Below are 133,629 nucleotides of genomic sequence, written 5' to 3'. Positions count from 1 at the left end.
CAGGAGATGGAATTAAGACACAGAGGACCGCTACTCAGTGCTGAGTTTAATTATTAGGTAAAAAGCAATTGGTTTCCAGATTTAAAAATGCTATTTTTGCCTCTCGATAGTCTATTAATAAAACATATGATAATACATATCGCGGAAACCACGAAGCGGAAATGTACAAAAAGCTTTTACTTACTTTCAATTTCTTTTTACCATCTCATAAAAAAATTATTACCTAGAAAATGTTTTCCCTTTCTGGAATAAATATGCCCCAGATTTCCTACCTCCAAACTGCGCGTACGCTTGTTTGATATCACAGAGCGCTGTCACCAACTGCTCACGAGGAATTGGCTCCCGACACTGTAATAAATAAAGACCTAGGATGAAAACACTGGCATAGTCATCATTTTTTCCTAAAACACAAAAATCTAAGCAAAACATATTCTGGACATAAACCTGCGCCATGGGGACATTAACAGTCACCTGTCATTTGAGAGGGGAGCAGGGGAATGTCAACATCCTCACAATCTTATTACCACAACATTTTAGAAGTTCGGGTTAAAAAAAAACAATTTTCAATTAATAGATCTGTAATGACTCTCATCTTTGCAAAAACGAGTTCTCCTTAGAGATATCAAACAAACTAACTTAGAGATCATCAGCCACACTCTCTCTGACCATACCTTTGGGCCATGAGCCTCAGTTCATTGGTCAGAACGTTAGCATCAGAAGTTATGCCGGCCACACTGCAAGCCATGTCCCTGGAGGAAAAAAATGTATTCATGTGTCTGTAAGCAGAGCAGGTGTCTGAGAGGGCCTTTAAGAAGTATTTGCAAAGTCCCAAGTTCCATGATAAGTTTACCATGCTTGCTTCAATGCTCTGGTTTTCTTCTGAACAGACAGAAACTACAGAAGGTTTATCTTTGCAGGACAAACCTGACGTCATTTAACATGAAAGATACACAGCGCCCCCTCCAGTTCTTCAATAGGTGTATTTAGCACCACTACGCCGAACAGGGCGAGAGAAGGAGCACTAGGAAGCTAAAGCAAGTCCCGAGAAGGCACCCTGGTCGCTCCTCCCCGAATGCGGGAACTTCTCCGACGGACGTCACACGCCCCATCCCTTCCCGAGACCTTGCCGGACGCCACACTCTCCCGCTGAAATTCTTCTGCGTAAGGACAATTTGGGAAACACCGAAACCGACGGAAATCTGAAAGGCCCATATCTGCGGAGTACTGCGACCTGACCGGCTACTCCCTTGCCAGGCTGCGACGGTTTCGGCCTGCTCGGCAAAAAATGCGTGAGCTCTTGCCATATCCTCGTGGCAGATGACCCGTTCTCTGCTCACTGAATACAGACCAGCGATGCTCTCCGTCAGTCTGAAGGATAAGGGCATCTGTTGGAAGTCACCACCTGGTTTTCCAGGAGGGGCATTGCTAGGCATAAAAAGACCCTCATATCAACAAGTTCCAGGTCTGTGGGCAATGACTGGGATAAACTCTGATGATAAAGGACACAGATAAAAGGAAACATAGCCAAATTTATATTCGTTGTCGATTTAACATACTTCTTTACAGCTTTAACACACTTCTCTCATTCAGGGTTAGGGTTAGACAAACATCTTTAGAAACACATGGAACCCAACAAACATGATGAAAGACACAGAAAACTTAACTTAAACATCAGATACCCGATGGCAGTCCTACCGATCTGCACCGAGCTGTTATTCTCAAGATGCGCCCGATAGAGCGGCACAGAATCACACTCAGAATGTTTCTAAAAAGGAACATTCTTAGCTGGAAACCATGTTTCAAGAAACTTGCGCGGCATGAAACTGGATCGAGTACGTTCCTTGCTCCCCTTGCGGTTCATCGACAAACCGGGAACAACGGGGAACTAGATGGTCCTTATAGCTACAAGTCAACAATGACACTTCTAAACAATCACTAGAATAAATCCACATTAGAGTTAGAGAATGATTTGAAATGAATAATAATAATAATAATGCTACATACTGAAACACATGGCAAATTTTACAGTCTCGTAATGCCCGTATCGAGAGAAGAAAAAAGCTGAAAATGTACAAGTTTGGCACCCATCTCAAGGATCTGCCACAACAAAATTCAGAAAAATTACCATACGATGAAGGAAATGTTCCCTTACTGCTGTCTGAAGGGGGATCTTCTTTTACTTGAAGTGGTTCTTACTTCCTGGAGTAGGATTTTAATTTGATTTCGGTTTTCTGTACTGCTTATGCAAATGGGAACAGGAGCTGTTTTTACTTTAGAAAAAAAGAATAGTAGAGGAAAACATGACACTGTAAAAATTATAATGCTGGACACCGTGGTGATGACAATGACACGACCCTCTGTTTCCTCTTTATTGAATGTACCACGGCGATGTTGGAGAAAAAAATTAGACAGGTTTGAGGAGCATGATCTCACGACACTCGTCTGTGCTCTGCGTTGTGCATTCACCACCCTGAGTTGAGTCTCCGTCTGTCACCGTTTATTCCCCACTACAAAGATCCCTCACTTATCGCAGGGACTACGTTCTAGACGTCCCCGATAATAGGTAAGAATATGCAAAATAGGAACCTTACATTTATTTTGGTATTCATATATATCTTAAGGATTTACAAACCCTTCCCACACACTTATAAACCATTCCCAGTCCCTTATCAACCTTTCCCACTCCCTTATTAACCTTTTCCACACTTTTATAAACACTACTTAGGTTCTTAAACACATTCTACACTCTTAAAACTACGCACCTTTAACAACATACGTATACAGTACTGCAAAATCCCATGATAGACTGAAAAATCCGTGATAAATAATTAAATAGAACATCTTTTAAAACCCAGAGATACAGCGAGACCGCGATAAGTGAACCACGATATACAGGGGCGCTACTGTACACCCTCCCCCCGCCAGCCTTTTCTTTGTTCACCGGGCCTGGTCTCTTCTCGGTAAGAGAGGAATAATATTCTTTACGAATGCTTAGCCCAAGTGCCTCCTGTTATCATCTGCCTTTCCTGCTGTGCGATTGTAGCGCTGATGACAGATGGGACTCCCGAAATTCTCATCTCTGGAACTGATTTGAACCTGGGCCTGCCATTGGCAATCTATGTTCTTTGAGACACGGAACCAACCTACCAGAGTCTTTGTTTGGTCACTTCTAAAATGTCCCATTTTTAGACTTAGAAAATTTGTTGCTGAAACACCTAGGCTTAACACACACTTCTCCCTCCTGAGGGCCTGTGACACTGGCCCTCGTCATGCTCAGGCCAGGCAAACTGGGAACGGACGTACACTGTTCCCAAATCCCGTGTCTGCTCTGCATGATGCGCTCATGAGATTGGTCTCTTACATTGAGACCTGACGCTTGTACACTAGAAACACTCTTGCCTCCCTTTTCTGCTCCTTGCCCCACTCACCTCATGACCCAACCCCTCTGCCACCCCTCACCTGATGTGCCCTGAGCCTACAGGGCAGTCGCTTCCAGAAAAGCCTGGTCTCATCTGCACTGAACACCTGGATGGCCGTGCAGCCGCCCTCCAGGATCCCCCTGCTCAGGACCACCAGGAATTTGTGCGCCTCCTCCTCAGCTGCCTGGGCTTCGCCGCCTGTCCCCAGACAGTTCAGGCTGTGGCACACCTTGAAGCGAGCAGACCACCCACGACTGTCCCAAACGTCTTGGCCTCAGCGCCCTGGCCCTGCTCCTGCTGGAGTTCCTGGAAGAGGCTGTGGGCCTTCTCCTGGATGGGCACCACACAGATGGTCTCATGATGCTGGCTCTGGTCCTCGATCCACAAGCTGAGCAGCCGCTCCGTGTTCTCCATCACTAGCCTGGGTTGGTGCGTCTCCCTGGTGGCCGCCTGAGAACTCCCCTGGATCTTGTCCTTGTCATGAATGGTGGCCACAGTGGACGTGGACAGGTCCAGTGCCTGCCCAATCCTGCTGAGCTGCTTTCTGGCCTCAAAGCACAGCATCACCTCCAGCTTTACCTGCAGGATGATGGCCTTGCAGGTCCCGCTTGACACCTGTACACTGGATCCCTCTCTGAGGTCTCTTTAGGCTTCAGACATGGGACAGGGGTTTCTGTTTGCACCCTTCTCTCTGGACAAAAAGGAATACTTAGGTTCCCACCTTAGGTCCGCTGATTTCAGTGTCGCTGCCGCCGCCTGGGCCCTGACCCTCTATAAAACGGGAAGATTGCCGGTGTGAAGGGCCCACCCCACGGCTTTCAGTAAAAACTGGGAGACTCCTGACGTGTTCCTTCAGAGATACAGGACAACACTGGGCCACGGCTCACCTCCCACTGGATGAGTTCTGGCTCCGTCACCCACAGGAAAACACACCACCACTTCCTAACAATGCCCCACTGGCCACATATCCCTCGTCACCCATCACCAGCCTCCTGGAAGATCCAGGGTGGATATTACACCAGCTGCTGTCAGAAGCTGGCAGGTGAGTGGATGGTAGAGATGCCTCGCCCTCAGTCTGGGCCCAGGAGGTGCCTGCAACTGTGCACAGAACAGATGCCTGAGCTTCCCTGTGGCCAGAAAAAGGAGGGGAACAAACTGTCCAGTCCAGTTACAGGGAACACATTTTAAGAGGTCCAAGTTTGTCTAGAACTTGAGAAACATGGTTAAGGCCTCCTGTCTTGCTTTTTGTTTTGTGTTTCACTGTTATTTGCTGCAGGCATTTCGCACAAGGGTAAAATAACCCAGACAGGCTACTGGACAGCCAGGCAGGGGTGAGTCTCTCTCATAGCTCAGGGCTCATAAGAAGCCAAGGAGACCCACCTCCCCAATATCCTTCTGCAGCGGGGCCAACTGAGCACCCTGCTTCTGCCAGGAACAGAACCTGTATGACCCCAGCTTTGCTCTCTTGGTTTGAGATCAGTTTTACAAGTCCAGCGACCCTGGTTTGTCCCCAGAACTTGCTGGCATGCCAGTGACTCACAGAGGACACCTGCTGAGCCAGCTGAGGCACGCCTGGGCGTCGCAGGGGTTCCCAAGTCTTCCAGTGTCTTAAGAGGCCCCAGCACTGGCAGTCAGTGAGGAGAGCCGGGGTGTGATCCACCTCCCCAAGCCACAAAGCTTGCTTGATCTGCCCTCCTCCCGGTGTGTGCTCCCAGGGAAGGCCATGATCTACCCACCAGTGCCATACACACAAAGGTGCCCTATGACAGACAAGCTTGGGTCCCTGCCTCACAAGCAGAGCCATCCCTGGGGAGACTGTGTGGCTGAGACCCATGAGGCTCCTGCATCAGGGAAACTGTGATACGGGAGGAGAGTGCTTGCTATGACCCTCCTCGGATGCCTCCCCTGGCCAGAAGGAATAATTGCACAGGGCTATTCAGTGCTCAACACCCAAGTGGGGGTGACACCCAGAAGCTGGATGCTGCAAAGGACAGGCAGGCCCAGAGGTAGGTAAGGGTGTGATGAGGACCAGTATCAGAGGCACACAGTGGCCTACATGCCGCAGTGGGGCCAGGAAAATGACTCCTGCGGAGACACAGTGGAGCTGCGTAAGTCACAGGAAGGGCTCCAGCTCGAGATGAGGAGGCCATGGGGTGCAGAGAACCCATGGGTTTTCCAGGGAGACGTCTATGTGTGCACGTGTGCACGGAGGACGGGAGGAATGACACAGTTAGTGGTCCCGTAGCCACAGGGGCAGGCAGGTGTGGGCCTTGAATTTCAGACACTTTGCTTTAGGTGTGGTTCATAATGCAAAATGGGAAGACAGTGTATTTCTATCTGTGTGTCACACAAACTACAAATAAATTAACAAAAGAAAACTTGCTTTTGTAAAGCGAGACGGGGAGGAGGAACCTGCTGCAGTTCGGCGGGGCTGCGTGGAGCTCAGGGAAGCAAAGGGGAGACCGAGGAGGAGCGGGCACAGCCCTGCCCACAGACGGTGCTCCGGGCACACACGACTGCAGTTCACACAGTGATCTGGGCTCCAGTAATAAAAACCTGGAGTTCACGGCAGCACCGTCTGTCGCCAGCCAGAAGCAGGGGACACCAAACAGCCTCACTCCTGTGCCGTTGGGTTTGGGCCCTTGAGTCCTGAGACCTGGGACAAAGTCTGGCTATCAGTCCAAGGAGTCACACCAGCCAGGGCTAAATAAAGTCTTTGGGGTTTTTTTTAGATTTTTTAAAATTTTAAGATTGTTTTCAATGCCAAAGCTGGGAGAGGCCTTTCTGGGCACAGGCCGGGTGGCCAGGGCAACCCTGCAGGGCCCCGCCATGGAGGGTCTGGACTAAACCCTCTCACTCTGTGGAGGGAACGGGTGCGCGCGCAACAGCGGGAGCAACGAGGGGATAGGCACGGGCTGCGGAAATCCAGAAAGACTTCCCGGGGGAGGTGAGAACACTTCAGGGGGAGCAGGGTGGGAAAGCGAACGGCGTGGGTGCCTGGAACAGGCACCACGGAAGGGAGGCCAGGGAACTCGGACTGAGCGGGGGACCGGCGCCGGTCGGCGGGCAGAGCCCCGGAGCCACCGCGAACGCCGGACTCGGCCTGGAACCACTTCCGGGTCAGGCCCTGTCCCGCTGGACTCCAAGTCCCAGCCGCCGGGGCTCCCAGGGAGGCGGGTGAGGGTCTCCGCCCAGCGGCACACCCTCCGCCGGGCCTTTCCGGCGCCTCTGGACGCCGGGACTCACCGCCCCCAGGAGCCACGCGGACGGCTTCCGGCTCCTTGCGCCCGCCCGCACCCCTCACGCGCGACCATGCCCGCCCCGCGACATTCCACGGGACGGTGATGGGAGGAGGTGCTGGTTGTTGCTCGTCTCTATGACAACGACCCGCACCCGGAAGAGAAAGATGTGTGGGCCGGGCCTTGTCAGCGATGGTCTCTGTTTCGGTGGCCGTGTGGTTTGTCACCTGAGTCGGGTAGTCACTCCAGAGTGCCTGTTTTTAAAGTGTGGGGAACCGGAGAACACGCGGGAATGAGGGGAGATAACGAAACTGTCCAGGGGGCCCACCGATCGCCATCAGATCTCAGTGTACAGAGCCAGCCGGTCCTCACGGGGCCATCCGCCCTTTCTAGTGGCTCGGATTTCAAAAAGGAAGCTAGACTGGGAGACCGTCAGCCGCAAAAGGTGCTGCCTCAGAAGGCGGACAGACAGAAGCCAAGACAACGAAGCCACAGGAACCCAGGAAAGGCAACACCTTCACATCAACGAAGTGGACCCTGGTATCAAAAGCCACATGGACCTACATGTGCCCATGGGCTTGGGCACAGGGACTAGACACCTCTGACAATAGAGGCCACGGAAGACAGAGAGGATGAGGATGGCATAGGAAGCAAGAAAATGCCAAGAACAGGAAAACGTCATCTACAGGTGGGTGGGACAGGAGGGAGAGGTCACGGTTGGCCAGTGGGAGAGGCTGGTCTCAGCGCGGGCCCCTCCCCACAGGGAAGACCGCCCTGGTGGGTTGTGCTGGGCCATGACTGTGCTACAGGGTATGTCTGTCACGCGCAGGCACTCCTGGGCCCCACAGCTCATCTGCCAGCTGAACACAACCCTCCTGACCCCCAAGCTGTGTGTCACTGTAAAAATAAAACCCCCACGGGCCGTATGATGTAAGAACCATGGGGCAGAAGTGGCAGTGTCTGCCCTCCAGGAACAAAATGTCATTCAACAGTGCTCATCTGAGGTCACACCCAAGCCCCAAATCATGCAGAGGTCTATCCTTCAGGGCCTGTGACCTTAGCCACCTGCCCACCCTCCACAGGCCCCACCTGAGGTAAGCACAGACTTCCTGCCAGCTCCCTCGTGGCTACCACCACCGGGCCTCCTGAAGATGCAGCTTGTGCCCGAGCCTCTCGCCTCCTTTCCCGGTGCAGTTCCTGGAGGCGGGCAAGGGCACAGTGCACACTCCGGGACACCCTCAGGCTGCGCTCCCGGTTGGGATCATTCTCCATGAGGATCCGCAGGCCAGCAGTGAAGTGAGACAGGGCCTGGGCCAGGTGCTGAGGGCTCACGGCACCCACACCAGCTTCCTCGGTCCCCACACCCACCACGGGTTCAATGAGATCCAGTTCTGGTCTTTTGGAGGCCTGGCCTTTCCCTGCCTCCCAGGGCGGCCCAGAGCTCCTGGCATTACCATCCTCTGCAACCTGGGGGGTTCTACAAGGTAAGGGTTCCACATGGGCCTGCAGCAGGCTGACAACATCGGCCTCTGCCACGTCCCCAAGGCCCACATGGCTGGCCAGTGCCACGATGCTGCGGTGGAGCTCAGGCACGCTGTCGGGCTCCGAAGTGCCAGCAGAAACACACTCAGGCCAGAGCTTCCTCCAGGCGCTGGTCACAGTGGCGGGCTGCAGCTCTGCCCAGGCCTCGGCAATGTTGTCTACTGCAGTCATGACGGTATAGCTGCGCCAGAACTCCCGCATGGAAGGTCGGTCTCCACCAGCCTTCTTCTGGACCACCTGGCTAAATGTGCGGCGCAGGTAATGGGCCTTGAAGGCAGCAATGATGCCCTGGTTCATGGGCTGGATCAGGGTCGATGTGTTCTTGGGCAAGAACTCAACACGCACATGGGCTGAGAGACCACCCAGGTGGGCAGAGTGGCAGGGTGCACTGTCCAGGAGCAGCAGGGCACGGTGTGGGAGGCCGTGGCTGGTGCAGTAGCTCTCCACAGCAGGGCAGAAGCAGTCAGTAAACCACTCCTGGAAGATGCTGGGTGTCAACCAGTCATTGCGATTGGAGCGCCAGACAACAGGCAGGCCGGCCTTGGAGCAGCCCTTGAGGGCACGTGGGTTCTCCGACGGGTACACCAGCAGGGGCTTCAACTTGAAGTCACCAGCTGCATTGGTGCCCAGCAGCAGGGTCAGGTGGTCCTTAGGAGCCTTGGGCCCAGGCCTGGCTGCCCCTTCTAGAGCCAGCAGCGTGCGCTCGGGAAGCCTCTTCCAGAAAAGGCCCGTCTCATCCACATTGAAGACTTGGTGTGGTGAGTAGCAACCCTCCTCCAGAATGGTGTGCAGCACTGGCAGGTAGCAGGCAACAGCCTGGGCATCAGCCGCAGCCGGCTCATCCGTCAGCAGTACGTTGTGGCGTGCCTTGAAACGTGCAAACCAGCCATTGCTGGCCCCAAAGGTCTCGGGCTGGGCCCCATCGCCCGGTTCATGCTGCAGCTGTGCAAAGAGCCGCCGCGCCTTGTCCTGGATGAGCAGTGTGCTCACAGGCAGGTTCCGCCGTTTCTGCTCCTCGATCCACAGGCTCAGCAGGTGTTCCATGTGACCCATCACCACACCCCGGCAGCGGGTCAGCTGCCTGGCGCTGATGGGTGTAGCTGCCTGAGAATTCACCCGGATCTTGTCCTTGTTGACACGGATGGAGGCAACAGTGGACGTGGCCAGCCCCAGAGCACGGGCGATCTGCGTCAGCTTTTCACCTTCTTCAAACCTCCGAAGTACCTCCAACTTCATTTGCAAGGTGATGGACTTCCGGTCCCGCTTGGCACTGTGGCGAAGGCCAATCCCACCAAGGGGTGCCCTCCCCAACACCTGAGGGTGGGGGGTTGTCTTCATTCCACCTCCTCGCACCATGCACCTTGGTGAGTTCTGTGCCCCTTGCCCCTCCACAGTAGCTACCACTGTACCCACAACGGTGGCCTCTTGTCCTCTCTGTAAAAGGGGGACATGTAATGATTAATATGTGAGCACGTAGGCGTCCCTACCACTGCCCAGCCTTCCCATGCTGTGGCACAGAGCACTGAACCCTGCTCAGAGGCACACCTGACCCTTCCCTTCCCACCGCTGAAAGCATGGCACACTCAGACCCAAGCGTTCTTTGTTTCCAGCAGACTGTGGTGTCACTCATTTTACTTCATGAGACCCAAACACAGAGAGATGTCACTCTCTGCCCCCCAGCACTGCAAACCTCCCAAGAACATCTGGAAACACTGAGCCACCTCCCTGACACTGATGAGCAGATGAGCTACCTGGCTCCACACTTCTCACTCAGAGACATCAGTTGTCAGAATGGGAGGCAGAATAGAAGGTCTCCTAAACACACCCACATCCTAATCCCAGGAACCTATGAATAAATTACCTTACATGGCAACAGAGACATTGCACTGCTGTGATTAAGTTAATCCTGAGAGGGGAGATTATCCTGGGTTATTGGAATGGGTCCTGAATGTAATGACAGGGGTCCTTGTCAGAGGCAGCAGATTTCACCCAGAAGAAAGCAGTGTGAGCACTGAAGCCTAGAGCCTACAGAAAGAACCAGCCCTGCCAACACCTTGATTTTATCCACAGAGACCCACTTATGATTTCTGATCTCCGATACTCTAAGATGATCAACCTGAGTTGCTTTAAAGCACTAGATTCGTAGTAAGACATAACAGCAGTCACAGGAAACTCACAGAAGGGAACCGCCCTGATCTGTGTACCACTGTGGAGTGCCTGGGGAGAGAGGAGGGTGCTTCCCCTCGTGGCAGCCAGAATGTGTCAGTAAGAATTAAGTCAGATCCAGTCACCTTCTGCTGAGAGCCCTTCCTGCCTCCCACCTCTCCCTGAGGAAAAGCCGACCCTGCTCACAACCTCCCTCAAGCCTCTTCCTCTCCTTTGCTAACTCCTGACTCAAGCCTTTGTTCCTGTGGTTCCTTTTGCCCAGACCTGGAGCTCTTACCTCTTATCTCTGCAGCCTGTTCCCTCTCCTGCAGATCTCTGTTCTGATGTAACCTCCGGGCCTGTGTTCTATCTGCATGTCATATGCTGCCTGAGGGCAGGAGCCCCCACTGCTGTGTCCCCAGGCCCAGGAAGTGTGCCTGGGATTTTGCAGGCATCCAGTAGTCGTTTGCAGAGCAAAATTTTTTATTTTATTTTATGTATTTATTTTTAAAGAAAGGGGAAGAGAAAAAAAAAAAAGGGAGAGAAACACCAATGTGTGGTTGCCTTTTGCACACCCCAAACTGGGAATCTGGCGCGCACCCCAGGCACGTGCCCTGGCTGGGAATCTGCCCTTACTGGGAATCGAACCGGCAACCCTTTGGTTCGCAGGCCGGCGCTCAGTCCCCTCAGCCACACCAGCCAGGGCGCCTGTGGAGAAAATTATTACAAGAAGTACAATGGCGGGACAGGCTTCTTGCCTTGTCACTTGTGCACTGTGAACCCTGTGAACAAAACAGTAAAATTGTTTTTGAAGGAGTGCTGTGTGAAAAGGACGGGGAAATGCCTAACGACCGGGTTAGGAGTGGCTCTGGCAACTAGAACGAGTATGTTCAGGGCTGCAACTGCCTTGAAACAAGGGAGCACGGCCCGCGGGGCCCTCGAGCCGAAGGCAGGGCAAGGAGGATGGGCATGGAACGCCCTGAATCCCAGACCACTCGCGCCCGTCCTTCTCTCTCCGACCACCATCCCTTCGCTACTCAATCACAATCTAATTTAATTCACCTACTTATCCTCGTATTCCCTCGCTCCCACTCTCCAGAGAAGCTCGCCGACTGACGTCTCGCGACACTACATTTCCCAGAAGGCCACGGGGGCGGCCGATACTCCGATTGGTGCAGCGGCCTCTTCACCCGCCCACCGGCCGCCGCCGTGAGAAAGGCCACCCCCATCGCCGGAGCCGGGCCCCGCGGCGGCCGGCCGCCCTCACCTCAGGACAGCGACGCGCGCCAGCTGCTTCAGCTGGGCCGGTGGGGCTGCGGCCCTTCCCCATGTCCCGCGCTCACGGCACCGTCCCCCGGAGGCGGCTGAGCCCGGCCTCCATCTTGTCGGCGGAGGCGGAAGGTGGCCGCGCGGGGCGCACCCCCCACGTCGCCCCAGGCGCTCGGGCTGACGGGAAATAGAGTTCGGTGATGAGGCCACTACGTGGGGAGCCCTGGCCTGGACGTCCGGGCTGTCGCCACCTGATTTCTCGTTCGCGTCGTTGCTGCCGCCAGCTTTCTGTCAGTCTTTCCATCATCTTTCCTACCTCTTTCCGTTCCTGGATCTGTCCCCCACCTTGGAGAACTAGTTCCCTTCAGACTGTCAACATATAATTTTCAATAACGGTAAAAACAGGCGCGCTCTCCCTCTCGAGGGCACACCCGTGCCTTCCCCGCCCCCCACACCTTCTCTCTGCCTTTCTTTCTCCTAAGCTCCAAGGACTCTTCATTTGCTTCTGTAACTTGTTTCCTGAGCCTGAGCTGCCCGGCTGGCTCACTCTGTACCTTTCTGAATAAACCTTATAACTTGAATAAAAGAGGTATAAGATTTATGTATTTCACGGAGAGAACTAGGAGGATGACAAGACGTGGTTCCAGGAAGACCAGAGATAAGAAACAATAGACAGGGTTGAAGAACAGAACACTGAATAAAAACGCGAAGTCAGACTAGAGCGCAGTGGGCAGGCAGGGGTGTCCTAGTGTCCTGCTTGGTGTTCCAGAGTGTGCCACAGCTCTGACCCTCGGGGTACTTTTTATAATGGAACAGAAAGCATTTGCAACCTATCAACCTTTACAACTTAGCATCTAAGTTCACAGTATCTCGACTCTGATCAAAGTGGTTGAAAAGGGTTGCTTCGCTTTGGGACTCAGGGTAGCTAGTCATCTTTTTATCTCACTGTCAAGGTTCGGATAAGTTTTCCTAACAAGTCCCCCCTAGTTCTTTCTGGATCTATTCTTGCTGTCACCTTGTCTTAAAAACTCTCGATCCGTCTGACGGTATCTCTGATTTACGTCTCTTTGTTTCTCGCCTCTTGCCTGTGTACCTCTGTATCCTTGTCTGTCCCTTGAATCTCGATGTCTGCACTTCTGGCCCCTGTGAATCTATTCTCCTTTCCCTCCTTCTCTCCTTTCACCTCCATCCCTTCCTGATCTCCATCCCTATGGTTAACTATTCTAGTACTCCTGTCCTCCCGGGCTCACTCTCTGACCCCGCCGGCTTATCACGTTCTCTAGTTCTGAGAGAGTAGAGATCCCTCTCTGTTCTTTCTTTCCGTCTGTTCACATACTGGAGCCTCTGCACTCTCAAGCTCTGGGTCTCCCGCTGCAGCTGTACCAGTCATCCCGCTCTCCTTCCTCTCCTCCCCTCTACCCTGCACCTCTCTATCCCAGTACCTGCTCCACGCCCTCATCCCCCTTCCCGGACGTTTTTCCGACGCCCGCCAGGACCCCGAGTTGCCTTGGAGACCAACTAGTGGGCTCCACCGGTTACCATGGACATGCACGGGCCCGCTATCGCCAGCCAATGCAAGCGAACATCGTCGCAAAACACACGCGCCCACGGAGGCTCCGGCGGACTTCACCTCCCAGAAAGCACCGGGCCGTGATTTTCTTCTTTCTTCGTTTTTTTTTTTTTTTTTTTTGGTCCGGCGACCATGGAGAAAGCGCACCTCCCCCGATCGCCGCAGGTGGTTTCCATGGAGACCCGGGAAGACCGAGGGCCGTGATTGGTGCGGAACCCTGCTAATCCCCTGGAAGGCCCGTGGAGAATTCAGGGAGAGGTGGTGGGAGGTGTGCATGGTGGGGAAAGCAGCGCGGCCTTCCTTTGGCCCTGAGAAGCTTACGCACGTGGACGGGGGCCCCGATACCTGGATCAGAGGCGGGAAGCGCGGGAAGAGGCGGCCTGGAGTGTGACCTGATCCTTGGCAACAACGCTATCCCAGGAAACAGGCGGGATGGGGGCTGGGAAAGGACAAGGAGGCCCTCAGACTGCTGCGTAGAGCATTCTGGGAGACGGAGTCCGGAGGCGGGAAGTCGGCGCATGCGCATGCTCAGGAGCGGGAGCGCGGACCGCTGAGAGCCGAGGTGAGGGCGGGGGCCTCTCAACGGGAAAAGCTTGGAAGGAGACCTGGATCCCGGCTGCCCTGCGGGTCCGGGAACACAGGGAAGGGACCTGGGCGATCCTTGCAGGCGGGCCCAGCGCTGTCGCCTGAGGCCCGGCATTCACTGAGCATTGCCGAGGCGGCACTCTGGAAGCCCCACCCCGGTTGCCATAGCTACACAGAGACCAATGGCGCTCCCTAAAGCAGACGTTGCCGGTCAAAGCTTCTGGTAAACGTAGTTGAGGAACCTCCGCTGGGCGCGGCTGGCTTAGCGATGACCCAACTTCTCCCAGGGTTTCGGGTTGACCTAGAACCTTGAGGAGAGGAGGGTTGGCTCACGGAATTTGGCGGCCCTAGAAATCGAATCTACTCCCTTAATAAACAGATGCCTTGACAAAGCCCGAGCCTTACAGCTGCACAAGGAGCAGCAGAGTGGGGAGCAGGTTTTGGTCGTCCTTATTGCCAAGGTTACGTGCCAAATAGGCGAGACCAGAATCTCCGATCTCTATCGCAGTTTTCCCGTGCTCTGGTCGCAGGACCTTTGCAGGCCCCTGGAAGCTCCCCCATCACCTACGTCTACCTAAGTCAGAAACCTGAGGACACGATGGGGCATTGCACGGTGTGATAAACAGGGCTCAGGGTGGGGCTGAACTGGGGGAGAATGCCGTCTGGGTGTTGAGCCACACAGGTGACTTTGGACAGGTGGAGGGAGACAGCCCTGTGGAACCCAGGCAGTAGGAGTAGCCTGAGACTGGGTGGGAGAGTGGATGGTGCAATAACGAGCTGGCGTGGGGCGGGGCAGGTAGTGGTGCTGATGCACAGGAGGGAGCGTTGTGTCATTCACCTGATAGGGGGAGAGCTATAGGGCAGGGGTAAGGGGGTGCCCATAGAGGGGCAGGGTTTAGGGGAGAGAAGAGTGATTTCTGGGCCTAAGTCTTTGCTTGGAGCTAGGGGCAACTAGAGACTCTGCAGGCCCAGCTAGAGAGACCAGGGACAGGCAGCTCATCCAGGTCGTACCAGCCCCACAGGTCCCTGGCATGTGGTCACCTGTTTGTGCCTCGGTTTCCTCACCTGCCTTCTCTCCAGGCAGGTCTGAGGATGGGATATCACAGGATGCCACAGGCACTCACTAAACACTTGCTCCACTCTCACTGCAGGAGGCTCATCCCATTCGTCCCCCAGGGTCAGACACTAGCCTCAGAGCCCCAGTTGTCTTTCCGATGAGGCCTGGGGCACCAGGCTCCCCAGGGCATACAGCCCTGGAAGACAAGAGACCCATCACGGTGAAGCTGGAGGACTCTGAGGAGGAGGAGGAGGCCGCCCTGTGGGATCCTGGCCCAGAGGCTGCACGCCAGTGTTTCTGGCACTTCCGCTATGAGGAGGCAGCGGGGCCCCGAGAGGCCCTGGCCCAGCTCCGCAAGCTCTGCCACCAGTGGCTGCGGCCCGAGGTGCACTCCAAGGAGCAGATGCTGGAGCTGCTGGTGCTGGAGCAGTTCCTGGGCGCGCTGCCCCCCGAGATCCAGGACCGAGTGCGGGGGCAACAGCCAGGCAGCCCTGAGGAGGCCGTGGTCCTGGTTGAGGGACTACGTCAGGAGCCAGGAGGACCCCGGAGATGGGTGAGTCAGTTGCCCTGAACAGAGGTCAGGGTTAACCTGAGGGGGCGCCATGCTCAGCTAGACAACTATCCCATGTGGTTTGGAAGTGGTCACCTGCAGCAAACCTTATGCAAGGGTTGTGGACATGGGGGGGGATGCAGGGTGGGTGTCAACACAGGACTGCAACTGCCAGTGGTTCCTTCACCCCCTGCTCAGTTCCCGGGGTTTGGGGTCCCTGGAGGACCAAGTCAGTCAGGACCCCCAGAGTCCTGCAGTGGGGTACAGCCCAACTGCCTGCCTGGGCCCCTGATGGAGGGGGCACCTCCCCAGGTCACAGTCCAGGTGCAGGGCCAGGAGGTGCTATCAGAGAAGATGGAGCCCTCTGACTTCCAGCCCCTCCCTCAAACCAAGCCTAGGACTACAGAATCTGGGCCTGATACAACCCCTGGGGCCACGCAGAGGTCGCCGCTGAGCCTTCAGGTGAAAGAGGAGCCTGAGTTTACAGAGGACCCAGGTAGGCAGGGCCCCATGCCTGATTGGATGGACCATGGGAGCCTGGCCTGAGCAGCCTGAAGCCTGTTGGGTCAGCCACCTGATGGATGGAACCATTCCAATGCACAGGACCTAATATCCCACCCAGCCACTGGCTGTCATGACCCCTCGCATGCCAAGCCTGAGTGTCACAGTTGTGTTTCCACATGCGGGAAGCATGTGGTGTTCACTCCCCGAGGAGGTCTGTTGGGCGATGTCATCTGGTCACTGGGGAGCAAACAGCAGGCTGGGGTACATGGGTGGGTGCAGCTGAAGGAGGACCCCAAAGTACTGGGGGCCTGCCGCTCCCATAGCTGACCACCCACGCCGCCATTCTTGTGTGGACCCTCATGCAATGCCCCTCTCTTGCCCTCACTGTCTGTCTGCCCAGGTCTCGTGCAGGCACACAGGGCACAGAGCTGAGCCACCTTCTGCTGCTGCAGCTTCTCTGTGGCCTTCCAGGGGGCCCTACTTTGCTCCATCCCCAAGCTGGGCCCTTAGATTTACCCTGCTCAGCCCACCCAGAGCCTATACCCACCTTTCACCCCACCTGGATCCCGGCACCTGGCATACCACTGAGGAGGGCAGTGGGGTGGGAACAACCTTGGACCACCTGACTCCACCCTTCCTCTCCAGAGTTTCTGGATTCTGGGCCTCTAGCCAGCCCCCAGAAGGCCACTTCCACTCTCCTGCCTGAGGCCCAGGTGAGCCATGCACAAGCCAGGGGCCCCTATGGGTGAGGGTCCAGTAGGCCCCTCCCTGAGCCTCGCAGGGCACAGATGAGCAGTGACCCCTGTGGTTTCAGGGCTGTGGGATGGTGCTGGACCACGCCTCTCCCCACAGCAAGACTGGGCCCAAGGAGCCCTCCTGGATGGAACACCCTGGGGCCCTGTGGCAAGAGGAAGCTGGGGGCATCTTCTCCCCAGGTAAGGTGGGTGTGGTGGGTCCTCTGCATGGACAGTAACACATCTGTCTGTCACACTCCTAGCGCAGCTCCCCCATTCCCTCAACCATCTCCTCCCTTCAAAAGCCAAGCTTTCCACTGACCCCATGCCCGTCCAGCTGCTACTCCCCATCACAGTGAAACCTCCCAACTCTGGCATTTGGGTGGCCCCCAGCCTCTGGTTGTCAGCATAGGGAGGGTCAGGAATGACAAGGGGACAGGGTGGGAGGGCAGGAGGGGCTGTGACAGTGGGGATCAAGCAGGACAGCGGGACTCTGGCCGATCATCCAGGTAACCACCAGGGCCACTCAGTCCTAGCTTGAACATCATCCAGATTCCTGATCTCTTTTCCTCCATGTTCCCCAGATTCCTCCTTGGTTTACTCCCTTGTCCTAGTGATGTTTCTGAGACATACCTGTATAACACTCCACATTAGACTTAAGTTTGGCTGAAGAATTCTTTTTATTAACTTCATCACAAACCTTTTTTATAGCATTAGTGGTGAGTCTTTGCCACTTAAAAAGCACATCTCAGTTGTGGGGAAGCAGCTGGAATAGTTTCTCTGATTTCCTTCTCCATTGATTTGTTCTGGTTTCTGGAATGCCTATTCCTTGGCTGTCGGCCTCTAGGACAGGTCCTCTAATATGATCTTTTCACTCTGATCTTCTATACCTTCCTTTGTGTTGTGTTGTCCAGAAAAGTTCTTCAGTTACATCTTTTAGGCCTGCTGCTGAGACATTCCTGTCTGCTAGCATAGTTTTAATTTCCAGGAGTGTCTCATTCCCCAAATGTTCATTTTTATGGCCACTTCATGTTATTCTTACAGTTGTAATGTCTTTATTTCTCTAAGAATGGCAATAACTTGTTTTTTAAGTTTTCGCCTCCCACTGTGGTTTCTTCTCCCTCCAAGTTGTCTGCTTCTGTGTGAGATGAGGGACCACCAATCTGTTGGCTTTTAGAAAGTGGATGAGGGGGTGGAACAGACGTAGGGGGTCACTACCCAAGGAAATCCACATCTTGGGGGACATGAGCGGGTGTGGGGAGTGTCACTGGGTGCCAGTGCAGGATCTGTAGAAAACTCTGGCTGGGCCATTTGGGGCACCCCTTGACGTGAGCCTCTTCAGGTCTTACCTGAGTCCTCTCCTGGGAAAGAGGCTGTTGTCTCAGAACCAATGTGATTTCACTTAATCCCTCAACTTCCTCAGCATGGTCTCCCACCGCCACCCAGCCTTGTTGCAAGATGGGAGAAGAGATCCAGAATCTGAGCTACACCAGTGCCCACCGTTTGCTCAGCATTCTGTGCAGAGCCCAGGGCTGTTCCATGCAACTGCCCTGCCCAGCTTCTGCTTCTAAAACAGCCTCCTCCACCTGCATGGCCAGAGGTGTCTGGTACCTCCAAATCCTAAAGTTTATGAGTCTTCTTTAAGGCAAAGCATGTTGATAATTTTTTGTCTTGTTTCCACACTGTTTAGTATTCACTCTCCAGTCTGCTACACAGTCACCTGCTCATCTGCTTTCCAGAGCAGAAACCATCAGGGCTCTGTTGGTTTCCTTTTCATCTTTGGAGATTTAATGCCTTAAAAAGAGACTTGATTGTTGTTTTACTCTTGTTTCAAGATGGAACAAATTTATAAAGATGTCATTGCTTCCCAGAAGTCCCCGTTTGCTATGTTATCAGCAGGGATCCTAACTCATTCTTTTCCCATAATGTCCTTACTTCACGGCTGCTGGTCCTTCTATTGAGGAATTGGAAATAACCCAGTTTCCTTCCCAGACTGGTTAGTTAGCTCCCTTTCCTCGGCCGTGAGTTCTCCCACTGGTTGCACGGCTGACAGCCTGCCTGTCTGAGCTCTAGGAACTTGCTGTGTCGTCCTAGGTGAGGGGCTGCCACAGGAGCCATCAAAACCCTGATGTGAAGGTTCATCTGGGCCCCAGGCCATTCAAGGGAGAGACCTCTGCAGCCCAGCCAAAAGCAAACAGGTTGTTTCTGTCCAGGTCTGTGGGTGGACCGGGCTGCCCCAGCCCTTACCCTCAGCCCCCAGCTTCAGTCCTTGGGCTGTAGAGTTCACTGTACTAGGCTCTGGATCCCTGAACCTCACCAGCTGGCCTGTCTTGCTTTGGAGTTGCCCAAGGTATTTTTAGGTTATGTTCTCCATGTCACAGATGAAAGCAGGATTTTCAGCTGCCAGCCAGGCCCCGCCTGCACAGTGTGGCTGGCCATGCCCTCCAGCTTGGGCCTTCTCTGTTCACAGCTCGTCTTTCCCCAGCCACACCGGCAGCATACCACCTTGGGTTCCCCGGCAGATTCCCTTTACAGCCCCATTCTCTCCTCAGACTGCGCACCCCATAAACCACTGCCGCTACCATCTTCAAACACGGGTCCCTCAGCCACCTCAGTCTCCCCATCAGGTCTCCTGGCTGCTCCCCTTGCCCCTCATTTGCACATCTCCTGTGTAGCCAGTGTTTTCATCATGAGACTGTGCACCCACGTGTTAGAAAACTCAAAAGGCACAAGGGAATGCTCCTCCCTGCCTGTCACATGGTCCTGCCCCCAGCAGCCAGCATTACAGTTTCTGTGCATCCTTCCAGAAAAACACAAGAGCAAACACATAAAAAATGCATACTCGCTTCCCTTCTTTACAGTACCCTGCTCCACACTTGACATTTTCTCTGCAGCAAGTGCCCTATCTTTGGGTTGCTTTTCAGTGAGGAGCTGAGAAACCTCATATGTCATTTCACACAGGGGAACACAGTTGTTGGACAGGTACCTAAAAATAGAATTGCTGGATCAGAGTGTGGGAAATTGGCCATTTTGATGTATCTTGCTACACTGGCTTCCCCTGTGTGTCTATCAGCTATGCACACAGACCCCTGGGTCCCCTGCAGTGAGGGTATAGAAATGGTAGGTGAGTTCTTATTGGGTAGGGACTAAGCATGTTTTATGGACTTGAGTGTCAGTGACATGTCCTTTCCTGTTTGCATCTTTTACCCACGTTGGTCAGATTGTTAGTCTTGTTTGTTTATTGTAATTCTTATAAGGTTAATTAGCCCCTCGTCTCTGGAGTTTCTCAGCTTGTCACTTGTTTTGGTTTTTTAACTCCAGTTGTTTTTGATGTGCACAAGTTTTTTCCTTTGATGTAATTTATCTGCTTTTTGATAACTTATGGATTTTTCTGCCACCCACTGAGGCCCTTGATACTGTCTCCTTGCTTGTACCTCTCCATTACCAAGCATCCACGCGCTGACCTCACAGCGCAGTGAGAGGCCACTCCTTTCCTCCAGACACACCTGCACCCCACCCATGTAATCTCATGCAGGCCCAGGGCTCCATGGGCCACAGCACCCATGTTCGTGTTTCCCTGAAACTGAGCCCCTGACTCCTGCATGTACTCGCCGTCCCCCTCAGGTGCCCCATGGGCAATGAGCAAGGCACATCAGACCCATCCACTTCTGTGCATTTGTGGAAAGCATCCTCACCCACCTGGATGGTGCAAGGGCTGCCTCTGCACTATAGCCCTTCTAGAAGGGCCATATTTTGCAAACTGAAATCAGATCTGGAAAGCTTGTACCAAGCTTCTCAGTCTTCCTCCTCATGCACGATTCTGTCCCCCTGCCCCATACTGGGGAAGCCTGCACAGACAGAGTCCCTGCCCCTCTGCCTGCCTCCTGGGTCAGTGGCAGGAGCCTCCAGTTTACACTGTTCACCCAGGGCTGGACTGTTCCGGGCACACAGTGGATTCTGTCGCAAAGGAGTGGATCCCCTTGTGCGATGCAGGGTTTGCGCTCCAGATGGACAGTGTCTCTGCTGGCCCAGGCAGCGTGAGCCCCCACCTCCACTGGGACCTCGGTGTCACTGGCCTTAGGGGCCAACTCCAGTCACCCTTCCAAGAAGGTGACTTCTCACATGTGCTCGTGCTCCCCAGTGACCTGGGAGGTGAGCAGGGCCCCACAGACGAGGATCTCCACCAGGGTGCTGGCCGAATTATGGCCACTGTCCGCTGGCCAGCCCCCAGGGGTCGGAGCCGGGGCCGAGGCCGTCCCAGCACAGGCGGGGCAGTGCGAGGTGGCCGCTGCGACGTGTGTGGGAAGGTGTTCAGCCAACGCAGCAACTTGCTGCGGCACCAGAAGATACACACGGGAGAGCGGCCGTTCGTCTGCGGCGAGTGCGGCCGCAGCTTCAGCCGCAGTTCGCACCTGCTGCGCCACCAGCTCACGCACACCGAGGAGCGGCCGTTCGTCTGCAGAGACTGCGGCCAGGGATTTGTGCGCAGCACACGCCTGGAGGAGCACCGGCGCGTGCACACGGGCGAGCAGCCCTTCCGCTGCACCGAGTGTGGCCAAAGCTTCCGGCAGCGCTCCAACCTGCTGCAGCACCGGCGCATCCACGGCGACCTTCCGGGCCCCAGCACAGGGCCCCCCGCGCCTCCCAGTGCACCCGACCCCCCAGGCCCCTTCCCGTGCAGCGAGTGCCGCGAGAGCTTCGCGAGGCGCGCCGTGCTGCTGGAGCACCAGGCCGTGCACACGGGTGACAAATCTTTCGGCTGCGTGGAGTGCGGCGAGCGCTTCGGCCGCCGCTCAGTGCTGCTGCAGCACCGGCGCGTGCACAGCGGCGAGCGGCCCTTCGCCTGCGCCGAGTGCGGCCAGAGCTTCCGGCAGCGCTCCAACCTCACGCAGCACCGCCGCATCCACACGGGCGAGCGGCCCTTCGCCTGCGCCGAGTGCGGCAAGGCCTTCCGCCAGCGGCCCACGCTCACGCAGCACCTGCGCGTGCACACCGGGGAGAAGCCCTTCGCCTGCCCGGAGTGCGGCCAGCGCTTCAGTCAGCGTCTCAAGCTCACGCGCCACCAGCGGACGCACACTGGCGAGAAGCCCTACCACTGCGGGGAGTGTGGCCTGGGCTTCACGCAAGTTTCGCGGCTCACGGAGCACCAGCGCATCCACACGGGCGAGCGGCCCTTCGCCTGCCCCGACTGCGGCCAGAGCTTCCGACAGCACGCCAACCTCACGCAGCACCGGCGCATCCACACCGGCGAGCGGCCCTACACCTGCCCCGAGTGCGGCAAGGCCTTCCGCCAGCGGCCCACGCTCACGCAGCACCTGCGCACCCACCGGCATGAAAAGCCCTTCTCCTGCCAGGTCTGCGGCCGACGCTTCCACCAGAGCACCAAGCTCATCCAGCATCAGCGCATCCACAGTGCAGAGTAGCCAGCGCCCGCTGACCGTGTCCACCCGAGTCCTGTGTGTGTAGGGGGAAGGGGACAGAACACCTACCTCATAGGGTTGTTGTGAAACCTGCCATTGCACAGGTACAGGCAGGCTGTCCCAGGGCCTGATTCCCCGCAAGGTGCTTAATAAACAGCAGATGGAACCTAGGTCTGGGTCTCCACACACTCAATGCCCCCCACCTGCAAGGGTCCCTCTAACAATTCCACACCACTTCCAAGGCAACCTCACGGTTCCTGACAGCCATGGCCGCGGGCAGAGGTGGCTCCTAGCTGCAACTGCCCAGGGCTCTGAGGTGCCCCCACTTTCTAGGACTGCCTATCCAAGACGCCTTCGCCACACACACATCCACAGGCTGGGCCAGCTGGCAGGGCAAGACCTGGACTGGATCTCCCCAGCCAGCCAGGATCACTGGATGCAATGGAAGTAGCAAACTGGTGACCAGCGGACCAGATGTGGCATGGGATGTGCTTGTAAAACTAAAGCTAGGAAGACATTCCTTAGGTGTAAAAGCTGGAAATACACATTCATTCAGGACACCCCCATTCCCACATGTTCACCACCAGCGGGTACTGAGGGTGGGACCCCTTCCAATGGGATTCCAACCAGTCAGGGGAGGGAGGTCAGAGGCAGGCCCAGGACCAGTTCCCAGCCCCCTAGTGATCATTCCCATCTCATGGGCCGCATTCTCCTGCCCACCCTGGACCCATGCATAGCCTCCGAGGGCTCCCTCACACTGGAAGGTCTCCATCGGGAGAGTTCAGTGACAAGTCATAGGAAATAGACCCTGCCCGTGTGGGTTTGGCATCCTGAAGCATCTTCCCATGCCACTGCCTCTTTTGCCCTAGCTGTCTTCCTTTTCCACCCCATTGCCCAGGCCCTTGACACAGACCGCCACCCTGGGTGCCAGAAATACAGGGTGAGCAGCAGTGCCAAAGAAGGATCCTTCATGCAGCAGGGGGCTTGGGCCCTAGCTCCACCATAGGCCAGTGTCAGCTTTTGGCCTGGCGGTTCCAGGAACAGCACTTTGAGGCCTAGGTGTCCAGGCTTCTTCCAGACATGCAGCTGGCCCTTCTCCTGCTGTGCTAAGTCACCCTGACCCACCACAACAGAGGTCCCCAACCCCCGGACCAGGACCAGGGCCACTCTGGCATCCTCTACAACTGGCAAAGTCAGCAGCTCTCCAGGAAGAGGCACTCCTGAGTGGCACAGTCAGGGAGGGGAGAGTCCCCTGGGACTTGTGTGAAAACTCACTGTCACTCACCACAAAGGGGACTCTGAGGAACCTGGTCTAGGACCTGCTGAATTAGGAGAGAAGGTAGTCTATGGGCCCCCAGGCTGGGAGAGTCAGGTCAGGGAAGGCACTGGAACTGAAGTAGCCAATGGTCTCAGGTTGAAGGAACATTGCCAGAACTTTATAAATCCTGTAACATGGATTTTACAAGCCTGGGTGATTTATAGTCAGAAACAAACAAGAAAGCTCTCATGTTTTAATCATCTTCGTGTGGTGAACAATATAAAGGAAACTCTGTGCAGATACAACTACATAAACACATGAAATTCCACACACACAAATTTACAACATAAAGGGCCAAGGCCCCAAACCTAAAGCCTTGAAAAGTGCATAGCGCCTGCCAAAGCAGCCTCCTGAGAAGAAACATGAAGAGCAATGTCAGAGTCACCCATGAAGGACCATTTCTGCAAAAAAAAAAAAAAAGAAAAAAGAAAAAGAAGGAAAGAAAGAAAAAAAAAAACATTTCTGAAATTGGCTGGAGATACATTTACAAGTGGGCCGTGTGGCTGGGGGTAAAGAACCCAAGTGCTGCCCTGATTAGTGTGGCTCGGTTCGTTGGGCATCATTCCTCAAAGTAAAAGGTCACCCCTTCAATTCCCAGTCAGGACATATGCCTGGGTTGTGGGTTTGGTCCCAGGGTTGGGACATGTACAAGAAGCAACCAAAGATGTTTCTCTCCCTTTCTCCCTCCCTTCCCCTCTCTAAAAATAAGAAAATTAAATTTTTATTGAAAAAAGGATAGAGAACCAAACTCTCAGAAGGGCTGAGGGCCTGGATAGAATGACCACATGGCCCCACTTGGCCACAGCCAGAGAAGAACCCAGGAGAAGCCCACGGCGCTGGGGCACCTGCAGGAAGCTACAACAGCGCCTGTCCAGCCTGCCCCTGGACCATCTGTACCTGAGTCCATAGCTCCCTCCCAAGCCCAACCTCCCCATGGCACATCCATCCAGTTATTCTAACCCCGACCGCAGCCTCCCGAAATCTGTCCACTTCTCTCCCAAGCACTACTCTGATCTCAGCCGCCAATCTCCAGTCTGGAGCTCCACAGCACTCAGCCTCCCTGTCCTGCCTGCTCATGCCCCACTGTTCCAAAATGGACACCCTTCCCAGTGTCAGCTTCCAGGGGCCACACGAACACCCCCAGGTGCACTTCTACCTTCAGTCCTCCTTCCAAAGCTCAGATCCTAGCTTCCCTCAGGACCTTTGCATATGCCAAGCCCTCTGCTGCTTCCTAGGAGGCTGCGGGCCCGCAACACACAAAACACCTGTGCCCCTCTGCCACCTGGATGCCCATAAGGTGACAAGAAAGCCACAGCCACACCACTTCCAACCCAGCCCCCTGCCTCACTTTAGCCATCCCCTCCCTCCCTGGTCCAGCCGCACGGCCTCCTTTTCGCAGCATTTTTTGCACAGTTGAATGTAGGACACAATGTTAAGACTCCACACAACTCCAGCTTTGGCAAGTCCAGTGGCACCTCTCCAGAGACTCTACACCCTATGCCCAGATGGGTCCTCAGCTGATGGGCCTCAGCAACAGGCCCGAGGATGGACACATGAACCAAGCTGGCCGGAAGGAACGACCCCTACATCTTTGGCTGGAAACATCAGGATGGTCACCAGCCCTCACGTGAAGGCAGCTTTAACAAAAATAAAAAGTAACCAGCAAGAGCAGAGCAGCTGACGCGAACAGAGCAGAAGACGGGTTAGAGGAAGAAATAGCTGGCTCCCAGTACCAGCCCTGCCTCAAGCCTGAGAACGCTGGGATGGTTACAAGCATGTCAGCCCCAAACCTGAGCTGTCTGAGGCTTGAGCCCTGGCCCATCTCCGGCACTCGGCTCTCACGGGACTCAAAAAAGGGCACGGGGAATGTGAGGTTGGGACAACCTGGGGGCTGAAGGGAGCACGGGGGTTGGGAGCATTGAGAATGGACGGGGGAGCGGTCACAGAAATATAGCGAGGATCAGTTCACGGAGCCAAGGGACGCAAGGGTACTCGGCACGCACGAGACCGAGGCTGGGACCGGGAAGGACAACAGACCAAGATCTGATGAGGTGGAGGCGACTCGTTGGGTTGAGGACCAGATGACAGAGCGTCAAGGCGACTCCACCGAGGGGAAAACCACGGGCCTGGGCCGGGGCCGAAGGCGAGGAGGAGCCTCTGAGAACGCCTGCCCGACCCAAGCGCGGCGCCAACCGGACCATCGAAACCGCGTCTCCCACAAAGCTCCGGGCGGAGGACGTGCCGCGAGAGCCGCTCTCGGACGCGGAAGGCAGAGTGGCAGGGCCCCGGCCGCCCGCACCGGCCAGGCCCTAACGCCCAAGATCGTCACCCGCCAGACGGTTCCCGCGGTGACAGCAGGAAATCGCGAACCACCCACCGCCACTTCCTCCCGCCCTCCGGGGCACGCTGAGCTTTGATTGGAGGAGGGCTGGGGCTGGGCCCACCCACGGCGCTCAGCGCGCCGCTGCTGGAGATCTAGACACGCGCCGAGAGCGACCCCAGCGCCCAAGTCCCCGCCCCCTCGTAGAACCCTGCATAATTCAAGACCGCTCTGGCGCAACACGTTTTGTTAGTTTACCTCTACTAGAATCTCCGCGAGCGGGTTGGTGGGGTTTGCGATAGGACACCCCGTACCCTCAGGACAACGCCCCTGGCCTTGTCGCAGGCTCTGGCCCGCCGCAATCACCACGCCTCTGTATCTATGACCTCCGGGACTAGGGCCTCGTTTGAGCAACCCCCGCCGCGGTCTCAGATACGGCAAGTGGGAATGGCCGTAACGCTACCGAAGCCACCCGCATCTGCCCTACTTAAAGATGGCAGCGGAAACGCCCCCTGACTGGAGCGTTTCCGGAAGTGAGCGAGGGGCAACCGCACGAGCGGAAATACTCGAGCCCAGCCGAAAGAACCCGAACTCTAAGCACCATAGCTGAGCAACACTGGGCGGGGACGGTGAGGACAGCGGCAGCGGTGGCTGCGGCGGCGGCTGCGGCTGCGCAGGCGCACAGCGTAGGCCGGGCGGGAAGAGCCGAAGCGAACTGGAGGCGGAAATATCCGAAGTAGTGGGAGCCCGAGGCCGTTGCGGACCTCCGCGCCGAAGCCGCTGCTGCCGAACCTCCTCCAGTTCACGTCCGCCACCGCCTCCTTCCACCTCGAGCCGCATCCTCTTCGCGGAGGGAGCGAGCGAGTGGGCAGGCAGTGCGGCCCAGGGAGTCCGCGTCCGCAGTCGCAGCTGGGCCTGAGAAACCAGAGCGGACGAGGGGGCGGAGAGAGCGGCCGGGTGGGGGCGGGGTTGAGAGGGCCGAAAACAGCCGAGTCGTCCCGAGCCCCGCCGAGCGAAGCCGAGGCACCGGGGCAGGCCGGAGCCGAACTACGGGAGCCGACGCGGGCCGCGCGGTGGGCGCGGAGCGGCGCGGCAGGCCGGAGGGGCCGCGGCAGCAGCAGAGGAGGCCGCGTCGGCCGGTCCTAGTGGCGGAGGAGGCGCGGGCGGCAGCAGGGGGCCGGGTGGCCGGGGTCCCGGGCCCCGCAACGGCGGCGGCGGCGGCGGCGGCAGCAGGATGATCAAGCTGTTCTCGCTGAAGCAGCAGAAGAAGGAGGAGGAGTCGGCGGGCGGCACCAAGGGCAGCAGCAAGAAGGCGTCGGCGGCGCAGCTGCGGATCCAGAAGGGTAGGGGGTCAGAAGGTGGGGGTTGGGTCGGAAGTCAGGGCCTGGGGTGGGGTACAGAGTGAGTCACGAGTTGGGTAACGTGCTCGCCGGGGATCAGTGGTGTCAGAAACTGGGGGCCGTGGATGTGGGGAGTCAGAGGTCAGGGCCTGGACTTTGGGGTTATGGGGGCATCAGAGGTGGGGCGATGCAGCCCCCGGGGGGGGTAAGAGATTGGGAGCACAGGATGAGGCATTGAGGATTCTCAGAAAGTCTGGTATTGGCAGCTGGGGACTGAGTCTGGGGGTCGGACGAGAATCTGGGTGGCAGGAAGAGGACATGGGGATAGTAGGTGCCAGGTCCTGGGAGCAGGAGTGGGAGAGGATTTCGTGTATTATGCTGGGGTCACTGGGGATCTGAGACTCAGATGGGGTGCAGCAGGTTCTGAAACCTGGTATTCATGAGGTTGAAGGGTTTGGGTGAGAGAGAGGTTGGAGGGAGAAGGGATGGTGGGTGCCAGGAGACTCAAGAGTCTTATGGGCAGGGGGATCTGGGAACTCACGGGTCTGGGTATCAGATAGGAACCTGGGTTTGGGATGACAGGGAGAGAGGAGAGAGGAGGGATGGTGGGGACCCAGGATTTGGGGTATGAGCAGCAGGGTCCTTGAGTTTGAGTGGACAGGTGGGGATCAGCAGTCTACTAGATAGTGAAAGTCATGGCTGGGGATTCTGGGATTTGGGGTGGTCAGAGGCTCTTGGGACCACTTGCGAATCAGGACTGATAGGAACTGGGTTGGGGGACCTAGCTGTTGGATACAGGGATTTGGGGCTAGGGGTTCAGAAGAGTTAGCATTTATTCCGGGCCTGATGCTAGGGCATATTTGTATGTTTGGGGTGTGCTGTGGATCCAGAAGATCCTGCTTGGAGACTGGGGAGCAGAAAGCAGGGACAGGGTTGGAGATGTGGGGCACAGCCCAGGGCAGAGCCCCGGGATCCTGGAGGAGGTCTTAGAGGCTCTGTTGGCACCTACATCTGCTCTGACCACCCTCTTCTTTCCTCCCCCTACTCTCTCTTTGTTCTCCTCTGCCATGCAAACCCAGACATAAACGAGCTGAACCTGCCCAAGACGTGTGACATCAGCTTCTCAGACCCAGACGACCTCCTCAACTTCAAGCTGGTTATCTGTCCTGATGAGGTGAGGGCACATTTATCTGGACTCCCAGGCACTGATCGGGCCGTGGCCCTATCTTGAGTAAGGAGACCTAGTTCACCTGCCAGAATAGGGCCCTAAAGCTTTCCTCTTCTCTATCCTCACAGGGCTTCTACAAGAGCGGGAAGTTTGTGTTCAGTTTTAAGGTGAGTCCCAGGTGGCAGGGGTGGTTGCCTGGGCTGAGGAGGCAGCAGCTGAGGCCCCACTCAGGCACTGCTGGGGTACCTATTCACCACCCTTCTTTTCTTGGAGCCAGGTGGGCCAGGGTTACCCGCATGACCCCCCCAAGGTGAAGTGTGAGACGATGGTCTATCACCCCAACATTGACCTCGAGGGCAACGTCTGCCTCAACATCCTCAGGTGAGGGCACTGGCCCTCCACAGCTCTCCCAGCCCTGCCTGCCAGGCCCCCTCATGGCCTCATACTAAGCCAGTGTCTGTCCCTTCCCTCCCCCTGTAGTCTGTGTCCCGGTGTCTCTTCATTTCCGTGTTTTCTTTCTCACGTTAAGACCTTGACTTTCTTCCTGTCTGTGCTGCTCTGCGCCCTCCCCCTGGCCTCATATCTGCACTGTCCCGTGCCCTGGGCCTGATCTGTCCAGTCCCAGCAGGGCCTGTGGCAGCCTCCCACCCACTGGTCCCTGAACCTGATGCTCTCTGCCCACAGAGAGGACTGGAAGCCAGTCCTTACGATAAACTCCATAATTTATGGCCTGCAGTATCTCTTCTTGGTGAGTACGGGTGGGTGGGTAGGGCTTGGAGAGGTTGGTCGTCCTATCACTTGGGCCTGTTGACCCTCCCCACACTGGCTGCAGGAGCCCAACCCTGAAGACCCGCTGAACAAGGAGGCCGCTGAAGTCCTGCAGAACAACCGGCGGCTGTTTGAGCAGAACGTGCAGCGCTCCATGCGGGGTGGCTACATCGGCTCCACCTACTTCGAGCGCTGCCTGAAATAGGGTTAGCGCACACATACACCCCTGCCAGGGCCACCAGCCCCGGCGTCCCCTGCAAATATTTATTAGGGGCCACAGGTGGCCGGCAAGGGGCGGCAGGTGGGGGGACTCCCATACCCCAAACTTGCCTCCCCTTCCTGCCACCGGCCCCTAGTTATTTTTTTTTAACCACCATGTGAGTAAGGTCGGCGCTATCTCCCCACCACCACCACCCGCTCAGCGATGGGAAATGAATTTGTTTGTTTAGACCCCCGCTGGGTGCCGTCCAGACCCCACTCTGGGCTCTGGGGTGGGTGGCCAAGGGGAAGGTGGCTGGGGTCCCACCACCCCATCCCTTCACCACTGGAGGTCCCACCAGGCTATTAAAGGGGAATGTTACTGCACAGACTCCGCCTCTTCCTTCTGTGGGGTTAGAAGGGGCTGCTGATATCCGCGGGAAGAGTTTGGCCCTCTGGCGGGTAAATCAGCCTGGGAGAAGGTTCGCACAATCGCCGCTGCGTCCCCGTTTTGCCCGTGGGTGGGCCAGTGGAAGCCAACTCTTCCTGGTGGTACATGGTGCCTGAGGTCCATAAACATCAGGGAGAGGTCAGAGCCCCTTGAATGAACCGAGCCTTCTAGTGAGTTATGCGGTGGGATGTAGGGCTTCTGGGGAAGACGTTGGAAGGTGCACCAACATCGGTGTTTCCCTCTCCCGACCATGTCTCGGCTTCCTGGGGCGGGACTCGAACCTGTGTACCAGCTCCGGACTGCCTCGGAGGAACGGAAGCTGGTGCGCATGCGCCTGGGCGCCAGCTCATTGCAAGATGTGTGCGCACGCGCGCTCGTACCCCCTCCCTACGCTCCGGGGGCAGGCGGGGCCTGTGACGTCGTTTAATCCGGAAACTGCAGCGACGGCGGAGGCGACAGAACCGGGGGATTGTCGTTGGCCGGCGTGCCCGGGAACCGAGCGAGAGACTCGTAACCCGGAAGCGGAAGCGGGCGTTCGTCCCAGCTTCGGTGAGTGGCCCCTGCCGGGCCTCGGGTCCCAGGTGGGTGCGTGGACGGCTGAGTACGAGGGCACCTTCGCCGGGGCGTCCCGATTCTCCCTTTTCCCGGGACTGTGGCCTTACTGTCGGGGTGTGCGTCGCCGTCTTGCTCTCGGTGCACAAGGCTCCCACCGCCCCCAGACCCTGCCCTGGGTGAACAAGCGCCCCACGGCCCCTTCCGCCACATCCTCGGGTTACAGAGACCGCGACGCCCCCCAAATGTACTCGCCGCACCCAGGTTGCCTGAGCTCTCAGGGTCCCCTGACCTGAATGCAGCCCATACGCTGTTTGGCACGCAAAGCATCCACATACCTTGCCCTCCCGTGAGGGGCCCCCACTACTGCCCTGCTGCTCAGGGTCCCAAATGCCCCAGCGGACCCCCAATCGTCCACTTGCAGTCTCCGTCCATCAGAGACAACAGGGCGTTACCCGTCTGGAGAGGGAGGCCGAAGCCGAGAGCCTCCCTGAGGCACTGTGATGGAGAATGGGCTGGTGTGGGGACGCTGTAATGGCTTTCAGGCCTGGCTGTCCCCACTGTGTCCCTGCGGGCACCCCAATGTTTCGGGTTGCACTATTTTGGCATTCCAGCCACGCCCCCTCTCCCTGTGCGGGCCCCCCTCCCCCCCAACATGCTGCCTCTCGCCCTTTCTCGACCCGGTGTCGACCTGCATGCAGCCAGGCTTCCCGCTTGTCCCAGGCCCACCGGCGGGCTCCTGCCGCCATGGACCTGTTGTTCGGGCGCCGGAAAACGCCGGAGGAGCTGCTGCGGCAGAACCAACGTGCCCTGAACCGCGCCATGCGGGAGCTGGACCGTGAACGGCAGAAGCTGGAGACCCAGGAGAAGAAAATCATCGCAGACATCAAGAAAATGGCCAAGCAAGGCCAGATGGTGAGCTCAGCGGTACAGAGGCTGGGACACAGAGCTAGATGCTGTTTACATGGTCAGGCACTGCTGTGAGGGCAGCAGGCAGAATGGGCACCAATAGGTGCTTCGAGAAAAATGGGAGTGAAGGGTGAACGGCTTCCCTGGTTTGGGGGCGGGGGGGTCCATCAAACCTGCCTCTTGGGAGGTGACCCGGGAGGCAAACCTTGAGCCAGTGGAGACTCAAGCAGCAAATAGTGGGTAAGTGGCAGGCGAGCTCAGGGCAAACGCAGGTGCAGGGCTGGATGCAGGAGACGTGGCCTGCAGTACTCTGACGTGCAGGCGAAAGCAGTGACCCTGCCTGAACCAACAGTGAGCAGAGCCGCGGTGGGTGACGAGTTTGGGCCTGAGCAGCTGGGTTGAGGCGGTGCCATTTTCTGGGATGGGCAAGACTGGGAAGAGGTTCAGGGATTCAACAGCTGAGCTTTGGGTGTGTAAGGTTATCAGGTCTGTGGAGAGGTGGAGTGGGAGGAAGATTCTTTGGCCAGGATTGACTTTCAAGTGCAGGCGTTGCAAGTCAGGGAGACTCCAGACAAGGGGTCGGAGAAGTGAGCAGCTTAGAGGAACCTGTGGAGTGGCTGAGAGGGCAGTGAGCACTGGGTTTAGAAAGTTCTCTGAAACCCTCCATGGGAATGGTAACTCCCTGCCACCTTGTCTCCTCCTCAGGATGCTGTGCGCATCATGGCCAAGGACCTGGTGCGCACGCGGCGCTACGTGCGCAAGTTTGTCCTCATGCGGGCCAACATCCAGGCTGTGTCCCTCAAGATCCAGACACTCAAGTCCAACAACTCAATGGCGCAAGCCATGAAGGGCGTCACCAAGGCCATGGGCACCATGAACAGACAGGTGTGTCTCTCCCCGTGTCCCTTATGACTATACCTCAAACTCAGGGATCACACTCACCCTCCCCCCACTTGCAGCTGAAGTTGCCCCAGATCCAGAAGATCATGATGGAGTTTGAGCGGCAGGCGGAGATCATGGACATGAAGGAGGAGATGATGAATGACGCCATCGACGATGCTATGGGTGACGAGGAGGATGAAGAGGAGAGGTTGGTGGACACAGCGCTGGGGTCTGGGAGTGGAGACCTGGCCCTCAGAGGAGACTGACCCTCAGTTCCTCTTCTCTTCCCCAGCGATGCTGTCGTCTCACAAGTCTTGGATGAGCTGGGACTGAGCCTGACAGATGAGCTGTCCAGTGAGTGCTACAAACCTCACACCCTGTCCCGACCCCTCCCCGCCCCCTGTATTGCCGCTCCCCCAGAGGCTCTAACCCCCTCCCCTCTGCAGATCTCCCCTCCACCGGAGGCTCCCTCAGCGTGGCAGCCGGAGGGAAGAAAGCAGAGGCTGCGGCCTCAGCCCTGGTGGATGCTGACGCAGACCTGGAGGAACGGCTCAAGAACCTGCGGAGGGACTGAGGGCCCCGGGCACCGCAGGGGCCCAGTGGATGCTTCTTCACTGTGCCCTTTCTGTAATAAATGCGATTGGACACCACTGCCTAGGCCTGTGTGGCTGGCCTCGTGTGGGCCTGATGAGGGTCCCCCTGAAGGCGGGAGTTACCCAGGGCTTGGTGTGTGCTAGTCAGAAGGTCCGTCAAGGGATCAAGTGCCGGATGAGTTGGGTGTGGGCTGGGGAGGGCAGCAGTGGACTGACCCCTTCCAGGCCTCTAGAATGTGAGCCTCAACACTATCACCCCCAAGATGGGGGTGCTCAGGCCTGTCTGCCAGGAACATAGTGCCCCACTCAGATGGGCCCAGCAACTCTGCCCATCCCGCTCACAGAAGTGGTTACAACCAAGTGTAGCAACAGGATCATTACGTGGCCCACAACTGGGGCTTCGCCGTGCTTGCCCACGGGTCTGGGACAGGCCTCACACACTCTGGTGTATACACCCTCCCTGACGTGTTCCCTCTTATCACGGGAGCAGAAAGTGGGATGCTCTTCCCCACTCTCTGGACACCTGAATGGCTGAGATCAGGTGCCCACAGCCCTACTCGGTGCCTAGAGCTTGGGGAAGGGTGAGCGCAGGCAGAGACCAGACCCCAGGAACACCGCCCCCACCAACGAAGGCCTGAAGAACTTGTGAAGTTTTTATTAAATCCACAGAAGTAAAAACCGTATTGTGAGGGGCTTGGGAATGGGGCTACCAAGGAGTGCGAGCCAGGCCACCAGAGGGAAAGGACGGGGATCAAAGGACTGACCCAGGCAGGCTGAGCTGGCCCAGGGGGCCCAACTTCAGGGGCCATCACCAGGGCCACTGGACAACTCCTGGGCACTCAGGCCGGCACCAGGCACGCTCAGCGGTGGGGGTTCCACCAGCACAGCTGAGAACTTGGTGTCACCAAAGGCCTCATTCATGCGAGTCTCGAAGAAGCGCTGTAGGCCGATGATGGACTGCACGTCCGCCTTGTCCTGGACAGGCAGATGCAGGAGGTGGGTTCCTGCTCTCCCCCTCCCTGAGCCCTAGCCCCAGCTCCTCTCCCCACGCTTACCTCTGTCAGCTTGTTAAACTGCTTGAACATTCGGCCCACATCCTGGGCAAACTCTTGGGGGGAGCTGTAGGGAGGTGACAACTTCTCCTGGAGGCGGGCGCGGATCAGGGTGAGGTCCAAGGTGCCGCCAGGCTGATCCTACGGGCAGAGGCCATATGCTGAAGGTGAGGCCAGGCAGCCCCCGCCCCCCACCCCACCCCCAGGTTCCAGGACTCACCACAGAGAAGCTGGAGTCGGTGGCCAACTGGTGCAGGGGCCGGCAGGGCTCGTGGCAGAACAGAGCCAACAGGACGCGCTCGCACTTCTGCGGACGGTTACAGGGAGGGCGTCAGAGCCCCGGAGGGGGCGGCCTGCACAGCTGCTGGGCAGCCAAGGGAACGGCTCAATCTCACCTGCTGGTTGGCTGGCGAGAGCTTGGCCACCACACCGCTGCTGTCCCCACCATCCAGGCTCAGGCTGCCATCCTCCTCCTTCAGGTCAGGTGGCACGTGGCAGAGTGAGCAGCTCCACTCCTCCCTACAGGAGGCAAGAGTGAGAAACTGCGTGGGCCTGGCACCCCCACCCCACCCCGTACATCCCACAGCCTCGCACCCTGGCACATCCTGCAGGGCTGGCAGGTGGCAGTCCAGGTGGAAGCAGAACTCGCACTGGTTGCACATGACCAGGTCACCTGGCTTCTGGCAGACGCGGCAAATAGTAGCACTGTCATCCAGGGCACCTGGGCCACCAGTGGGGGCTGAGGTGCCCTCTGGAGCCACCACCTCCAGGCCAGAGCTGGTGCTGCCACTGGGTGAGACCAGGCGGGGGCCCTCAGCGCCAGGGCCCTCCGCCAGGGCCATCAGCACAGGCTTGGTCTCGGGGCCCTCGGTGGCAGCAGGTGGGGCTCCAATGGCAGCTTCTGTCTCTTCCTCCTGAAAGGAAGTGCTGGGGGTTCAGCAAGGTTCACGCCTAGGCAGATGTCATTTATTTCCCAGCCACAGCGACCTGGAGACAGACTCACCTTGACAATGGCCATGCCAGGCAGGGGCTGGGCCCCAGGGGCCCCAGGCGCTGTCCCAGGCTGTCCAGCAGCAGCAGCCGCGGCCCCGCGCTCAATGACTATCAGGTTGTAATCCTCAGTGGTGCTGCCTGGGAAGACCTTGAAGACGGGTGGCTGGCTGTCAGCTGTGAGGTCAAGATCCAGGCGCTCCAGGCTCACCCGTGGCACCTTGCGCATGAGGCCACTCACTTCCCCCTCGCCTGAGCGGGACCTGTGTAGACAACTTGGTGTGAACACACTATCCCCATGCTCACCCGGCTCCAAAGGACAGCCACACTCACCGCTTCATGCCTGACACGTGAGGCTCTGCACTCATGTAGGGGTCATCTGCTCGGGAGACAGAGAAGGCAGCAGGTGGGAGGGCAGCGAGCACACTGGAGCTCCCCCACCTATTAGCACATCACACCCACTCACCTGACACGAAGCCATAGCCTTCCTGTACATCCATGGGCTGCGGACAAAGCAGGCTGGACCTCAGTACACAGATCCCCCAGAGGCCACATCCCATTCCTCCCCCCAGGGCCACCCCTTCCCCAGCTCACCTGGCTGCTGCCAGAGCCCTGCTTGCTTAAGGGCCCTGGAGCCCGTGGAGGGGCCATGGGAACAGGGCCTGTTGAGTTGGTGCCCGGACGCTCTGCCACAATCTTGCCTGCAGGAAGGAAACACACATAAGGAGCGGTGCCTGGAGGGATGGCAAATGCAGCAAGGGCAGACAAGGACCCACCAAAGGCCTCAGCACTCTTCGTCCAGGCATTGAGGTCCCACTGGAACTTCATCTCGCCATGGGGCTCCACAGGGTCCACGATCATCTTGAGGGCACGGTGTAGCTGGAAGTAGATCTGGGGGTGGGGCAGTTGCATGAGCTCCCAGCTAGTGAACAAGCTGCCAGGGCGCTACCTGTCACCTAGGCATCCCCCCCCCCCGCCCCCCGCACACACCAACTTCTTGGAGAGCAGAAGGGCTGTGTTGTTGTCGCTCTCCAAGGCCCATGAGGCGAAGCGCAGAATATGTTCCTGGTGCTTCTGGATCTTGGTCATGGTCCAGTGCTGCCGCTCTAGGCGCTCCTGCTGCCCCTCAGTTACCTTCTGCAGGAACGAGGAGGCATCAGGAGGAAAGAGGCCCCGAGGACGCTTCCTTATGCAAGGAGGGCATCAGCAGCCAGCAGAGGGTGCCAGTCCCCGGGGCCCTTCCTGCAGGTATACCTGGGCATCATTGACTAGCACTCGGCCCCGCTTGTTCAGTTCCTTCATGATCTGCAGGATTGCCATCTTAACATCCACCTGTACACGCTTCTGCACGTCAGACACTTGGCGGATCCTGGGGTGAAGGTGGGCCAGGGTCAGGTCTAGTCAGGCAGGTGCTCACCTGGGGACACCCCCATGGCCCAGGCATCCACTTACGAGCTGCGAACCTCCTTGGTGTTCTTCTGCAGTGTTGCGTGCTTGTCCCCCAGGCGCTTCACTAGTGAGGCCAGGAGCTTGCGCTGGTTCCTCACTGCGTCCTCCAGGAACTGGTATCTGAGGGCAGACAGAGGTGGGCCTGGGCGCTAAGCACGGGACCAGGCAGAACCCCTGCCCCCGCCTCAGGACTCACTGGTGGTCCTTGTGGGCGTTGAGCTGGCAGTCTCGGCAGGTGAGGGTGTCACAGCTCTCACAGAACAACACGAGGGGCTCATGCTTGTGCACATTGCAGTACACCGTGCGCTCGCCATCTCGGGACTTGGCAGGCCCTGGGGAATGGGTCCCGTAAGGATGGAACTGATCCTCAGCCCCTCCAACTCAAGGCGTCTCACTCCCTGCCTGTCCTGCAACTCTGGGCTTATTGTGAAACCCAGAGGGCCCTGCAGCAGAGGCCAGGGAAGAGCACAGGCCCTGGAGGCCAGAGTCTTTGCTCTCAAATCCCTCTGCCCCAAAAGCCTAAAGAGACCACCCCACACACACAAAAACCCATCTCCCTTTCTCAGGAACCTGTTCCAGGTGTGCACTGCAGAGCTTCATGTCCCCACTGGGCCCCTTTCTCCTGCATGGGGAATCTGGCTACGGTGCATCCCAGCACAAACAGTATTTGCTCTCTGGCACACAAAGCGATCAGAGCCTGGAAACACCATCCAGGCAAGTTCCTCAGCAGCCATGCCTGGTGACCTCCCTTCTCTCCTCTGGTTAAGAGGCCCCGGACCTCCTACAACCCACAGACCCCTTCAGAGCCTTCTCACACTGGGAGAGGGGAGCTGTCAGACCAGGGCAATCAGAAAGCTGTCAGGCCCCCTTCCTGTTGGGGAAGGCCTTGGTGTTGTTACACTGCCCATACAATACACCATGTGGATACTCTCCGGTCCTGCCCTAGAGCCTATTACCATTATAAAGCTGCTTGGGAGTCTGTTCCTCTTTCTTCCCCAATTCCAGAAACATCCTGCGCCAACCAAGCCTAAGCTTAGTGACATTGGGACAGGCCAGACCTCAGCTCCTCCAATACTGCCTCTGCCTGCACCCTGACTTTTGCCTAAAACCCAGGATCCCTGTGGACACCTGCCCTTCCCTCCAGGCACCTCATGTCTCACAGCCACCATTCTCCATCCTCACCTTCCACAATGCTGTCCTCTGAGCTGAAGCCGCCTTGGAGTAGCTACCAGAAAGCCACTTGTGGAAAGCTGTAGACTAAAACCCAAGCCAGACTCAAAAGCTATGAAGCCCATCTTCATATCACTGCCAGATCATTTACAGAAAAGCCTAGAAACCTGGCTGAACCTTAAGACTTCTGCAACCCAAAAACAAAACACTTCCAAGACTTACTCTCACTAACAACCAGAGTTCTCACAGCTTTTGTCAAGACACTGTGTTGTGGCCCAGAGGCCTTTTCCCTAGAATCTTAAGCCAGGTGCCAAGCAACACCAGGTTGCCCCTCACATCCTTTCCCAGACACCCTGCAATCCACTGTCTGCAGTGCGACTGCCTCCACCACTGAGGTCTGCCCCCCACCTGGGGGCTTCCTCACTGTACTTCCTAGAATTGTCTGTACGCTCACTGCCACACTCACCTCCTGCCTGTGACCTTTCCTTTCCCACCTGGACCTTGCAGAGACTGCACACCGAAGTCCCAGCCTCCCCAGTTCTGCCACCTGGACTTTCAGGTATGCCCCCTAGAGAAGCTCCAGACACCCATCCTCCATCTGCAACCGTATCAGGAACAGCTGACTGCACAAGGACAAGGACAGCCGGGGCCACCCGTCCGCCCTGCATACCAGTGGAGCGTACGGTGTGGTCCTTGGTGTACTTCACCCGCTGGTGGGCCTCTACACAGGTCTCACACAGCGGCTCGGAGCACTCCACGCAGTAGCTGGTGGCCGGGGCGTTATCCTCACAGCTGGTGCAGCACTGCAGGGCAAAGGCAGAGTCAGGAAACCACCACCAGGAAGGTCTGCATTTACATCCCAAAGAACTTAAAAGTAAGGGTGGCGCCTTTTCCCTTTCCAGCCTGCCCAGAGCCTCGCAATCCAGGGAAAGCAAAGCCTGGACCTAAGTAACCGTGTCCCTGGGCTGGTGCCCCATCTGCACGGCCAAGGCCTCCTGCTAGGGCAGGATGTACCTGATTCGCATCCTGGGAATCCGTGGGGGCCTTGCTGCCACTGTCGCGCATAAAGTAATTCTCCACAATGTCTTTGGAGAAACACTGCTGCTTACACACAGGACAATCCACGACTGCGAAAAGCAGGAACCAGAGAAACCATTACGAGTTCGCATTCAGGATATTAACGCCACCGCCCCGCTCGCTGGACCCCCTAACCTTGGTCCCTGCCGGGCCAGCCCCTCCTCAACCCTCCCCTCGCATAGCAGGAGCCAACCGGGTTCAACGAACTGGAAGCAGACGCCCCACTTCAACGGACTGCCGAGCCCCCACTGCCCACACCAGATCCGGCCCAGCACCCCCAAGTCATTATTCTCCCGCACTGGCGGTCGGGCACCACCATCAAGCTAAGAGCGAACCCCAACCTGCGCGCCTATCGGGATTTGAGGCCGTGGATGGGGGAGGGGCCCGACGAGACTCACCGGCTCCGTCGCCAGACGCCCCGGCATCCCCCGCGCTGTTGGCGGAGGAGGGCGCCGGCGGTCCCAGGCAGGCGTTGCAGGCTGAGTGCAGGCAGGGCAGCAGGCGCGGCTCCCGCTCGGGCCGCAGCCGCTCCCGGCACACGCCGCAGTGTTCCAGCAGCTCCAGCGCCTCGCCACCGCCCCCCGCGGGCGACGACGCCGAGGCCGAGGCGGAGGCCGAACCCGAGGCGGAGGCCGCAGCCGAAGCTGCGGCCGCGGCGGGAGTGCGCTTTTCGCCACCCGCCGAGCTCTCGCCCGGTCCCGGGCTGCTCGCGGCGGCTGTTGCCGCCGCCGCCGAGGCCGCCGCCGCCGAGGCCGCCATTCTCACGCCGCCGTGGGTGCCCAGAGGGAGGAGGGGGCTGTGGACCCGCCGCGCAGGCGCACACACGCTCGACGCCAACGGCTGGGTCGCCGCCGCCGCCGCCGCAGCCGCTGCCGCCGCCGCCGCGAGGCCGAGCGCCTCCGAGCGCCGCCTGGGCCGCCGCCCGCTGCGCGCGGGGCGCTGCCGAGGCCCTGTCGGCTGCTACCTGCTTGCTTCCTGCAGCCGACCCCGCCGTCCCTCAGTGGCCTCGGAGGCTCACGGCACGCGCCACGCGAACGACTGCTCGTCCGCGCGCCCACTCGCAGAAAGAGCCGAGGCCGGGGGGCGGGACAGAAATAACTGGCGCCGACGCCGCTGCGCATGCGCGGTGGCAGCCCTGCTCCCGGGGGCGGGGCCAGGGGCGGTCGCGGCGGGCGGGGACACGAGGACGCATGCGCCCGAGTGGGATCTTCCCACCTTCGCCCACCGCACAGCGGCGCGGCCCTGGAGGCAGGGGCGGGGCGTCCGTGTACTCGTCGCCGCCACCTAGTTTGTGGGCGGGGCGCGCACGGTTATCGTAGCGCGGTCCCCCTCCCCTCTGCCCCTCGGTCAGGCTGCGGAGCTGCGCCAGAGGGTCTGCAGTTCGGGCGTCCACTTCAGTCCCCGCCCCTTCGGCGGCCGGGAGAAAGCTCCAGTCGCTGAGTCACAGGCGTTCGTGTGACGGGGCGGGGCCGAGCCTGGGGCAGACGCCGGGTGCGGGGTTTAGGCGCAGGATCCTCATCCCAGATGGCAGTGACGAATGGAGCCGGGAGGCCGACTGTTGGGTTTTAACCTTTTGATTGTTTAACGTGAAAAACACTGAAACCTGCCAAAAGTTCCCAAGACGCTACAGAGCAGCCTCAGCGCTGGCCGAATTCTAAGGAGAGGTCGATGGTTGTGGGAGAATGCCGTCCGAGGCGGTCGGCCCTGGAGGGGACGCACAGCCGGGAGGCCGCAAACCGTACCCGCGGTCCCGGGCTAGCACGCGCCCAGCTGCGGGGCCGCAAGCGCAGTCCCTCATCGCCTCCTGGGACACCCGCACGAGGCGGCGGAGACGCGTCCGGCGCTCCAGGGGAGGGTGTGGCCTTTGTTCCCGGCGGGGCTGGGGGCCGCGGGGCTTTGTCTCCGCGCGGGCCTTTGTTCTAGCCCCGGCGCGGCCCCGCCCCCTCAGCAGCGAGGAGCGAGGCCACGCCCCCTGCGCCCCCCTCCCCCAGCCTCCGCTCGTCCGAGGTCCCGAGGCCCGGGCTGGTCCTTTGCTTCCATCCTTGGATGATTGGGAAGGAAAATTGGTACCTGGCACCGAACTGAGGGAGGTCTGGTGTCCTTTAGTAATATATGCTGGACTCTCCATGACCCCATCATGTGCTCGGCTTCAAAATCACGGGGGGCAGACGGGAGAGGGACGTCAGGGACCAGAAACTCAGTATAAGTAGGTAATGGTAAGGAGTGTGGAAGGGGACGCCCCTCTAGAGGGTACCTCCAAACACCTGCAGGAAGGACAGTTCGGGCAGAAAGAGGGGCCCTGAGGCTGACCAGATACTCGAGGTGATGAGTGGACTCCCTGCTTTCCTGTCACAGGCCCTTGACTAAACTGGCAGCTGGTCCTGTGGTTTAAAAGGCCTGCCACGGGCCCACGCTCTTCTCTCTAAAGAGCCCCGCTTCCTCCTTCCGGACCCAGCGCCTTTCCTTGCCAGTACATGGCAGCCACGGCCAGCCCCCTTGTCGAAATGGGGAAAACAAGGCCTCTGGAATTGCCGAGACAGCATTAGGGAAGGGAGGGATCAACCAGGAACCAGGCTCAGGCAAGCCCAGGAGCACAAGAGGGCATCCCAGGACTTGCTGGGTTAGAATGGGCACAGCAAGGGCAAGGGCAGAGCAGAAGCCTTGCACAGAGGTCCTCCCTGAGGAGTCAGCCAATCCAGGGGTCCAACACGTGTTCCACACGACTCAGGTACATCTTGCCTCTGTGCCCCGAGTAGACCACACCGAAGAGCAGTCAGTGTCATCTAATGCTCTCTGGCCTGCTAGCTCAGTTGATTAAAGCATTGTCCCTATATGCCAAGGATCAGGGTTTGATCCCTGGTCAGGGCGCCTACAAGAGGCAATCAGAGCCTCCAATCCCTTGTAGAATAAATGGGCTGATAATTACTTTCAAAAAAAAAAAAAGAGGCAATCAAAGTCAACAAATGCATAAATAAGTGAAACAACAAAGTGATGTTTCTCTCTTTCTCTTACTTTCTCTGTAAAAATTAATAAACATAAAAATAAAATAAGGAATGTCTCTGGCTCCCAGGAAGCCTCCATGGCCCTCATAGCCAGGGCCATCTTGAGTTCTACTGCAGACAAAACTTGCTGGCCTGTACATGGGATCATTCAGGGTTTCCATGTCAGTGTCTGGCTTCTTCCCTGCGTGTACATCTGTGTGGCTGTGTGTGGCCCTTGTTGTGCAGGTCCCATCACTCAGATACTTTTCCCTTGTACATGCATTGCATTCTCCTTTGAACCACACTTGTACTTGGGTCTTCTTCCTAACATGTGGTTATGAACACAGCCACTGACCCAGGTGGATTTTGTCTGGGTTGTTTTTTATTATTTATTTATTTATTTTTTTCAGCAAAAAGGAGGTATTTATTCAGGAGTCTTCAGAGTCGGGCCCCTTCTGGGTTGTTTTTTAATTGTAATGAAGAATGGCAGGATCTGAGTCCCATTTCAAGAGTCCCAGGTGGGAATGGATGAGTGAGAGATGGAAAGCAGAAGACAAGCTTTCATGCAGACGGGACAGAGAAGGCACCACCAGATCCTCTCAGTGACCCTTTAAATTCACCATGGTCCCCCTTCCTCTGTTTCCTGTGGCTACTATAACACATTACCACAAACTTGATGGCTTAAAACTAAAATTGAATTCACGGTGCTAAAGACCCTAATTCCAAATCTAAGCACTCCCTCCCTTTCTGGAGGCTTCAGGGGCGGATCCTGGGTCCCTGGGCTGTGGCTGAGTCAGGAGAGTCTTTGAGACCAAGATCTTCACACAGCCTTTTCCTCTGAAGGCTGTTGCTGTGGGCTGAATTGTGTCTGACACTAAATACATATGTTGCAGCCCTGCCCTTCTGCTAGTATTTAGAGATGGGGATCTTTGGGATGTAATTAAACTTAGGTTGAGTCATGAGGCTGGGGCCCTTGTGGTGGGATCAGCACCCTCCTAAGAAGAGACACCAGAAAGCTTGGTCACAGTCAAAGATCATGTGAACACACGGCAATGTACAGCCTCCCGTAAGCCCAGAGACAAGGCCTCAGAATGAAACCTACTTTGCCGGCACCTTGATCTTGGACTTCCGAACCTCAAAAACTGAAGAGTATTTCGTTTCTTAAGCGGCCCCATCTATGGTATTTTTTATGGCAGCCCAAGCAGGCTAACATGGGCTGTCAAATTTGCCTCTGCCTTGCTCTTCTAAGGGTGCACATGCATTTCCATTCAGAGCCCATTTGGTTAACTCAGGATACTTTCCCCATTTCAAGATCTTTAATCACAATTGCTAAGACCCGTTTCCTTATAGTGTAATACTTTCAGGTTCCAGCGATTACAATGTACATATTCTTGGGGGTCATTGGTCAGCCTACTGCAACCCACATTTCACAGATGGAAAAATTGGTCCCCAAAGAGGAGAGGGCGTTGTCAAGAGCCCCACAACCTGTATGAGTCCAGCCCAGTCCTGAGCTCAGGGGGTGCCCTTACCCCTTCCATCTGCTGCTTCCCAGGGAATCTGTGCAGGCTCCCAGGGAGGACAGGGAAGGACAGGAGGGGAAACACATCCAAAGCCCGGAGTTTCATTCCTTCCCCTGCAGAGAGAAGCCAGAGAAAATAACTGATTCTAGGACCATACTGGGGAAGTCCCAGGTTGGCCCAGTAAGAAGTGCCTAAAGAATGACAAGAACATGCTACAAGGACACAGAGGCCAAACCTGATGATGTACCTCAAACTATAGGAAAAGCAATGACAGTCACTGTCACTGACTGACACCCAGCGACTCCACCCTAGCCACGAGTTCCTAAAGATCCTCAGAAAAGAGACCGCCAGAAAAAATAAGCCCATCTGAGAACACATGACGCCACCTTCACGCCAGCCCCTTACTCTGAGGATTCAGCACAGATCCTGCCTTCCCAAGGGAAACTGTATTTCGGAGGAACACATGGCCCCAGTTCTGGCTTACATAATTACATGCTAGAATTTGGAAAACATAATCTCCCAACCTATAATGAGATTCCTGAGCAGGCCGGGATTACCTATGCAGACGTTACAAGATGAACGGAGGGTATGGTGTCAATGTGGACTTCGTGGGGCAGGGGTGGGGGGGCACATGAGTGGGGCAGTGACAGCCCCCACGTTAGGGTCAGCAACACTGAGGTTCTGCATGCGATGCAGATGGGACCTGCACAACCCGTCTTCCCCACCCCCTGCAGTCCCCTCTCCCTGTGAGGAGTTCTAGCCTGGAAGCCAAGTCTTTACCTTTCTTCTCTGTTTAAGATTTTATTTGTTTATTTTTAGAAAGAGGGGAAGGGAGGGAGAAAGAGAGGGAGAGAAACATTAAAGTGAGAGAGAAACGTTGATCGGTACCTTCTCCTATGTGCCCGGAGCAGACCAGGGATCGAACCCAGAATTCAGGCATGTGCCCTGACCAGGGATTGAAACAGCAAACTTTTGCTTGGCAGAATGATGCCCCACCAACTGAGCCCCAGTTGTCAGGGCTAACTTTCCATTAATATGTGCTAAAGGGGATGTTGGAAGGAGGGAGAGAAGCCGCCAGCCTGTCTATTCAGAAGGGGGACGTCCCTTAGCAAGGGTCCACTGTTTTCCACCAGACACCAGATCGCTGGCTGCTGGACTGGGACAGAAGCAGACACAGACTGCACAGACATCCGAAAAGTAGGTTGTGCTGATGTCTGCACAACAATGACTGTCAATTGACTACAAGTCCTTGAAGGGTGCCGCCGTGTCTGTATTTTTTTAAGATGCATTATTTTTTAATTTATTGATGATTTTTAGAGAGAGGGAGGGAGAGAGGGACATTGATTTGCTGTTCACCCATCCATGCACTCATCAGCTGACTGCTGCATGTGTTCTGACCAGGAATAGAACTGAAACCTTGACGTACGGAGAGTGTTCTTACCAATGGAGCTACCCGGCCAGGACTGCAATGCCTAATGCCTGTGTTTTAATGCATGTAAATCAACTGTTAGAAAAGGAGGGAAGGTTCCAAAGCATATATAAAAGTGGCCTGGACAATATGTACACGAAAAGACACTCCACATCATTCCTCATCAGGGAAATACAAACCAAACCACTTGGAAAATAAACATGGATACCCACTTAGTATGGGTGGCTTTTTAAAAAATGGACAATAACAAGTGTTGGCAGGGATGTGGAGAAATTGGAACCTGCTGGGAATGTAAAATGGAACAGCCACCATGGAAGAAGTTTGGCCGTTTCTCAAACTGTCAAACATAGATTCACAATGTGATCCAGTAATCAACTCCTTAGGCACACACCCCAAAGGACTGGAACACAGGCGTTCAAACACATCCTTGTACAGGGATGTTCATAGCAGCACTATTCACAACAGCCAAAGGTGAAGCAACCCAAATCTCATCAGTTGATGAATGGGTTTTTTAAATATGTGGTATTTCCATACACTGGAGTCTTACTCAATCATAAAAAAGGACTCAGTGATATGCAGCATGACATGCATGAACCTTGACAACATGATATTGAGTTGAAGCGCCATTGGGGGTTCAACCCCTGGTCAAGGCACATATGAGAATCAACCAACTGAGCCACCCTGCGTAAATGTGTGGAAAAATAAACTGCTGTTTCTCTCTCTCTTTCTAAAATAAAAAAATAAATTATTTTTAAAAATCTAATGTTTTTTTAAAAAAAGAAACCATATACATAAGACCACACACTGTATGATTCCATTTGTATGAAATAACCAGAATATGCAAATTAACAGGGAATAGTGGTTGCTAGGAAATGGGTGGAGGGGGTGTATGGGGAGTGACTGCCAATGAAAACAGTTTTTTAAAATGTTTTTTAGTTTTCTTCAGTTCTTTTTTATTTTTTTGAGTAAAACATTTTGGAACTAGATGGAGGTGGTAGTAATACATCGTTGTGACTATTCTAAGATTCACTGAATTGTTCACTTCAAAATAGTTGCTTTTGTGTTATGTGCAGTTCATCTTAATTTAAAAGTGGGGAATAGGGAGGAACAGGGAGGAGCCCTGAATGAGTCCCAGGCAGGGACAAAGCCGCCATCAAGGTGCGTTTGTGGTCGCTGGGGACTTGGGCAACTAGCAAATCATTCCTTTTGTTTGTTGGTTTGTTTGCTTGTTTTTCTCTTCTTTTGTATTTTTCTTTTTGCTTATTTTTTTGTTTCTTTTTGTGTGTGTTTTAATTAGGAAACCATTCTTATTCGTATGTATGGATGTATTATAATTATTATTTTTTTTAACAAAAAGATAAAGTTCATTTAGAAAGGTGCAGAGGCCCTGGCTGGGTGGGTCAGTTGGTGACAGTTATCCTGATATCCCAAGGTTGTGGCTTTGATCCTGGATCAGGGCATAGACAAGCATCAACCAATGAGGAACAACAAATCGATGCCTCTCCCTCAAAAGAAAAATAACATAAAAAAATCAAGAAGGAAACTTGACAAGGTTAATTCTCATTTAAAGGAGAGGGAGAAGGGGGAGGGGAAGAAGAAGAAAGAAGAAAAAGAAGAAGGAGAAGGAGAAGAAGAAAGATACAGAGGTAGAAGTGAGCCAGCTGGGCTCTGTAGGTTCGGGAAACTAGTTACAGAAGCGAAAGAAGGGCCCCTGGAGACGAGGAGAAAGGTTGGAAGTTACTCTGGAAAAGATGTCAGCGGTCGCGCCCTGGGAGGAGAGAGAGAGCTCAAACCATTCTCATTTCTAAAAGCTGCGCCCAATGTAAACTGTCGTTGAAAAAACAAAATAAAATACACTGAGAGGCTGCATCCGGAGGTTAAAAGCGAAGAGTTAATCAGTGTCGTGAACAGGAAGCGCGCGGGAGGCGGGCAGCCCTTCTCACGCGGGACGCGGCTGGGACAGCGTGCGCCCAGCGCGGCGAGCAGGGCTGGTGGGGGCGGGGGTCTGCCTCAGTCGCCCACCTCAGCGGGACAGGAAATGCTTTTCAGATCATAGGCCGAGGTCAGGGCTCCGGAATGGAGAACTAGCCAACCGGAACGCAATTCACGACCTCCGCGGGGCGCAGGGAGGGGGGCTCCGAGAATAGGAGGCCGGGGGCTTGAACGGTGCCGCGCGCGCACACCTACAGCCGCCTTCCATTCCCTGTTCCCTGGAACAGGCGAGGGGGCGAGCGAATAGTCCCAAGAGCCTCGCTGGGGATGGTGCCAAGGTTCTCCAGCGGGGCTGCTGAGGGTCACAACGTGCTTGATTTATTGCAAATGATGGGATCGTATATGCACTTGGAATGAGAGTCCTCGGAGCACGTTGGTGTCCGGGGGTGGCAAAGGCTGCGGGAGCGAGTGCAGGTGTCCAGCTCACAGCTGCTCCTCCAGCCAGGGCCCAGCGCGCCGGGGTTCCCCGCCCCAGGACGCCCGGGAGTAGCAGGGATTAGAACAGAACATTTAAATCTGGTTTCAGTGGATTTCATAAATCCCGGAAGGAACTAAAGTAGAGGCCTTTAAGGAACAGAACTGCCCACCTGTGCCAACCTGACGGGCTTCCCTTATGTCTACAAAGCTTTACTTTAAAAAATTTACAAAATTTAAAAACAAAAATTCTGATTAAAGTTTGTTTTCGTATCCTAAATACAAGACAGGAAAAAAAAAAAAAAAAAGGACAAATTAAGAAAAAACAACTTGCCCTGGCCAGGTAGCTCAGTTAGTTAGAGCGTCATCCAGATATGCCAAGGTTGTGGATTGGATCCCAGGTCCCGGCACCTGTAAGAATGTACCAATTAATGCATAAATATGTGGAACAAGAAATTGGTGTTTCTCTCTCTCTCTCTCTAAAAATAATCAATACATTTTTAAAAAGAAAAAAAAATTGCTAGTTTGAGGATAAGAGTGCTCCACCGTGTGCTATATTGTTCCTCGTGTTTCTTGGGCTTTTTAACTTTTCAAAATCAATCCAAAGGCCCGGATGTGGAGACCTTAAAGAATTGCAGAGGTGGTTGTTATGATTATTTCAGTTTATTCTCCTCCTTCCTACCTGGTTTCCTCAGGCTGGTCTAGGAGGCTGATAGTATCTGCTTTGTATTTTACATATGAAAGCAAATTAAACCTTTTCTGTATTGCAAATATTCCTCACTCTACCCACACACCACACCCTCATTGGCAGTCACTGATACTTCTCTGGATGTTTTTTTTCTGCTAAATCCTTCCCTGGTCCCACCCATTGCCCCTAAACCACCGCAGGGTCCATCGGAGCCTGGTTCTCGGCCCTTTCACGGTGCCTGAATGGGATCCAGCCGCTGCCCCTCCCCCACCCCAAAGTCTCATTTCCTCTCAATCCGGTCAAGGCGGCTAACTCCCCCTGCCCCCCTCTGCTGGCACCTGCCTAGTCAGGGACCACCCTCAGTTTCAATCCTAACCTGCTACCAGGACACATTTTCCTGGAGACGTGCTTAGTGCCTGATCCCTGGATGAAGGGAAGCGGCCGGCCCACTGAGGGGGTGTGTGTCTGGGTCTTGGAACCTACATCCCACACTCGGCACAGCCCCGACTCATTACCACGGGGCTTGGAGACACTGTGGCCTCGGTGCTGGGCTTTACCCATGGACAGTGGCTGCCACGGAAGGGACTCTGACTGGAAAAATGGCCTCGTAGCAATGGATGGTTGAAGGGAAGTTGGGAAGCCAGGTTGAGTTAGGAGTGGGGGCTGAGCCTTCTGATTTCTGACCTAAACCTGGGGGTGGGGATCATGCCTCCAACAGCTGAGGAGGCCCAACCACTCAGGAACTCAATTTCTTTATTTTTAAAAAAGATTTTATTTATTTTTAGAGAGAGGGGAAGGCAGGGAGAAAAATATCAATGTGTGGTTGCCTCTCACGCAGCCCCAGCTGGGTACCTGGCCCACAACCAATTGAACCAGCAATCCTTTGGTTCACAAGCCAGCACTCAATCCACTGACCCACACCAGCCAGGAGGAGCTCAATTTCTAATGCTCTTGACTGAGTCTGTGATCCCTGGGACCTCCCAGGTTTTTCATGTGATGGTCAGCCTTGTCCCCTGCCCCTTCTCTTCCTCCAGTCCCCCACTACCTTGAAGACACTGACCGAGCCTAGAATTTTCAATAGATGCAGGCCACATCGGCTTCTCTCTAGCTTATTAAACCTGTGCCTTCGGCTGCACTATTCCCCAAAACGCCTCCATGACCACTGTGACAAAGGCCTTTGAAGAGAAAAGCAAAACATGTTTTCTCAAAGCCAGAGTGGGATCAGGGTTTGAGTTTCTCTCCGTCCCACACCCTCCCTCCTCAGAGTCCTCACACATGCCTTTCCACCTGTGCTGATGCTGTTCCAGCCAGGTCTGGACAGCCAGTTGCCCTCTGACCCCCACGTCCCCCTGCTTGTAGGACCTTGTAGGATGGGAGAATGAGAACACCAAGGTGCCTGGTAAATGCTGGTAAAGCGGAGAGGAAGCATGTGGCACGAGAGAGGCAATGGGAAGGTATTCATCAGATGGAAACAGTGGCGTTTATCGGAAACCTACCATGTGGAGGCCCTGAGTCTCTGGCAGCTGTACTTGGTTTTTGTTGCTTCTTAATAACCACAAACTCAGTAGCATAAAGCAACACCCACTGATTTATTAGCTGTAGGTCAGAAATCCAGGCTGCAGCCTCCCTCTGGCTGTCACAAAGCCTTTAGTCAAGTTGTGGGCAGGGCTGGAAGCTCTGGGGAAAAATCAGCTCCCCAGCTCATTCAGGTAGTCGGCAGAATCCAGTTCCAAGCAGCTGTAAGACTGAGGGTCTCTGTTTTCTTGCTGGCTGTCACCCAGGGCTCTTCTCAGGTTCTGGACCCTACCTCACCCCTGTGTTCTGTCACACGGCCCCTTCCATCTTCAAAGGCCCCACAGTCCTCCACCTAATTCAAGTCTCTCTGCTTTCCTCTTCTGCCTTTAAGGACCTTGCTGCTTAGTTTGGGCCTGCCCAAATAATCCAGGGTCATCTCCATATTGTGAGGTCAGCGGCTTAGTAACCTTGAACGTATCTGCCATATTCTGGGGATTTGGGCAGGGCATCTTGGAGGGTGGCATTTTTAGAATTTCGCCCCCCTGCATGAGATTACTCACAATGCCCCAGAATCCAGCGGAATGAGGTCCAGGACAGGGTGAAGTAGCTATTGCCACCTCCATTACTGTTTAAGTTATAGGGGCAGCAGCTCTCTGTCAAAGGACAGAGATGACCTCTGTCCTCACAGGTTCTGTGACAGAAGGTGGGGGGAAACTTGAGGTTCTCTGGGGGTGGTGACAGCAGCTGAGCTGTGAGAGAAGATGCTGCAGATAGAGAGAACTGCACAGGCAGGCCTTGAGGTTAGCAGAGCAAGAGAAGAATGATCAGTGATAGGACTTGGGGAGGAGAAGGATCAAGAGGGGTCACTGAGCCCTGGCTGCTGGGGTTCAGTGGATTGGGCACCAGCCTGAGAACCGGAGATCACTGGTTCGATTCCCAGTCAGGTCCTGGGTTCAGGCATGCAGGAGGCAACCACACATTGATGTTTCTCTCGCTCTCTTTCTCCCTCCCTTCCCCTCTCTACATAAATAAATAAATAAAACATTTAAAAAAAACAAAGGGGGGGGCGGTCATTAAGGTTGAATGGAGCAGACAGTCAACCACACAGGCCCACATCCTGAACAAGGACAATGAGGCCATTAGACTTGGGTTTCTTTTTTTGTTTTTTTAAAATTTTATTTTTAGAGAGGGGAAGGGTGGAAGACAGAAACATCAATGCGTGGTTGCCTCTCGTGTGCCCCCAACTGGGGACCTGGTTCATAATCCAAGCATGTGCCCTGACTGGGAATTGACCCAGGGTCTGTTTGGTTCGAAGGCTGGTGCTCACTCCACTGAGCCACACCAGCCAGGACTAGACTTGGGTTTTTATGAACTTTCTTTACTGTCCATGACTTTCATCACATTTACAACACAGCTGTGGTAAGGAGGCACTCTGACCTTGTCCCCACACTGCAGGCTGAGAAGTCACAACAAGACAGACTCCATGCCCGTTGCATAAGGCATGGGGGTCCACCAAGGTCCTGGTGGAAATCTTCTGACCTTGAGGTCCAGGCCCTCCTCCCTCCCTCCAGCACCCATGAGTAGAGGGTAAGGCCTGGCCAGCTCACCTCTCCAGCCTCACCATCTAGTGGGCCTGGTCCACACCTGTGCTAAACAGCCAGCACCAGTCCCACTTCAAAGCCCTTGCAGACTTAATGCTGTTCCCTGGGGCTGGACAGTTCTTCCCAGAGACTCTGTCCCTTGTGACTTCTGGTCTTTGGGGTCTGGCTGCTCAGGTATCACCCATGGCACCCCTCCTCCCCTTTCTTTTCCAAGTTCCCGGCTGTACAAGCCTTCATTTATTTACCAAGGCTCGCCCTGGGGCAGGTGGGCCTGGGGCAGGAGGAGGGGGTGAAAGAGCATCCAGTCAGGCTGTCTTCACCTTCTACAGGGACCCAGGTTCCCACGAGGAGTAGAGGTGGACGCCAAGGCCGGGTCGGGTCTGCTCCCCCACCCCACTTGCGAGTCCTATTCCTGCTTGTCCTTGTGTTAGGGGTATAAAGCCTCTTCCTCCCGGGGTCGCAAGGTGTTAAGCCGAGCGCAAGCTCCGGCTGCAGACTTGCCCTCCGCACGCTTCACTGCTGCGCACTATCTCCAGCTCCGCTACGCGTGCACGGGGGCGTGGTCCGCGGTTCACAGACAGGCCCCGCCTCCGCCCCGTCTCTAAGGCGACGCCGGAAGCGTGGCACCGCCCAGAGATTGCTTACCGCCCAGCATTCGCTGCGTCTGCGACTTTGGTTTCCCGGGAACTGCGGCCTGGCGGCGGCGTGTCTCCATAGAAACACCGGAAACGTGCTCCCACCTAGTGCTTCCCAGTGCCGCAGCGGCTGCGAAGTCCGGTTCCGCCTGAATCGCGGCCCGGAAGTGCAGCTCCGGCGGTGGTAAGCCGGAGGCGGCTACGGCCGGGCGTGGTGCCTGAGGAGGAGCCGGAGGTGGGGTCCGGTAGGCATCCCCGGGCCGCAGGGCCCGCTGGGAGGCCAGGGCGTGTCAGGGGAGGGGCGTCCGCACTAAGCTTGGAGCACCCGCTGCGGACGTGAGGGGGCGCTGCAGGGCGCGGACGCGGGAGACGCGCGTTTTGCGGGCTGCAGCGGGTGCAGCCGTCGCAGACCAGAGAGGGGCGCTGGGCTCAGGGTAGGGTGCGCGCAGTGGCACAGAGCACGGGAGGGGGCGCTCGGGGCTCAGTGTGCGGTGTTGTCGAAGGCGTGGCTTCGGGAACGCGGCGCGGGCCGGGGAGGGAGGGTTTAGGGGCCGTGTCCTCAGGTGGCCTTTGTTCCGAGGCGCCTGGAAGGCCCTGCTGCCTCTGGACCGAGGAGTCGGGGCCTGTCGGTGAGCACGGAGGGGTGGATCGGAAAAGGAAGGGATCAAGTCCTGGGGCTCGATGCACAGGTCTCTGTCCCATCTCCCGGGCGCGCACTTGAAGTCCTTCAGATGCTGGGTGAATGGGAACGGGAAGGATGCTTGTGGAAGAGGCAAGGGCGCTTGCAGACTGGACTCGTTTGTGGAATTGCCAAGAACTCCTTGCACGGCGACGGGGGTGACTCTGAGCAGAGGAGGGTCCCTATCGGTTAGGAGTGAACAGGCTCCCTCTGCCTGTCGCGTGGGGAATAGACCGGGAGGGGCAAGCGAGGACGTCACTGCATCAGCCCAGGCCAGAGGCACTGGGGCAGTGGAGGTGTGTGAGGTGGTCTGAGGGCTCAGATGTGGGGCGCATAAGAAGGGGAGGGGTCTGGTCCCAGCGAAGGCGATTTGGGTTTAAAGAGCGGGAGAGGGTGAGTCTGAGACCACAGTAGGTGCTGAGGATTAAGGCAGGCTTCACTTTGGGATGCTGTGACCCTGCATGGGCCAGGCTGGTTTCAGGGCATCCTGTGTCCCGATTCTCCTCCCCTAGACTTGAAATGTTGTGGCCTGGGTGTGGGATGAGCCAGGTATCCCAGTCCTGTTTGATGGAGGGGAAACAGGCTGAGTGAGCATGGTACGTGCTTGACGGGTGAGGTAGCAGACCTGCTCAGATTCCCAGAGTCTCGGGGGGGGGGGGGCGGTAAACCTTCTTTGTGGTGCCTGAGGGTGGGCAATGCTGGGCTTATGAGGCTACAGTTTGACAAGAAGCATCCAGAATGCTCAGCCATGCCCCACCTACTCCCACCCAATCACACACCCCTGTGGAGGCCACACAAGTCCCCTCTCTGCCCCACAGGCCCCATCTGTATTCCAAGGAGCACCAGGGTGCTGTGCCGTGGTGTGCCAGAAACCACGTGTTCTCCTCCTGTGGGGCACCTGCCAGGCTAATGCCCAGCCTACTGTGGACCTTTTGTTGCTGCGCACACTCCTGATGGCTTAGTCCATTAGGCAGGTCCTGCCAGCCCACCCTGTGGAGACCTCCGTGGACACTGGTTAACAACCCAATTCTGAGGCAGCAGAACCAGGTCTGCACAGGGCCTTGCATGCTCTAAGGTCAGGGTGTGTGGCAGGGACAGACTAAAAGAAGCCAGGTGTGGGGGGAGTTGCCACCGTCCTGGAGGAGACTGAGCCAGTTCTGGATGCAGGTCTCTGCCCTCTTCTCCACAGGGGCATGTGGGGAAGGTAGATAGATATTGGAGTTGGGGAGAAGGTGGGTGAATGGGCCAAGACAAGAGAATCCAGCCCTGGACCCTGCCACGGGTAGTAAGCTACACTGGGGGAGAGGGAATGATACCTTTGTTATTCTCGACCCTCTCCCAGTGGTCTGCTGGAAACTGAGATGGCGGCGAGACCAGCAGAAGTTCTGAAGTGTGTTTCTGTCCTGCTGGTTCCTGTGTGCTGGGTGGAGTGCTGCTAGGGTCCCGTGGGGAGGGCTGAGATTCGCCCTTGGGCCCTGTCCCGCAACAAAGGCTGGAAGGACGGGGACACTAGGGCAGAGGGGATTCCCTGGATGACCCCCTCCCCAACCCCTTCGTTCGGTGCAGATGGCGGCGGCGGAGGCGGTGCACCACATCCACCTGCAGAACTTCTCCCGCTCGCTGCTCGAGACCCTCAACGGGCAGCGACTGGGCGGGCACTTCTGCGACGTGACCGTGCGCATCCGCGAGGCTTCGCTGCGTGCACACCGGTGCGTGTTGGCCGCCGGCTCGCCCTTCTTCCAGGACAAGCTGCTGCTTGGCCACTCCGAGATCCGCGTGCCGCCGGTGGTGCCTGCGCAGACAGTGCGTCAGCTCGTCGAGTTCCTCTACAGCGGCTCGCTGGTCGTGGCGCAAGGCGAAGCGCTGCAGGTGCTCACGGCTGCCTCGGTGCTGCGCATCCAGACGGTCATTGACGAGTGCACGCAGATCATCGCCCGAGCCCGCGCCCCTGCGCCGGGCACCCCGGCGCCCCCGCCCCTGCCCACGCCTGTGCCCCCGCCACTCGCGCCTGCGCAGTTGCGCCACCGCCTGCGCCACTTGCTGGCCGCGCGCCCCCTGGGCCATCCGGGTGCTGCGCACAGCCGCAAGCAGCGGCAGCCCGCTCGCCTGCAGCTGCCTGCGCCCCCGGCGCCCGCCAAGGCGGAGGGGTCGGCCGCTGACCCTGCCCTGCCTGCGGGCCCAGACGAGGGCTGTGACGAGGAGGACGAGGAGACCGATGATGAGAGCGACGGCGAGGATGGCGAAGGCGGAGGCCCGGGCGAGGGTCAGGCGCCCCCTTCCTTCCCCGACTGCCCCGCAGGCTTCCTCACCTCCGCCGCGGACAATGCGCGTGAGGAACCGCCTGTGCCCGCCGGCCTTTCTGACTACGGCGCTGGGAGGGACTTCTTTCGGGGGCCTTCGGCGGCCGAGGACGTGTTCCCTGACAGCTACGTCTCCGCGTGGCATGGGGAAGCGGGCACGGCCGTGGAAAGCTGTCCCACCGAGGCCCCGGCCCCGCCTGACTGCATCGTGTCGGGACCCCGCCCGCCTGCAGTGAAGACCCCGGGGCCGCCTGTGGCTCTCTTCCCCTTCCATCTGGGTTCTCCGGGGCCGCCGCTGCAGCACCCCCTCCAACCCTCGGGGCCGGCCCCTGCACCGCCGACCACCTTCTACCCTGCGCTCCAGCCAGAGGCGGCCCCCAGCACGACTCTGGGGGAGGCCCCGGGCCCGCCCGCCCCTTTGGTGCCCTCTGCGCGAACTGCGGGTTCCGAGCCGCCCACCTATGAGTGCAGTCACTGCCGCAAGACGTTCAGCTCACGGAAAAACTACACCAAGCACATGTTCATCCACTCCGGTGAGCCGGGGTGGGTCTCAGCCCCTGGGTCATTGGAGATTCAAACCTGAGGCAGGATTGGGTATTGGGCGGGGGCGGCGATGCTAGAGGAACCTGGAAGTTGATTCCCCAAGTGCTACACGTGTGGGGGTGGGGGGTGTATCCTAAGGCTGGGCTGTGGGACAGGAACCTTATGGAAACTGGCGGTGGGGCCTTTAGTCACCAAGATGGACCTGGGGATGGGCAGGAGGAATGGAGTCCTGGTGGTCCTGGCATGGGGGAGGGGCTGGCCAGGCTGGGAAGCCCTGCTGTGGGGACCTTCATGGGTCAGCTCGGATGTCAGTGGGTCCAGTGACTGGGACTGGGTACGAGGCAGTGTGGGCTCACTGGGCTTGGGGAAGCTTGGGAAGCGAACAGAGAGGTGGCCTGACTACGGCTGTAGGAGAGATGTGGGGGGATCCCCAAGACTACAGGGAGGTCTCCTTGGACCTCAGCAAGTCAGGAAGCTGGCTTGGGGAAGAAGTAGAAGGTGCAGGAGAGTGTTGCACTGGGGATTGTGGAAGCCGGGGCTGAGATGGTAGCTGGAGGGTCACGAGTGTGTCACAGGATTGGCGCGGGTGCCCCTTCTGGGCACGGGAGTGCAACGCCGAAGGGAGAGGTGGGTGTTAGGAAAAGCAAGTAATTTGTGTGGAAGGCCAGTGGGAGTGGGATGGTGTGTTGGGGTTTCACTGTGGATGTTGGGAGGTGTCAACGTTCTGAGGTGCAGTGTGAGAACAGATGTGATTTGCAGTTTGAAATCTCCCTCTGGCTGCCTTGAGAAGGAAGGAGAGAGAGCAGGGGCCCCGAAGTAGTACCAGCCAAGATTCACCATCTCTGTGTGGCCTTAGCCAGGTGCCAGGCCTGGTTGGTTTGCAAGAACCCTGTCCTAGGCACTGCCCTGCAGCCACATGCCGCTGGGAAAGGCTTTTTGCTTAGGCTGGATGACCCTAGGGGCCAGCATGGCCTGCCCTTCTCTGATCCCTGGCAAAGGGCAGTCTGCTCTGTCATCCTGGGGACATTATAGTGGCCAGCAGGCAGGGGTTCCAACAGGAAGCGGGTAGGTATGCCCAGATCTCTTCCAGTGTAAGGGTGCTGGGCCTTGCCAGATTGTGGCCAGAGAATCTTCTATGAGCATTGTGGGAATGGAGGCCCCTGATGTTGGGGATTGGGGGAGGGACACTGAGTGGCTAGTCCCAATGGGCAATGATGTCCCACACCGGCAGGGTTTCCTCCTGGGAGGGTACCTGTTGGAGTTGGGGGACCCTGATAGTCAGTGGCATTCTGTTCTGGGAGAGGGGTGCTCCAGCGGAGCAGAGAGGAGGGGATATACCGGGCTATGTAGGGGTATCCTTGTTGGACAGTATAGTCTGGGAGTGGAGGGTCGTCCTGGAATGTCCCTGCAAGGCCAGGGGATTCTGGGTTGATGGTTAGTCCCGGAGGGGAGGGGAGTCCCTCCTGGCAAGGGGGCCCCGGGGTCTCTTTCCAGCTGACGTACTTGCGCGGCCCACCCTGTCGCCCGCAGGGGAGAAGCCCCACCAGTGTGCCGTGTGCTGGCGATCTTTCTCCCTGCGCGACTACCTGCTCAAGCACATGGTCACGCATACAGGCGTGCGCGCCTTCCAGTGCGCTGTCTGTGCCAAACGCTTCACTCAGAAGAGCTCGCTCAACGTGCACATGCGCACGCACCGGCCAGAGCGCGTGCCCTGCCCCGCCTGCGGCAAAGTCTTCTCTCACCGCGCACTACTGGAGCGCCACCTGGCTGCGCACCCTGCACCCTGATCTAGGCCTGAGGCATGGCCACGCCCCTCGTGGTTTAGTCACGCCCCCAAGTGGCCACACCCTTCGGAGGGTGTCAGCCAGTGGGACTAAGCCACGCCCTCTACAGGACCCCTAACATCCCTGCAGGCCCGGTCAATGCACCACAGCATCTTGACTGTTTCAGCCAGCCTACCACGCTGTCCCCTGAGTGCAGACCCTCCTCCATTGACCATAGGCCCAATTCACTCCTCTAGGTAGTGGCAGGCTGGGCTGGTCCAGACCCGACCACCTCTGATCTAGATCATCAGGCTTGCTGTGGAGCCCAGGATTCCTGGCTCTAACACCGACTTCCGCCCCCCCCCACCTCCCCTGGGTGGGATGGGGTCTAGGGCTGCTTCCCTACCCCAATGTCAGGCTGGACGAGACGCTTGGCGCCTTCCCCTAGCCACTCCTCATGTGGAATCTAAGGGAGCTCCAATGAACTAACTCATCACGGACTGTGTAATAAAGGACTGGCCCTTGGGCCCAAACGCGGAAGCAGTGAGCTCCTGGACCGTGTATTCCTCTCACAGACTGGCTGTAGGTTTCGTGGCTCAGCGCCCCCCTCCTTGGGCAAAGACAGGTCTGTTTGGTCATTTGGTACCTGTTGTCTGTGCCACAGTGGGGTGCACATATGACCAGTCCCTGACTCCTAAATACCTCCGACCTGTGGGGAGTGTTAGCCCCATATGAGGTGTGTCTTCAGAGAAAGGCCACATCCCCAGTCAAGAGTTGCTGTGGTCCAAGAGGCAAATTTCAAAGCCTGTACCCCAGATCTTCCAAGATCTTTGGACTTCAGAGTTCTCCCTGTTCTGATGGGCATGATGGTTGAGCACTTTAATTTGGGGAGGGCCCAGAGGGTCTTCAGGGCAAGGCTTCCATTAGGGGGTCTGAGCCCTAGAGTAGCTGCCCTGGCAGGCAAGGTCTGGAGTGCTGGGTGGGCTGCTATCAGAGCAGCAGCCAGGACCCTTGGGTTTCCTGCTGGGCTGCTGAAGGTGGGGGTGGCAAGCTTCTGTCACCACACCCTGCAATCAGTTTGGTTGCCAGCCCAGAGGAAGGCTGCTCTTTTCTGCCCCTGCCCTGGGCAGCCTGCCCTAAGGTTTTGGGGCAGGTTGAGGGAGTGGTACCCCAGCTCAGCCTGCTGGCTCCTGGACTAATGTCAGCACCTCTCTGAGCTGCTCCTAGGACTGCCGACCAGAGACGAGGGGTCCCACTTCACATATGGTCCCCACCGATGCCAAGGGTATGGCAGAGTCAGTGCGGCACATGAGTGGGGATCAGAGTTTGAATTTGGGCGCTGCACATGTTTCTTTCAGTATTTACTGAGCACCTACTGTATACCTGGCCAGAGCCTCCATCCAGCCAAGCCCAATCTCTCTACAGACTAAGTGGGTGTCGCTGGAGAACCTCCAGGCGAGGCGTGAGGAGCGGCCCACTGCCCTTGCTGTCTTGTGGCCTGTTTCCCAACTGCCTGGTCCACGGCAGGTGTCCACAGAGGCAGAGGGGCAACACCGGACCAGGCAAATAGGTGGGGGTAAGAAGGGCTGGGGCCAGAGAGTTGGGGGCTGGGTGGGAAATGTGAAGGGGTTAAGAATTGTCAGTTACAAAATATGGGCATGTAAAGCCCAGCACAGAGAATATAGTCAATATTATGATACCTGCATGGTGCCAGGTGAGTACTGAGTGTGTGGGGGACCACCTCCGAGGGCCTGTAAATGTCCAACCGCTATGCTGTGCACCTGAGACTAATCTAATATTGAATGTCAACCGTAACTGAGGGGCCCTGGCTGGGAGGCTCAGTTAATTGGCACATATCCCATACAACCAAAAAGTTGTGGATTCAACCCCCCGTTGGGGAGGGCACGAGAGGTAACCAATGGGTGTTTCTTCTCCCACCCCTACCTCTCTCAAGACCAATAACCATGCCCTTGGGTAAGGATGGAAAAAAATAATAATAAAAATAACCCTGGCCAGTGTGGCTCAGTTGCTTGGGTGTCAACGCAGACTGAAAGGTCACCAGTTCGATTCCTGACGGGCACAGGTTTGGGTTGTGGGCCAGGTCCCCAGTTGGGGGTGCGTGAGAGGCAGCTGATTGACCGTAGATGTTTCTCTTCCTCTTTCTTCCTCCTTTCCACTCTCTCTAAAAATAAAATCTTTAAAAAAAAATTACCTCTGGCTGGTTGTAGCTCAGTTGGTTGAAACATCCTCCGTGCACGGAAAGGTTTTGGGCTCAGTTCCTGGTCAGGGCGTGTATGTGAGGCAACCAATCCATGTTTCTCTCCTTTTCTCTCTCTAAAAGAATTTGGAGGAAAAAGAAAAGGCATTGGGTGAGGATAAATAAATTTTTTTTAAAAATAATAAAATAAGGAGACGGGCTGGCAGCGGAGTCCTGGGAACGGACAGTAACCCCGCTGTCGCTACTGCCTGGGCCGCCGCCAGGGGCCAGAGGTCGAGGCCAGCAGCTCTGCGCAGAGGAGGGTTGGGTCGGCGCTTCTCCGAGCACAGAGCCGATGCGATGGGCGTCTGGCCGCGCCTGCTGCTGCTGCTGCTCCTTCTGCTGAGCCTGGGGCGGCCCGCATGGCCTGCCGCTGTGGCCCTGGCACTGCGCTGGCTCCTGGGGGACCCCGCCTGCTGCGCGCTGGTAGCCCTGGCTGCGCTGGCACGGCCCTGGCTCGTTCCCTGTGTGCCCCACTGGCTGAGTCTGGCTGCCGCGGCCCTGCTGCTGGCTCTGCTACCCGCACGGCCACCCCCGGAGCTGCGCTGGCTGCCGGCCGACGTGGCCTATATCATCAGGATCTCCCGCCTGGGCCTGGACATCAGGAGGCGCTTGAGCCGCAAGCCCCCCGAAAGCTTCGTGGATGTCTTTGAGCGGTGGGCGCGCGCGCAGCCGGCCCGCGTGCCCTTGGTGTGGACGGGACCCGGGGGCCGCTCAGTCACCTACGGGGAGCTGGACGCCCAGGCCTGCCGGGCGGCGTGGGCCCTGAAGGCAGAGCTGGTTGACCTGGCGGGCCCGGGGGCCAGGGAGTCCGCGGCTCTCCTGGTGCTGCCCTCGCGGTCCGTTCCCGCTCTGGGGCTGTGGCTGGGACTGGCCAAGTTGGGCTGCCCGGCGGCTTGGATCAACCCGCACATCCGCGGGGCGCCCCTGGTGCACTCGGTGCTGAGCTCCGGAGCTAGGGTGCTGGTGGTAGACCCAGGTGAGGACCCCAGAGGCCCGCGGAGGACGGGAGGGGACGCGGCAGGAGACAGACGTGGAGGACCGCTATTCAGACGGGTGGGGTGGCGGGCGGGTCTGGGCAAGGAGCCCCTTCCTCCCAGCTCACCCCGCAGGCTGTTGGAACGTAACTACCGTAAAGTAATACTGAGGGCGCCAGAGGTGTTTGTTTTCCTTTTTCTTTCCCATGGCGATTTCAATCCCTTTTGCCGAGAACTACTAATGATGGGGTTCTTTACAGAAGAACGCAGAAGCTTTGCCTGCTGCCCGCCTCCCTTGGGGCTGGCAGTGAGCTCCTCTTCCCCATCGCTGGGTCTCGGGTCTCCCCTCCCTACCTCAAAGGTAGGCCTTGCCTCAGTTTCTTCTCTGGCCCATCCCTGCAGATCTCCAGGAGAACCTGGAGGAGATCCTTCCCAAGCTGCAGGTGGAGAACGTTCGCTGCTTCTACCTGAGCCCCTCCTCCCCGACACCGGGGGTGGGGGCTCTGGGGGCCACCCTTGACGCTGCCTCCCCGGACCCCGTGCCGGCTGACCTGCGTGCTGCGATCACACCGCGGAGCCCTGCCCTGTTCATCTACACCTCAGGGACCACTGGTGAGGGCACCCAGCAGCCTTAGCCCTGACCTCTGAACTCTCACACTGACCTCACCCCAAGGCTGACCTCCAGAACCCACTCTGTGCTTCGATTGTGAAATTTGGCCTGAACTCCGCCCCGCCAATGTGATTTGAGTGGTCGGTGCCAGAATCCTGAATCTTTCTAGCAAACAGCCACTGAAACCCTAACAGAGCTCTGGCATTCCACCCCTGAACCCCACACCCAGTCTGACCTTGAACCCACCCACAAGTCCTCACACTTGACCGGCTTCTGAGGCCCATGCAGACCCAGCCCTGCATGCTGTGCTCCTGCCACCCCATCCTGCCCACATCTCCCTCCTCCAGGGCTCCCGAAGCCGGCCATCCTCACACACGAGCGGGCGCTACAGATGAGCAGGATGCTGTCTCTGAGCGGGGTCACTGCTGATGACGTGGTCTACACAGTCTTGCCGCTGTATCATGCCATGGGGCTTGTCCTGGGGGTCCTCGGCTGCCTGGAGCTCGGTAAGCCCTTCCCTGGCGACTGCTCCGATGCAGGGCGCAGCCAGATGGAATGTCAGGGTGGCAAGGCTTCCTAGGTTACCTAGCACCCTGGCTCTTCTCTTGACAGCAGAGGGACCAGGAGTACCTGGACAGAGTACTGGACACCCAGCTCATCCCTAAAGGCTATTTTGGTCAGGAGATGACAAGAGTTGGTGTGAGGTCACTCATATGAGCTCTGATCCCAATGAGGAAATTGTTACCCAGCACTCCCTGGGACCCTGACTAGGAATTCACATGGGAACCTTTCCACAGTTGTTTTTTTTTTTTTTTTTTTTTTCTTTAAAATTTTCTCTTTGTGCCCTGGCTGGTGTGACTCAGTGGATTGAGTGCTGGCGATGTGAACCAAAGGATCGCTGGTTCAATCCCCAGTCAGGGCACAGGCCTGGGTTGTGGGGGCCAGGTCCCCAGTTGGGGGGCATGTGAGAGACAACCAATTGCTGTTTCTCACACATTGATGTTTCTCTCCCTTTGTTTCTCCCTCTCTTCCCCTCTCTCTAAAAATAAATAAAGAAAATACTTTTTTTAAAAAGAAGGCCCTGGACAGGTAGCTCAGTTGGTTAAAGCATCGTCCTGATGCGCCAAGATTGCGGGTTCAATCCCCAGTCAGGGTACATACAAGAAGTAACAATGATCATAAATAAGTGGAACAACAGGTTGACATTTTGCTCTCTCTCTCCCTTCCTCTCTGTCTCTCTACAATCAATAAAATTTTTAAAAATAAAAAATTTATCTTGAAAAAATTAAACACATAAAAATTTCTACATGAATCCTCATGTACCCACCAACCGCCCAGCTTCAGCCACCATCAACATTTTATTGTAGTTTCTTTTACCAACTCCTTCACTCTTGTCTTTTCTATATTTTATTAAAATATTTTTTTGAATCACAATTTCAAACATACACACAAGTAAAGCAAAAAGTTTGAAGAAGTTTCACAAGTCCTCATCCTCAACAATTGTTAACATGTAACTAGTTTTATTTCCTACATATTCCTCTCTGGATTATTTTAGAGCAAATCCTAGACAGTGTATCTTTTTGCTCGTAATCACTGCAGTATGTCTCTCTTACATATAAAGACTTAACAACTTTTTGGTAGTGTCTGGTGCATGTTTCATGTTCAGATTTCCCCAGTTATCAAACTGTCTTTTCACAGTTAGTCTCCTCATTGTCTGGTCTCTGCTCCTCTTTCCCCCGTGTTTCCTGTTCAGACTGTAAATTCCCTCTAGAGATATTCTTAAATTCAGTTCAATTACTCTTGGCAAGAACCGTGGTGAGGTTCATTGTGCTCCCTGATTCATCACATCTGAGACAGCTCATAACTTTCCCCTAACTTAGAAAGCCTGAGCTTTAATTGGAAAACTCTCTACCAACCTCAGCCCTGGTTTTACTAGTTCCTGATGACCTTTCCTGAATCATGAATTTTATTAAGTGTTGCCAACAGAGCTGTCGTTTTCCAGGACCTGGCATCCATTTTATATTTTACCTCCTGGTCAAAATACTGCCTTAAAGGAGACACACTTGTTATTAACCAAGTATACAAGCAATTGTCCCTTTGGGTGCAGGGATGATGAGGTTTCACTTGCAGGATTCCGTGGGGGATTAGGGTTGAGTTCAGGAGAGTGCCCTCTACAGAGCCACCTGTAGAGAAGGGAAGCAGAAAAGGAGGGTTCCCTTTCCTAGGTGAATGTAGTGGCTCCTAAAATTAATTTGATCCATGTGAGCATCCTTCAAAACATCCATCCATCCATCTACACACCTTTCCATCCACCCATTTACCAACCTATCCTTCTGCTCAGCTAAACATTCATAAGACATTTATCATAATCAAAAGTGATTAATTTTCATAGCCCTAATTTAGCAGTGCTTACTTTCTATGAAGCACCAAGCTTCCCACACAGTCTGGGCACAGGATTCGCTTTTCTAATGGAGGGAGGCAGTCCTCGATGGGCCAGGGACACAGAGACAAGCCCAGGGCCATCCTGTGCTTCAGGGGCCTGGATCAAAGCAGCTTCTCACAGTGGCTTGGAAGCATGACCTGAAATTCATTCCTCCCCTGCCTCCCAGGAGCGACCTGTGTCCTGGCCCCTAAGTTCTCCGCTTCCTGCTTCTGGAATGACTGTCGGCAGCACAGTGTGACTGTGATCCAGTATGTGGGTGAGGTCCTGCGGTACCTGTGTAACACTCCCCAGGTGAGGCACTAAGGTAGGGCAGCAGGGTGAACACCTTAGGCATGAAATCCCAGCTGTTGCCCCAGGTGAAAGTCTAAGGTATATTCAGCTACAGGATTTGAGCAAGGCCCCTCGGGTAAAACACCCCAGAAAAGAGCCACATACCATGAGTCCCACACAAGATTTCCAGTAATGGTTCCTTTGGTGATCACCTGTGCTTCCTTGGTCAGGTGACTTCACCTCTCTCAGCCTGTGTCCTCACTTGGACAACAGAGATAGTATCTCAAGGGGTTACTGTGAGAACTAAACATATGTAGTGTGCCTACAACATGGTGTGGCTCACGGCAAACTCACTAGCCTCATCCTTACAGAGCAATGAGGTATGGACCACAGGTAACTATCTCCAGGGAAGGTCCCAGGTATCCCTCCAGATAAAACCTCTAGGCAAGCCCTTAAGGAAAATCTCCTGGTAACTACCCCCAAGTAAGGCTCCTAGGCTCCCCAAGATGAAGCTTCAGAACACTCCGCAGTTTACCTCAAGGTAAAGGTCCCCAAGGAACCCCTCCAGATAAAAGTTCCAGGTATCTATCCTTATATAAGACTCCAGATGAGGCCTCCAGTCACCCTAGGGATCTCTCCAGGTAAGGCCACCGGGTAATTCCCTCTGCCTCCAGGTAGTATCTGCAGGTAACTACTCTCGAGTAAGCACCCCTGGTAGATCCCCTAGGTATACACCCCTCACTGCCTCCCAGGTGACTCCTTAGGTAAGGACCCAAGGTAGCCCTCCCAGAAAAGTGTTCCTGGGCACCCTGTCATCTTCCCTGGGACATCTCTGCAGCGACAAGAGGACCAGACACATACAGTCCGCCTGGCAGTGGGCAACGGACTCCGGGCAGATGTGTGGCAGACCTTCCAACAACGCTTTGGCCCCATTCGGGTCTTGGAAGTCTATGGCTCCACAGAAGGCAACATCGGCTTTATGAATTATCCAGGGCGCTGTGGGGCTGTGGGCAAGACAAGCTGCTTCCTTCGAGTGAGTGGGTTGGGCCGGACAGTGACCCTGATCGGAGCTCAGTGCACAGGACCTCTGCTGACACCTCCTCGCCCTCCACTCAGATGCTGTCCCCCTTTGAGCTTGTACAGTTTGACACGGAGTCTGCCGAGCCTGTGAGGGACAAAGCAGGCTTCTGTGTGCCCGTGGGCCCAGGTACGGGGCTGGGGGGACCTTCCCTGGACTTGGGAAGGGTAGGGACCCCGTTTCCTCCTTGGCTGGAGCAAGCTGCCCCAAACCGTGAGGTCGGTGCCCTGTGGTGGCGTCTGCAGCTTTTCACCTGGATGCTGAGCCCCCCAGCCCATCTGACCACTGTCTGGGACCCTCTGCCTCTCGGCTTCGCAGCTCTGCCATGCGCCCCTATCTCATTCTCTCGGCTGCTGTGTCTCTGGGTGTCCGTTGGAGTTGTTGTCTCCTCGAGCTTTCCGTGGAAGCCATGTCCTCCTGGACATAAAGTCGTTGTCCTCTGCCTTCTCCTGGGGTCTTCTCTCCTGGGGCCACACGTTTGTCTCTGTCCCTCGTCCATCCCTTGTCATCCTTTGCCTACTTTTAATGGGCTTTCCATGCCACCTTCTCTCTCCGTCTCATTTTCTGCCTCCCTGTCCCTGGGTCTGAGTCTGTGTCTCCCATCCCCAGATCTCCCAGTCTCCTATCTCGGGGTCTCTCGCTGTCCCTTCTCCGGCCGGGTCCTGGGTGATGTAGTTCACGGTTGTCGCAAATCTCCGGAGGAGGCTGGTGAGCTCCCGAGGTTCTTGCTCATGGTTAATGCCCCAACTTCTACTCCTGCCCCCCAGGGGAGCCGGGGCTCCTGCTGACGCGGGTGCTAGGCCGCCACCCTTTCCTGGGCTACCGCGGGCCCCGAGAACAGTCGGAACGGAAGTTGGTGCGGAAGGTGCGGCGCCCGGACGACGTTTACTACAATTCCGGGGACGTGCTCTCCATGGACCGCGAAGGATTCCTCTATTTCCACGACCGTCTCGGGGACACCTTCCGGTCCTGGGCGTGGTTTCTGGGGGGGCGGGGCCCCCGGGGCTGTCTGATCCTAAGGGGAGGGCGACTAAAAGGGCGGGACTTCCTGATTCCATAGGGGCGGGGCTTGGTGGGCAAGAGGCGGGGCCTGTCCACTATCAGGGGCGTGGTCACAAGCCGAGCTACTACTCCTCCGCAGATGGAAAGGTGAGAACGTGTCCACGAGGGAGGTGGAGGGTGTGTTGTCGCTCGTGGACTTTCTGCAGCAGGTGAACGTCTACGGCGTGTCTGTCCCAGGTGCGTAGGGTTCACCTCATTCTGAACGTCCGACAGTAGGTGGAGGCTCGGTATCCCGATTTTAGCCGCGGGCCAGCTGCCAGGCGAAGGGGTCAGCTGAGAGCGGCTGGTGTGCTTCCCAGGGTGTGAGGGGAAGGTGGGCATGGCCGCTGTGCAGCTGGCCCCTGGCCGGACCTTCGACGGGCAGAGGCTGTACCAGCACGTGCGCACTGGGCTCCCTGCCTATGCTGTCCCCCACTTCATCCGTATCCAGGTGAGCTCAGGGTGGCTGCAGCTGGTGGGTGGGAGGTCTTGGCCGTGGAGCACAGTCGGAGTCACAGTCACTGCTCCTGCAGGACACCCTGGAGATCACCGGCACTTTCAAACTGGTGAAGTCCCGGTTGGTGCGTGATGGCTTCAACGTGGGCGTCATCGCTGACTCGCTGTTTGTGCTGGACAACCAGGCCCAGGCCTTCCGGCCCCTGACACAGGAAATATACCAGGCTGTGTGTGAGGGTAACTGGAGACTCTGAACATCGGGTCAGCCAACAAGACACCTGAAGGGGCAGGGCCTGGTGCTGACCACTGCCAAAAAATAAATAATAAACGGAGGCACTTTAACGTGCAGCTGGAGCTGCCATGTCAGAGGAACTACTTTGCATCGCTTATGTCTCAAGCTTTTCAAATGTTTAAAAAAAAAAGGCATAATAACCTTTGGGCCTAATCAATTACCTTGTGTCCCAAACTGTTTGCAAGGATAACAAAAACAATTATTATGACTGCTGTACTGATCACTACATGATTAAAAATTGAAAACATCGCCCTGACTGGTGTGGTTCAGTGGGTTGGGTGTTGTCCGGCCAACGGAGGGGTTGCTGGTTCCGTTCCAGGTCAGGGCACGTCCCTGGGTTGCGGGCCACGGCCCCAGTTAGGGGCCTGCCAGGGGCAACCAATTGATGTTTCTGTTGCACATCCAACACTGGGCCCAGGAACAAAGCAAGAATAAATTCGGTGTGTACACAGATGTCCGCGTGGATGGAGAAGTGAGCCAGGAGTGCAGGGCCCAGTACTCCCCAGAAACCATGCCTCAGGGACCCCCTTGCCTCCCCACCAGGGACAACTAGCCTTCAGGAGTGGCCGTGTCTGGCCATGGCCAGCGGTGTGGGAGGAGCCAGCAGTCTCTTGGCAACTCCAGGGTATAGAGGTGAGAGCGCTGACTCCACCAGTGGGTCCTTTTGTGGCCTGAGCCAGCGGATGTAGATGTGCTCAGTGGGTGTGGAGGATGTGCTATCATGGGTGATTGATGGGGGTGGGTGGGCGCTGGACTGAGGAGTGAGGGTTGGGCAGAAAGTGACTGGGAGAGTGCACTGGGGCAAGTGCGGGTGCAAAGGCCCCTGAAAATGGAGCCTGCAGTGTCCGGAACCAGAAGTGCCCTCAGGAGCATTGTGGGAGCTGTAGAGCAAGGCCAGAGAACGTCGAGGCCTCTGTGGCATATACTGGGGCACCGTCACAGTCCAACCTCTGTGACCCGAGACTGCCACCACCAGGGCTGTGTATAGGGATGCCGTCTGGGTCTCTTTTAAGTGTGGCCTGGAGCATTGTGCCAGTTTAAGGCAGAGGCCCCTAACGTCAAGGCTTCTGGGATGTGTAGTCCGAGTGGCTTCATTGTCCAGAACTGCAGTTACAATTTACCAGGGGCAAGGGGACCCACCAGGGACTAGTGACCATCCAGGGCCACCAGGTTGTGAGGGACACATGAATCCTCTAAAGTCTGTTAGGGTCAATTGGATCCGCCAGGGACACGGGGATCCACTCTCCTCTTCCTCCATGTCCCGAGTGCAGACCTCGTCTGCTTCACCTGCACCCAGCTCCACCTCCAGCCTGGCATGCTTCCCCAGGCCCCAGTGTGACAACAACAGGTCAGCAGGTCCTCAGAAGATTGGGTGAAAGAAACAGCTCCCCTCCCCCCGCAGCTGAAAATGTCCCCCTCCCAGCACCAGGTTGCATCAAGGTCCAGGCCCGCACCAAAGCGATCCCCCAGGTAACTCCTCCTCTGCCTGGTTGCACCCACCTGCCACTCCTGCATGTGTCCGAGACTGCAGAGGACTCCTGCTTCCAGAAACCACCCCACATAAAAATGCCCCTTGTTTTCAAAGTGGGAAGGAGATGGTGAAGGGCGCTTAACAATGGCCCCAAAGACAGTCACGTCCTAATCCCTGGAACCTGTGAATGTTATCTCACAGGCAAAAGGAATTTTGCAGATGAAGCAAGTGTGCAGGTGGGGAGCAAAGAAGATGATTACGGATTCTGAGATGGGGAGATTGTCACAGATTACAGGTGAGGCCTAAATGCAACGACAAGGGTCCTTATAAGGAGGAGGCAGGAGGATCAGAGCCAGAGAGATGGCAGCACTGGAAGGGCATCACCACCACTGCTGGCTTTGCAGGCAGAAGAAGGGGCCACAAACCAAGGAGTGTGGCAGCTTCTAGAAGCCGGAAAAGGCGACACAGCAGATCCTCCCCTAGAGAGTCCACAAGTAGCCTGCCCTGATGACACCTTGATCTCAGCCTAGTGAAACCCATTTCAGCCACGAGAGAATAAATCTGTGTTGTTTCAAGCCACCAAGTTTGCTACAGCAACGACAGGAAACTAATACAGTGCACTGACCAAAGTCCCCAACGCCGGCCCAGGAATGCGGACGAACCTCCATGGGCAGCAGGCAGCCAATCCTTTGCTCTTTGACTTTGGGACCAATTGACCTGCTGTGTGGGTGTGGGGACACAGTCCTGACCTGCAGGTGGGCGTGACCTAAGTGACAAGTTTGTGGCCCTTTTTCTTGAGGCCACCCTTGTCTACCCGTGCTTACAGTGTAGTTCCCTTGGAGTCCACTCAAGCTGGGACTCAGGAGCTCAAAGGACAGCAAGGCCGGGAGTGGTGTGTGCAGACCGGAGCACGGTGGCCCGGGGACCAGGACCACTGGACCGCCTCCTGGGTTTGCTGCTCTCTGGTCCCGACGGCGAGGCAGCCGGGGCAGAGCTGCCGATCTTCTGACCAGCAGAAGCCAGAAGTCGGGACTGCTATGCGGAAACTTCCCTGCTGTGAAAGGGGAATTCATTAAAAACCCACGGCACACGTGAAGGACCGTCGGTTCTCCCTCTGCCTGCAAACAAAAGCAGGCCATGCTCTCCCGGGCTTTCTGCTGCTTCAGGAGGGATGGGAGGAGGCAATTTCTGAGCATCTACCAGGGGCTAACGAGGCCCCAGGTTTGGGGGAAGTTGTCAGCCTGCATCATGTCACAGGTGGGGGCATCTGAGCTTGGAAGTCACCCCCCTCAGCCACTGGTCAGGAGTGGGTTCAAAAGCAGGTCTCTCTTCAGGTGGGGGGAGGGGCGCAGGAGCAGCTCCTTTTCTCGCACCCAGGTGGCTTTTGGTAGGACCTTCCTGGGAACTCTGATTTACTTGGGCGCCCTCTACTGCCACCCAGTCTTCCAGGCTGCGTCCAGGTCCTAGGACGAGGAGGTCGCTAAGGTGAGCCGGCCTCTCCGCGCTCACGGGGCCTCCAGCCGGTGGCTCTTCCTGTGGATGACCAGCTGGGACTTCCAGTCGAAGCCGCGGCCGCAGTCGCCGCACAAGTGGCGCTGCTGGCCAGCGTGGCTCTTGCGGTGGATGACCAGCTGCGACTTCCAGCTGAAGCTGCGCCCGCACTCCTCGCAAGTGTAGTTCCGAGGGGCTGGGGCCGCGCGACGGGGGTGGCGGAGTGCGCACGGCTCCCGGGGACTCTGCAGCGGCTTCTCTGTGCCCCCGACGGTCAGCGCCGGGGCCCGAGCGCGCTGCCCGTCCGTGTGCGTCCGGTGGTGGATGACGAACACCGACTTCCAGTTGAAGCCACGGCCGCACTGCTCGCACGTGTAGGGCTTGCTCCGCACGGCGCTCGGCACCGGCGGCGGCGCGACCAAGGCAGTGGCCCCAGACAGGCCCTCCCAGGAGAGTGGGGACTCGGGGCGGCCCGGAGGACCCTCGCTCTCACCTTCCGGGAAGAGGACGGGGCGGCGGACTCAGTGGGCCCGGCGCCAGGACCTCTGCCCACCACCCCCACCCCCACCCCCCACCGCCTGTGCGGCCACAGAAGCTCCCACCGGCCCAAGACCGGGTGTCCCGCTTCACACGGGGCAGCACTCACCCTGGAGGAGGTCCCCTGGGTCCTCCTTCCCCGCGCTCGGCGCTCCCGGCTCCAACTCGATCTGCGTATCGGGCCTGGGGGGCGGCAGCCCTGCTGGGGTGACAGGTGGTCAGGCGGCGGGTGAGGGGATGGCACAAATGAAGGGCGGGGTGGGGGCCCTGGCTGGTGGCGGGGGCGCCCCCTGGGAAGGAGGGAGAAGGTGGGCGTCCCCAGGGAAGGGCGGGTCGCAGGCTGCTTAGGGTGCAGGGGGCAGGCGGGTCCTCACCCAGGGAGACCACCGTGCCATACTTCTCCAGCATCGAGTCCCAGTACAGCTCCTTCTGTGACGGGTCCAGCAGCCCCCACTCCTCCTGCCGGGACGGGCCCTTCACTGTCCCAACCTCCACTCCCGCCCACCCCGCGCCAGGTCACAGCCTCATTCCCTGGAGGCTCAGATGCGGGTGTGAGTGATGGAGAAGCAGTGTGGTTGGGAGTGGCCTGCGGCTCACCTGGCAGACCCGCCAGCACCCAGCCCCCTGAGCTACCCAACCCCACGTTCTGGCCAGACACACTGAGCCTGGGACCCCTGGGCTGTGGGGGAGGCAGAGCCAGGGACAGATATGGCTGGTCCCACCCCTGTGCCTTGAGCAGAGTGTCCCCAGCAAAAGACCAGGGGACTCAGGGGATTCCAGACCCCCCTCCGGGGGAGCTGCAAAGAGCTGCCAGCCTTCCCGGATGTGGGTACCTGGCTGCAGGAGGACTCACGAGAGGAGCTGCAGCCCCACACCTGGTGCAAGTGATATGGGCAGGTGATGTACATGGGTAGGGTGCTGGGGTGGGTTCTCCGTGGGCACAGGTGAGCTCTCGCCGGTCTGCCCTTCTCGCCTCCCAGAATCCTATCATCTGGTTGGGGCTTTGCTGGGTTGGGAAAAACTGTCCCCACCGACAAGCCACAGCCGTGATGAAGCTTGTGGGAGGGGAGGAGGCTTTGACCCCTGTCTGTGCCACCCGCCTGTTTCCTACTGTGCGATCAAGTGCTGGAGGGGGCCTGGGGCGCTTTGCAGCCTCCAAGCTCATCTCCACCAGCTCTTCCACTGGGATGCTGGAGTGGGATGCTGGCCTAGGAGCAAAGTTGCTGGGAGAGCTCAGGACCCCTACTACCCACACTCAAGAAGCAAGCACTGAAGGTAGCCGGGGCCTCCGCTGAGCTTCCACACCCAGCTGGGGAGAGGAGGCTGCAGGCATTTCCTGCAAAGAGCCTCTCCATTCCGACCTCAGCTGTGCTGGGGAGACCGGACTGCTGTGTGGTTGAGGCTCAGGCATTCCACTCATGGTTGGCCACCTTGTCCCCGCCACACCTGCGTTCGAGGGAGGGTGCAAAATCCCCAGGTGCCTGCTCAGGACTCCTGGGAGGGGCAGCCCCCTGACTAACTTCTCTGTGAGGAAGCCAGCCCCTAACAATTTCCATTACTCTAAACCAGATTTCTAAAGTACTCCCCAAGTGTAGAGACCACCAGTTTGTCCCTGCCCCCCAGGACCTGCAGGGCGCCCTGGTGCCAACTCCAGTCTGGGCGGCAAAGAGCACAAGAATGGCTGGGCAAGGCGCCTGGAACACTGGCAGGCAGAGTGGTCACCAAAGACAGTCTCCTCACACCTGGGGCTGCTCACCTGAATCCTGGGTGGGTGGAAGGAAGAGGAGTCTGGTTCCCCATGTGCAGTTGGCCCCTCTCGGGACTGGGCTGGGTTTGAAAGGGGACTGGCAGGTGCTAGGAAGTGAGGCAGACAGGGGTCAGGGGCTGCCCACGTGAGCCCGGGCAGGTGAGCTGGTGCCGCTACTGTAGTCGGGACTGACCTCAGCCAGCAGGCAGGAGGCCACTGTGTGAGCCAGCCACATGGCACACAGCCAGCCAGCACTTTCTTCCAACCTCCCAGGGACCAGCTCTGCGGTCTGCAGTCCCTTCTGGGTCCCCATCCTGGAAGGGGACGTCCACACTCCCACCAGGAGCCCCCCAGCCAAGTGCGGCCCCCACTCTCACCCATCGCCTGCCCATCAGCATCAGGCTCCTCCTTCACACTGCAGCTGAGCTGGGCAGACCCCTCCCTCTGGGCATCGTGCAGCCCCTCCCCAGTGGCTGCCCGGAGGGGCTCTACTCTCCCTGGAGGGTGGGGGGTCCCCAATGAGTCCTCTGTCTTCTGTGCTGCCGGGGGCACTGCTTGCTTCAGGATGTGGGCTGTGATCTGAAGGGAAGAGAGAAGTCACCAGAGCTCTAGTCTTGCTCTGCACATCCTTAAAACCAAACTGGCCACACTCACCCAGCGCAGCAGTTGCCCGGGGTCATGCTGCAGCCCCTCGACCAGGGCCACAGCCTCCTCAGGGCTGTTTGGCCTCTGGGCCCGCACCCAGGCCTGGATCTCGGGGGGCAGCGCGCCCAGGAACTGCTCCAGCACCAGCAGCTCCAGCATCTGCTCCTTGGAGTGCACGTCGGGCCGCAGCCACTGGCGGCAGAGCTCTTGAAGCCGCACCAGGGCTTCTTGGGGACCGGCCACATCCTGGTAGCAGAACCCCCGGAAGCACAGGCGCGCTGCCTCAGGGTCCTCTAGGGTGGCCGCGGGGTCCAAGGGGGGCAGGCACGGGGGCCCCAGTGAAGATGGCATTGTTACGCCAAGAGTCTTCTTGGAGCTACCAAGAGGGACCTGCAGAAAAGGGCGGGTCAGGATGCCTGCCAAGAGGCCATCGCCAGGGTAATGCAGACTTTGGACAAGTGCTTGGGGGCAGGTTGTCCAATGGAGCTCCCAGGAAAGTGCCAACATCTGGGGACAACAGGAGGTGTTGGAGAGACAGGCTTCCAGGGTCAGGCTGGGGAGTCACGGGGAGTGTCCAGAAGAGGAGGAAGGTAGCAGTCAGTCCGCAGGAGGACAGGGCGGCTTGGGGCCGGGAGGATGGGAGGGGGAGCCAGGCTGGGCTATGGCAGGGCATGCTGGCTCAAGTGGTCACCCTGAGGGGGTGGCGACTGGGACGGCCGCGTCTGCGCCGAGTCGAGGCTGGACTCCCGGGCTCCGTGCTCGCCGACCACAGCGAACTGTGGATGACTCGCACCGCCTGGACTGTGCATGTGAAAAGCAAAGCGAACTGCGCAGGGTCGTGAGCCGGCAAATGTGACCCTGAAAAGGGTCTTGAGTAAAACACGCCCACCTGGGGGGCGTGTCAGACCCGCGAGACCAGACTGCCGAGTCTGTCTCCCAAAAATGGAAGGGACGGAGGGAGGGAGGTCTTCCCGGAGGAGGCGGAACGATGCTCTGGGTGGGAGAGGCTCGAAGGTCGAGCGCGCAGGGCACATCGGGGGTTCGGCAGGCGCTCGCGAGCACAGAGACGTGGGGCTGGGTCCCGGGAGGTAGAAGCGGCGCCCAGCCCAGCCCAGCCCGACCCACGCTCACCTCAGCTACCGTGCCAGCAGGCCGCTTCCGGTAATGGCACCTCGGCGCCCCTCCCACCTCTCGCAGGACGCCCCGCCCCACCCCTTCGCGCGTTGCCTTGGCGTCGCCCTTCTGGCCAATCACGCCCCTGCTCTGAAGACACCGCCCCCTCCCTTCGGACTGCGTTTCTCATGCGCTTCAGCAAACAGGGACAGTAGCGGCGTCTGCCAAAGGAGGCTTATTTTCAGGCCTTTCACGACTGAGAGGCGCTCCATTCCTCGTGGGGGAACCTGCAGAGTAGCTCCGTTTATGGAGCTCCCTCCCCTCACTGGCGGCCGTTTTTCTTTGCATCTGTGTCCTAGGACCCACCTATCCCCGTGATAGACCGTTAGACTCTTGCGCATGTGCAAAACGGACAGCGCTCCTATTGGGTAAGCGAGGTGAGGTACGTGACCTTACGTCCAGTAAGAGCTGGCACTCTGTCCAGGGCCCTCCCCTCAACACGCTGTTTGAGGCTGGCTTCTGGTCTCGCCATCGTCCCCTTGGTATCCGCGGGAGCAAGTCTGCTCCCCTGCAGCAGTTTCCAAGGCAACAGCGGGAGCGTCGCTCTGCCCTCCGTGGAGGCCAGGTCGCATACCAAGTACTTCGGTGGAGACTTACTTCCGGGTGGTCCCAGAAGGAAACGCGGTCCAGCTGGGAAGGCCCTTCTTTGGCCCTCCGCTGAGCGCCCTCTCGTGATTTATATACCGAGTCTGACATGTCTTCAGATACCAGTACTCAATCTTTTACTTACTTTGGGGGCCAGAACTAGCAAGGTAACCTTTATTTTCAGTGTAGCTCCACAGACCATGTTTACGGGGTTAGTTTTGCTTCCACACATCGAGTGCCTGAAACATACCATTTATTCAATCCTAAAATGCATGTACCTGTCTGTTTTGGCTCCTTCTGATACCTGGGAACCTCTGGCTGCCAGCTCACGATGAAGAGCTGTGGTCTTAGTCACTGATTGGAAGGAAGCTCTGAGCAAGTCAGTAGCTGGAGCTTGTCAACTCTTCCCAGTAGCATCATTAAATCGGGCTCTTTTGTGGGGGCTTAGGTCTTTTCACAGGGACTGTGCGGATCCCCCAGAAACGACTCTTTCACCACCCACCATGTGGAGAGATCTGGGGCTCTAACAGCTTCTCCAGAGTCTCTTCCCAAGTCATCTTTTAGGTCTCTCCTCCCAGGAGACTGCTGGGGTTCACGATTTCTTAAGTTTTGCAGCATAAGCCTGCTGGGTCCGCCTCTACTTACCCTACCCCCAACTCCGTACTGACTTCCCTAAGTCAGTGACAGCTCCCTCAGTCTCATCTAGGTGTAGAATGCCATTGCCATGGACTCTTCTTCTGTCCTCTTGCTCACAGGGTATGTCTTAAACACTCTCTTCGTGATTGCAGTTGGCTTTTGAGCCAAGAGAGAGGATGGGCTGAGTTCACCATCTTGACCCAGAAAGACCAGGGACAATTTTACAGTCAAAGCCTGTTCAGGGGAGCCAGGCTGGCAGGACAGGGCTCAACATGACCAAAGGCTCGAGGGAGGGCAACTCAGGGGCCAAGACATGGGGAAGGAGGATGCCCATGGTTGCTCTCCTCATAGGAACAGAGTGGAGGCCACTGACCAGTCCTGAGTAGTGGGAGGGGTGGGTTTGTGGAGAAACTAAGGGACAGCAAGAGGCCACAGAGATGGGAGGGAGCTCAAGGAAGCAGGGAAGAGCCTAGTGGGGAGACAGGATAGGGCATCAGGCTCACATTGAGGGGTCAGGAGGGCTCAAGGTGGGAACTGGGCCCCCGGAGGAGCTTCTGTCCAAGTTGCAGAAAATGTTGCATGTAACTCTCCAGGTCCTCAGTCAGGGCAGGGAGGCAAGCCTGGGGAAAGGAGAGACGGGGCAAGAGCAGAGCACAGAGCAAGAGTCCAGGAGGGGCAGACAAGAGCCCAGGCAGAGAAAGCCAGTCCTGGAAGGGTCTTGGGGAGGGGGGTCTCACGTGCCTCCTCTCCTCACCTGAGTCTCTCCACCTTGTAGGTACTTGTGAGGTTCCTGGGGCAGAAGATGGGACTGGCTCTGCTGGCAGATAGGGAGTGGTGGTGGGGGCATGTCTGTGCTGTGTATGGCAGATGGCTGCGAAGTCTTGGATGTGATGGGACTGGAACACCCACTGGACTGGGGTCAACCTTTGGGGTCACATGTAGCCCCTGCCTTAGATTCCACAGCTTGGATCCACAAAAGCTCAACCACTAGTAGAGCTGCTGTTTGAGGCAGCCTCACCCCATCCACCCTGCCCAGGTTCCTGGCTGTCCCCCACCCACCTGGCTGCTAAGGGGACACAGGTGTCTTAACATCTCAGTGGGCCACAGACAGGCTGCATCTCTACTCTGGAGCTTCTCAAAAAGACCCAGGTCGAAGCCAAGTGCCCGCAGCTCTATGGTGATGACAGGCCCTGATGGCACGTCTGCAGTGTGCTCAGTGAAACCAGGCTGTTACCATGCACATAATTTGAAAAAGAAACCTTTATCAGGAAGCCTCCCTGGACTCTGTGGGAGGGGAGACTACAGGTAGGGACTTCCACAGTGCTGTGCAGGAATTTACAATCGATGTCTCTCCCAAGTTAGTTCCAAGTGGTAACTTCTAGCCCTTTTTTCCCAAGTAAAAAGACCATTAACATCCCTGGGAGTGAGGCCAGAGGTTGATATGGGCTCCACTCTGCCAAGGGCCGCAGGAAGCAAACCGCGCCCCCTCCCCGTGGGGAGTCTCAGGAGGGTGCCACACATGGGCAGAGACCCTGCAGAAGCAAGTAGCCCATTTTGTCTCCTTGGAGCCTGTTATTTCAGTCATCTCCTGTCAGGCCAGTGGAAATGTAAACTTTGACTTTAGTAACAACAGGAAAGGGCCAGAGCTGGGGCTCGGATGGGAGTCTGTATGGACGAGCGTTGCTGGGGGGCTGCCATCCCGTCTTCCCTGCTGCAGACCTCCACCTCCTCCACCTGCCGAGGGTCGGCCATGTGCAGGGAGCCAGGCCAGGCCCCTCTCTGCCCTCACAGCTGGTAGACTAGAGTGTGGGGTGGGGTGGTGAGCTGTCTGGATGCTGGGCCTGGCTCTACTGTGTGCAACTTACGCCCCCATATGCGCCTCAGTTTCCTGTTACGAGAAGTGGGAACGATGGCCACAGCAGCCACCTCAAAGGGCAGTTAGGGGGAACCTCGTAGCACTCAGAAAAGGGACTGGCAGTTGGCACGTGTAGGCCTTATAAAGACCCTGCCTGTCAGGGCGCTGCACATACTCTCTGGAGGCTGGAGCCCATTTTTTCTCTTCCTTTCCCCAGAAGAGAAGGCTGAGGCCTGGAGCCCAGCCACTTGCCCAAGGCCAGCACCCAACCTCCACATGACCTCTTGTTCACTGTGCCCCCTCCCAGGGAGCATGGGATGAACAGACGCCTGGGGGGAGTATTCTGAGTGTCTGCGAATCAGCCAATCTGGGTGTTTACATCCCCAATTTCCCTGAGCCACCTCCACCCCATCCCCGCACGCCCCTCCTCCCCTAAGCGGCCCCTCTTAACATGCAAGGAGTGGCCCCACCAGAGTCCCAGCCTCCCTGTCCATCTTCCTGACCTTTCTGTAGTGTGACCTCTGGGGGGATGGAGGAAGCAGTTGTGGCTAAAGCAGCAAATCTCATCACCACCTGCAGCTGGAGATTCAGGGCACACACAAGGCTTCTCCGGAGTGGATGCGCCTAGGGCCCAGCCATTTAGCCATAAATGCGTCCTTGGAAGGGGCTCATTACAGGTAGGAACGGGCGGAGTTGGGCTCTCAGGCCTCGGCAGGCTGTGGCACGGAGGCTGTGGCTGGGCCTGAGGCAGGAGTGGGCCGGTCCCCGGGAGCGCCATCTGATGAGGCCCCCGGAGGAGGCCTGGTTCTGCGCCTCCTCACCGGCTTCTCGCCCGTGTGGATCCTCTGGTGGTGGAAGAGGGCCGGGCGCTCGCGGAAGGCGCGGCCGCACTGCGAGCACACGAACGGCTTCTCGCCCGTGTGGATGCGCCGGTGGCTGAGCAGCACGGCGCCTTTGGCGAAGGCCTTCCCGCAGTCCCCGCAGCGGTAGGGCCGCTCGCCGGTGTGCAGCAGCTGGTGCTGCGTGAGGTTGGAGCTGTGGCTGAAGGCGCGGCCGCACTGCGCGCAGGTGAAGGGCTTCTCGCCGGTGTGCACGCGCTGGTGCTTGAAGAGCGAGGAGCCCTGGCTGAAGGCGGCCCCGCACAGCGCGCAGGCGTACGGCTTCTCGCCCGTGTGCGTGCGCTCGTGCTGGATCAGGTGCGAGTTGCGGCAGAAGCGGCGGCCGCAGCGCGCGCAGGCGTAGGGCCGCCCACCGGCGTGGATCTTGCGGTGCTGGCTGAGGTTGGAGCCGTGGCTGAAGGCCTTGCCGCACTCGCCGCAGCGGAAGGCCTTCTCGGCCGTGTGGATGCGCTGGTGCCGCACCAGCGAGGAGCTGTGCCGGAAGGCCTTGCCGCAGGCCAGGCACGCGTAGGGCGTCTCCCCGCTGTGGATGCGCTGGTGCTGCGTCAGGTGCGACGTCTGGCTGAAGGCCTTGCCGCACTGCGCGCACTCGTAGGGTCGCTCCCCGGTGTGCGTGCGCAGGTGCTTGAGGAGGTCGGAGCTCTTCACGAAGACTTTGCTGCACGCCCTGCATTCGAAGGTCTTCTCCCCCGGGAGGAGGCCGGGGCCAACATGGAGGGCCTCGCCCAGCTCCTCCCAGGTTGGGGGCTCCTGGCCGGCGGGGAGTGTCTGAGGCTCCTGCCAAGCCACCCCCATTCCTAGCTCCTCTCCAGTGCGACGGGCCTCGAGGTCTGGGACACGAGGGAAGGTGCTCTTCTGCAGCTCGGAGGCTCTAGGCTGCTTGCCTGGCTCTGAGTGGTCTGTGAGGGCTTCCTCTGTGGGGGGGCTGCCCGCGGGAGCCCGCAGTGGGGAGGTCAGCCTGAGGCTGACGCTGGCCTCACCGCTGCCTGGGCCTAGCAGGAGCCTTTCCCAGTAGATCACGGAGACCCCCGTGGGTTTTCTCTCTTGAGATGAGGAAATGCCCTGCCGAGCTTCCAGGCGTTTCTCAGGCTCACAGGCAGCAGTCGTGGGGAGGAACCTCGCAGGCGTGGGACAGGGCCTATCCTGGAAGGTCCTCGGCCATGCTGCTTCCCCAGAAACGTCTCTGCCCTCTGCCAGACGTTGGGAACCTGCGGGAACAGAAACAGTGGATTTCTGGGCCTTCTGACCAGGAGGAGGTGACCTGGGCAGGCCAAGTGGGTGGGCAAGGGGACCCCAATGCCTGAGTGTTGAAGCTAGAAAGAACAGATGCCCTTCCTGTAAGCCGCTCATTTGTCTCGGGGGCTCCCCAGCCTGCTGTGCTTCTGACACTCATGGCTACCTGATGCCGGAGTTTTATTCATGACCTCTGTTTACTGACTGCCTCTCCTCTAGCACGGTCAACTCCATGAAGGCAGGACCAGGAACTGGTCACTGTAAGAGCTCAAGAAACAATGAACATTGGAATGAGTGGCCCCAGAGACGAGCTGGTAAAGTAAGACAGAAGGTCTGAGGCCATACACTGTGGCTGAGGGTGGGATTCTGAGGTCTGGGCTGTCCTGGGAGTTCCCCATTTCAGGGCAGCTAAGGCTGGAGCCCGTAGGAGAGGCTAATGGTGGAAGGAGAACAGGAGGGAATCAGGAGGGAGGCAGGAGAGGACAGTGTCCTGGAGGGTGGGAAAGAGGGACACCCCCCACCCTGGAAGCCCCTCTCACCAGGGCTAGGCCTCTTGTGGGCATTCCTGGCCGCGGCCACGTCTGACCCACTGAGAACCCAGGGCTCCTCGCCACACTCCAGCTGGATGACTATACGCGGCCGGGAGGCAGAGAGTCCTGTGAGACAAGACGGGCGAGTGAGGGGCCAGCCCTGGCTCCTGACAACCAACTGCCCGACAGCTGGCCGGAGTCACAGACAGCACCCTCTGAGCAACTAAGAAAACGCGAGGGTCCCACCACGGGTCAGGGCTCCAAGGAACAGCTTAGCGGTGCCTGCGAGGAGAAATGTGTTGGCAGCACCCCAGGAGCCCAGGCGCAGGGCAGCCACAGGCGGACAGAGACACTCACCAGCGGGGGTGGGGCTGCTCACAGGCCACCAGGAGATAAGGGGTTAGCGCTGGTGGGCCAGCCCAGCGACAACTAAGCTTTCCCAAGGAGCACCCGGGGCCTTACCCAATGAGGCCACGAGTGCGAAGTTCTCCAGCATCACATGGCGGTACAAGGCCCTCTGGGCTGTGTCCAGGAGCCCCCACTCTTCCCGGGAGAAGTACACGGCCACGTCCTCAAAGACCATCAGGCCCTACAACAGTGGGCCAGAGAAGACGGATGCGAGGTGAGCTGGGGCTGTGTGACCCAGGGCCCAACTCTGCGCCAGCGGCTACGTCCCTGATCTCCCTCAGACGTGCACCATCCCCTGCAGGGCTCTGCAGGTGTGACTTCCCTCTCCAGTCTGGCCCCTTCCTGACGAGGCCTCAGATGCCTCCTAGGCCTGCCCACTGGCCACTCTAGACTAGGCTGACTGCCAACCCTGGGGCAGTCCCAGGGGTCCAGTCCAGTTATTCTCCAGCCTCTGCACAAGCTGACTCTCCCCAGTAAGCAACTGTGTGAGTCCTGGCTGTCTCCCTCCCACCACACGCCCATCTGTGTTGGGAACGCCTGGCCCTGCTGAACTTGCCTAATGTTTTAAGGCCACTCCCCCAGCCTGAAGGACTGGCTGATCCCCTCCAGTCTCCACAGGGTGAACTGAAGGATCTAGTGGGCACACAGGAGCCAGTTTCTCCCTCCATAGGCACACTCCCTCTATTTCCTTCTCACTTGGCTGCCACCTGCCAGACTTCCCAAGAACCTCAGAAACTGTCAGCAGAGTTGGTTAAATCCCCTTCTTCTACATTTGATTCCCAGGCCCTGCCTCAGCTCTGAATACCAAGACTCTGTCCCCCAAAATCAACAATTCCAGGTGTGAGAAACGCTCACAATAAAAACTGGGATACAGGACTTGAGCAGTAAAGCGAGGCCTTTATTCAGGAGTCTGCAGAGCCGGGCGCACCCTCACAGCCAGGAGAATGTGGCGCCAAGTAGACAAAGGAAACTGGTTTTATAGTCTTAGCTTCCCCACCCTGAAATTGCCACCCTAAAGTGATTATCTTTTCCACCCTGAAATTGCCACCCTAAAGTGATTATCTTCTCCACCCTGAAATTGCCACCCTAAAGTGATTATCTTCTCCACCCTGAAATTGCCACCCTACAGTGATTATCTTTTCCACCCTGAAATTGCCACCCTAAAGTGATTATCTTCTCCACCCTAAAGTGATTATCTTTCTTGCCCTAAAGTGAGAGCGATTAGCTTCCCCGCCCTAACGCAATCAGCTCCCCCTCCCCTCTCCTCCTTCCCCATTTCTCCATTACTGGTTACTCCGGAGTTACAATCTAACACGGTTATCTAAATGCCCCTTCTGTGGTTTGTAGATATGCCAGTGCCGTCAGCTCCCTTCTCAGAGACCCTCTAATTACATTTGCCCTTAAGACCCTTTAATTACATCTGCCCTTTGTTACTAGTGACTTTTTACTGGTTTGGGAGTCACTATGTCCTTGTTTCTAACACAGGTACATGTGATGCCTCCACTCTGGGGCAGATTCTTCCTGATTCTACCCCGAAACCTGCTTTCCCTTCAAATTCCTGACTTAGTGTCCAGCAGCTCCATGCTTCTGGCGCTCAGATTAAAAAAATCTGGAAGGTCTTCACTCAGGACATCCATTCACACGCCGCACCTGATAAGGCAGAGAGGTACTGGGAATTCAACCACTTTCCCGTCTCCAAAAACCCACTCTGGCCCACGTACCAGCATCACCACCTCCCTGCACCCCAACACCCCCTCTGCGTCTGCTCTCCACTCCCGAAGCAGCGGAATTGGTTAAAATTCCTAACTTCAACCAACATGTCCAAAGTCTTCCGTAGCTGGCGGCGCCCTCGGGATAGTCCACTCCCCTGCCTGACACTTCATGCATTCTGTGTTCTTTCCCCGAGCTCCACCTGAAAAGCTCTGGCCCGGAAGCACCTAGGCTGCCTCCCCTCCCAGCTTTAACACGTGCGGTGCGGGGCCCTCACCCCCTTGGCTGCAAGAAGTGGGGATCCCTCACGTACACGCCCCACTGGCCTAGGCACCAGGTCCAGGGCGCATCGAGAAGGGAAGACAAGACGTCCAGGTGAAGTCTCTTCCATAGCGGAAGGTCCGGGCGGGCGGGTGGAGTCTGGGTCACCCTCTACTTACCTGCGCGGCCGCCGACGCTGCCGCCATCAGAATCGGCGCTTGCGGCAGCCCAGCCGGGCGCCCCTGCTCTTGGCCTCAGTCTCCCGGTCCTTCAAGGGCGCAGACGCCCAGGGCACTGCCTCCGCGGCGCCGCGAAGGCTGGAGAGCAGTGGGTCCAGGCGCCGCCCGAAGGCCCCAGGGGGCTGCTCACGTTGCAGCCGAGCAACCGAGGCTGGGGGGCGTGGCCGTTGGCCCAATGGCGGGGCGGCGCTGAGCGGGCCCTGCGCCCACGCCTTCCTCGGCCCTCGCCTCGGGCTTCCAGAACCTCCTGGAAAGCCGGACCCAGCAGCCGCGCTCCAGCCCCCAGCACCGCCGTGGCCTGACTCCCTGCGGCGAAGTGACAGTCTTGTAGGCCGGAAGTCCGACCCCGGCCAACGCGCACAGGTCCAGGGCACGAAGCGGATCACGCGCAGAGCCTTCTGGGAAGAGTAGTACCAGGGTGCCTTTGGGCCACGATCATGATGATGGTGGTGGTGGTGAAACAATAATACTGACCGCTCTCAGGTGCCTGGACTTGTGCTAAGCAGGAAATAGGTATTTTCCAAGTTTCCTCCCTGGACTTTGACGTAGAGCTGACCGTCCCAACTCCCCAGGAGAGCTGGTCAGCCCCAGAGTTTCCGATTCCCTGCGCTGGGCAGGAACTTGCATTTCTGGCAAGTTCCCCAGTGATGCTGATGGTACTGACTCAGGGACCGCAGTTTGGGGACCGATGAATAAAAGACACTTAATATTACTGGGCAAAGTCTTCTTGGGGGAGATATCTTCATTTCTCGTACAGGAGAAAAGTGTCCCAAAGGCCCTTCAGGGCTGGTGGCTCGAGGCCCACGCACGGGTTACTTGCTGGACATCCCTGAGGGAGGAAATCTGGGAGCGGCCCCTTTAAGAGGAAGCGGAGCCACCACCCCGCTGTTCTTTATCTTGGCGCTCCATTTCCCAGCGCCCTTCACGTTGCCGCTTGGGCGTTGCCATGGAGAACCTGGAGGCCGGGTAGAATACAAGCCGAACTACACTGACCAGAAGGCTCCGGGGGATGGCGACGAACCTGCGCCAATCACAGCCCAAAATAATAAGTACTTCCTGTGGCTTCGTCGGTGGGGGCGGGACTTCTGGTCCCTTTGCTCTTGCCGGGTCCGTTCTGTGCGGCCTTGGGAACCTGATCGCTGCGTCCCGGCCGCTCTTCTGGCGCTTCCTTAGGACCAGCCCGGGAAGACAGTGAGCGGGATGGGCCGACCTCCGCGCTTTCTACCGGCCGTGACTCCTTTTAACAGGAGTCCCGAGCACCCGCCCTTGGTTCCCGCAGCCCCGGAGCCGGCGCCCCTCGTAACAGAGACCGGTGTCCCTGGACTCTTCTCTGTCCCCTTCCTTCGCGACTGGGGCCCAGGGTCACCCCAGGCAGGGGTTACGTGGAAAGACCCTAATTTCTGGAATGCTTTGGGCACAGGGACGGGGATGCGCAGATGCTCGAAGGTGAGGCTGAGCTGGGAGTGTTCAGGGACGTGCAGGTCGGTCTTAGGACCGGTGGACAGGAGTCAGGCCTGCAGTGGCCGCCTGAGGCGCTGGGCCTGTCATCTGAGGGAGGTGGGGGCCCCCGAAGGACTGGAGCAAAGGAGGGTGACCTGATTCGGGCGTTCACAGGCTCCCCCTGGCTGCGGAGTGGAGAACACACGGGGCAGGGGTGCGGGTGAGCAGGGAGAAAGGGAGGTCCATAAGGGTGTGACCCTAACGGACCCGGGGGGTTAACAGTGGTGGCTTGGCCGGAGTGCTGATGGAGCTGGGGGAAGGGGTTGGGTTTGGGCCTTTGAAGTTCAGCCAGCCAGGTTTTTTGATGTGGAGGGTGAGAGAGGGAAGTGGATCAGGTTGGGGTGTCTTTCAACTAGAAGGTGGAAGGGAATCGACTGCGACGGCAAGTCAGGGACGATCAGGAGGGCGACTCTGACCATGCTGAGGCCGAGTTGTCCCGCGTGGAGGTGATGGATGGGCGGCTGGGCACGCAAGTCCAAGTTATACTGACGGATTTTGCTTGGAGATGTGCAGTGGGCAGTAGCCAGCCGGTGAACTGAGGGGGGACTCCGGGTCGGATTTAGGAAGGGGCATCTTTAGGTCATGGTCAGGGCAGCTGAGGACCGGGTGGCTGGCCTGGGTACCTGGAGCGGGGGAGGGGGTGTCACAATGTCAGGTGAAGGGAGGAGCAGCCACGAGGGAAGGTGTGTGGGGGAGAGGAGGGTCCAGAAGGTGACCAAGGTCCCTAGGACGGAGGCTGAGACATATTGGAGATGCAGGTGGGATGACTGGGGACTGGGGCTGGCATTCATGGCACTGGACTTGGGGAGGAGGGAAGCCTAGGAGTGTGTGAGGGTAGTTTTGCCCACCAGATGCGGCGGGATGTGAGGTCACAGGCCTAGGTCTGGATGGGTTATTCTGAGGTTTTTTTGGTTTGTTTTTCTGCCATCTGTTGGTCTGGTTGACTTAGCTGATCCCATGACGGCAGGGCTGTGTGACCTTTGAAGACATGGCCGTGCACTTATAGCAGGAGGAGTGGGGGCCCCGGGATGAGGCTGAGATGCCCGTACCACAGTGTGATGCTGGAAAACTTGGCACTTGTGGCCTCGCTGGGTAAGGCCTCCCCCTCCCGGCCTCCTGTTCTAGGCTCTGCCTCTCCTCTTCTCTCAGGAGCAGCTCTCTTCCCACTGCTGGGCGCGGACACTGCCTCCTCCAACTACCTGCTGTGTGTGCAGAGCTGGGCTGCAGGTACAGCCTGCTCCTCTCCAGGGCGACCCAATAGCTGCTTCTGAAGACTCCCCAGAAAGGGCGCAGGGCTGGGAGCCTCAGTTAGGCTACCTGCGTTTGTCCAGATGGGTGGCGCCGCTGTGCCCGGGTTCTGCCTCTTTTCTCTGTCAGACATTTCCAGGAGTCTGACTGTGCCAGGGACTATAGAGAGTGACATGGTCAGGACCTGTGGGGACCACTGGGTTGTTCCTGTGAGACACTCACTCCTCAGAAGCTTATTTTGTAATATGTTTTCTTTCCAGTTGCAAAGATGACATGAGCTGTCACAGGCCCGTCACAGGGTGTGCTGCCCCGAGCTGGGCCGGCCACTTGTCCACCCTGACTTTCTGCCAGGACTTGCATTTTCCAAGTCGTGTGTGGCTGCCCATCTGGAACAGGGCGAAAGGCACTGGGTGCCTGATACGGTGGACGTGTCTGCAGCCACTGCAAGACAGACAGGCCAAGGGGGGCCCGGCTCTGGTGATTGTGAGCCGGGGGCAGAGGCGAGGGAGGGCTGGGCTCACATCGCACTGGGCACTTGCTGTGTCCGCTAGTGCTTTTGGCTGGGGTCAGTGGCCACATCTTACTCCCACTCTCTTGCCTTTTCTAGTTTGCCCCTGGTCTCTCCATGATGGAGGACCCCACTGCTCTAACCTCTACGTCTCCCCCATTCTCCTCATTGCCTCCCTTTGCAGGGCCATCCCACATACACGTGCTTATACGGACCTGAGCGCCAGGTGCCCAGCTGCAGCTGGGTTTTCCCAGGCTTGTGCACACTGCTCTCTGTCCCCCTTCCCTGTCACAGAAGTCCTGGGGCCTGCCTGTAGTGGGTTCTGCCTCTCTCCCTAGCCTGAACCCCACCCTTGCATTTTCGAAGGTGCTGTGGCCTTGCCTCCCGTGGCTCTCCGGGGCTCAGTCCTGCACCGCAGACTCCACCACACCCAGATTTGATCCTATAGACTCATCCCTGAGTGTGTCAGTGTGTCAGACAGGCCTCTGGGAAGGGGGCTGTCCCCTCCCCACAAAGCCTTGCCACGTCACCAGCATTTCTCTGCTTTCAGGTTGCTGGTGTGGAGCGGAGGAAACCCCTCCTGAGCAGCGTGTTTCTGTAGGACTGTCATGTTCAGGACTGTTAAGGTCAGCCCCAGTGGCATGTGTGGCCTGGTCTTGTATGACATATTACACCTGGCTGGTCCCAGGGAATACACCTGAGGCAGAAATCATGTGGGAGGGCTTCTGGCTCAGTGCAAACTCTCACCAGCACCAGAAGGAACAGTGGAGACAAACCCATCTCACATGCAGGGAGTGTGGGAAGATGTCCTGGACAACCATGACCTCCCACAGCTCCAGGCCACCCACAGCGAGGGGGAGTCACGCAGAGGCCCTTCCTGCCCAGGGTCGCAGGCAGCAGCAGCAGCAGCAGCAGCAGCAGGGAGTCCACACCGCACAGAAGCCCTTCAAGTGCAGCAGCTGCGGGAAAGCCTTCCTGAAGGCCTCTGCGCTCCCTGACGACCTCGTAACTCACTAAAGACAGACCCTTCAGATGCCCAGAGGTGGAAATGCCCCCAAGGAAAACTTCACCCTTCTTCATCTCCAAAATCACACTGGAGAAACATCCCACGTGGGTATGGAATGTGGGAAGGCCTTCAGCCTCCTGTTTAAACTGAAAAACTTCGCAGTTGCCGTGACTGTGGGGAAGCGTTCAGCCGCAAAGCTGTGCTCATTCAGCACCAGAGTTCACACTGGAGAAAGGCCTTTCGAGTGTGGCCGCTGTGGGAAACTCCTCACTCACACGTCGTCCGGCACCAGAAAGTGCACAACAGAAAGAGGCCTTATCAGTGCCGGCAAGTGTTCAGCTACATCTTCGACTTAGTTGAGCACCAGGAAACATACACCACAGAAGACTTAGGAGTGTAACAAGTGTGGAAATGCCTTCATTAACAGCTCCCATCTGGGCTGGCACCAGAAGGTTCACAACACAGAAAAGCCTTTTGGCAAACACCCAGGCTTGTTCTGCATCAAAGGAGTTGGACTGGAGAGGGACCCTGGGAGTGGTAAGCCCTCCAGCCTCGTTCCACAGCAGCGCGTTCACACTGGAGAATGGCCTTGTGAGTCCTCCAAAGGTAGGAAAGCCTCGTTCAAAGCTCTGCCTTCATTCTGCACCAGAAAGTTCACAACAGAGAAAGGCCTTCCAAGTGCGGTGGATGCGGGAAACCCTTCAGCTACAGCTCTAACCTGGGTAAGCTCCAGAAAGTTCCCACTGGAAAAGGCCCTCTGAGTGCAGCCCGTGTGGGAAGGCCTTCAGCGAGAGCTCCACCCTCCGTCAGCACCAGAGAGTTCACACTGGGGAGAAGCCTTGTGAGTGTAACAAATGGGGAAAAGCTTTCTGCTACAGCTCAAACCTCTGTAAGCACCAGGAGGGTCACATTGGGAAAGAGCTCTGGGCGCAGTGGACACAGGAACGCCTTCTGCCAGAGCTCCTGTGCCACACGGCCCCAGAGAGGTCACCCCAGAGAACGGCCTCAGGTGTGTGGCAAATGTGGAGGCACAAGCTGGAGCTCTCTCCTTCTTCACCAGAGAAGGACTCGCTCCGAGACAGCCTTTGTGAGGAAGCCATCAGCCAAAAGTGGGAACCTGGGTGCTCTGGCTGGTGTGGCTCAGTGGATTGGGCGCCAGCCTGTGGACTGAAAGGTTACTGGTTCGATTCCCAGTCAGGGCACGTGCCTGGGTTGTGGGTCAGGTCCCCAGTTGGGGCTGTGAGAGGCAGCCAATCGCTGTTTCTCTGGCACATCATGTTTCTCTCCCTCTCTTTCTCCCTCCTTTCCCCTCTCTCTAAAAATAAATAAAACCTTTTAAAGAACATAAACAAAAGGGGAAACTTGCACATCCCAATACCCCTGCTGGTACACTGCCTGCGAGTGCCAGGAACGGGGGAAGCTTGCAGGGGCTACACTGTGTAACCTGTCCTGGTGCTCTGCCAGGTCATGCTACTGCTAGCTGCCATCACCTCTGCCAGCTGGCAGGCCCCCAGAACATGTGCCTGTCACAACATACTCAGGGCAGGCAGAGCTGTGTCCTCTCCTTCCCTGCAGGGAGCCATGAGTGACCGGTGCCCTTTGGAGTGGCCTCATTTTCCACCTCTCCCTTGTCCCCAGTGGTTCAGGCGCCCTGATAGTTCTAGATCTGGGGTCTGAGGATTTTCAGAGGTTTCCCTTCTTTGTAAGCATTGGCGAGGCTACAGGTGATACCAGGAGAGCAAGGAATAGCCTGCTCTCTCGTTTAACCTAATTTGCCCGGTGGCCCAAGGCCTCCTGGGACAGACTGAAGGTCTCTGGGTCACATCTCGTGTCTGGAAGCCAGGACTACCAACTGGGCCGAGCTTTGGGAAGCGGGTATTCGATGTGGCAACCTCCAGTGCTTCCTGGGCAGCTTCCCTTATTCCTGGTAATGTACCACATTCCCAAGGGCTGTTGAGGGGCCACTGTCTGCTGGGACCTGCCCATAAGGAAGTCCAGAATCATAGATGGCTGTCACTAGATAGGAGATGTGCAGCGGCCAGGCAGAACCATTAAGTGGGTGCAGAAACCGTGGGTTTGAGGTCCGGGGGTCAGGGAGACTGGCCGATGGAGGAGGTACTGCAGCTGTGGCACCTGAGCCACATCTGCCCACTCACAAGAGTGACTGTGCCCGACTTCACATTCCATGGCATCACATGGGGAGCCTGAAACCGGCCATGGTGGAATTTATACCACGAAAAAATAGCAAGCAATAGCTTGCTGCGAACAAAACCCTGAGAAAAACTGACGTGCAGTGTTTGCCAAATTAGCTGACAGCAACCTTGGCCACAGAAGAGACAGCTCTGCAGGTTTGGGGACATCCTGCACACCTCATCTTGTCCCCTAGAACAAGTGTAGATGTCCCTTCAGCACAGGCACCACAGGCAGTGACCTGCCCACCACCAGAGCACAGCACCCAAAGGCGGTGTGGATTCCTGTAGCCTCCCTGTGCCATTCACTTCAAGGCCATCGCGGCATGGGCGGGGACTGAGAAGAGATGCAGCCATCAGTGCTCCAGGTGAGTGTGGCAGCCATGGTCTTCATTATCTGCTGGTTTTTGCTGCCACTGAGGCAGGGCTGTCCCCAGGTATAAGGGTCAGAGATGGCATAATCAGTATGGTTGTCACCCCATTTTCTGGTTTTCTAAGAGGAATGAAAGATCCATATTTTTTATGTGAATCCTTTTGATTTTATTCATTTATTTTTCAGTTGCCATTTATTTTATAAATATTGAAAAGTATTTCCCAAAAACTTACATACAAAGAATACAGGTATATATGCTGCATATGTGTTCCTAGGCCAACACTTGGGACTCTCAGAAAATACGCAGGCTGCCGAGAGCCCTGGGTCCCAGACCATGAAGGCTCTGACCCAGTGTGCCCCATAGCAAGTCACATGGGCAGTGGCACTCAGGATGAGTCTCTTCCCCCAGTTCCCTGATGCTGATCACATGAGAGGTGGCATCCCAGGCAGGATTGTGGTCAGCCACACATGTGGCAGGTCTGCCTAAGCTCTCCCCAGTACCCCGAGATATGAGGGTGCCCCTTGGACTCAGACCACCCCTTCTGGGTATAATAACTATCTTCCACCAATATAGGGTACTTGGGATCAGAGTTAAAGCCCAGTTGAATCTTGGGGCCTCCAGCCTCCAAGCAAAGGGATCATCAAGAGCTCAACTCCACCCTGGCTGGTATGACTCAGTGGATTGAGTGCTGGCCTGTGAACTAAAAGGTCGCCGGTTTGATTCCCAGTCAGGGCACGTACCTGGGTTGCGGGCCAGGTCCCTGGTTGGGGGTGTCCAAGAGGCAACCACACTTTGATATTTCTCTCCCTCTCCCCCTTCCTTCCCCTCTGAAAAGAAATAAAATCTTAAAAAAAAATTAAATTAAAAATGAAGAGCTCAAATCCCTGTACCTGTATGCTCAGCTATGGTTCAGTAGACACAACCCTGCTCCCAGGGCATGAGCGACATCTTTTACCTGCCTCCTGCTCTCCCCACTAGGGCTCTGCACACCAGTCGACTTATTGGAACCTTAGTGTTTCCCTGGTGATGCCAGGACATAACAAACAGGTTTTCAAGAACTAAAGAGAAGTCTCCAAGACATGTTAAGGGGAGGACATGCTCGTGGTGGAGAACAACACAGGCCACAGGTCAGGTACCAGGGGAGAGACCAGCCTGCTGCCACAGGCCCTCCCCCACCTTCCTTGTACTTGCCAGGACCGGTCCTCCATGGGTCTCCATAGAGCTGTCCTGTCCACCAGACGGGTCTCCTTTCAGTGTTCAAGTTGTGTGACCATGTTGTGTGTTGGGGGTGGAGGCAGTAATTCTTATAGGGAGTCTTGGAAAACTGCACCTCAAGGTGGACAGGCAGGGACGGTCTCACTGGAAAAGCTTGGTGGCCCCACAATCAATGCCCATGATGCCAGTTCCAGAGCTGACGAGGGGCAGCTGGCAGAAAACTTTTGCAGGACTGAGGTGTGACAGAGAGGACAGAAAAGCCACAGACCCTGACTGGGTCACCCTCCCAGAAAATAACTGAGCTTGATGTGATCTGCTAAACAGTTTATGGGGTTTATGAACCTGGACAATGGACATCAACGTCTCAAGGAAAAAGCTGTCGGGGTTGTTCATACAGCAGCCGGGGAGAAGGGGGAGCAGGTCTCGGGCCAGAACCAGGGCCTGAAGCGCGTCCCACGGGGAACACCGGGCCTGATCTGGTGAGGACGGAACCGCGTCCCAGCAGAAGCCTCACCAGGCCTCACTAAGGAGCCCACTGTTGCTGAAAGAGGTATGGGACCTGGCCTTGGAAGGTCACTGGGCCTTGCAACACCAGACTGGGGTGGGGGGGCTGATGGATGTGATCTAAGCACTGGGCACACGACAGGGGACCCCAGTCTGTCCTTACCACCACCTCCATGGTCCCCTGACGTATCTGAGAACGTGGGCTCTCCTGCTGGAAGTGCGTTCTCCCAAGATCCATGGGTCTTTGGAAAGTGTTTCTCTTCCCAGCGGTCCTTAGACTGGACACCCCAGCACCCATCTGTAACCACAGCCTCCAAAACCCCATTCTCAGGCCCTTCCCTGGTCCCGACCACCGCTGCACCGCACCCTGGACCCGGAGGCCAAACTGGAACTCCCTGTGTGTTCACATGGGCATGTGTCTGTCACCTCGGCTCGCAAGTCTCCAGACAACTGGCACGTGACACCTACAAAATCCAACCGCTAATCTTCTCCAAAACGTCCTCCTGCCAACCTCCGATCTCCGCGGGCAGCGCCTCATTCTTCCTAAATACTTGGGATAGTCCTCCATTCAGCCCCTTGCCGGCAGGAACCTCTCCGGAATCTGACCACTTCCCCCGCGCCCCGCTTCTGCTCTGCACAGGCCGCCATCACCACCGCCCTGAGAAATGTGCAGCAGCGTCCTCCCGACTCTCCCCGATCTCAGCCGCCCACCGGAGCGGGGCTCCACCTCCCGCTCCCGGTTCCCCGCAGTGGGGACAGGCCCTTCCCGAGCGCTCTCCCCTCCGTCCGCGCACGTGCAGATCTTACCACCCAGGGTTCTGAAAGGAGGCTCCCTCGCCGTTCTCATCGCCGAGGCCTGGGGCTCAGCGGGGAACGTGAGGCACCGGGGCTCGGAGTCCAGCCGGGTGGGGCCAGGAGACCCTTCCTCACTGCCGCCTCATCGCTCGGCTCACGCGTCACGCCCGCAGTTCGGCGATGGGCTGGATCCACACCTCGGACGGGCAGCCTGGGTCTCGGGCTCCGCAAAGCGGACAACACGCCGAGGGCCCCTCGGGGCCGCCGACACCCTGGCTCGTAGAGGTCGTACTTCGCCGCGGTCACGGGGCGTACAGGGTACAGAGGCGGGACCTCCAGACTCTCGTGCATTCCCCGCTCCCGTTTCCTTGGACGCGGGAAGCCTCCTGGGCACGGTCCTCAGCCCCGCACAGCCCGAGACCTCGGTTCCTCCGCCCCGTGAGGGCCAAACGCACGGACGCCTAAGCAACTGTTCCACTCCGGATACTCCGCCCCGCCCCTAGGCGATCATTGGCCAGAGTACGCCCGGAAATGCCCCTTTCCTGAGCTGTCATTGGCTAGCACTGGTGCGTTCGCGCGGCGAGGGGCTGTTTGGTTATTGTAGTTCGCGTCTCGTGAGCAGCGACGCGTAGTGCGTCCTTCCTGATCACCTAGGCAACGACCAAGCGGCACTGCGATTGGCTCAGGAAATAGAGTCTTTGTCGGCGGCAATGCTGGAGCCAATCAAACTCTCGGATGGGCGCGTTTTCGAAGGGGGCGCAGAGAACGGAGCGGGATTCCGTCATCGTCATCGCCTCTTCGGCCCGGGCGCCCGGCGCAGGTGGCCGCCCGACCTAAGAAGTGAACGGGGAAGTGCCAGGAGCCTTGTCACATGTTTGCAGGCACTTCCCCCCCCGCTAATGGTTGCTCCTTCCTGAGCCTCACTTTCCCCGGGTGTGGAACCGACGCGACGAGTCTCTGCACCCAGCCTTTTCCCCATAGCCCCTCGGGTCCGTTTATACAGTAGAAACTGAGGCCCTGAGTGCGACTGTCAGCCCGCGGTCGCCCCTCCTGGGGGGGGGGGGTTCGGATGAGCCTGCAGGGTCCGTCCAGCAGGCAGCGTCGTGCATGGGCTCCTCGAAGGTGAGTGGAGGAACCCGACCTCATGGTCCCCAGTTTAGGAAACCGTGGTGCCAAGGACCTTCGCCCACACATGCATCTGGGGCCCTGATTGTCACGTCCTGAACCCAGGCCGGAGCTTATATGGTAGGGCTTCACATTTTTGGAATCCTATGGGATAAGGCCTGGAAGGGTATCCAGACGCAGGGATCAGCATGTGCAAATTGCTTGGCAGTGAGGTAGAAGTGATCAGGGAACCGTAGGCCTCCATTTCGTCTGCTGGAAATAGAGGGGCGAGGGGACCATAGTCAGGCCTAGGACGGCAGGCCGCCAGGCTGGGCCTCTAATCAGGTGGGGGGGGGGCGGAATCAAGGAAAGTCTGTAGCAGAGGAGGGAGGTGAAGTGATCGGGTCTTAACCAGCTCCCTCTGTATGGCGAGGTTGGAGGCAGGAAGACCGGCAAGAAGGTGACCGCAATTGTCCAGGTGCTTTTGACGGCTGGACCAGAAGGGTGTCTGCAGAGGAAGGAGAAGTGGCTCCTGGATCTGCTTTTCAAGTCGGTGGACTCAATATCCTCATGTGGGCAGTGAGATATCAGGGTTGACCCTGATAGGTTTTTCAGATGTGAAAGTTGGTGTGAGGGAAGATAAAGGTTTGGGCTGGGGCCATATTGTGTTTGAGATGTGCTGGAGATGGCCAGGTCCAGGCTGGAGACATGCAAGGGCTGGAGGCTTGTGTGGACACCGCGTGCAGCTGCTGACCAAGCCTCTGAGCAGAGGGTAGACTTGGGATAAAAATATGAAGCATAGAAGCAGCAGAGGTGGGATGATACTGGGGCCTGAGATTAGGGTGGTTTATGTCTCTACAGCTCATCAGGTTTGGGGGACCCTGGGGATTTTGTCAGCCTGATGGAGTAGCAGGAGCAGAAAGGGTCAGGCTGAGTCCCCAGGCAGAGGGTGGGGACTAGTGGGTCTGGGATGTGTGTATTAAGAGCGAGGACAGCTATGACTGGTGAGGGGACAGCATGTGCAAGGGCACAGGTGGAAGAGAACGGGAGTGGTTGAAATCTATTCACGGTTCCACGGAGCTGAAGGTGGAAGCAACAGGGCAGGGAGGGGAGGCATTTACTGGAGGGGTGAGGGCTGTCTCTTGCAGTGGGGGGTTTTGGAGATCTGGGGCAGGCCAGGACATTGTTGGATCCTGGCTGTCTTTCTCAGATATACCACGTGCATAGTGAAATATGAGGATTCTAGGGCAGTGGTCTCCAACCTTTTTGGCACCAGGGACCAGTTTCCTGCAAGATTTTTCCACAGGGGGTGAGGAGGGAGACAGGAGGCGGAGCTCAGGCTGCTCACATCCTGCTGTGCAGCCGGTGGGGTGGGGTGGGGACTCCTGCTCTAGGGAGTTGCCTATGGTGTGGACCTGGGGTAGAGGGGTGGAGAAATGTGGATGACATGGTCCCTGCACAAGGTAAGGGAATGTGCATCAATGGGCCTGGTGCTAGAGCCATGAGTAAGGAGAGCCCCCATTTTCTTACATGTGGGGCATATAAGGGGAAGTGGCCAGTGCAGGGAGGGGAGCAGCCTGCCAGCCCAGAGCTCAGCCAGCATCCTTCCACCCACCTGCCCTTTGCTCCTCTACGCTGCACTGGCCTGAATACAGTCACCTGTGGGAGTCCAAGGAGGGAGGGCGACCAATGTTTCCAGGCCCTGTTCTCTCCTCTGAAGCGGGGGCCTGAGGAGGAGGGTGGGCTGAGAGGGTTCGGAGAGGAGAGGTCAGTGGCAGATACCGCAGACCTCTTAGTCACATTTTGTTTCTTTGTTTTTCAGCCTGCCCTTTGGCCCCCTGGCTTAGCCGTCTCATCAGCGCAGAGCCCACTGACCTTTGAGGATGTGGCCGTGCACTTCTCCAAGGAGTGGGGGCTTCTTGATGAGGCTCAGAGGCGCCTATGTCGTGATGTGATGCTGGAGAACTTTGAACTCATGACCTCACTTGGTAAGACCCTTCTGCCCTGCCCCACCATGGTGGCCAGCTTCTGCCCTGTGCCTTTTCCCCATAGGAAGTTCTGTCTGTCCCACAATCCAACCATGGATATGGCTTCTTTCCCAGGTTTCATGTTTTAGGAGCTGGGACTGGCCTGAGTGCACACCCATCTGTCCCAGATGCCCTGTAGGAGCAGAAGTTGAGAATCAGGCATCTCTGTTCTGCCTAATGGATCCCACTGAGCTTGACCTAGTGTGGAGGTCAGGCACAGGTTCTGCTCCTTCCCCCATGAAACTTTTAAAAGTTTTAGCCCTGGCTCAGTTGGTTGGAGTGCCATCCTATAAATCGAAAGGTTGCGGGTTCAATTCCCAGTCAGGGCACATGCCTGGCTTGTGGGTTTGGTCCCTAGTAGGGGCATGTGCAGAAAGCAACTGATCAGCGTTTCTCTCCCTCTCTTCCCCTCTCTAAAATATCAATAAGCATGTCCTCAGATGAAGATTAAAAAAAAAAACAGCTTTATTGAGAGACACTGATTTTAGAACATTTTCATCATGTAAACTTATTATGCACATTTCATATAAATGGAATCAGAACTTATGTTTCTCTGTGACTACATTTCACTTAGCTTATGTATCAGAGGTTCACCCATGTTGTAGCATACACAACATTCATCCCTTTTTATGGCCGAAAAGTATCCCATTTATAGTTTCTTTATCCAGTTGATGGGCTTTTGGGTCATTTCTACTTTTTGGCTATTAGGAAAAATACTGCTGTGAACATTCACATACAAATTTTTGTGTAGATATGTTTTCATTTCTCTTGGGTACATATATAGGAATGGAACTGCCCAACTGTTCTCCAAAATGGCAGCACCATTTTCCATCCCCCACCACAGCATATGAGTGTTCGTTTCTCTCCTTCCTCAACACCATTCTAGTGGGTGTAAAGTGGTATCTCATTATGGTTTGGATTTGCATTTCTCTAATGACTAATGTTGTTGAACATCTTTTCATGTGCTTATTGGCCATATGTGTGTGTACACACGTCTTACTTTGAGGAATGCTTATTCATGTGCTTTGTCCCATCTCTGTCCTTGCCTCTGGTGAGCCTCCTGTATTGTGGCATGGCTGGGTATCACCCTGCAGTCAGCCCTGCACTTATTCTGGCCCCCTTAGCCTGCCAACAATCCCTTGAGCCCCTTCCTGTACGTGTCAGTTACACATTTCTAATGAAGTCACCCTTTCCACTAAGAGGAACACTCAGTTAACCAGAAATTTCTGTTTTCAGGTTGTTGGCATGAAGTGAAAGTTGAGGCCTGTTTTAAGCAGAATGCTCCTGTGGAAGGGGTGTCCCAGGTCCGGATCCCCAATATATATCCTTCCACCTAGAAGACTGATACCTGTGACATGTGTGGCCCATTCATGAAAGACATTTTGCACCTAGATGAGCCTCAAGGAACACATCCTGAGGAGACCCCCTACACATGTGGAGCATGTGGAAGAGAGTTTTGGTTCAATGCAAAGCTTCCCCAGTACCAGAAGGAGCGCAATGGAGAGAAGCCCTTCAGAAGGGACAAGGACAGGAACTCCTTTGTGAGGAGCTCTGTGGTTTACCTGTCAGAGAAGCCCTTCAGTTGCAGGGAAGGTGGAAAAGATGTCTCAGATAGCCATAACCTCCGTCAGCACCCATGGGACGTCACATAGGAGCACTGAGTGCAGAGTCCTTCCCGCACAGTTCCCACCTTGGGCAGCTCCCAGAAGTCCATACCACACAGAAGCGCCTCAAGTGCAGTGATTGTGGCAAAGCCTTCCAGAAGAGCCCGGGCCTCCTCAACCACCTGAAAACTCTCTCTGAAGAGACACCATTTAAATGCCCAACAGTTGGAAATTCCTTAGAGGAGAAATCAAACCTTGTTAATTACCAAAAATTTCATACTGGAGTAAAAGACTACGCATGTAGTGACTTTGGAAAAACTTCCAGCCACAAACTCACACTTCATCACCAGAGAATCCACACAGGAGAAAGGCCTTACGAGTGCAGTGCATGTGGGAAAGCCTTTAATAACAGGTCTCACCTCACTTGGCACGAGAAAGTTCACACGGGAGAAAAGCCTTTTGAGTACAACAAATGTGGAAGGACATTCAGCCAAAGCTCCAATTTCCTTCGGCATCAGAAAGTTCACACCCAAGTAAGACCATATGAGTGCAATCAGTGTGGTAAAGCCTTCAGCCGGAGCTCTGCTCTTATTCAGCACTGGAGGGTACACACTGGGGAAAGGCCTTTTGGATACAGCGAGTGTGGAAGAGCTTTTAACAATAACTCCAATCTTGCTCAGTACCAGAAAATTCACACTGGAGAACGGCCTTTTGAATGCAGTGAATGTGGGAAAGCCTTCAGCAATAGCACCACCCTCATTCAGCACCAGAAAGTACACACTGGGCAAAGGCCTTAACAAGTGCAGCAAATGCAGGGAAGACTTCAGCCACAGCTCTGGCCTGACTCAGCGCTGGAGGATTCACACTGGAGAAAGGCCTTATGACTGCAATGAATGTGGGAAGGCCTTTGCTCACAGTTCTAGTCTTGTTGAGCACTGGGGAGTTCACACAAGGGAAAGGCCATATGAGAGCGATGAATGTGGGAAATTCTTTAGCCAAAACTCCATTCTCATTAAACATCAGAAAGTTCACACTGGAGAAAGGCCTTATGAGTGCAGATAGTGTCGGAGAGCCTTCCGCAACAGCTCTCACCTGGTTCGTCACCAGAAGGCTCACACACAAGAAAGGCCCTATAAGTGCAGCCAATGTGGAAAAGCTTTTTATTCTTTTTTTTTAATAATTTATTTTTTATTTTTTTTATTTTTTTTATTTTTAGAGAGAGGGGAAAGGAGAAAGAGAGGGAGAGAAACATCACTGTGTAGTTGCCTCTCACTTGCGCCCCCAACTGGGGACCTGACGTGCAACCTAGTAATGTGCCCTGACTGGGAATCGAACCAGCAACACTTGGCTTGCAGGCCAAGGCTCAACCCACTGAGCCACAGCAGCCAGGACTTTGGAAAAGCTTTTACTGAAAGGTCCACACTTGTTCGACACCAGGTAGTTCACACCCAAGAAAGGACTTACGAGTGCGGCTGCTGTGGGAAACTCTTTAGCCGCCTATGCAACCTTGCTCAACATAAAAGGATTCATACCTGAGTGGAGCCTTATGGAAATGGGCTCTTCATTCAAGTCAACCTTCATGCAGCAGAACCGCCACAGAGAAATTACCTGCCTGCCCCACTGATGTGGAGACGCCTTCAGAAGCTGCTCTGCCTTTTCTGAGCAGCCTAGGGACTTAGGCACAGCTGTGTCCCCTGGAGCACAATCCTCTTTGCAGCCTGGCTGGATCCAAACATTTCCAGCAGTCTTCTGCATATGCATGGAGAAAATAGCTTCCTGTGTCTTTTTGCTACTTTCCCAGAGTGAATCATTATTGTCCTGGGTCCATTGGATGGTTTCATTGCCATTGCCTCTGAGAAGGTTCAGGAATGAACTGACCCTATGCTGGTTAAGGGGTCTTGACCGATGTCCAGTTTGGGCTTTTGGGGAAGATCCATGTTCCCATGGGTAAATGGTATTCAATTAAAAATATTCTCAATAGTTCCAGTGTTGATTCTGGCAATATTCACAGCTGCCGCCAATTTGTTTTATATTATAAAACTGACATATCCAGTCACTGTGAAGACTAAGCTCTTCATCTACAAGAGTCACAAAGAATCACTTTGCTTCCTTAGATGTTATGGACTGAAGGTTTGCACGCGCGCGCACACACACACACACACACAAATTCACTGGTTTAAGCCCTAACCCCCTCTGTGATGATATCAGGAGGTAGGGTCTTTGGGAGGTGATTAGGTTTAGGTGAAAGCATGAGGATCATCACCCCATGATGGGATTAGTGTCCTTAAAAGAAGTCAAGAGAGCCCTGACTGGTGTGGCTCAGTGGGTCGGGCATTGTCTTGCAAACTTAAAACATTGCCTTGCAAACTTAAAACATTGCCTGTTTGATTCCTGGTCAGAGCATGTGCCTGGGTTGCGGGCCTGGTCCCCAGCAGGGGCATGCAAGAGGAAACTGATCAATGCTTCTCTCTCACATTTAATGTTTCTCTTTCTCCCTCCCTTCCACTCTAAGTAAGTAAATAAATAAATAAAAACCTTAAAATAAAAGTCAAGAGATACCAGAGCTTCCTCTCCCCACCATGCGAGGATGGCAAAATTATGGCCGTCCACAAGCAAGGAAGAAGGCAAGAAACACATTATTCCTAGCTTCCAGTATCAATGAAACCTTGAGCCCTTGGTATGTTGCTAAGTCTTCTAATTCTTATTTAGTAATTTTAAAGAGGGAGAGAGAGACAATAGCATTGTTCCACTTATTTATACAGTCATTGGTTGACTCTTGTATGTGTCTGCCCCGGGATCGAACCTGCAACCTTGGCCCGTCAGGACAATGGTCCAACAACCGCGATACCCAGCCAGGGCAGTTGCTAAGTCATTAACAAACAAAACTGTAGCCCTGCTTTCAAACGTGCACATGTCTATGAGGATAAACACGTGCAGGAGGGTCAGTGTCCAGCTTAACATAAGGCATGAAGGACACAGAAAGGGAGAAAACTCCAGACGGCACAGTGAGCAAGGGGACTCATGAAGAGGGGATACCTTGGCCCAGTTGTTGAAGGGGTGCTACTGGGGGAGGCAGAGGATTGGGCTGGTGTGGGGCAGGCATCCCAGACAAGATGGGGGCACAAAACAAATGACCAGCAGCTGCTGGGTGGATTCTGGAAGAGCTCCCACTGGCTGAGGAGAGGACAGACTTGGGGCAGCCAGGGCAGGCTGCAACCATGGGCTGCTGGTGTTGGCCTGCCAGGTGAGGTTTGGGCTAATGTGATGGAATGAGTGAGTCCGGCCCAAAATGGTCCCCTGAGCAGGTCGAAGGGTCAGAATCACTGGGCTTCGTTCGAGATGACCCAGCATCACCAGGGACACTACTCTCCACCTGCATCAGGTTGGCTGCTATGTAAGGAGCCCCAGCAAGAGACCACAGAGCAGAGTTAGGGCAAGTACAGAGGACCCCTGACCCAGGTGTGGGCCATCCTAGAAGATCTAGCCAAGGCCACCCACTCCCATTTGTTCAGAGATCTGAGCCCTACTTGGCTCAGCTAGACTTTAACTGCTCTCACATAGACCCCCATGTGGGAGGCAGACAGTTACTACACCCCGGGAGGAGGGACTGAGGAGGTCCTGAGCAGACCTGAGGTGGGCATACACTTTATGGTGTTGGGGAGGAACTGAGCAGGCTGACCAGAAACTCCCTGACTGCAAGCCTGCCTGGGGTTGTACCGAGTATGGTCACCACCCCTTCTGCCATCAGGAGGGTGGGCGGGAAGAATCAGCCCAGTGAGAGGCAGCATTGCTGGTTTCCAGCCCCAACTCCTGGTAGGACGAGCACTGTGGCCCGCAGCCCCTCACGCTGGGTCGCTGGCTCTCCAAACACAATTACTGCTACCGTTCTTTTCTTGAAAAGCAGCAGTTTCTGGACCAGGGGCACAGCTACAGGCAACATACAAGTTGTTGAACTGATATTTCATTTACCTCTTGGGAAAAGTTTCTGATATTTTTTAAATCAAAAGGCCCCACAAACAACAAGATTAACCACTACTCCCTTGAGCCCAGGGACAGTGGCAGCAAAAACATTGAAGGCCATGGTGTGTGGGCACCAGGAACACTGGCTGGGTCACAAAAGCCACGTCGCAGACAACCAGGGTGATAGCCATGAGGTGATCATGCCCAGAGGCTAGGAGAACCCAGAAGACCTGTAGACAACTGGCTGACAATGCTCTTGGTCACAGTTAACAGGCCTGTAATCTCGAGAAGTTCCACCACCCTCACCCCCTGAACACTTGCGGAAGCCTCTCTAGAACCAACTCGGAGCCATTACTGTACCAGGTTTCCCACGCACTGCTGCAGGGTTTGTCTAGAACTTACTCCACATTCTAGATTTCAGAGGACACGGCTTCTGAGCTGACTCTGGAAACAGCTTCCTCTGACCAGTGCTGAAGATTCAGGAACATTCCCTGGGAACAAGGGCCCTAGCTCATGTCCCTAGATACATGGGGCATCTTATGCCGACTCTCCATTCTTGACCCACCAATAAACCTGACACCCGGACTACATGATTCACCCACCAAGCCTCTCAGTCTCTCCCTGCAAGTCTCAGGCACCAGTGCCAGTGAGGCTGACCTAGACTTGAACTTTTCTCTGCCAACCTGCTGTCCCCACCCAGGCAGACAAAAGGGGTCCCCACAGAAGCCATTCCCTCTATTCATGAGCCCACTTTCGTTCACGTAGAGATCAGAACCCACTCTATTAAAGGTGACTAAAGCAACAAGGCCTTTACGGCTGTGTTCCAGAGCAGTGTGAGTTCCAGGTTTGGGTAAACCACGGCAGGCACCGCGTGTAGTGTCAACAGTGTCCATGAGATCGATTCACCTTCCTGGACACTCCCAGTAGACTCTGCTTAGCTAGTTGTGGCCACAGCTAGGTCATGTCCACACCTAACCCAGTTGGGGGAAATAAGGCCCAATAAGGGCCCCACCATTCATGATTCTGTTCTCTACACAGCAGGGGGCATGGAGGTCTGCTGTCCCTAAGCACATTGGGGTGATGATGCACACCATGGGGACCTGCCAGGTGGCAGAGGTGCAATGGCTTTTGTTACAGCCTGGGCAGATCAGAGTGCAACACAGCTCCCAAAACATTCCCACATACCTGGCATCCTCTCAGCGTGGGCCTGGGGACGCGCCAGGTTCAGCTTTCAGATGGTTCCTATCTTCAATCTGATTTCTGCAGAGACCTTCCCTGTTGAGTAAGGTGTCTTCCCGCATCCCATCCCCCTATAGTCTTTCTCCCGTGTGGGCTTTCTTGTGCTGAAGGAGGGTGGAACTGTGTTTGAAGGCTTTCCCACACTGCGTGCACCCGTAGGACCTCTGCTCCGTGTGGAATTGCTGGTGCCGGTTGCGGTAGGACCTGGTGGTGAAGGTCTTCCCGCACAGGCTGCACGCATAGGGCCGTTCTCCAGTGTGGACCTTCCAGTGCTGGTACAGGCCCGAGCGGGTCACGTATGCTTTCCCGCACTGCTTGCACTCATAAGGCTTTTCTCCAGTGTGAACTCTCCGGTGGAGGATGAAGCTCTCGTTGTATTTAAAGGACTTCCCACATTCCTGGCACTCATACGGCCTGCCTCCAACGTGAACTTTCCGGTGCCGAATGAGGGTCGACAGGACGCTGAAGGCTTTGCCACACTCGCTGCAGGCGTAGGGCCTCTCTCCAGTGTGAATTCTCTGGTGCAGAACAAGGGCGTCTTTGCGATTGAAGGTTTTCCCGCACTCACCACACTTGAAAGGTTTTAGGCCCGTGTGAACCTTCTGGTGCTTCCTCAGTTTGGACGGGTAACTGAAGGCCTTTCCACACTCATTGCACACGTGGGATAATTCTCCAGTGTGACTTTTTTGGTGATGAACAAGGCTCGAGTTCTCCTTGGGGGCATTTCCACCTTTTGGGTACCTGAAGGGTCTCTCTTCACAGTGAGTTACCAGGTGGTCAAGGAGCGCGGAGGCCTTCAGGAAGGCTTTCCCGCAGCCGCTGCACTTGAAGGGCTTCTGTGCGGTGTGGACTCCCTGCTGCTGCTGCTGCCTGCGACCGGAGCTAGGCAGGAAGGGCCCCCTGTGCCCCGGGTCCCTGCGTGACTCCCCCTCGCTGTGGGTGGCCTGGAGCTGGAGCTGGCCCAAGGTGGCAGGGACGTCTTTCACAGACTCCCCACACAGAAGGTGCTTCTCCAACAGGTGGACTCTGCAGCTTCTCACCTGCTGAGGAGGGGCCTTCCCATCATCCAGTCTACGGGGACAACCTGAAACAGAGACAAGTCAGTTACAGAGCTGGATTAGAGGGAGGAGGCGCCTTCACCACCAGTGCATGCCGAACACACCCAGAAAGGGGTCCACAGAATCGCCAGGAAGCAGCTGGGAAATGTCTGCTGAGAAAAGGATGGCCCAGCACAACAGGGGTCCACCAGATCACCGAGCAGGGGACCCTCAACAGGGACAAGGACGCAAAGACAGGGGCAATGCCAGGAGGAGAGCTGGGCTTCTGAGTCAAGTCATGTCTCTGCAACAGGCTTCAAGCAGGGCCTGAGCTGCTGGTGACAGTGAGCAAGGTGAAGAGAGAAAAGACGACTATAGCACAGAGGTGGGGAAATGACGAGACACAGAGGCCAGAGAGGTGGGCCATCGGGGCCTGAGTCATGGTGGACATGGCCAGACCACGCCGGGCGTCCAGAGGGAAAGGCAGGGTGGGAATAAGGTGCAGCCATCAGCCTCAGCACCAAAATGCCAGTGCACAAGGGCACCGGATCCAGCATGTGGTGAGCCGGACACTGAGGCTGAGGCACCCCCACCCCACTCAATGAGACCAGGACCCCTCCTGGCTTCTGCTCTGCTGGCCGGAGTCATGTCCACCACATCGGGAACCTGGGGCTCTTCTTCACCCTCCAGTTGGGCCACCACTTGGGACCTCGAAGGTACAAATCCTAGGAGGGAGAAAGTTTAAGAGGCCAGCCAGCCATACACCACAGGAAGCTTATGTCACCACGGCAAGCAGAAAGAAAGTGTTAGAAAAGGAACCTCCCCGGTACATTTAAAAATTCATTGAGAGTATCGATCTCATGTTACATGTTTTACCAGAATTTTTTAAAAAAGAACCTCCTATAAAACAAAACCTAGCATAACTGAAGTAAGTAGAAGATAAACAATAATGGTTGGAGATTTCAATTTCTAACTTTCAATAAAGGGATAGAACCATGAGGCAGAAAGTGGACAAGGATGTAGCACTTGAGTAACACTAAAAATCATCTAGAACACACATCTATAGGACATGCCACGTAACTACAGCAGATACATATCCTCACATTCTCCAGAAAGTTCTCAGTCTGGAACATTCTCTAGAACAAATTGATTGCTAGGCCATAAAACAAGCCTCAGTGGATTTCAGAAGACTGAAATCATAGAAAGTATGTTCTCTGACTACAAGCAAATTAAACAGAGCCTTGGCTGGTGTGGCTCAGTGGGTTAAGCACTAGCCTGTGAACCCAAAGGTCACTGGTTCGGTTCCCAGTCAGAGCACATGTCTGGGTTGCAGGCCAGGTCCCCAGTTGTGGGTGCACAAGGGGCAACCACACACTGATGTTGCTCTCTCTTTCTTTCTCTTTCCCTTCGCTTCTCTCTCTAAAAAAAAAAAAAAAAAAAATTTATAAATCAACAACAGAAAGTGAGGAAACACAAATTTATCAACTTTAACTAAAATACTCCTAAATAACCACAAAGAAAATTACAAAGCAGTTTTAGATGAATGAAAATGAAAACACAATATGCAAAATTTATGGGGAAAAGCAGTGCTTACAGGGAAAATTATAGCTACAAATACCTCTGTGCTGTTTCACTCACAACCCTTACGACATCAAGTGTGGGGGGAGTTTTCCAGACCACGTCTCCAACTCTGACACTAAGCAGATGTCCAAGAATTCATCAATTTTGCCACCAACTACCCAGAATTAGTGTTAGACCCCACAGATTAAGGGCTTGGTCCCATAGGACTATGTCCCCACTTAGAACATTAATGGAAAGTCCCAGGATTCCTGTACTTTAGACTGACGGGCTGTAAGTCAGGGATTCCTAAAATTAGTTTCATCTCTCCTCTGGTTCAATAATTTGCTAGGCCCTGGCTGGTTTAGCTCAGTGGATTGAGCACCGGTCTGCAGACCCAAAGGTCGCTAATTCGATTCCCAGTCAGGACACATGCCTGGGTTGTGGGCTGGGTCCCCAGTTGGGGGCACGCCAGAGGCAGCCACACATTTATATTTCTCTCCCTCTCTTTATCCCTCCCTTCCCTTCTCTCTAAAAATAAAATTAATAAAATCTTCTAAAAATGTTTTTAAAAAAAATCCTCAAACCAATATCCTAACTTTATACCTCAAAGAACAGAAAACAGAAAACAACTAAACCTACAGCTAGCAGAAGGAAGGAAATAATAAGGAGCACAAATAAATGAAACAGAGATTGGAAAAACACAATCAAGGAAACCAAAATCTGGTTCTTTGAAAAGATCAACAAAATTGACAAATATTAAACTGACAAGAAAAAATACAAGACTCAATTTATTACAGAGAAGAATTAAAAAGGTGACATCACTAACAAGTTACAAAAATACAAACTCTTCCAAAAAACAACACAGGATGGAACACTTCCCATCCATTGAAGCCAAAAATGATATTCAATCCAGAGACGTTACAAGAAAAGAAAACTATACCACTGATAACTCATCAAAAAAGTTTTTTTATCTATTGATTTTTGATAGAGAGAGAACCATCAATGTGTTGTTCCATTTATTTATGCATTCATTGGTTATTTCTTGTATGTGCCCTGACTGGGGCTCAAACCCACAACCTTGGTGTATCCAGATTCTGCTGTAACAACTGAGCTAGCCGACCAGGGCATATTGATAACTCTCATGAATATAGTTGCAAAAATACTAGCAAACCAAATCCAGAAATTAATAAAAGGATTAATTATAAGCCATGATAGAGTGGGATCTATCCCAGTAATGCAAGGTTGAACACATAAAAACCAAGTCCGGAAAGACACCATGTTAATAGAATTGAAGGACAAAAATCACACCATAATTTCAATATACCTGGGAAAGCACCAGACACAATCTAAGGACTTTTCGTGTCAAATGCCCACAGCAAACTAGGAAGAGAAGGAACCCTCCTCATCTGAAAAGGACACCTGCAAAAACCTTCAGCTAATATCATACTTACGACTAAAAGACCGCTTTTCCCAAGGATGACTACACTTACCAAATAAAGTACCGGAGGCCCTGACAGGTGTGGCTCAGTTGGTTGGACGTTATCTCGCCAAGTGAAAGGTCACAGGTTCAATTCCCAGTCAGAGCACGTGCTTGGGTTCCCCCTTTGGTCCTCAGTTTGGTCCCCAGTTTCTCTCTCCCATCGCTCTTTCCCTCTTTGTCTCCCTTCTTTCTAATACCTGGCTCAAGCCTGGCCTGGAGGTAGGGGGCCCCTACAGAATTTTCTTTGGAGAAAGAAGGCAAACTGGGAGCAGAAAGAAGGGTCATGGCTTCATCAGGGTCACAGAAAAAGGCAGAACTCGTGGGACTGGTTGGGGAAATCGTTCACATCTGCAGCCGAAGCCGTCCCCCCGGAAGGCGGCGAGGCAACGGGTGTCGCGGCGGGACAAGCCCAGCCCAGGCCGGGCACTGGGCGCCGACGCAGGGGCCGTGAGGAGACAGCAGCCCCCAGGGCGGGGTTTTCGGATGAACAGAGGAGTTCCCGTGGGGAAAAGGCCGCGGTGGCCGGACTGCGGGCAGGGTGCGACGGCCTTACCCAGCGAGAGGATGAGTGCGACGTTCTCCAGCATCACATCACGGAACAGGCTCCTCTGCGTGGAACTAAGGAGACGCCACTCCTCCCGGGAGAAGTACACGGACACGTCCTCCAAGGTCACCCCCCGCCAGGACGGCCTCCACGGCGCCTTCGGGTCAACAGCGGGGCGGAAAAGCCAACAAGGATGAGGGCAGAGAAAGACACCCCGGCCCTCAGGGTCCCGCCACATCTTCCCCTCTGAGCCCCAGTCGCCGAGCGGCCCTCTCGCCCCTCCGTCTTCCCGCGACGCCTGCACCTCAGGGGATCACCAGGGCCGCCAGCATCACGGCTGCTCGCTCGTCCTGTCAGGGCTGGACTCTGCGTCCGGCCACAGCAACGGGCCGGGCCGGGAGCACGGCGCCCCCTAGCGCCCGCCAGCCAGTCCCGAGCCCCGGCAACCCCCGCACGGAGCTCACCCTTCTCTCTGGGCGCCAGGACGGGGTCCGGCCGCCCGCCGGGCACCCCGCCCAGCACAGCCTCCCCAGTGGGCACCACCCCGCCCGGAACCGCGCACGCCTCTCCGAGCCCCGGCCCCCGGCCTCTGCTCGGCTGCCCCGGCCTTGCTCCCTCCTGGGCTCATTCCGAAGCGGATCCCCTCTCCTCACCTGCGCCTCCTCGGCCATCGGAAGCTGCGGGCGGAGCGTGGCCGCGACCAGGACGCGCACCCAGTGTCGGCTGAACTCCGCCGCCGCCCCGGGCGCAGCCACCTCCGGCCGCCGAGGAAAAACGTAGAAGCTCGGTCTCCGCCGCGTACGAGGTGCCGAGGGCTGAGGAGCCGCCACCGGGGAAGCGCGACACGCGAGCCTCAGGGAGACGGAGCCATCCCGGGGGCCACGGCGCCGGCGAGTGCGCTGCCTGGGTCCCCGCCCTTCTTCCTAGCCGGCGGGACACTAGGGAAATCGTCTGGCCCGCGCCTCACGCACGGGCACACCGCCGGCTGCAACCCTAGCACGACCCGGGTAACGCCGGAAGTCCCGCCCCGACCGTGCTGCCCGCGGCTCCTTTGACACGGCGCCCGCCTCACGCTTTCACTTCATTTCCCAGCTCCCCTCGCGGGGACGCTTGCTCGTCGCCACGGCGACAGGGGAGGGCGTTCCCAGCTGCTACAGGACGCACGGAACTACATTTCCCATAATGCCCTCACGGTGCCTCCGTAACGACGCTCACCGATGACGGCACAGGAGAGGGGCGTTCCCGAGCGAGCCGGGCCCACAGGGAGAGGCTTTCAGCTGTTATTTGGGACCCACTCGGGGCGGAGGAACAGGGTTGGTGCGTGACCGATGGTGTCCAAGAGGCTCCGCGGGCCCCCAGGCACGCGAGCGGGGAAGACATGAGAGCCGGGATGTCGCACCAGGCTCTGTACGCGAGAGGCCGGGTCCGCCTCCGGTATCAGCAATGAAGGGAGAGCGGAGGCGGAGAGAACTGCAGCCGCGGGGCCGGGAGCAGGGGTGTCAGCGGAGGGAGGGAAAACGAAATTGCCAGGGCCTGCAATTGAAGGGAGGTGTTTTGCAGAAGGCTCTCTGGTCTCCATTTGTGTCCGTGCTCTGCCCAGCACCCCAGCCTCAGTTTCCCCACCTGTCAATCTGGACACTGCCGCTCCCTCGGGGGTTGGTGGGAGAAGAGCTGGAAGAGGACCCAGGAAGGCTTTGCTGAGTTGGAGGCCCCACGAGCGTGGCGTGTGGCCAAGATGATATTTTCGATGCTTAGTCCTCTGGACTCGCCTGCCATGCGAGGTTCCTCCTTGTGCCTGAGGTGCCCCCAGTGCACCCTTGGTATACAGCAGGCGCTCAATCAATCCTTGTGGATTAACGAATTGTCCTTGCAAGTAGAGTGTTTATTGTCGCCGGCTTTATAGAAGAGGGACCCAAAGTCTGGCAGGTACAGGCCTCTCCCGCACCATGCCAGGTACTGAGGGTGACCTGTTGTCTGGGTGCTTACAGGACCTGGGAAGAGGATCAAGGCCAGGACAACAGGGATGGAGTGGGCAGAGGGAGGGCTGGGAGGGCACGGCTCCAGGTGGCCAGAGAGGCTGAAAGGCAAGGATGGGGAGTCCACCACGATCCTGCCCCGAGGTGGTTTCGGGCAGCCCCTTTGTTCATGGGCAGTGGGCGGGCAGGCATCGAGGTACTAATCAGACTGGGATGCTCAGCGGTCCCTGGGCTCTGTCATCAGCCTCATTTTACAGGAGGGGAGTCTGAGGCCTCAGGCTTTCAGCCAAGGGTGGAGAAGCCATGCTTCCTTGTAGCCCCCAGGAGGAAGCTGGTTAGTACAGGGAGGGAAAGGCCAGCCCTGTCCACTAACCTCAGGCACCACCTCATTGCCTCAGGTTCCCCTGAGTCAATGACAGCTGTCATTTCCCCTTAGTGTCCTTGAAGATACAGTTCTGAGGGCTCTTCCTCCAGGCAGCCTTCCTTGAACACCCTCAGGCAGAGAGCATCATCTCTCCCTCTTCTGTGCACCGCCAGTCAAGACCTGAGATGCTCTGTAAACTGAATAATGGTCCCCACAGATATCCGGATCGTAATCCCTGGAATCTGGATCTGATATCTTGCATGACAAGATGGGTTTGCTCTGTGATTAATTAAGGCCTTTGAGCTGAAGAGTTTATCCTGGATTATCTGGGTGGACTTGATGTCATCACAGTGTTCTTATAAGTGAAAGTGGAAGGCAAGAGGGTCAGAGACGGAGGGATCTGGAAATACTATGCTGCTGCTTTGAAGATGGAGGAAGCTAAGGAAAGCAGCTTAGAAGTGGAAGAAGCTGAGGACACAAATTCTCCCCTCGGGTCTCCAGAAGGAACTGGCCCTGTGGACCCCTGGACTTCAGTCCAGTGAGATTGGTCCCAAGACTTCTGCCTGCAGAACTGTGAGATAGTGGGTTGTTCTAAGGAACCAAGTTGATGGAACTACGTCACAGCAGCCAGAAAAATCTACCGATTGCCAATATTGCTCCTGCTGATTGTGTCCCTTCCCTGTGGGGACTGGGCTGTGATGACATTGGCACACAAGTATGGGACAGGAACTGGTCTGGGAAGACACTCCCTTGGACATCCTGCTGTTCCTGCTCCATCTTTCCTCCTGGAAGCAGCAGCTCGCCTCAGAAGGAGCCTCACTGACTGCCTAGAGCAGGGTGACTGGCAGCTGCGTCAGCCCAGGGTGTCCACAGGCATTCCCGGGCTGCCCACCAGTCCCCTGCAATGCTGTCACTCCCCAGGAAGCTGCCTGGCATTCACTTTATGCCAGGTGCTGGGGATACACATGTAAACAGACCAAACAGGAGCCTCTTGCCCCATGGAAGTGACACTGGAAAATGCTGCAGGCCCACCCACCTGCAACACACAGCACCCCAAACCTGGGTTGAGGCAGGATGGGGGCTTCAGGGCCTGGGGGTCAGGGCACATGAATCATGTTCAGTTTATCTTGAGGATGGCTGCAATCTACTCTGCTGTGACTAAGCCAGGAAGGCTTCTAAGAGGAGGAGGAAAGAAGTTCAAGAGCTGCCCTCCCTGGAGGCAGCTTATCCACGAGGGCTGGGGCTTCACCTGGGGGCCCAACAGGAAAGGCTGATGGAGATGTAATAACTGGGCCTGAGAAATGAAGGAATGGAGATGGGGGTGACGGGGATTCGTCACCACGGAGGTCGTCCTGGAGCAACCCCCCACATCCTGTGACACTGACCCACAGGGCAACCTTGGCCTCTGTGAACCGGGGTGGCACAGCGGCCGCGGGCCCCAGAGCGTATCAGGAAGATCCAGTAAGCCAGGACCCATAGACGAAGTCGAGGCCTCCGTGGAAACTTGGTTCTCATCGCCCAGGTGGAAGCCAGTTCCTGAGGCTCAAGCCCTATCTGTCCCTCCCCAGCCCCAGCCCGGGCCCGGCCAGGTGCGCAGGGTAGTGGCGGAGACAGCTGGATCCCTGCCAGCAGCGGAGCATAAAACCAACCACCTGGGCGGGGGTCAGCCCTGCAAGGGCCCAGTCACGGGGGTGTTTTCAACCAATAGCAGCAGCAGCTTTGCCCTTCAAGAATGGGGCCCCCACAGCCACCTGCCGGTACCTCCAGAACCTTCAATCCCTGGTTCGGCGAGGATGCTCCCCCAGGGCTCTGATGATGACTAGGAGTGCAATCAGTGGGGCCCTTGTGAGGATCAGGGCTGGGGTCCCCCTAGCAGGCCCCCTACAGAGGTCAGTGAGGGAGGCGCTAAAGCTGGACTCCCACCAGGTAGGAGGGTTCAGGGCACTCCCGCCGCACCCTCACGGAGACCAGGTTCAGGAGCGCATCCCAGCAGGGCCTTTACAAAGACCCTCAGCTGAATGCCCGCAGGGATTGGGGGCAGAGGTGTTCTCAGGGGCTTCTTCTTGGGAGGGTCCCTTTCTGGTGGTAGTGATCCTGCCAGGCCCCCTGCTAAGCCTCAGGGGAGCCTAGCAAGTTGTGCTGGCAGCGCCACCAGGATGACACCGAGACCCCCAGCCCTGGAGACTGGATCTGCAGCAGAGATGCGTTTACTGCGCGCCCCATCCCCTCCTCCTTCCCTGTTCCCCAGAGGCCCAGCCGGGCTCATCCTCTGCCTCCCACTCGCGGTCCAAGGGTCTGTCCAGCGTCCCCTCCACCTCCTCTGCGTCCCCGGGGCTCCCTTGGGGCTCCAGCGCGTCCTCCGCAGCCCCTGGCAGGATGGCGTCCAGGTCACGGTCCGTGGGGCTTGGCGTCCAGGCGGGGGTCCAGGGCGCTCCGGGCGTGGCCCGCGCCGGGAACCACGAGAAGCCGGCCGCCGGGGCGAGCGCCACAAGCTGAGGACGCGCGGGGCCGGAGGAGGCGGCGTGCGGGATGAGGAAGAAGATGTAGACACCGGAGACGACCAGGCCGGCGGCCACCAGCACGGCCAGCGCCACGGCGGCGTTGAAGGCCCAGGTGGGGCTGTCCAGCGTCAGGCGGCGCGACAGCGGGCGGCCCAGGCGCAGCGGAGGCGGGGGCGGCGGGCGCGCAGGACGCGCCTTGCGCGACCCGGGCGCAGGAGGCGGGCGCAGGTAGAGCAGCCCGCGGCGCCGGTCGAAGCGCACGGAACCTTGGTGCGCTGGCGGGGCGCACGCCTCGCGAGGCAGCAGAGCCGACTGTGTGGGCAGCGCCGGCAGCCCCCCGCGCTGGGCCAGGCGCGTGGGCGCGCGGCACACCGGGCAGGCCACCGCGTCGCCGCCGCCCGCCGTGGCCAGCGACAGGCGAGCCAGGCACTCTAGGCAGAAAATGTGGCCGCAGTCCAGGCGCTTGGGCAGCTTGAACACGCCATCGAAGGGCGACACGCAGATGAGGCACTCCACGGGGGACGCGGGGGGCAGGATGGGGCTCGAGCCTGGGGTGCAGTCCCCATCCTCCTCGTCCTCATTCTCTTCCTGCCCCCGGCCCAGGGACCGCGCCGCAGAGAGCGAGGCCGGGGAGCTGGGGCCCGAGGTCTGAGCGGCCCTCAGGTGGCGGAGCCAGGGAAGCCCAGGGCAGGGCATCCGGACCGGGCCTGCGGGGAGAGACGGTCAGGCAGAGGGAGGCGGTGCCGGGATGGAGGGTCTGCCAGCTGCAGGGGACTCCCCTGAACATGGAGCGGGGCCCAGGGGCAGGGACGGGATGAGGGGACAGAAGAGGCTGATGAGCAGAAGGTGTCCCAGGCGGGGAGGAGAGGCAGGATCGGGAATTGGGGTGTGTGGGGGCGGGTAACAGAAGAGAAGACGGGCTCTGAAGAGGACTGGGGACAGGGAGGGACCCAGGACGCACCAGAGATGAACCCAGGGGTCACAGCGGATTATGAGCTAGACTGGGAGGCCCCAGAGTCAGGGGCTGAGAGGACCCAGACAGGCACTGGGAAGAGCAAGCAGGGACGCCCAGGACAGCTGGGCTGATAGACCCTGTGGGAGAAGAGACTTCAAGAAGCATGAAGATGTGAGAGCCTCAAGTTAGGTGCCCAGCAGCAGAGCAAGGAAGCCCACAATAGGGGTCCCAGACTCCCCACCCATGACCCCAAGCAGCCATCGGACCCTTCCTACCTGCTGGAGCCTCCTCCCTCCAGCTGGCAAGTCTCTGCCAGTTCTGACCCCAATCCTTGCCCTGCTGTCAAGACAGACGTGCCCCTCCCTGTGGGAGGGAGCCTAAGGTGGAGCCACTGCCCTTCAGGTCCCAGGTTCCCGCCAGACTAGTCAGACTGCCCGTCACGCCCACCAGGATGAACACGAGCGGATGTTGAGGGTGGTGGGCAGGTGACAGCAAGGACAGCCTAGGGACTTCCAGTGAGCAGTTCCCTCCCCCCCAACACCTCCTCATGAATTCACGCGGTGGGGGCACTGGTGGAGGAACCAGACCACATAAAGTAGCTGGGAGGCAGCCTGGAGCCCCCGAGGGACAACCCAGGGCCCTGTGGGTGGGAGGCAGGCTGATCCTTCAGTAGACTGGACAGGGTCGGCCCCTACTGGCCCGCAAAAGGGGCTAGAGGTGGTCACGACCCCAACTCTGACCGCAGCTTGGCTTCCTCTCCCTGGGCCGCTTCCAGGTAACAGGACTCAGGATGGTGGGCACCCAGCAAGCCCCTCCCTGGGCCAGAGTGACACCCCTGTGAGGGTAACCCCACCCCTCTCATTCCCAACAGCGGGGATACTGCAGGTGGCCAGGCCAGCACTCCAAGGTGCCATGGTTCTGAGTCAGTACTGCTTCCCTGGGGAATCCAGGTCCCCACAGGCCAAACGACGTGCCAGGAATGTGATCAGCTCCTCAGGACTTGGGGCTGTCCTGCCCCAGCTCCCAGAGACCCCCAAGGACAGGCGGTGGCACAGGTGGGTGGCGCTGCCCAAGAGGCAGAAAGGTTTATTGGGGCCGCAGCCAGTGATCAGCGGTTGGACTTGGCCACACGCTCCAGCTCATCTTTCTTCTTGATAGCGTAGGAGTTGGAGGAGCCCTGGAAGGAAGCACATGGTGAGCTCTGGATGTGGGAGGCCCACCCCGCTAGTCCCCCCAGGTCCTCACCCACCTTGGCTGCGTTGATGAGCTCATCTGCCAGGCACTCGGCGATGGTCTTGATGTTCCGGAAGGCAGCCTCACGGGCACCTGTGCACAGCAGCCAGATGGCCTGGGGAACACAGGGGTCCACTAAGCCTGGGACAGAGGATGCCCACACCAGGCAGGGCCACAGTCCATCTGCCTCCCCTGCCCCATATGGTGGCTACCACACCGCCGCCCACTGGCCCACTAAGATGAAATGGCGGGAGCCCACAGTGCTGCCAGATCAGGGATCAGACTGATGGCCACAAAAATAACTGTAGACACAAAGGTTGAGGTTGGGTCCCTGATTACAGGAGACGGGAGACCTGCCGTGACAGGGAAATGCAGCGTCATGTCTGCTCTTGGCCTGGACCCTTGATGGAAAACGAACAGCTGTAAAGGGTGCGCTGGGGCCACTGAGGGAACACTGGACACTTGATTGCTGTTAAGTTCCTCAGGGGGTGACAGTGGGGATAGAAAGTCCTTGTACTCAGACACCCACTTAAGTGTCAAGGGGGGAAATGGTGAGAATGTCTGCCAATTGATTCTCAAGTAGTCCAAGACAGACAGACAGACAGACACACACACACACATACACACACTAAAAATATACACTAAAATCAAACGGCACCTCAGCCCAATAGGTCCAGAGCTAGTATCTGCCCTGCATGGGATAGGAATCCAGGAAAGCTTCCTGGAGGAAATGACACTCCAAGGAAAACATGCAGAGAGCGATGAACCTTCCCGCTGGCAGCCTCTGCCCCAGGCAGGACTCCACCCAGGTCTGGTTGCCGTACCGGCCCAGCCCCGTGTGCCTACAGCCCTAGGCCCACCTGATTCACTCGGCGCAGAGGGGACACATCCACAGCCTGTCGCCTCACTGTTCCTGCGCGTCCAATCCGGGTCGAGTCCTCCCGGGGGCCACTGTTGATGATGGCGTTCACCAGGACCTGCAGGGGATTCTGGGGGGTGGGGGACAATGAGGGTGAGGTCCGGTCAGCACCCTGCTTCGGTCTCTTCTCCCCTAAAGCCTGGAGGACCTAGCACGCACACCATAGGGTGGCTGTCAACCTCAGGGGGCTCTCAGGCCCCTCTACCCGCCCGGTCCCGGGCCCCACCTCGCCGGTGAGCAGGTGGATGATCTCGAAGGCATGCTTGACGATGCGCACGGTCATGAGCTTCTTGCCATTGTTGCGGCCGTGCATCATCATGGAGTTGGTCAGGCGCTCCACGATGGGGCACTGGGCCTTGCGGAAGCGCTTGGCCGCGTAGCGCCCTGCGCTGTGCGGCAGGTACTTGGCATACTTCTCCTTCACCGCGATGTAGTCCTGGGGCGGCAGTGGGGGCACCATGGTCAGAAAGCAGGACGGACACGGGGCACTGAGCACCCCTCGAGGGGGGCCCCGCCCACACACGAGGCCTCATGTAGGAGCCCCCACCCACCACACAAACACAAAATGTAAACAAGGGACCAAAATGGGAGGGAGTGGGGTGGAGAACTACGGAGAATAGAACAAATATAACAAAACCTCCCAGTTTTGTTTTAAAAGTGTTTATCAGCTCTGGCTGGAGCGGCTCAGTGGACTGAGCGCCAGCCTGCGAACCAAAGGATTGCCAGTTCAATGTCCAGTCAGGGTACATGCCTGGGTTCCCGGCCAGGTCCCAGTTGGGGGTGGGAGGTGTGTGAGAGGCAACACACTGATGTTTCTCTCCTTCTCTTTCCTCTCTAAAAATAAATGAATAAAATCTTTAAAAAAAAAAAAAGTGTTCCTCAAACTGAAGAATGGACATTTGGTGTGTGGGGGGGCCCGCTGTCCTGTGCACCGTAGAATATGTAGCAGCAATCCTTAGTTATGACACCCAAACTGTTGTTTAAAAGTAAAAAAAAAAAAATAATCACAAAAATCCTTCCTATATATACATACATTTCCCAAGAAAATGTCTAGAAAACACCAAAATATTGCGGAGGAGGCTGGGATCAGGACTATGTGAGCATTTAGAGGGCTCTCAATAGACCCACTATGAAGCATGTCCAAGGCCGTTCTATGACTCATAAATCAGGATATAAACAATGTTTTCCTAAAAATACAAGCAGTGACAGGGAAAGGACACAGGGGATGCTGATAGTGGTGTGACAGTCTGGTGTCCACTGAAGGGAACCACCTGCACAAACAGGCAGGTGGCCCAGGTGAGTGTTCACCCAGGCTCCACGGTGCAGGGAAACCTGCAAACACACGCTGTCCCATGAGGGTCTGGTTACACTGTCCTGGCCCAGGGCAGAGCCCTGCATAGCTTCCAAGATACAGGGAGAATTTTGGACCCACACTGACCTCTGCCTCTCCGGCCCTCCGAGAGCACCAGGGAAAAGTGAAAAGTCTTAATGTTTTTAAAGGGTTGCACTTAAAAAAAAAGGAAGCCTGAAAGCAAACACATATACGACAGAGACCACACTGTGACCTGCAGGGACTAAAACATTTACTGTATGGCCCTTAAGTTTGTGGACCTGCCAAATAGCCCATGAAGGAAAATGAACTACAAGACTTTCAGGGTGAAAAGCAGGGCCGAGTTCTCCATCAGGCAGAGCCCAGACCCCATTATACATATAGAGGCAATAAAAACCTTTCAGTTGCTTTTAAAATACGTTTTTAAAAATATTTATTTTCAGAAAGAGGGGAAGGAAGGAGAAAGAGGGAGAGAAACATCAACCTGTTGCCTCTCCTGCACCCCTAACCCAGGCCTGTGCCCTGACGGAATCAAACCAGCGACCTTTTGGTTTGCAGGCCGGCGCTCAATCCACTGAGCCACACCAGCCAGGGCTCAATTCTTTTTAAAATAAAGAGAGAATAATAAATACAATCCAACCTGAATTTTATTCATCTCCGTACAAATGCAGTCACAAAATATAATTATTTTTTTTTTTTAGGAAGGGCCCACGGGAGTGCTAATGAGGCCAAGTGTAAAACGATATGGGGTTAAGATAAAGTGGGAGACCTCCCATTTTCTGATTTCCAACCTGTTACAAAGCTGCAGCGATGGAGACAGTTTGTCAGGGGCCTAGCCAGGCAGCTCTGTTGGTTAGAGCTTCGCCCCGACACACGCAAGGTTGAGGGTTTGTTTCTTGGTCAGGGAACATACGAGAAGGAACCAATGAATGCATATATGAGTGGAACAAGAAATCAATATCTCTCTCTGAAGATCAATTTAAAAAGGGGGGGGTGGCTGTCAGCGTGTCAGGCGTGAGGACAGATGTATAACCCAACACAACAGAATCCAGGGTCCATAAAAAATATCTATGGTCAGGCACCCTGGCCAGGGGACGCAGCTGATGTGAGTGCCGACCCAGTCTCGCGTTTGATTTGCATTCAGGGCACGTACAAGAATCAACCAATGAATGCAGAAATAAGTGGAACGACAAATCTGATGATCCGCCTCTCTCTCCTTTCCTCTCTTTCTAAAAATCGATTAAAGTAAAACCAACACCTATGCTCAACGGATTTTCAACAAGCGTGCCAAGACCAGCACTTTCTTTTAACAGACATTGCTGGGATACATGCATGTAGTGTACAGAAGCGATCTAAATTACAAGCATCCCACGGCCTAAATTTCTTACATAAAACGCACAAAACTGAAAACGAAAACTAGATGGTGCTGGGACAAGTGGATTTCCACGTGCGAAAGAAATGATGTTGGACCCTTGCCCTTTAACCCTTTGAGTGCCATGCATCATAGCTAAAATTCGTGTGAGAAATGCCAGGCTATTTTGCTGAGAAATGCAGAGTTTATGAAAAATGTCTATAAAAACATGATTATTCGCTCCATTGTTACTTCCATTTATAGCCATCAAAAAAAGTCGCTGGAAGCAATGTTGGCACTTGAAAGGTTGAAATGGTCACAAGGTGAATTCTGTGTTATGAGTATTTTAACACAAAAGTAACCACCCATGGGATATGATATTCCTTCTGAGGAAGGAACCATTTCATGACAAAAATTGTAGCAACCTCTGCACTCCAGGAACAATGGTGGGTGTGGTGGTCTAGGGATCCCCCCTTTCACTTGTCACGTATTCAACTCTCAAGACAGCTACAAGTTTCAAGGGAGCCTCCTGAAAGAATCCACATGTGCCCCCACCCCCAGCTTGGGGGTTACAACCACCACGTCTCCTCTAACCTGCAAGGAAATGTCATTGATCTGCACATCATCGGTGCTCCACTTCCCGAAGAGCTTGATGTCGGGGGTCTCTGCTACTGCAGGTGCAGCTGGATCCCATTCGGTCATCCTAGGGATAGAAATCATCAGAGGCCAGGCACACTCACCACCAACTCTGAGGCCGGCCCACACCCTGAGAATTAGGAAGTCAGGAGGGTCCCAGGCAGGCTGTGCGACATTCTGGCTTCACCTTTCGGAGCCCTGGAGAAACCACTCAGGGGTCAGCAAGAAGCGTGAACCTGTCACTCAGGAGCCTGGGGTCAACAGCTGGTGCACGGACCACGGCTGGGCAGGTGATGCCAAATGCCCTGACATCGCGTCCGCGGGAGTCCAAACCCCAACCACGTCATTACGGAGCTCTCTGACTGGGTGGGGGTCACCAGACCGTTCTGGACACCGCTTCCTCAACAGCAAAACAGCGACTTTATCTGCCATCAAAGATCACTGCAGGAATTCTGCGCAGAACCGGGCAAAGCCTGCGGTTCATATCCGGCACCAAGAACGCACGAGGGGCTGCTATTAACGAGGAAACCACGCACAGAGCGGAGGGTGCACCGGGCATCTCAGAAAAACGGAAACTTCCTATCTCAACGTGTAACGGCAGAGGCCAAGCCCCCGATCCGGAGTCCCGCTGCGGGCAAAGCTACAGAAGCAGCGGGACTCCACCAACTTCCCCGTGCCTCCTCCCGGTTCCTCCGCACGTTTTCCGGAAGGAGAGCTGAGGACCCACAAGAGAAGTCTCAGGCCTCGGGGCCCGCCCACGGCTTCCCTGAAGACTCGGGAACGTCCATCAGACCCCCGACCCCGCGGCAGCCTCACCTGAGCGCGCTGTCGGGCCGTTTCTCTCGCTCCGCGTGGACCACGCGCTCCGCTGACACAGACAGGAAGAGGCCGCAGGTCGCGGGCCTATGCTTTTAACGGGAACGAAAACTTCCGGGTCAGCAGAGGCGACCCGCGCGGTAAGGGCACTATGTGCTTGTGAACGAATCCAGAACAAGAACGTAAAAGTATCTTTGCGTCACAGGGAAACGTAATCATTAGGCGCATGCGCACTGGAAGAAGCGTCGCCACCAGTATTCCTGGCGGATGTCTGACGTCCAGTACTTGTGCGGCCTTGGCGGGGGGGGGGGGGGGGGATACCAGCGCAAGCGCAGAGGCCTCTGTGAGGTCAGTGCCGACATATCTAATGAGGGCAGAAGTCCCGCTATCGTTACCGATTGTGTTCCGTAGTTGATCCCACCGGCCGGAGGTTTCTAGCGCGGCTAGCCAGTTCGGCACTCTTTCATTCCTCGTCCCGGTGTGTCCGCTACACCGGCACCCGCGCGCTACAGACTCGGGCGGCGGAGTGGGGTCCTGTGGTCGGTCACGACTGCCCTCTGCTGGTCCCGGCGCCGAGGCGCGCGCCTGTGCGGGCACCGCTCGTGGGTCCCACGTCCGCCACACTCGTGAGCTCAGGGTGGGGAGGGCACATTTTCCAGTTTGACCCCTCTCATTTTACCCCATTTAGGGACCCCTCATTGTCTCTTCTCGACCCCCGTTATTGCATTCGGGTGGAGGTCGAGGAGGAGCGCTGTACGAGGGGCCTGCGGCTGTGTCCAGAAGGTGGCGTGGGGAACAGCCCCCACCCTCTTTGGTCCATCTGGAGCCTGTGTTGATGCTGAGGTCACTGGACAGGTGCAGGGTGTCGATCAGCATGGTGTTGGGTGCCCTGCCCTCTCTGCATCCATACCCAGTAGCCCCGAAGGCCATCGTTGAGAGCATGTGCCAGACCTTTATACACACACCTCACCTATTAGGCTCCTCCTAAACCTAGCCCCTGGTGCTGAGCTGGGACGTGGACTCTCTCCGGGTGGGCTTCTTAGAGGCAGCGATCACTGTAACTGCACACCCATGCTGGCCGGCAGGATAGCATGGGGAGACATCTGGTGGAACAGGAGGCTTCCCCGCTCCCGGTGCCCACCTCAGCCTCCAAGTTGACCCAGGAGGGCCTCCATTTGGTCCCAGCGACCCCACTTTTACGCACCCGCCCTAGGCATGCACATACATAGCAGGTGCTCAGCAGCTACGTTGCTGGTTTACTGACTGGCTGATTGTAAAGACTCAAACCTGCCCCTAAACCAATTCAAGGAGTATCTCAGATAAGAGACTGGGTACCCTTGGATTGTCATTAGTAATACCTCATGTCACTGTTCAGAAGGACACATGCTCTGAAGCTGGCCTGTGTAGGGGGTTAGATCTCAGTCTCTGCCAGGGGGCATAGGAGCTACACCTGAAGACCAACACTCCTGCAGCCAGTGGCCCATACCCCTGCCCTGCTCACCCCTAGTATGTGCAGAGCAGCCGCCTTGGGTACCCCACTGTGGTCTCTGGGGATGGAGAAGAGCTAAGTGGGTTTCTTCCTGGTCCTGGAGGGAACCTCTCTGATCCTTGTGGGCTCTGACAGGACATGGGGATGCCCCTGGGGAGGTGCTGACTCGGGGAAAGCAGGGAGGCTGGGCTTGGGCAGCAACATCATTCACACTCACTCACACTCAGCAGGACTCAGAGGGCCCCCCCAACCCTGCCTCTTTCTCTTCCAAAGCAGAGGCCCGCCTGTCTGAACCTCAGTTTCCTCCTTCGGCAGAGAAATGAAAACAGAATCAGATGAGGCCAGTTTGGAACTTTGTGACCTGGCCTCTGGTGGTCAATTGGTAACAGACATCATTACAGACGTCACAAGAGTGACCCATCGTACATTGGGAAGATAGGAATTCAGAACAGTCGCACAGACACAGATTCGTGGTGGCTGTGATTTGCGGGTGCAAGGCACCAGTTGGGGAAGAAACGGCTACCTAGACTTGAAGAGGGGAAATCCAAGCCCTTAACTGGAGGAACAGCAGGGACCTGTGTTTTAGGGGAACCCAGAGGCAGGAATTGGAGGACTAGAGACGAATATTGGGAGAGAACCAGACCTTCGATTTTGGCAGAACTAGTGGAGGGAATTTAGAAAAGTATAGATCACGAAGCCAGGAGGACCTGGCCTTTGGGATTTGGGGAGTCCGAGGAAACGGCTCAAAAATTTAGGAGGCACTCCAGCATTCCCCCGTTCTGCGCTAGGACGGTTTGACAGCGAGGAACCAGACCAGAAGTCCCGCCCTCCTTTGGAAGCAACCAATCACTAGCACCCAAGTAACTGGAAGGCGGGATGATGTAAGGCGTCTCCAAGGCAATGGCGAATCGCAGGAAGATTCCAGCTTATCCGGAAGCCACCGTTTTCACTCCTCCCATCACCAAGGCTGGAGAGAGGGTAGGCTTGACGGTTGCCACGGTAACGCCGACGCTCAGGTTTGAGCTTCCACTATTGGGCAACTGCCCCAGTTGCCATGATAACCGGGAGCGAGGCCGAACTACGCTTCCCAGCAGACCCCGCGAGGGCATTCCCTCATGGCGGCACCAACCCCTCAGTGCCGTGGTGGCCAGGAGGAGCAAGGACGTGTCCGCGCTGCGTGCGGGGCGGGGACTAGGGGACCTGTGTAGGCCACCCCCAGTGCAGCCGCGACCCCAGCTTTCGAGGCGGCGGCTCGAAGCGGGCGCCAGCCCTGCTCCCTCACTACCGCTGTGTTCGGGGTCCTGCTCTGAGGCCTGCCCGGCGCACTTCCGGTCCGCACGCTCAGGGCCCGGGTGGCCACGGCAGGTCGGGCCTTCAGTTCCGCGCGGGTGTGTCTGCTGTGTCTCTGGCGCCGGCCTCCCCCGACCTGAGTGTGTATACAAGCCTCAGAATCAAACCCACCTCCTCCCGTGGCCGACACTGGCCTGTCTGCTGCCTCTGGGCCCGCTGCCCGGCCTTCGCAGTTGCCGTCCCCCTTAACTAGCCCCAGACACCCGGCTCCGCTCGCTCCTGCAGCCCCACTTCCGGTGTCCCCCTCGCAGCCGCTGCCTCCGTCCGCCGCGCTCTCGCGCCGTCCCGTGTCTGATGCTCTTCGCGTCACTTTAATTTTGTCCTTGTTCATTTCTGCTTGTCTGCGCTTCTCTCCTCCGCTCCCTGTCAGTCGCGTTTGCCCCACGGCGCCCCCGGCCCTGACACAGCAGGTGCTCGAGCAGGGAGGCGCGCAGGCGGAGGACACAGGCAGGAGGGAGCTGCGCCCGCGCCCGGGGCGCTCCTGCCCTGTGTGTTGTCGCCTCTGTAAAACAGGACAGACAGGCTGTGTCCCCTGCGGCTGTCGGGGAAGGCGAGGTTGGCCTGTGACCCCGACGCGGAGCCACCCTGCATCTGGCAGAAAATCTATGCCCTCCACACCTCAAAGATGCTTCTGTGGACCCGCACGGACACCCTCTTATCGGCCTCACTGGGCCGGGTCCACGCTCTTGGCCGTTCAGCCTCACGACCTGCCCCAAAGTGTCCTATTGTCACTCATCAGCAGCCCTGGGACCCTGAGAAAGGCCGGGCGAGCACTCAGGGTGCAGGGCAGTTGGGAGGTCACTGTCTGAACCCCCGGGCCAGCTGCAGTGTGCAGTCAGGGACGGTCCCTCAGGGGCCTCTGATCTCGGGTACAGGCACGTAGTGTGACGATACGGGCCGGGACCGGGCAGGAGAGGAAGAGACGCAGCCGTTCTCTGCAGCTTCCATCTGCTGTGTCTGCTGAGAGGCAGTTTCCGTTGCAGCAAGTCGGTGCCGGAGCCACCATGGGAGTGGGTGTCTGCGGACAGGTCTCCTTGAGATGCTGGGTGCACATGGCTAACAGGTGAGCCTCGGTCCCCATCTCCTGAGAGTTCCGGGTCTCTTCCTGCCAGGTGGGAGCTGCTGCTGCTTCCTAGGATGACCCAGTCTTCCCTGACCCTCAGTCTAGGCATTTGCCCCCACATCACCAGAGATCAGGAGGCCCCCTTGCAACCCACTCGACCCGTCAAGGGTGTTGGACTGTCTCTGCATCGGTTTCCTGGGGCTGCTGTAATAAAATACTACCACTGGGTGGCTTAAAACAACAGAAATGTATTCTCTCAGTTGTAGAGGCCAGAAGTCTGAAGTCAAGGTGTTGTCGGTGCAACGGTCTCTGAAGGCTCTGAAGCAGAAACGGTTCCGTGCGCCCATCCAAGCTTCTGGTGCTCTTGGTTGCTTTACTCCGGTCTTGGCCTCTTCCTCTTCTTTCTCTGTTTCTCTCTTATACAGATCCTGTCATTAGACTTAGGGCTCACCCGGGGAATTCAGAATGACCTCATCTTAAGATCCTTAGCTTCATCTGCAAGTACCATTCACAGGTCTGGGCATTAGGGTGCGGATGCATCTTTTGGGAGTGGGGGTACTATTCAATTGCTACAGCCTCCTTCAGGGGACCTGCTCAGTCGTGGGTGACGTGATGCCCAGGACACCAGGTATCCTCTGGCCTGTCCGCATGGTGATTGGTTTCCCCCACCCTGGTGGGTCCTTGGCCTCCAGATCTCTGGGCGTTGAGGAAGTCATGCTGGGTTCTGGCCTGGGTCCCTGGTCTGGCTGCCAGCTGTTGTGCAAATCAGCACCCAAGGCCAGCAGCGTGACGCGGCATTCACTGGAAGCCCTAAGGCAGGATCCTGGCAGGTACCCAGGTCCCATTGTCCCTCACACCTGAAGCACAGTGACCCGGTGTCCTGAGAGAGGGATGTGGATCCCTGCTGTGGGGAGCTTCAGGATGCTCGGTTACAGAAGCCCTGGGCCCCTGTAGGGGCAACGCAGAGAACCATGGGCACCTGCCTTTCTGTTGCTCAGCATCTTCTGTCTGAGGGGCTGGAGCTCACCCTGGGGTTACAGTGATACAAGGAGGAAGGAGGTGACAGGGTCCCCACATCAGTGGTCATGGTTGGGGAGTCCCTGTCCCTGTGTGGGGGCCTTAGATTCCAGCCTGGTATTGTCCCTGGACTCTGTGTATGGTGGTGGGGAGCCAGTGGGCAACCTGGGTGTGGGGGACAAGGCTCCGTGGTCACACAGACTGGGGATCGAGTGCCTGTGCTCCTTGACCTGCCTGAGTCCTGCCCTTCCCATCTGTAACCCAGTGCTGGTCGTGCCCCGGGACTTGGGACACTGTAAGGCATTGCGTGCCGTGTGCCAGCATGCGGCTTATTCCCAGCAGGCGTGTCCAGCTTCACGCTTTTCACAAAGAGTTTTCTTCTCGCCCTGGCTGGTGTAGCTCAGTGGACTGAGCGCCGGCCTGTGAAAGAAAAGGTCGTCCGTTCGATTCCCAGTCAGGGCACAGACCTGGGCTGCGGGCCAGGTCCCCAGTTGAGGGTGTGTGAGAGGCAACCACACATCGATGTTTCTCTCCCTCTCATTCTTTCTCCTTTCCCTTCTCACTGAAAATAAACAAATAAAATATTTAAAAAAAAAAAAAAAAAAGACGTTACTTCTTGAGATGAGTAGATTAAGAGACCCCTGGTTGGCCCTGGCTGAGTGGTTCAGTTGGTGGGAGTGTCATCCTGTGAACCAAAAGGTTGTGGGTTCATCCCCCAGTCGGGACACCTGTGGGAAGTAACCAATCAATGTCTCTCTCTCTTTCTCTCCCCCTTCCTCTCTCTCTCAAACCAATAAACATATCCTGGGGTGAGGATTACAACAAAAAAGGACAGATACTTAGTTGAAGAAAAGTCAATGTCTTGAGGGCGAATATTTCAATTCAGAGTTTAAGCTTCTGACCTGAAAACTCTGCTTGATATGCAGGCTGAGCCACGGTGGTGGGCAGGTCATAACCACCACTTCCCAGAAAGGGGTGCACGTCCTTGTCCCCAGAACCTGTGACTATGTTACCTCACAGAGCCAAAGGGACAGGGAGGGAGCTGTGATTAAGGATCTCGATGCAGGAGGTCATTCCAGATTATTTGCACTGTAATCCCAGTGTATTTGCACAAGGAGAGGCTGGAAGCTCAGAGTCCATGGAGGTGTGATAACAGACGCAGAGTGAGAGATCTGGCGTTTCACTGCCAGCTTTGAAGATGGAAGACAGAGCTGGGAGGTGAAGAGAGGCTGTGGCACCAAGATACGGGTGAGGGCAGGCCCTGCCTCCAGAAAGCCAACCTGCACAATGGCTGTAACAGCAGCAACAGGACGCTGGCGACAGCCACCGTGGGGCTGGGAACTTATGACCGCAGGCATCAGGCCTTGCTGGTCTCAGCTCTGCTGGAGTGGTCAGGGCCCCATGCTAGGTTGTCACATTTGCAGTGAGGCCGCCGGACCGAGAGCCAGGCTGCCTGGGGAAGTGGGGACGGGCTGACCTGGGGTCCAGCCCGGCTGCCGCTGGATGAGTCCTGTCTCACACCTCCCAGAGGAGCTAGCTGATGGCAAGTGAACGCGCTGCGCAGGCCCAGGCCCGGCGGCGGCGCCAGGAGAGCAAGTCTCCAGGAAGATGGTGGTCAGCAGTGGAGAGGGGATCCTAGGTGGCTGAGCACTTGGGGTGTCCCTGTTACTTGGGGGCTCACCGAGTATGGCAGGACCTTCCGTGGCGGCTCCGAGCCGCGCCAACACGAGCACCTGGCTGCGCAACTGCAGCGTCGTGCGCCTCCGGGACACGCGCACCGGAGAGCGTTCCTCTGGGCGCCCACTGCGGCAGCGCCTTCAGCCGGCGCTCCAAACTCGACGCGCACGAGAAGCAGCACTGCGCTGCGCCCTGATCCAGGGAGGCCCCCTAGCGACAGGTTGCGGGGGGAGGGGTCTGCTGGGCAGCTGTGCGCTTGGGACCCCTCAGGGGAGACCCAGGCTATGCGTGCTGGGAGCGCAGGGGCCATGGTGACAGGTGCGGAGGATCACGGCTGGAGACACTCCCTGCCACAGCAGCTCCACTGGTGACCCCGGACCTGGCTAGGGCACGTGGTAAGGATGAGGTTCACGGTCCTGGGAGGGGTCCATCCCTGCAAAGACAGGTCTTCCAGTGGTGGCGGATTGAGCCGGGTCTCCTTAGGAATGAAACTGATGAGCAGGTATGCCACACTGTAGCTTCCAGATCTGGTGTTCAGACGCCTGACCTGTGATGTCACAATAAAGACTCACATTATGTCACCCAGATTCCAGGCCTATGTCACTCCTAGATGCAGTGCCTGTGGGTCAAAGGGAGACCCATACCTCTTTATTTTATTTTTATCTTCACCGGAGGATATGCTTATTGATTTAGAGAGAGGGGAAAAGAGGCAGAGAAACATCCATCGGTTGCCTATCATAGGCACCCCGAACCGGCGTGGAACCCACAACCTAGGCATGTGCCCTGATGGGGAACTGAACCCGCAAGCTTCCGTTTGGAAAGACGATGCCCAACCAACTGAGCCACACAGGCCAGGGCGAAACCAATGCTTTTCAAGGAAGCCTTCCCACCAGCACAGACAGGTTTTCCTCAAAGGGCCTGAGCCATTTTCCTGGGGGGAAGGGCTTGCCCAGATCTCTCAGGGACTGGGAGAGACTGACTCTGAGTTGAGGTTAACCGCCCCCAAACTGGTCCACTGGGCCAAGCAGAGTTGCCTGGTGGTCAAGAGAAAAAGTGAGCTCTGGCTCTTGTCTCCTGGCGGGCTTACTGCCTGTGCACACCCACGCGGTCACTGCCCAGTTCCTGGGTCATTGGAAGGGACCTTCTCAGCAACTGGCAGAAATCCCAATGTGGGCTCTCCTCCCCACAGGGTGAGGACCCTCAGGGCAGGAAGGTCCAGGCAGAAGCCCCTGGGACACGTCCTACTTGCCAGGATGGGGACACTCCTGGGAGGACTGCAGAGCGCAATGCCACCATCAAGGACGCCAAAGGCGCAGGAGCGCTGATTCCCGCTGCATCCCCACCCAGCTCGCTGGTCTGGCCTGTGTGGGAGGCAGGTGGACTCAGGAGGAGGGTTGACCTTAGCTTCCCAGGTGCCCACTCCGATTGCAGCTGCTGTACCTGGTGTGTCTCTAACCCAGGACAAGTCAACTCAGCTTCTGGTACAAATGCCACAAGACTTCCAGCTTTATCTGAATCCACTCAGTCACCCCTTTCCAAGTCACAGAGAGTCCCCCATCTTCCCAAACGATGCCGATTCTCACGTGGGACACTTCATGGATCCATAAATTCAACATATGTTGTACTTCTGAAATACACACAATTGCCGTTTGTATTGTGTTTAAGCCTCCGCTGTACTTTCCCTTGGGCTACGGACAGAAATTCCCTGGGGGCCAGACTTGAAGTGCATTCTCTGTGTCTTCAGCTAAAGACTTAGAGCCCTGAGCATGTCATTTTCTTCCTATAACCTCTGTGAGGCCATAAGCAAGCAACCAGCCCACCGTACAGCTCGTAAGGTTGCTATTGCTGCTGTCAACTGCCCAGGGCAGTGGTTTCCCGAGGCACCGGCTTCCGTCAGCCCCACATTTCAAGCAACCACAGGAGACTGTTTCATTAGCTGCCCCAGCCGCCCATGGACCCCAGCGTCCCATACTCTGCTGGCAAGGAGCTTAGCACGGTGCTTTCAAACCAAATCACACCCAGCATCCCAACTCGGAGGGTCCATTTCTTGGGACCCCTCTCAACACCAAGTACCACATCAGTCGGTCGAGACAAAAAACAAAACAGAAACCACACTAAATATTTCAAACAAGGGATTAAGTCAGGGACTCTGTTATGCAGGATTTGCAAGGCTCACAGAGCAAATGTGGGGTGTGGCCCAAACTCCGAAGTCAATATTTTCAGGAAGCCCCAACCACCTATAGGGCTGGGGGCACCTGAGGGAAGAGGCGGGGGCGGGGGGGGGTGCCAGAATCCTGAGGCCAGCAGGAAGGTGCAGCGAGGCTGGTGTTGGGAGCACTCCCTGCTACCAGCCTCATCTCTGCCAACCTCTGACCTGACCACACCCCTGCCCGCCTGGGTGACCCCACAGCCCATGGACTGACTGAGGCTCAGTCCGAGTTTGGCAATCTCTGCTCTGTTCCTCTGGCCTGGCCAGCAGCCCTGATCTGGGTGCTTCAAGCCTTGGCACTCAGTGGTCCCTTCTGCAAGGAACGTCTGAGACCTCCCAGCCCCACCTGGAACATGCCGCTGGCTCAGACCAGGGGAGCTCAGCAAACGTGGAAAGGACACCAGACTTTGTTGGGAGTCTCCCTGCTCCCTGTCACTCTCAGCAGGAGCCCAAGTATGACTGGTCTCCAGGAAGACTCTGAGTTCTCCCACTTCCCCCCCTGCCCCTTGCCTCCCATCTCTACCATCCTGGCTGCCTCATGGCTCATCCTGCCTCAGAGCCTTTGCACTGGCTGTTCCCTCTGCCCCAACGCTCCTCCCCCAGGTGTCCTCCAGGCTCAAGCTCCTCCGCCTTTGTGTCGGGCCCACAGAAGGTGCTCAGTAAACGCTTGTGGGAGGAATGGGCTGTGAGGAGGGCGGGTCGGGTGGGAGGTGAGAGCTGGGAGGTTTCTATGGGCCCTCCATGTGCCCGGAAAGCTGGAGCCTAGACACCAGCATGGGGACCAGACCTCCACGGGCAGGATGAAAGTACTTCCTCAGAGGTCCAGAGTGAGGAGACCATGTTCTCACCCTCGCGTTCTATCGCATCAGCTTGTGCCCTGGGGAGGCAGTGCCCAGGGGGCTCTGAGTGACCGAGCCAGCTCAGGCACATGTCCACAGCCCGAGCACTGGTCCAGGAGCGGGGCCAGAGCACAGGTCTAAACAGAGTATCCTGCATGCAGGTTCAACTACGAACCCACGGTGGGTCACACGGTGCAGAATTCACCAGGGATGGAGGAGAAGGACCTGCAGCTCTGGGAAGAGCCTCCAGGGAGCTGTGAGATGCAGGTGGACCCCACCTGGCTGTCACATGTGTGTGTGCTGGGGTGTGATGAGGAGGGGGCAGCTGGGCTTCTCCGTGGGCCTGAGCCTTGCCCATGTGACCTCGGCCACCCCGTGGCCCGTGGGGCCCCATGTCCCCTCCTAGGAGAGGATCCCAGCACTGTTCAGCTTTTGGGAGGAGGAGGTGGGAGACCACGCAGAAAGGGAGGCGCCCGCCTGACCTCGTTTTCTTCACATCTAACACAGGAGTGAGGCAGGCAGATCACTGTGAACAGCCCCATCGTAGGTACCCCGTAAGTTTTCTTGTTTATCTTGATTTTATTTCCTATTAGTTCCTTAGTATTATTCATAAGCAAGCCATTAATTTTAAAGATTTTATTTATTTTTAGAGAGGGGAAGGGAAGGAGAAAGAGAGGAAGAGAAACATCCGTGTGTGGTTGCCTTTTGCGTACCCCCAACTGGGGACCTGGCCCACAAACCCAGACCTGCGCCCTGACTGGGAATCGAACCGGCGACCCTTTGGTTCTCAGGCCGGCACTCAGTCCACTGAGACACACCAGCCAGGGCAGCAAGCCACTGATTTTAATATTCACTTCTTATTTAAGAGATTCATTATTGATTGTCATTTATTTTGAACATTTAGCATTTTATTATTTATATTAATTTGTTGTCATGCATTATTTATTTTAATATTTAGTGTTATTGTTCTAGTATTAGTAACTTTATTTATTATTCCATTCTATTAAAGTTTTCATTATTTATTTTATATTATTTATTACAATATTTGTTTTAACACTTATTTCTTCAGTTGTATTTACTATTTTTAATTTAAATCATTTTATTGCTTGTTTTTTTAAGATTTTACTTCTTTACTTTTAGAGAGAGAGCAAGGGAGGGAGAAAGAGAGGGAAAGAAACATCAATGTGTGACAGAAACATTGATCGGTTGCCTCTCACGTGCCCCCAACTGGGGACCTTGCAAGCAACCCAGGCCTGCGCCCTGGCTGGGAATCAGAGGTCCTTTTGGTTCACAGGCCGGTGCTCAACCCACTGGGCCGCACCAGGAAGGGCTTATTATTTGTTGACTTTATTATTTGTTGATTTTATTTGTTCACTATTTTTATTATATTATTATATTACATTTTAAAATCATCGTTTTTACTTATTTTTCATTTAGTTCATTTTTATGCATACTTATTGCTGAGGTTCCTGAAGCCGCAGGGTTTCTCCCTCGTCACCAACCTCTTAGGCACCCCACCCCCTCCTGGCCTTCCGGGAAGGACAAACAGTCGCAAGAGGTCAGTGTCCTGCTCCACTCGCTGCCGCCCTCACTGGGGCCTTATATCCTTAGACACGCACCTGGCTGGAGCGAGGCTCACCGCCATGTCCCCGCTGGTGGCCTTCCTGCTGCTCTGGGGTGAGACAGCTGCGCCTGGGTCCCGGGGGGCCGGAGGGCGGGAAGGGGCAGGAACTGAGGGCCTCACAGACGCGTCTCTGCAGGTCTCTCCCTGGGCCCAGCGGCAGAAGCGGCCACGTGTGAGTCAGGGCCGGGTCTGGGATGGGGGGGTCCGGGCTGGTCTAGTGGTGCTGGGAGCACTCAGGACCTGAAAACGGTGGGTGCCCATGGGACTTGGGGATTCGTGGGCGCACACAGGGGTGCCCGTGTCCTGGGGCCTGGCTCTAACCCCTGCCCCCATGCAGTTTTCAGGACCCAGCCGGACCTGTGGGCAGAGGCCGAATCGCTGCTGGAGCCCTGGGCCAACGTGACACTGGTGTGCCGGGCCCAGCTGTTCACTTCCGATTTCCATCTGCTCAAGGATGGGGTGCTCCAGGAACACGTGCGCCTTGGCGTACCCGCCATCGAGCACCGGTTCCCGCTAGGAGCAGTGACGGCGGACACCCGGGGCCTCTACCGCTGCCTCTACCGCATGCGCAGTACCTGGACGGAGCTGAGCAACCTGCTGGTGGTGACTGGGGCAGGTGAGCAGGGGGCGGGGGCTGCTGGAGAGGCCTCCCTTCCTCCATCCGCACTCTCCTTGTCCTCCTCTGCCCCCGCCCCCTGCGAGGTGAGGTGACATCTGACATCTCTGAGCCTCAGTTTCCCCACCTACACAATGAGGGTGATTTTTGTACTGAACCCAGAAGGTTGTGAGGAATACGTGGCCGAGTTCCTAGAACGTGCTTAGGACAGGCCTGGCGCACAGCAGGGTCCGTAACACATCTTCCTCTTGTTCTGTGTCCCCGCCCACCTCCCTGGCTCCCTCACATTGTCTTGAGTGTGGTGGGCCAGGCCCTGCCGGGCCACCATGTCTCCGGAGTCATGCAGCACCGCCAACCGTGCCCCACCAGGAGAGACCCTGCCTCCACCCCTGCTCTCCAGCGAGCCCGTGTCCTGGATCACGCCGGGCCTGAACACGACACTGCTGTGCCAAGCCAGACTTCGGGGTGTGACCTTCCTGCTGAGGCGGAAAGGGGATGACCAGTTTCTGGAGGTGGCTGAGGCCCCTCAGGACGTGAAGGCCACCTTCCCAGTCCGCCAGGCTGGCAACTACAGTTGCAGCTACCGGACCCACGCAGCAGGCACGCCCTCTGAGCCCAGTGCCACTGTGACTGTGGAGGAGCTGGGTGAGTATGTGGACCAGCGGGAGGGCTTCCTGGGGGAGGAGGTTCCTGGAGCTCAGGACTGGGTCTGGGAAACAGTTACCGGGACCACAGCAGGCCCGGGCAGGACGCCCTGCTGTGGGGAGGCCTGGGGCAGCCGCAGGTCTGGAGGCTGGGCTTTCTCAGGGAGCAAGGTGTCTGTGACGCCACCGCCCCAGCTCCCCTCCCTGCCTTGCAGCCACACCGCCACCGCCCAGGCTGAGTGTCGAGGGAGAGTCTGCCGCCGTCCTGCGCCCTGGTGAGAAAACTTCCCTCGTCTGCGTGGGGCCACTGGAGAGCGGCCTGGAGTTCGAGCTGCGGCGCGGAGACAAGGTGCTGCTCGTGAACCGGTGGAGCACCAACCCGGACCGGGTTGTCTTTAATCTGGACTCAGTGGCCCCCGGGGACGGTGGCCTCTACACCTGCCGCTACCATCTGCGTGGGGAACACATGCCCTGGTCCCAGGACAGTGCGCCCGTGGAGCTGCTGCTGAGCGATGGTGAGCCTGGCGCTGCGCCGTCCCGGGGAGCGGGGCAGACACCCAGGGAATGCCCGCCGGCACCGCAGGGCTCTGGGTCAGGCCCAGTCCCTGCTAATGCGCCCGGGCTCAGTTTCCCCAACTGAGAATGAGACGAGCTCAGCCACAAGTGTGACTCAGGCCATGCGGACGCCAAGTACCGGGGAACCCCCGCCTCCGGTGCAGGTGGGCGCAGGCACCTGCCTGACCTGTCCAGAACCCAGACACGGAGCGCCAACCCGGGAGAGGATCCTGGGCGCCGAGGGCGTGGGAGGAGGCCGCGGGCCCGGTGACTGAACGTCACCCCCTGGCCCCGTCTGCTCTGTGGACGGGGGACAGGAGGGAGACGCGGCGTTTTGCCGGGTGGTCTGGGCGCACGTTCTGGAGCGGTCGGAGGGGGCCAGGGGATCAGCCTCTCTCGGCGCCTCGGTCACCCGCGTCCGTCTGCAGAGACGCTGCCCGCGCCCATACTCATCGCGGAGTCGGCGACCCCCGGCTCCGGGCCCGGCACGCTGGTGCGGCTGCGGTGCCAAGCGCCACGGGCCGGCCTGCGCTTCGCCCTGCTGCGCACGGACAGGAACAGGCGCCGGGTGCTCGGTCTCCAGAGCCCTGCGGGTGCCGAGGCCCAGTTCGAACTGCGCGACCTCTCGCCGCTGGACCGGTCCAACTACAGCTGCGTGTACGTGGACACTGCGCTGCCCTCCGCGGGCTCCGTGCCCTGCCAGCCCCTGGAGCTGCGCGTGGATGGTGAGTGGACCGGCCTCCTCCCGCCCGGTGCACGGCGAGGTGCCCGCCCTTCCTTGGTGCCGAAGCCCGGCATCCTGTGCACCCGTACCGACAGCACAGACAACTCCTTACGAGAACGCCAGATCGAACACGAAAAGTCTGGGGGACGACTCGCTTTTGGCTTATTTACCTGAAACGTGAGCGTCGAGGCTGCTGAAATCCCTGACGGCTTCGCACCCGCCTGCGCCTCGGTTTCCCCGTGTTGTCTTGTTGTTAGCGCCACACCTGCCTGGGCCCCGTCCCCAGGGGAGGAGGGTTCATGTGAAATCCTCTCCCCGAGGCGTCGCCGTCCCTGGGGTGTTTGTTACACTGACTTCTTCATCAAGGTCCCCACGGGGCAGCGGCCTGCAGGTCCTGCCTTCCGACCTTGAACTGGGCTGTGCGCTCGGCCCCGCAGGGAACACCATTCCCCTTGGGCATGCAATTCCTTGCCCCCACCTGGGGCCTTTGTACTACATGCAGGGACCCCAAGAAGCCTCAGCTCGGGGCCACGTCTGGGCTTTAGGAGGAGGAAGGCAGGGGAGGGATTCGGGGGCAGCTACAGCTGCAGGCAAGGGAGTAACTATGCTGACCCTCTGCTGCACCCAGGACCCCTCCCCAAGCCGCAGCTGCAGCCCCTGTGGAGCGGAGCGGTGAGTCCAGGGCACGACGCCGCCCTGCACTGCAAGAGCCCGGTGAGCCGCATGCCCTATGTAACCTTCGAGCTGCTGCGAGCAGACCAAGAGGTGGTCAAGAGAAATGACCCCTCAGGGAACCTTGTGATAACCTTCATCGGGCCCCAACACGCTGGCACCTACAGATGCCGCTACCACAGCTGGCCCTTTGTGTCTGACCTCAGCGACCCAGTGGAGCTCCAGGTGGCAGGTGAAGTTACCCTGGGCTCCTCCCCCTGCCTTTGCCCAGACTGTGCCCTCTGCCGGGAGTACCCTTCCCATCAGTTAGTGTGCCTAGTCTTTGCTGGGGTTGGCGGGAAATTGCAGTCAGGGAAACAACACGTGCAAAGGCCCTGAGGCAGAGAGTGGCTAGGTCAGCTGGGGCACCAGGAGGGAGGCCTGGCAGCTCGCTAAGCCTCCTCCTTACTGTGGAGCCTCAGTGAGGCCCACCCTGACTGCACCCTGACATTTCTTCATCAAATTTGTCTAGGACACTGATCCAACTGCAGACCCAGGCTGCTGAGGGTGTTCTGGTTCAGTCTGGCTCAGATCCTTACTGCCGCAGGAGGAGGCTGGACTCCCCCTGAGGGATGGGGGAAGAAGAGCTCTCCCTAATTCCTCCTACGAATTAATAAAGGGAGAGAAAAACCGATGTGTTCAATGTGTGGTTGGCACTCGCACACCTCAACCAGGGACTTGGCCCACAACCTACGCATGTGCCCTGACTGGGGGTCAAACCAGCGACCCTTTGGTTGGCAGGCGTGGACTCAATCCACTGAGCCACATCAGCCAGGGCCGTGACCACAGACTTAAAAACATGCCTTGTTGCTGCTGCATGGATGCCCAGGGCTGAGGGAAGTGGGCTGGGATCCTGTCCTAAAGGTGGATGGGCTCCAGGACCCACCTTTTTCAAGATTCCTTTCTTCTCCAGACGTCAGGGCCCCAGCCAGTGTCCGTAGGTAACTTGAGGCTCTAGACACACCCAACCCACCCACCTTGACCAAATTAATCCCCACACTTGGAGGCAGTTCAGAGGCTGCATTTCATAGTTCTGTCCTCTGGTCTGAGTGGCCGCCAGGTGGTGATGCTGGACTGTGTCCCCAGCCCAAGGCCAGGCCTCCCACATGGGAGCCTGAAGCTGTGAGAGGGGTGGGACGCCTCTGTTCTTGGCTGTCCCTTGGACCTGAGCCCCTGTTGCCCCACGTAACACCCTCCTGAGTCCCTGCGCAGCCCCTTCCCGGAGTTTGGCCCCTCAGGTATTGGCATACAGTATTCATGTCATCAACTAATACTTGATAAACTGTTTTCAAGGAACTTGCCTATTTTATCGGTGTGGTCTGATTGACATATTCCTGTAGCCTTTGAATTACTGCAGGGTCTGTAGTGATGTCACCTCTTTCACGCCTGATGTTTTGTGTCTCTTCTACCCTGATCCCAACCCTCCTCCCCTCTCTCTCCACTAGTCTGGTTGGGGGTTTCTCAATTTTATTAATCTTTTCAAAAAAAAAAAAACACTTGGCTTTGCTCATTCTTTTTGTCTCTTTTCTGCTCTCTCCTTGTGTCATTACAATTCCCTTCTTTTACCTACTTCTGAATAATTTGTTCTTTTTTACCTTTTTCAGAAGAAATTTCTATCATTGATTTTGAGGGGGCAAAGATCAGTAACAGCTTCATATTAGGTTATTAAAACTAGGTTTGTATTAGCTTAAATCATAGGCAATTACTTCTTTGTGGGTAAAAAATATCAAATATTGGCAAGTTAATTACACTGAACTATGTGTTCCTTTTTAACACACAAAGAAGTAATTTCCTATGATTTCAACAGACATAAGCCTATTCTGTAAGACTCAGCTCTATTAAGGTTTTATTTACATCTAATAACATGTATACCTTTCAAGTCTTTGAGTTTGATAAATTTAACCATGAGCATAGCCAAGATCTCTATACTCATCTAGTTTGTGTGTACAATTCTACAAGTT

General features: G+C 56.7%; 14 protein-coding genes and 3 long non-coding RNA genes across 22 annotated transcripts in view; 9 read left to right on the top strand and 8 right to left on the bottom strand.

Annotated features, from left to right (window-relative positions):
- The window catches only part of LOC149995747 (uncharacterized), a 1,604-nt gene extending 1,250 nt beyond the window's left edge, over positions 1-354 (bottom strand). The window contains exon 1 of the long non-coding RNA XR_016507660.1: positions 273-354. This is a non-coding gene — a long non-coding RNA (uncharacterized LOC149995747). The remainder of the gene's footprint in view (positions 1-272) is intronic.
- Positions 355-3,632: 3,278 nt separating this feature from the next.
- Positions 3,633-3,983, bottom strand: LOC149995746 (putative CENPB DNA-binding domain-containing protein 1). The gene has a single exon (XM_090259293.1). It carries the CDS (start codon positions 3,981-3,983, stop codon positions 3,633-3,635), a length of 351 nt encoding a protein of 116 aa, XP_090115419.1.
- A 3,077-nt stretch (positions 3,984-7,060) lies between these two features.
- LOC149995745 (uncharacterized) lies at positions 7,061-10,079 on the top strand. Its single transcript, XR_016507849.1, has 2 exons — positions 7,061-7,346; positions 7,741-10,079. It is a non-coding gene; the product is annotated as an uncharacterized LOC149995745 (long non-coding RNA).
- A 4,602-nt stretch (positions 10,080-14,681) lies between these two features.
- Positions 14,682-22,204, top strand: MZF1 (myeloid zinc finger 1). The gene is made up of 5 exons (XM_090261033.1): positions 14,682-15,379; positions 15,689-15,872; positions 16,526-16,593; positions 16,695-16,815; positions 20,542-22,204. Exons 1-5 carry the CDS (start codon positions 14,984-14,986, stop codon positions 22,035-22,037), a joined length of 2,265 nt encoding a protein of 754 aa, XP_090117159.1. The 5' UTR covers positions 14,682-14,983; the 3' UTR covers positions 22,038-22,204.
- A 4,093-nt stretch (positions 22,205-26,297) lies between these two features.
- Positions 26,298-29,533, top strand: UBE2M (ubiquitin conjugating enzyme E2 M). Its single transcript, XM_090261054.1, has 6 exons — positions 26,298-27,015; positions 28,092-28,186; positions 28,309-28,347; positions 28,458-28,561; positions 28,865-28,928; positions 29,013-29,533. The coding sequence occupies exons 1-6, from the start codon at positions 26,907-26,909 to the stop codon at positions 29,151-29,153; spliced, it is 552 nt and encodes a 183-aa protein (XP_090117180.1). The 5' UTR covers positions 26,298-26,906; the 3' UTR covers positions 29,154-29,533.
- A 477-nt stretch (positions 29,534-30,010) lies between these two features.
- On the top strand, positions 30,011-32,590 carry CHMP2A (charged multivesicular body protein 2A). Of its 3 annotated transcripts, none has more exons than XM_090261051.1 (6): positions 30,011-30,178; positions 30,873-31,064; positions 31,764-31,943; positions 32,018-32,148; positions 32,233-32,294; positions 32,387-32,590. In XM_090261051.1, exons 2-6 carry the CDS (start codon positions 30,897-30,899, stop codon positions 32,512-32,514), a joined length of 669 nt encoding a protein of 222 aa, XP_090117177.1. In that variant the 5' UTR covers positions 30,011-30,178; positions 30,873-30,896; the 3' UTR covers positions 32,515-32,590. The 3 variants fall into 3 exon arrangements, with proteins under 3 accessions (XP_090117177.1, XP_090117179.1, XP_090117178.1); XM_090261053.1 differs by having other exon boundaries at positions 30,031-30,146; XM_090261052.1 differs by having other exon boundaries at positions 30,107-30,146; positions 30,851-31,064.
- A 582-nt stretch (positions 32,591-33,172) lies between these two features.
- On the bottom strand, positions 33,173-39,141 carry TRIM28 (tripartite motif containing 28). The gene is made up of 17 exons (XM_090261035.1): positions 38,670-39,141; positions 38,209-38,321; positions 37,865-37,997; positions 36,221-36,356; positions 36,028-36,144; positions 35,830-35,944; positions 35,566-35,712; positions 35,352-35,466; positions 35,170-35,276; positions 35,042-35,078; positions 34,909-34,954; positions 34,589-34,838; positions 34,180-34,499; positions 33,981-34,104; positions 33,806-33,892; positions 33,589-33,726; positions 33,173-33,508 (listed from the first exon to the last, which is right to left on the bottom strand). The coding sequence occupies exons 1-17, from the start codon at positions 39,028-39,030 to the stop codon at positions 33,332-33,334; spliced, it is 2,523 nt and encodes an 840-aa protein (XP_090117161.1). The 5' UTR covers positions 39,031-39,141; the 3' UTR covers positions 33,173-33,331.
- A 12,148-nt stretch (positions 39,142-51,289) lies between these two features.
- ZBTB45 (zinc finger and BTB domain containing 45) lies at positions 51,290-56,688 on the top strand. Of its 3 annotated transcripts, none has more exons than XM_090261046.1 (3): positions 51,290-51,480; positions 53,292-54,558; positions 56,099-56,688. In XM_090261046.1, the coding sequence occupies exons 2-3, from the start codon at positions 53,292-53,294 to the stop codon at positions 56,353-56,355; spliced, it is 1,524 nt and encodes a 507-aa protein (XP_090117172.1). In that variant the 5' UTR covers positions 51,290-51,480; the 3' UTR covers positions 56,356-56,688. The 3 variants fall into 3 exon arrangements, with proteins under 3 accessions (XP_090117172.1, XP_090117171.1, XP_090117170.1); XM_090261045.1 differs by lacking the exon at positions 51,290-51,480 and adding an exon at positions 51,601-51,675; XM_090261044.1 differs by lacking the exon at positions 51,290-51,480 and adding an exon at positions 52,449-52,772.
- Positions 56,689-58,835: 2,147 nt separating this feature from the next.
- Positions 58,836-66,004, top strand: SLC27A5 (solute carrier family 27 member 5). Its single transcript, XM_090261058.1, has 10 exons — positions 58,836-59,567; positions 59,968-60,177; positions 60,523-60,681; positions 62,785-62,909; positions 63,727-63,921; positions 64,005-64,095; positions 64,734-64,932; positions 65,108-65,205; positions 65,328-65,458; positions 65,541-66,004. The coding sequence occupies exons 1-10, from the start codon at positions 58,889-58,891 to the stop codon at positions 65,715-65,717; spliced, it is 2,064 nt and encodes a 687-aa protein (XP_090117184.1). The 5' UTR covers positions 58,836-58,888; the 3' UTR covers positions 65,718-66,004.
- A 1,849-nt stretch (positions 66,005-67,853) lies between these two features.
- Positions 67,854-72,846, bottom strand: ZNF446 (zinc finger protein 446). Of its 2 annotated transcripts, XM_090261064.1 has the most exons (7): positions 72,778-72,846; positions 71,656-72,036; positions 71,379-71,580; positions 71,011-71,108; positions 69,629-69,713; positions 69,355-69,453; positions 67,854-69,210 (listed from the first exon to the last, which is right to left on the bottom strand). In XM_090261064.1, the coding sequence occupies exons 2-7, from the start codon at positions 71,995-71,997 to the stop codon at positions 68,732-68,734; spliced, it is 1,305 nt and encodes a 434-aa protein (XP_090117190.1). In that variant the 5' UTR covers positions 71,998-72,036; positions 72,778-72,846; the 3' UTR covers positions 67,854-68,731. The 2 variants fall into 2 exon arrangements, with proteins under 2 accessions (XP_090117190.1, XP_090117189.1); XM_090261063.1 differs by lacking the exon at positions 72,778-72,846 and having other exon boundaries at positions 69,364-69,456; positions 71,656-72,758.
- Positions 72,847-76,325: 3,479 nt separating this feature from the next.
- LOC149995736 (uncharacterized) lies at positions 76,326-81,207 on the bottom strand. Its single transcript, XM_090261040.1, has 4 exons — positions 81,116-81,207; positions 79,020-79,146; positions 78,567-78,683; positions 76,326-78,002 (listed from the first exon to the last, which is right to left on the bottom strand). The coding sequence occupies exons 1-4, from the start codon at positions 81,140-81,142 to the stop codon at positions 76,597-76,599; spliced, it is 1,677 nt and encodes a 558-aa protein (XP_090117166.1). The 5' UTR covers positions 81,143-81,207; the 3' UTR covers positions 76,326-76,596.
- On the top strand, positions 78,360-79,841 carry LOC149995737 (uncharacterized). The gene is made up of 2 exons (XR_016507850.1): positions 78,360-79,179; positions 79,749-79,841. It is a non-coding gene; the product is annotated as an uncharacterized LOC149995737 (long non-coding RNA).
- Positions 81,208-91,249: 10,042 nt separating the features above from the next.
- ZNF132 (zinc finger protein 132) lies at positions 91,250-97,243 on the top strand. Its single transcript, XM_090259292.1, is given in 7 exon segments — positions 91,250-91,334; positions 91,518-91,636; positions 93,441-93,606; positions 94,882-95,291; positions 95,294-96,043; positions 96,045-96,410; positions 96,579-97,243. Coding segments are annotated over 7 exon segments (2,103 nt in total). The 3' UTR covers positions 96,786-97,243.
- Positions 97,244-99,523: 2,280 nt separating this feature from the next.
- Positions 99,524-105,438, bottom strand: ZNF584 (zinc finger protein 584). The gene is made up of 2 exons (XM_090261048.1): positions 105,079-105,438; positions 99,524-101,532 (listed from the first exon to the last, which is right to left on the bottom strand). Exons 1-2 carry the CDS (start codon positions 105,305-105,307, stop codon positions 100,520-100,522), a joined length of 1,242 nt encoding a protein of 413 aa, XP_090117174.1. The 5' UTR covers positions 105,308-105,438; the 3' UTR covers positions 99,524-100,519.
- Positions 105,439-106,930: 1,492 nt separating this feature from the next.
- Positions 106,931-111,207, bottom strand: RNF225 (ring finger protein 225). Its single transcript, XM_090261055.1, has 2 exons — positions 111,141-111,207; positions 106,931-110,617 (listed from the first exon to the last, which is right to left on the bottom strand). Exon 2 carries the CDS (start codon positions 110,604-110,606, stop codon positions 109,617-109,619), a length of 990 nt encoding a protein of 329 aa, XP_090117181.1. The 5' UTR covers positions 110,607-110,617; positions 111,141-111,207; the 3' UTR covers positions 106,931-109,616.
- A 718-nt stretch (positions 111,208-111,925) lies between these two features.
- Positions 111,926-117,233, bottom strand: RPS5 (ribosomal protein S5). Its single transcript, XM_090261057.1, has 6 exons — positions 117,151-117,233; positions 116,293-116,401; positions 113,244-113,453; positions 112,959-113,087; positions 112,115-112,213; positions 111,926-112,042 (listed from the first exon to the last, which is right to left on the bottom strand). The coding sequence occupies exons 2-6, from the start codon at positions 116,398-116,400 to the stop codon at positions 111,974-111,976; spliced, it is 615 nt and encodes a 204-aa protein (XP_090117183.1). The 5' UTR covers position 116,401; positions 117,151-117,233; the 3' UTR covers positions 111,926-111,973.
- Positions 117,234-128,375: 11,142 nt separating this feature from the next.
- Positions 128,376-132,298, top strand: A1BG (alpha-1-B glycoprotein). Its single transcript, XM_090261047.1, has 8 exons — positions 128,376-128,471; positions 128,555-128,590; positions 128,756-129,034; positions 129,404-129,679; positions 129,894-130,193; positions 130,662-130,958; positions 131,586-131,861; positions 132,141-132,298. Exons 1-8 carry the CDS (start codon positions 128,438-128,440, stop codon positions 132,146-132,148), a joined length of 1,506 nt encoding a protein of 501 aa, XP_090117173.1. The 5' UTR covers positions 128,376-128,437; the 3' UTR covers positions 132,149-132,298.
- Positions 132,299-133,629: the final 1,331 nt, after the last annotated feature.

This window comes from Furipterus horrens, unplaced genomic scaffold, assembly GCF_987537825.1.
Source record: "Furipterus horrens unplaced genomic scaffold, mFurHor1.1.pri manual_scaffold_13, whole genome shotgun sequence".
NCBI lineage: Eukaryota > Metazoa > Chordata > Mammalia > Chiroptera > Furipteridae > Furipterus > Furipterus horrens.
This window is presented reverse-complemented; position numbering and strand designations above follow the sequence as displayed.

Excerpts from the sequence above, each read along its gene's own strand:
- ZNF584 (XM_090261048.1), bottom strand. The coding sequence starts at position 105,307 with ATGTGGCGGGACCCTGAGGGCCGGGGTGTCTTTCTCTGCCCTCATCCT. Across the intron at positions 101,533-105,078 it reads CGCACTCATCCTCTCGCTGG|GTTGTCCCCGTAGACTGGAT; the intron begins GTAAGGCCGTCG and ends TCTCTGTTTCAG.
- MZF1 (XM_090261033.1), top strand. The coding sequence starts at position 14,984 with ATGAGGCCTGGGGCACCAGGCTCCCCAGGGCATACAGCCCTGGAAGAC. Across the intron at positions 15,873-16,525 it reads TGAGTTTACAGAGGACCCAG|AGTTTCTGGATTCTGGGCCT; the intron begins GTAGGCAGGGCC and ends CTTCCTCTCCAG. Across the intron at positions 16,816-20,541 it reads TGGGGGCATCTTCTCCCCAG|GGCTGGACTGTTCCGGGCAC; the intron begins GTAAGGTGGGTG and ends CTGTTCACCCAG.
- ZBTB45 (XM_090261046.1), top strand. The coding sequence starts at position 53,292 with ATGGCGGCGGCGGAGGCGGTGCACCACATCCACCTGCAGAACTTCTCC. Across the intron at positions 54,559-56,098 it reads GCACATGTTCATCCACTCCG|GGGAGAAGCCCCACCAGTGT; the intron begins GTGAGCCGGGGT and ends TGTCGCCCGCAG.
- LOC149995736 (XM_090261040.1), bottom strand. The coding sequence starts at position 81,142 with ATGGCGGCAGCGTCGGCGGCCGCGCAG. Across the intron at positions 78,684-79,019 it reads CGCACTCGTGGCCTCATTGG|GACTCTCTGCCTCCCGGCCG; the intron begins GTAAGGCCCCGG and ends CTTGTCTCACAG. Across the intron at positions 78,003-78,566 it reads CCACAAGAGGCCTAGCCCTG|GTTCCCAACGTCTGGCAGAG; the intron begins GTGAGAGGGGCT and ends CTGTTCCCGCAG.
- LOC149995746 (XM_090259293.1), bottom strand. The coding sequence starts at position 3,983 with ATGCTGTGCTTTGAGGCCAGAAAGCAGCTCAGCAGGATTGGGCAGGCA.
- A1BG (XM_090261047.1), top strand. The coding sequence starts at position 128,438 with ATGTCCCCGCTGGTGGCCTTCCTGCTGCTCTGGG. Across the intron at positions 129,680-129,893 it reads TGTGACTGTGGAGGAGCTGG|CCACACCGCCACCGCCCAGG; the intron begins GTGAGTATGTGG and ends CCTGCCTTGCAG. Across the intron at positions 130,194-130,661 it reads GGAGCTGCTGCTGAGCGATG|AGACGCTGCCCGCGCCCATA; the intron begins GTGAGCCTGGCG and ends GTCCGTCTGCAG.
- UBE2M (XM_090261054.1), top strand. The coding sequence starts at position 26,907 with ATGATCAAGCTGTTCTCGCTGAAGCAGCAGAAGAAGGAGGAGGAGTCG. Across the intron at positions 27,016-28,091 it reads GCAGCTGCGGATCCAGAAGG|ACATAAACGAGCTGAACCTG; the intron begins GTAGGGGGTCAG and ends ATGCAAACCCAG. Across the intron at positions 28,929-29,012 it reads GCCTGCAGTATCTCTTCTTG|GAGCCCAACCCTGAAGACCC; the intron begins GTGAGTACGGGT and ends CACTGGCTGCAG.
- SLC27A5 (XM_090261058.1), top strand. The coding sequence starts at position 58,889 with ATGGGCGTCTGGCCGCGCCTGCTGCTGCTGCTGCTCCTTCTGCTGAGC. Across the intron at positions 60,682-62,784 it reads CCTCGGCTGCCTGGAGCTCG|GAGCGACCTGTGTCCTGGCC; the intron begins GTAAGCCCTTCC and ends CCTGCCTCCCAG. Across the intron at positions 64,096-64,733 it reads CTGTGTGCCCGTGGGCCCAG|GGGAGCCGGGGCTCCTGCTG; the intron begins GTACGGGGCTGG and ends CCTGCCCCCCAG.
- RNF225 (XM_090261055.1), bottom strand. The coding sequence starts at position 110,606 with ATGCCCTGCCCTGGGCTTCCCTGGCTCCGCCACCTGAGGGCCGCTCAG.
- TRIM28 (XM_090261035.1), bottom strand. The coding sequence starts at position 39,030 with ATGGCGGCCTCGGCGGCGGCGGCCTCGGCGGCGGCGGCAACAGCCGCC. Across the intron at positions 35,467-35,565 it reads TTCTGCTCTCCAAGAAGTTG|ATCTACTTCCAGCTACACCG; the intron begins GTGTGTGCGGGG and ends CCCCACCCCCAG. Across the intron at positions 34,105-34,179 it reads GCCCTGCAGGATGTGCCAGG|GGAGGAGTGGAGCTGCTCAC; the intron begins GTGCGAGGCTGT and ends TGCCTCCTGTAG.
- RPS5 (XM_090261057.1), bottom strand. The coding sequence starts at position 116,400 with ATGACCGAATGGGATCCAGCTGCACCTGCAGTAGCAGAGACCCCCGAC. Across the intron at positions 113,454-116,292 it reads TCAATGACATTTCCTTGCAG|GACTACATCGCGGTGAAGGA; the intron begins GTTAGAGGAGAC and ends CTGCCGCCCCAG. Across the intron at positions 112,043-112,114 it reads AGCTCATCAACGCAGCCAAG|GGCTCCTCCAACTCCTACGC; the intron begins GTGGGTGAGGAC and ends GCTTCCTTCCAG.
- CHMP2A (XM_090261051.1), top strand. The coding sequence starts at position 30,897 with ATGGACCTGTTGTTCGGGCGCCGGAAAACGCCGGAGGAGCTGCTGCGG. Across the intron at positions 31,944-32,017 it reads TGGGCACCATGAACAGACAG|CTGAAGTTGCCCCAGATCCA; the intron begins GTGTGTCTCTCC and ends CCCCACTTGCAG. Across the intron at positions 32,295-32,386 it reads CCTGACAGATGAGCTGTCCA|ATCTCCCCTCCACCGGAGGC; the intron begins GTGAGTGCTACA and ends TCCCCTCTGCAG.
- ZNF446 (XM_090261063.1), bottom strand. The coding sequence starts at position 72,153 with ATGTTGGCACTTTCCTGGGAGCTCCATTGGACAACCTGCCCCCAAGCA. Across the intron at positions 71,109-71,378 it reads TGCTGATGGGCAGGCGATGG|CACCTGCCAGTCCCCTTTCA; the intron begins GTGAGAGTGGGG and ends CTCACTTCCTAG. Across the intron at positions 69,211-69,363 it reads CCCAGGGGACCTCCTCCAGG|GTGAGAGCGAGGGTCCTCCG; the intron begins GTGAGTGCTGCC and ends TCTTCCCGGAAG.